The 125000-nt window shown below is 41.4% G+C and overlaps 4 protein-coding genes across 7 annotated transcripts in view; 2 read left to right on the forward strand and 2 right to left on the reverse strand.

Moving 5' to 3' along the window:
• Nucleotides 1–11608, forward strand: part of LOC133369325 (cytochrome b5) — a 25512-nt gene extending 13904 nt beyond the window's left edge. Inside the window, exons 2-5 of the mRNA XM_061594525.1 lie at nucleotides 1687–1815; nucleotides 4731–4760; nucleotides 8542–8576; nucleotides 9961–11608. Coding sequence (XP_061450509.1) covers nucleotides 1687–1815; nucleotides 4731–4760; nucleotides 8542–8576; nucleotides 9961–10039 — 273 coding nt within the window. The 3' untranslated portion in view covers nucleotides 10040–11608. The remainder of the gene's footprint in view (nucleotides 1–1686; nucleotides 1816–4730; nucleotides 4761–8541; nucleotides 8577–9960) is intronic.
• Nucleotides 11609–48070: 36462 nt separating this feature from the next.
• On the reverse strand, nucleotides 48071–48649 carry LOC133377272 (transmembrane protein 220-like). Its single transcript, XM_061610995.1, has one exon. It carries the CDS (start codon nucleotides 48494–48496, stop codon nucleotides 48071–48073), a length of 426 nt encoding a protein of 141 aa, XP_061466979.1. The 5' UTR covers nucleotides 48497–48649.
• A 2510-nt stretch (nucleotides 48650–51159) lies between these two features.
• On the reverse strand, nucleotides 51160–66156 carry TIMM21 (translocase of inner mitochondrial membrane 21). Its single transcript, XM_061594591.1, has 6 exons — nucleotides 65542–66156; nucleotides 59999–60061; nucleotides 59807–59904; nucleotides 58436–58509; nucleotides 55301–55406; nucleotides 51160–55218 (listed from the first exon to the last, which is right to left on the reverse strand). The coding sequence occupies exons 1-6, from the start codon at nucleotides 65840–65842 to the stop codon at nucleotides 55126–55128; spliced, it is 735 nt and encodes a 244-aa protein (XP_061450575.1). The 5' UTR covers nucleotides 65843–66156; the 3' UTR covers nucleotides 51160–55125.
• A 1120-nt stretch (nucleotides 66157–67276) lies between these two features.
• On the forward strand, nucleotides 67277–101502 carry FBXO15 (F-box protein 15). 4 transcript variants are annotated; one of them, XM_061594550.1, is made up of 10 exons: nucleotides 74952–75431; nucleotides 80755–80865; nucleotides 84321–84425; nucleotides 85752–85994; nucleotides 86382–86591; nucleotides 87488–87617; nucleotides 89389–89468; nucleotides 90255–90400; nucleotides 92353–92477; nucleotides 101060–101502. In XM_061594550.1, the coding sequence occupies exons 1-10, from the start codon at nucleotides 75271–75273 to the stop codon at nucleotides 101327–101329; spliced, it is 1581 nt and encodes a 526-aa protein (XP_061450534.1). In that variant the 5' UTR covers nucleotides 74952–75270; the 3' UTR covers nucleotides 101330–101502. The 4 variants fall into 4 exon arrangements, with proteins under 4 accessions (XP_061450562.1, XP_061450534.1, XP_061450543.1 ...); XM_061594569.1 differs by lacking the exon at nucleotides 74952–75431 and adding an exon at nucleotides 75531–75719; XM_061594578.1 differs by lacking the exons at nucleotides 74952–75431; nucleotides 80755–80865 and adding an exon at nucleotides 67277–67912.
• Nucleotides 101503–125000: the final 23498 nt, after the last annotated feature.

The following is a 125000-nucleotide window of genomic DNA, read 5'->3' on the forward strand; positions in this document are numbered from 1 at the left end:
CAATAATTGCTAGGTATTTTAATATTAAGACATTTAAAATAACACAATCCAATAAAACCATAACATAACAAAATAGAACAGCACTGCAGTTTATAGCAGTCCACTTTACAGTCCTTTAAATTATGGAAAAGCAGTGGTAAATAAGCGTTTAATGCCTACTTAAAGACCTGGAGGTTGATATGGATGAAAGAGATACTTCAAGTAAGCTGGCGTTTCAAATGAAACACAGCTGCATGGGGGATGAGGTTGGGGCAGAAGCTGCAGGCCAGATGGTAGCATGCTACATCTCCTGTGAACTTGATCAGAAGCTGCTGCCAACACTGCCATTGTAGAACACATTTGTGTAAACCAGCCCTCCCCAATATTAATTTTATAAAGGACAGTGCAAAACTGAATGAATGAACTTTTGTGCTTTGACCATAGACGCAAAATGGTATTTTCCTCTGTGTGTAAGATCTACTAAGCTGGTGGTAGTTGCTGGGTGAAATAATGTTTGTTGGTATCTTTTTTTTCTTCAGAGATGGGCAAGTAAAAGTCTATGCTTCTTGGTTAGATTAGCCATACATACTCATAATTTGAACACTAAACTCGTTGTAGACCTTGGATAGTTGGAGGACCTAAAATAGAAGTGCAAGATCACCCACATGGGTGCTCTTGATAATAGACTAGATGGGCTCTCCTGTATCCTAGTGCTATTATGTTTGGTTAGTTCTCTGGGTCTAGTAGAAATCCCACAATAATAAATACAACACATGACTCATGCCATTTAAGATGCTTGTGTATTATTTGACATCACCTCACACATTGCTTTCCAGTGAAATCCATTCATATGTTTGTTTGCAAGTCTTCAAATGGTGAAGAAGAATGTGTGAAGTAGCCCAAAGACTATTCCAGTGGTAGGTGGAATAAGTTCCCTCTGAGTTTTGAATCAAATTTTATCCAACTGCATGTCACTATATACAAGCTCAACCTTTTCCCAAAACTATGCACATCTGCTGCATATTTATACTAGAATTTAGAGTAATCCACTGAAAGTAATTGGTGACAAGTATGGCTTAGAAGTGTTACTTTATGCAGCTCAATATAACACTTTATGGATTAAATGGATGCTTGAATGTACATGAAGTACATGAATGCTTATGCCATAATTTGTTTTTAAGGTGCCACAAGATTTTTTGTTCATGCAGCCTCCCACAATTCCAATTGCAAAATCAACAACTTCAAGATGTAATGATGGCTACTAGAGCATATGGCTTTTAGAAACCATTTTTAAAGTTCATGGAGAATAGGTGTGTTTTGGGGGCCTTGTGTGCTCGGAGACTGCATACCTGACTAAATACTAGAAAAGAGCTGGTGGTGGGTACTTCTATCATGATTGCTTATGTGCTTCCTAGGGGCATATGGGTAACTGCTTCTGGAGATTTTTCATCTGATCCAGCAAGGCAGTAGTTATGATATTAAATTACTGTACTACAAGAGATTATCAAAGGACTCCAGCAGAGATGCTTTGGTAAAATGAGATTTTACTTTCAGATGGTGTGTCAAAGGTACTCCCAAGATACCAATGAGAAATTGTACACAAAACTAAATGGCAAGGGAGACCTGTTGCAATTTGCTGTGACTCTAAAATAGTCTGTTGTATTAAAAGCTGCAGATGAGAATTATTCATATTTTGTTCTCTTACAGCATCCAGGTGGTGAAGAAGTTCTAAGGGAACAAGCAGGAGGAGATGCTACAGAAAATTTTGAAGATGTTGGCCATTCCACAGATGCCAGATCATTGTCGGATACGTTTATTATAGGAGAACTTCATCCAGTGAGTACACTGTCCCTGTATAGAACTACTGTCTCTGTTACTTATACATGTTTGCATAGTTTTTATACCTTAATAAACCCATCCAGATTGGATGCTGCAATACAGGGTTCTGCATCAAGTTGTAACTCTGTAAACTTGGATGAAAAACTTCTTCTTTTGTACAGAAAAGAAACAGGTTATCAATACCTCTTCCTATCAGTTAATCAATGTGTTTCAGTGTACAGTTCTTCTCTGCAAGATTAGGCTAAATTCTCAGCTTTTTAAAAACTAGTTTTGTTTCCATTTTCAGGATTGCTTAGAAAACTGAGAAACAAATAACAAACAAAAAGATTAAAACAAAGCAATAAGTGGGCCCAATGCTAACAGAGTTTTAAAACCAAGGTTGTGCTCTAGAAGAAACTGAACTGCACACACATTTGCTTCACTCCAAGGCATTTGTGTTCAGGTCAGCAAGGGTATTCATTTCAGCAACGTTTAATGTTATGTCTGGATCAATGACTCTAGCATGAGATTCCACAAATGCAGTTGCCAGAGATTGCCATGAGAGATGTCTTGGACGCCGTTCATTAAATCCCAGCACAAATGGAAACCATCTTTAGCTCCCTGAATTTTCTTCTCATCAGAGAACATGTGTGTGCGCACATGCGTGCATGCATGCACTAAGGTTCTCTCTCTTCTTGCTGGTTCTCTCTTTCTTTTTGCAATAGAGAAACTCTACCAAGTCCTTTGGCATATACAGAGAACCCAGGGAATGAGTGGGATCATTTACACATTTTGTGCAGAGCATAGATAATGTTGCTAAGCTATCTGTCTGTATTCCTACACACCTCACTTGTATCATATTACAGGTGCTACTTAATACTTGTTCTGCACTTGTAAGAAATTGTTCTTTTAGTATGGCAGCACCTACTTTTTGCAACTCCCTGCCTATTGACAACAGGAAGGTGTCTTTGCTATATTCCTTTTGGTGCCTGTTTAAAACTTTTCTGTTTAGGCAAGCCTTTTCAGACACACAGATGTCATTCTGTTTTAATATTTTTAGTTAGTAGCTGTTTTAATTGTTTAAATAAGTTTTTAGTAACTTGTTTGTAACTGTTTTATTGATAATTTAAATGTTTTTTGTAAATTCTTTAGAGGTCTTTCCTTTCAAGTGGTATATAAATTGTGTTAAATAAAATATTTAGTAGCTTAACTCAAAACCTTTTATTGTGGGAAAGCAGCATTTAAGTAAAATATGTAAAGTCTTTTTTCCCTCTGCAAGACCTTGATTTCTTCACACATCTGCCAGGTGAATAAATGGGGTGGGGATCAGAGTGAACTGTTGGGTGCTGTGTGGATTTCTTTGTTTGATGTACACCTGAGAGATGCACGTAATATCAATGTAATATCAAAGTCATGTAATATCAAAGAGGCAGATCTCTGCTCTTCCCCGAGTTCTCTGGAATACAGGGTTGAAAGTAGAGGATGAGCAATCAACTTTCAATTTGTGCTGGGCTTTGTGGGCATTTGGAAGCAGTAAGACTCTTGTCTTTGGTGACAATCTGCATCACATGTGCAATCATGTTAGGGTTCTGCAGTGCACTATATCAGGTGCTCCAAAATACTGCTGCTAGGTTATTGATGGCGACCCATCATATAAAGTGTATTTTGTTAGTACTTAAAAGAGCTGACCTAGTCGTAGGTCTGTTTTCTGACTGTGATTCAAGGTGCTTTAAGTTTAAAGAACCACATTGCTTAAGCCCGGCTACACTTAACATGTATTATATCTTGTCTTCACCCTAATTCTGCTTTATCATCAACGCAATGGAAAATAACTTTGCTGTGTTTAGTAAGTACAGAGGAAACTGGGAACTGAAAGCTTTCATATGTGATGGGTGCAGTGGTGCAGTGCAATCTCATGTTGTAAAAAAAAGCAAAAACAGCAGTATGATGTGTTGATATTGCTGTCTTAATGCTTGCATCCAGGAATATGTCATTATGAATTCAGCACTTTATGAGGTTGCCAGACTAAAATGTAATCTAATATACTTGATATTTCTGGAAGTGGTACATGAAGAAATTTGCCTTAATCTAACATGATAAACTCTTCTAATGGGTGATCAAAATATAGACTCTGCATTCTATGTAAACTGGCACTCTGTGATTGTTTATCATATTTCTGCTAAAACACAATCTTGGTATGTGCTTAATCCTTGTCTGGTACTTAGCTAATTGTTGTGTTCTGGGCAAGAATTACATCATGACTTTGTAACTGCTTCTCAATTCCATTACCAAAGTCCATTTTATGCCTTCCAAAAGAGCCAAACTGTTCCTCCTGTTTCATAATGTCCCTATATCTGAAAGCTTTGCATATACAAAGACAGCAGAAAACTGAACATTGCATCAAAATGTTGCTGCAAGATTTATTTTTGACTTTGTTTCCTTTACCTTTTAAAAAACGTGCTATTATGCCACTTACTATTAACTATTCTGTTTTTATAAAAACGTCTCTTTTGCTGGAGAACTTGAAGTACTATGTCTTCTCTGATTGTTCATATGTTAACAGGAGGTGCTTAATCAAGGTAATGTTAATGTGTATGATTTTTAATTGTATTTTAATTGCTTATTTTATTGCTTTTATTGTATTACAATTTGCATTTCATAGTTTTAATATTGTAATACAATAAAATACAGTATAAGAAATAAAAGAAGCAATAAAACACAACAAAAAAATCTTTATGGCTATTTAATGTGGACATGCTGTGGACCACCTAAATGAAGCTCAATGGACTACTGGGGGTCCAGGAACCACCGTTTAGGTACCCCTGCAATTACCAATCTGGTGATGTTGGTTGTATTAGTTTTAGTTGTCTAATTAAGTCTTGGTATTTTGGGGCATTCTACATAGTGTTAATTATCATTGTTTTGTTTTGCAGGATGATTGGGAAAAAGTTCAGAAACCAATGGTAAGCATGTCACTTCAAAACCATTCTGTCATATTAATCTGTGGGAACAGTGGCCTGTGTTACATGCAGGAGACTTTGAACTAATGTTAAACATCTGTTCTTGCTTTCTGTATCAGAATTTGTTTGTGCGGTTGCTTGGGAACAACAGCAAGAGAGTGCTATTGCTCTTGTGTCCTGCTTGTAGACTTCCCATAGGCATCTAGTGAGCCACTGTGGGAAACATGATGCTGGACTACATTGACCTTTGATCTGATCCAGCATGGGTGATCTTGCGTTACGAGGAACAATTCTGCAATATCCCAAACATCCTAGGTAGCCTAGAACCTCCTAAGTTGATGTTATTCAGGTATTACTACAGTTCTGATCCATTATAAGGATTCCAGTCTCTTTTCAGTAAATGACAAGTCTGTGGTTCTGATCTGTATCTCACTCTCTAATAGGAGACGTATGCAAATGTCAGCTACTTCTGGATAAACAACAAGACTTGGTTAATATATTGACACTGGGGAACCATTACAAATTTAGCAAACAGATAGACTCTCCAGGAGCATTAGGCTTCATTGGCCCTCTTGGAAATTGTTTTGGAAAGGCAAAAGAGGTAGCATTGGAACCAAAGAATTGGGAGTGAAAGGAAAATAGCTGCTAGCGCTGTTTGCAAATACTTGTGAAAGACTTCACGTGGTTCTGTGCTGGGAAGGTTCTGCAGCAGTTATCATGCTTCTGATTGTACAAAAGGTTATGTAAATTTTTGCATAAGTGGAAGAGCATCCAATTTCACTCTTTGCAAGTATTGCTCTAACAGTCCTTCCATGAACAGAAGGCACCTTCTGCATGCAGAAAGGCACATCTGGATCCATCTCATAGTACTGAAAAAGTATTGTACAACAGTTCAAGGCAAGAACTTTTACTTGAAAACATGTTCTGATAAGAGAATTATGTCAAATTTAGAACAGTCTTGTAATACTTGTTATGTGCCTTCAAGTCGATTATGACTTATGGCGACCCTATGAATCAGCGACCTCCAATGGCATCTGTCGTGAACCACCCTGTTCAGATCTTGTATGTTCAGGTCCGTGGCTTCTTTTAGGGAATCAATCCATTTCTTGTTTGGCCTTCCTCTTTTTCTACTCCCTTCTGTTTTTCCCAGCATTATTGTCTTTTCTAGTGAATCATGTCTTCTCATGATGTGTCCAAAGTATGATAACCTCAGTTTCATCATTTTAGCTTCTAGTGATAGTTCTGGTTTAATTTGTTCTAACACCCAATGATTTGTCTTTTTTGCAGTCCATGGTGTCCGCAAAGCTGTCCTCCACCACATTTCAAATGAGTCTATTTTTCTTTTATCCACTTTTTTTCACTGTCCAACTTTCACATCCATGGATAGAGATCGGGAATACCATGATCTGAATGATCCTGACTTTAGCGTTCAGTGATGCATCTTTGCATTTGAGGACCTTTTCTAGTTCTCTCATAGCTGCCCTCCCCAGTCCTAGCCTCCTAATTTCTTGACTTGTCTCCATTTTGGTTAATGACTGTGCCAAGGTATTGATAATCCTTGACAAGTTCAATGTCCTCATTGTCACCTTTAAAGTGACATAAATCTTCTGTTGTCATTACTTTAGTCCCCTTGACATTCAGCTGTAGTCCTGCTTTTGTGCTTTCCTCTTGAACTTTCATCAGCATTCGTTTCAAATCATTACTGGTTTCTGCTAGTAGTATGGTATCGTCTGCATATCTTAAATTATTGATATTTCTTAAAGAAAGTTCCTTTTTACCCAGTTGGACTATTAGTCCATCTAGCCCAATATCTACTCTGAGTGGCAACAGATCTTCATAGGAAGCTGCTTTTTCAGACTGGGATCATTCCTAGCCCTACCTGAAGATGCCAGGGATTGAACCAGGGACCTTCTGCTTGTGAAATGGATGTTTTTTATTTATTTAATTTATTTAAAATATTTCTATCCCGCCCTTCTACCCTACAATTGGGCACTCAGGGCGGCTACAATAAAAATGAATACATACATAGTAAAATGCACAATAAAAACACAAAATATTACAGTAGATTAAAATGCATAAAATACTATTAAAATACATAAAATGCATTATGCACATACATACATACGTTCTCCCACTGAGCTATGGCCCTTGCTCACAAAGTCTCGGGCCGAGGTAATACTGCCAGTTCTTTAACTGGAGATGCCAGGGGTTAGAGCTGGAATGCATGCTTTGCACGCAAAAGCTATGGTGAAGAGAAAATGAGCAATGCCAGGCAGGATAGCATCAGTGCAGAGGTTTGCCCCAAACAGACTAGTGCATGTGCGATGTATTTTAAGGGCCACTTCATTAAAGGCCTCTTGTTAATACTAAGACAGTACTTCTGTTCGTCACTGAAAATCTGCATGGGTCCAGTGGCAAAGTCTGTGTGTGCTGGCTCTACCACTTTTTTTTTTAAACTGGGGAGGGATTATTACAGGAGAGCACTGTTTTCTCCTCTGAAGGTACAGCCACTTACGTTTGAAGTGCACAACTTTATTTCCAGCTGTTGTATTTTAGATGTTGATTTTCTTGCTTAGCAACTAAGGTGAGAGCTTGTTCTCCATTATTATTATTATTATTATTATTATTATTATTATTAGATTTATATCCCGCCCTTCCTCCCAGCAGGAGCCCAGGGTGGCAAACAAAAGCACTAAAAACATTAAAACATCATAAAAACAAACTTTAAAACACGGTGAAACAAAACATCTTCAAAACGTTACTTTAAAAAGCTATCAAAACATCTTTTAAGATTAAAAACATTTTAAGAAAGAAAGTTTAAGAACATATTAAACAGTAATTCCAACACAGATGCAGACTGGGATAGGTCTCAACTTAAAAGGCTTGTTGAAAGAGGAAAGTCTTCAATAGGTGCTGAAAAAATAACAGAGATTGTGCCTGTCTAATATTTAATCAACATAGACCTGAGAATTGGGTCCCTATTTAGAGTCTGTTTTATCATGGAAAACGTTTCCTGTATTAATATTTTAATTTTTGATGTCGTGTATTTTATGCTGGTCTTTGACCGTAATAAATCAATCTATCTATCTAAGGGGAGGGAATTCCACAGGGTAGGTGCCGCCACACTAAAGGTCTGTTTCCTATGTTGTGCAGAACAGACCTCCTGATAAGATGGTATCTGCAGGAGGCCCTCACCTGCAGAGTGCAGTGATCTACTGGGTATATAAGGGATAAGATTGTCTTTCAGGTATCCTGGTCCCAAGCTGTATAGGGCTTTGTACACCAAAACTAGAACCTTTAACTTGGCCCAGTAGCAAATGAAAGTGCTTTGTTTATTTCTTTTGAAAAAATGATAAAATGCTTAATATTTTAAAAACAAAATGACATACAAAAGAGGCTGCCTTTTAAGGTAACAATGAACACATTTGATATAGTTAATAATTTATGGATCTAGGGCATATTTTCAGCTTGCCCATGAGAGTGGTTGATGCTCAGTCCTTGGCAGCATCTTCTCCCTCTACCTGCACATTTTGCTAATAAGGTAATGATAAATAAGGGTAAAAAGTCATTGCCAAAATTCATTGAATGCAAAGTAAACCACTGTAGCAGCAAATGAGCACAGACAATTAATGATACACTAAAATAGATGAGAAGTTTAGAGATGAAAGGATCTATGGTCAGAGGTAATCTGAGGAAACAGATGAAAACACTGTGTTTGCTAGTTTTGCGGCAAGAAGGATGGGCGATACCACTTAAAAGTCTAATGTACTGCTTTGTTTTTCAGGAATCTTACATCACTACTATTGAATCTAATTCAAGGTATTGTATGCCCTTCATCTAACAAGTCAATACTGTTTATCTAAAAATGATGTTCAGATAGGGTGGTATCCAGTGACGTCTACTGCTTGTGCAGCAGAAACCCCTTGTGCAATAGGACTTCTCATTTCTCTTCTCTCCTCCACTCCTGGTTTCTCTTCTCCCCTTCAGCGCCCCATGTACCCCCCAAATCTGCTTTGGGGTTGTCACCCAGAACAGATTGGGGAGAGAGGGAAGAGTGAGGAAGGAGAGGCCCTGTTGTACTTGCTCGCGCTATGTTGGCTTTCACCTATAGTCATTACTGAATAATTCTGTTCTATTTTCCCACATGAAATCTGATGAAGCTCTAATGGAAATAGGGTCATAGTTGAAGTCTAGTGGTCACATGTGTATAATTGTTGGTTAGCAATGTTAGGCTGCTTTGTATCTCTTGAAAGAGCATTCTAACTTGATATTAAGAAAAGTGCTTTGGTTATGGTGTGCAAGCAATCTAGTAGCCCTAGAATATGACATATCAACCTCATTAAGTTCAGGGTGGATCTGGCCCACATTTACTTGTTTATATGAAAATGTATATCCTGCCCTTCTAGTGCCCAGGCATCACTCATTATCTTGTACCCACTGTCTATAGCATCTTCAAATAAGTGACGTTATCCTCCTCATACTCATAGAAACTTTCCAGTCCTTTTGTTTTGGGAATCTTAGGTTGCATTCTGTGGAGGTGCTGTATATTCAAAAAAAGTTCCCATTATCTGGGCCTTTTCACCGTTATTTCAGGAGTAGTTTAACAGTACAAATAACAGATGGGTGGAAAAAAATTACTTGAGTATTTTACTCATTCAGTTGACCTTGTTAAAAAAATTATTTTGGCCTCAGTCTTGTGTCCTAGTGAAGTTCTCCATCGAGCTATATCTAATAATATTTTTTGCTTTCATTTCCCCCACTGAGGTAGTTCAATAAAACATTCGTTTGTCCAAGTAAGAAAAGCAGGTTGAGCACAGATGTGCCTTTTCTTGGGTCAGGGATGGGGAACCTGTAGCTCAACATCATCTGCAGGCCACAACTCCGTTCATCCCTGACCATTTGGCCATTCTGGCTGAAGCTGATGGGAATTGGGAATCTAGCAACAACAGAAGGGCCACAGATTCTCCATCTCTATCTTAGTTCATGCATAACTAAATCTTCATTATTTATCAGCAACCATACAGAAAATTGGTATAAACATATAGTCTATTGTGTTTTACTTCAAAGTATGGCTGCGCGTCAGTTTATGATTTGCTGTTCCAGAAACACCTAGGATGAAGGCTTGGAAATTTTCCATTTTCTAAAGTCCACCATTTAGAAGCTAGTGGATATTTGTATGAACATAACTTTCTGTTTCTTCTAGTTCGTGGACCAACTGGGTGATTCCAGCTATAGCAGCAATTATTGTGGCCCTTATGTACCGTTTCTACATGACTGAGTAAAACGCCATAGTGAGAAGCCATACTGGAACAAAACTGTTTTGGGAAAGAGATCCAAAAATGCATCCTAACCTTCTTCACATCAAGACAGTATCTAAAAACAACTTTAAAATTCCTCTTTTCTCCAGAAAGCCAAACAAGCTTACTTCAGCAGTGCTCTTTTTAACTTTGATGTATTATTTTTAACCTTTTATGCAACTGTTTTTAAGTGCTAAAAGTATAGGGCATGTCTCTTTTATATCTTAATGTTGTTCATCAGTTAATTATGTAATATCATGATATTCTTAAGAATAAGAACACTGACACTTGCCTGGGTTTTTTTAAATGAATTCTTTGGATTTCTCTTGCAAAAACAATTAACAGGAGGTTGTGTCTATGCAAATTCCTTCCATCTTTGCCTTCATTTAGAATTTTCTAATGCAATAGTTCCCCCTTTCCATCTATTCCATAGATGTAATTTGTATCTTTTCTCTCCTTTTATAAAACATAAGCGTTCAGTAGGGGAATAAGACTTCAGGTATATGAGGAGCTTTCCAATTAATATATTTCTGTGGATCCAAATGCTCCTCTAGGCAACATTGCCAATTTCAACCCTCCAGTTAGCAGGCCTTCAAACTTGACTCAAAGGTTTAAGGGAACAATTCACACCAGTTATCTCTCTCTCCCCCCCCCCCCATCCACATGAAAATGTCAGTGGGATTTTTGGATCAAAGCCACTGACCTCTGATGACTTAGTAATAAATATATTGGGTTGTATCCAGTGCTGCTCTTCTGCTAGCACAGTAGTTCTCCTTGCTCAGCAGAACTTTCCCCACTTCTCCTTTCCTTTGCATCCCCTCAAAATCTGCTCCAGAGGGTTGGAAGGCCCTCCGGAACTTATTTTAAGGGAGTGTGGGGAGGGAAGAGGAAGGGGGAAGTCCCATTTTGTGAGTAGAACTCCACATGCAGCGTTGTATACTACCCATTGCCAGGCCTTACTGAAATTTTGTTATGTCTTTCCAGTGTGAGAGAGAAAAATCATGTGTCTGATTTCTACTAACTCTGTACATTTCATATTTCTAAATGAAACAGCGGGGTTATTTTATTGGAATCCATGTACTTGTGCAACTCTTAATTACCTTTAATTAACCAAATAATTAACCTTAAGTATTTCTCAGATTCCTGTGAGATTTACCTCTCTTGAGGAATATAAGTAAAAACAAGTATGTGAACTTCCCGTCCCTGTTTGACGAAATAAGGGAATGAAACACAAGAAAATCAGTACTTAGCATCATGCACCCATTTTGTCTGTCTGATCTGTGTCTATGATGTCACTTGCTAATAACACTTGTGTTAGTCACATGGAAGATACTCTGGAATAAACTCAAATGTTTACTGTATTTTTGTTGTCCCTTATGACCAAGTTGTGAAATCCATCCAGCATCAAGCTCAGGTGCCGGTAATGCATATGTGTTTTTGAAATTGGGTGTGGGAGAAAATGCCTGGTTTAAAAACCACTTTAGAAGATTGCAAACCTAAATGTGAAAGAACTTGTAAATTCCGCATGTGGTTGTAATAAAACATCTAAATGAAGGTGGATGGCCTGAAGGTCATTTTTGTGACGCTTATGCCACAGCAGGACCAAAATTGGCAGCTCTTGGGATGCTTTTGAAATCTCATAAAGTAAGTCCTTGTTTTGATTGATACTGTATATATTACTTTTAAGATATTGAAATTCCGACCACTCCTGAAAAAGCCCATCCTGGACCCATTGGTTTGTGACAACTATTGACCAGTTGCAAATAACACCTTTTTAGGGAACATGATTGGAATGGTTGTGACGCAGCAATTGCAGGTAATCTTGAATGAAACAGATTATCTTGACCCATCCCAGTCTGGGTTCAGGCCTGGTTATGGGACTGAATCGGCCTTGGTCGCCCTGATGGATGACCTTTATTGGGAGAAGGACAGGGTGAGTGCGACCCTGTTGTTCTTACTTGATCTCTCAGCCGCTTTTGATACCATTGACCCTGGTATCCTTCTGGGCTGACTTGGTGAGATGGGTATCGGAGGCACTGTTTTACAATGGTTCTGATCCTATCTCCAAGGTCATTCTCAGATAATAGCATTGGGTGACTGTCTTTTGGCCCCCTGGCAGTTGTGCTGTGGGATGCCGCAGGGTACCATCTTGTTCCCCATGCTGTTTAACACCTACATGAAGCCCTTGGGAGCAGTCATCAGGAGATTTGGGGCGAGGTGTCAGCAGTATGCTGACGATATTCAGCTCTATTCCTCTGTAACATCTGAATCGGGAGAGGCCGTTCAAGCCCTTGACCACTGCCTGGACTCAGTGGTGGGCTGGATGAGGGCCAATAAACTGAGTCTGAATCCTAGCAAGATGGAGATGCTGTGGGTTGGTGGTTCCTGAGTTCGGATAATTGGTCAGTTGCCTGCTTTGGATGGGGTCGTACTCCCTCTGAAAGAGCAGGCTCATAGTCTGGGGGTGCTCCTGAATCCATCTTTGTTGCTAGAGGCCCAGGTGACCTCAGTGGCTAGGAGTGCCTTTTACCAGCTTTGGCTGGTAAGACAGCTGTGGCTGTTTCTGGACCGGGATAGCCTGACCACTGTTGTCCACGCACTGGTAACCTCCAGTCTAGATTACTGTAATGCACTATATGTGGGGCTGCCCTTGAGGTTGGTCCAGAAGTTGCAACTGGTGCAAAATGCGGTGGTGAGACTGCTCACAGGGGCAGGGTATTGCCAATGTCACCCCGCTGCTGAAAGAATTACACTGGTTGCCCATTTGCTACCGGGCCAAGTTCAAGGTTCTAGTTTTGGTGTATAAAGTCCTATACAGCTTGGGACCGGGATACCTGAAAGACCGTCTTATCCCTTATGTACCCAGTCGATCACTGTGCTCTGCAGGTGAGGACTTCCTGCAGATACCATCTTAACAGGAGGTCCATTCTGCACAACATAGGAACAGACCTTTAGTGTGGCAGCACCTACCCGATGGAATTCCCTCCCCTGAACTATTAGACAGGCACCATCTCTGTTATCTTTTTGGTGCCTATTGAAGACTTTCCTCTTTCAACAAGTCTTTTAAGTTGAGACCTATCCCAGTCTGCATCTGTGTTGGAATTACTGTTTAATATGTTCTTAAACTTTCCTTTTTAAAATGTTTTTAATCTTAGATGTTTTCATAGCTTTTTTAAAGTAACGTTTTTGAAGATGTTTTATTTTACTGTGTTTTAAAGTTTGTTTTTATGATGTTTTAATGTTTTTAGTGCTTTGTTTGCCACCCTGGGCTCCTGCTGGGAGGAAGGGTGGGATAATAATAATAATAAAAATAATAATAATAAAAAGAAGAAATTGCTGGGGGAAATGTTTAAACATACATTGTGCCAAGTTTGTCACCACTTTGGGGCAAGGTAATGTACTAGGTTGTACCTTTGGTTGCTGTGTCACAATGAGGTTGTTTCACATACCTCTAGTTAGGTCTTGCTACCTCAGCCTTTCCCAACTAGTGGGCCACCAGATGTTGTCGGACCACAACTCCCATCAGCCTCAGCCAGCATTGCCAGTGGTCAGGAAAGATGGGAATTGTGGTCCAACAACATCTGGTGGCCCACTAGTTGGGAAAGGCTGTGCTACCTGATGATAAAAGTTTATACACTTGACGAAAGGTGCTATAGAAAAGATGCTCCCAAAGAAGGATCGTTCCAAAACTTGTGCCCAAAATAAATCTGTCTCCAAGTACCAGCAGTTTTTTTTTGGTTGGTTCTTTTTTTCCCCTGTCAGCAAAGCAAGCCATGCCCTGAAGCTCTTAGAGTACTAAAATAGCTACAGAAGCTGAAAGTCAGTAATGCCGTGATTTTTTAAATACACAACAAATCACCCCATACTCTGCAAAGCCAGTGGATAGTGATGCCCTTTAGCTTCACCAAAAGTAGATGAAATAGTAAGAGCGTTTATTGATCAATCGGCCAGTTCTTATGTGGGTTTGTACCTCTGTGGTCACCTATATTTCCAAGCCATTACTGAGCTTTGGTTAGAACACATGCTCCCCCACCTTCCATTATTTATCACACGTTTTACTTGCACACAAATTTCAATTATCCAAGTGCAGCTCTTTATGAGGCTAACAGGGAGGTGTTGGTAGGCTTGATAGAACCCCATGGTTTGCAGAAGTACAAAAAAGGTTGCAAGGGAGGGGAGAACCTGTTCCTCCTTCCAGTAACCCAATGAGCACAGAGCATATTGGGTGGCCATTGAATGTTCACTGATATTGGGAGGAAAGGAAAATTAGCGGAGGGAATGAAATTGCTTTTCCTGGAAGATAGAAGCCAGACAGCCTCTCGCTCTGCAACTTCTTGTTTCTGGTTCTGCTTATACTTTGCTAAGACTTCCTCCTTACCTTTTATTAGGATGCATTTTTCTCTATTGCAGTTTCTCACTTATCTTTCAGTTCAATTCTATTCTACAACTTTCCTCAATTTTCAAAGAGACACATAAACAAGTTCTAGTAGATCAAGAAATATGTGATAATTGTAGGATTGTATGCATGTTACACATGTGTACAGTGAATATGCAGGGTGGAGAAGCAGCACCATGCCCAGTGGCCCCTCCCCTGCCACTTACAAGAGTTTGGCATAATTTGTAAAAGCCTATTAGTGGGGGGGAAAGGCTGTATGTTTAGCCAGGCTCTGACTTTTACTATAGCCCATGCACATTCTCTTAATTAGAAGGTGCAATCAAGGCATCATGATTTTGGCTGATGTGTTAACCCTTACTGGACCCTTCAATCATGGTTCAATTTGCTCAGCAACCAAGTGAAACGGGGTAAAGCTGACCAATGAAAAACTGCAGACACAGAGTTGTAACTGAAATAAATTCATTGGTTTATTGAAATACAAAGTTTAATGGTATTACAAGGTGGTATTACAATGACCTGACAAATAGAGTTACCAGATCTCCGTTTTTCAGCCTGAAACTTCAGTTTTGGGGGGCCCCTCCAGCTCTCTGGGTGACTCACCTTAATCTCTGGACTTTCAGCTTTCATTTTAAAAAAAGTTTCTAGGTGGTCTGGTTCCAGAGATATACACCAAAATGTCAGCCGCCCCCAACTTCTTAGTTGCTCTAAGTTTTGCTCCAATCCTTGCCCTTTCAGGGTTTTAGCCAATAAGAAATCAGGGTTGTGATTGACAAGGAATTATAAAGCCAAAAATGTAGAGTTAAATTGAATTGTCTGCCTTCAAGTCGATTCTGACTTATGACGACCCTATGAACAGCGTTCAGAGGGGGTTTACCATTGCCTCCCTCTGAGGCTGAGAGGCAGTGACTGGCCCGAGGCTCAAACGTACTTTTTCCTGCTTTTCTGAACATCTCACAGATTGAATAAGTAAGCTTTCAGTCTTGGTTTAAATTTTGAAGACGGCAGTGTTTTGCAAACTTCCCAAATTGAAGCTTTAATCCTCTTTCCTCATCTCCCAGGCATTTTAACAGCACTAGAATAACATGTGTTTTTAACTTGCTTACCTGTTTTTATAGGTTTTAATGGTTTCATTTGTATACTTGTTCTTAATGTTTTTAATTGTTGTAAACCGCCCAGAGAACTTCGGCTATGGGGCGGTATATAAATGCAGTCATCATCATCATTTAGTACTTGATTTTCCAGAGTAAACCCCATTGAATTCAATAGGACTTCCTTTTGAGTAGGCATGGTTAGGATTGTGCTGTAAATTGATGGGACTTTTGAGTGAACATAGGAAAGAATTGTGTTTGTTGTATATTTTATTTTTATTTATTTATTTATTTATTTGTATACTGCCCTAGCCGAAGCTCTCTGGGCGGTTTACAGTAACTAAAAACATTAAAAACAAATATACAAATTTAAAACACATCTTTTAAAAACAATTTAAAACAATTTCCTCCTCCAATCCTATTTTTAAAGCAATTAGGCAGGACTTACTTAGGTATCACTGTTTTTATTATGTAGGAAACTAATACTGATTTTATTTTTTTTAATGTTCTGTAATGATCAACTGGTTTTGACAATAAACTATTATATGGGGTGTATGTATTTTTACATCTCCAGCGTATGTGTATGTATGGGAATCTTTCCAACCCTGTGAGGTAGGATTGCAGTCTGGAAACCAAGGCAGCTCACAATAAGAAATAAATCCCTGTAACATCCCATAAAAACAAGTATAAACAGTTGCAAAACTGCTTAAAGTGGCATGATTCTGAATTTTGGGTTGCGAGAATGAAGTCACTTTTCACTTGAGGTTGCAGTTCTGTCCCTGTTTGAGTAAGCCCCACTGAATACACTGGGACTTGCTTCTGAATAAATAAACATAGGATTGCACTATAAATATCTTTACATATATTTGATAGTCATGCTTATACAAATATTTCTTTATCATATTTTTGATTTTTGGTTAGGAATCCTGACTGGTTGTGAGATGCCTTGTTTTCTGCCTTACTCATAGGAATCTTGTTGTGGTTGGTATGGTATTGCATTTAAGAAATCACCACTGTCTTTTGTTCTTTTTCTGTTTGCATTTTATTTGCCTTTATCCTCACTCCCTTTCATCCATAGAAGCAACAACAGTGGTTCCATGCGCTCTGCTCAACCTTCTTAAACCCACTGATGATGCACCTTGTTGTTTGTTTCTTATCCAATAGTGGTAAAAGAGAATTCACATACTGGGCAGCGTGGCTGCAATTGTTGTTCCTAAGCTGCTGCCTATGAAGGTAGACCAAATCATGTGCGCTTTCTCTCTCTCAATTATACTCACTGGAATTGGGTTGGCTGATAAAGTGAGTTTATAGCAGCCAACAGAGGAGACGGAAAAGGGTAGAGAATCGTCTTACTCATTACTCAGACCTCTTTCTGAAGTGAAGGGTCAAATATGTAAAGAAATTTGGATGTTAAAAGGTAGAGATAGGGCATTCCAGGCAGGGGGTTGCCAACCCTGCTTGGATATGGATATCTTTGCAGAGGATTCCTAGTCAAGCTTTACCAACAACACAATCCAAACCATATCTACTGAGAAGTCCTATTGAGTTCTATGGGGCTTAGTTCCTTACTGAGTGTGTTTAGAATTGCAGCCTTCAGGGGCATCCATCTTTACTCCTGAGTGCTCCCATCTAACATCTCCACAACACTAGGTTCCTTTCTTCTTACAATGGCCTTCTGGTGACTGGCCTGGCCTGAGGGCACTTGAACCCTTTTTGCCAGAAGCTAATTGGCTAGATTAAATGTTCCCTACCCAGGCTCCATTTTTTGGCTAAGATTTCTATCTTAATTTCCAATTAGATAAACGTTTTTGTATGAATTGTATGCGCCAAGCAACTCTGGTTGATGCTTAATGTATCATGCTTAATGACATCACTTGGACCCGCCCAATGATCTCACTTGAACCCACCCTGTGACATCACTTGGGCCCGCCCTCAAAATCTCAGGGTTCAAGATGCTTCTGACCTGGCAGCCCTACTGATAAATCAAAGAAAGATAATATTTAAAACTGTAGCAAGTTAAACTAACTTGAAAAGTAACTTAAAGCTATGTGATACACATATTTGCATAAGCTGATTAATGATGAAATGAACTAACAAAAAATACAAATATGAACTAGTAGCATTGACAAGATGATTAAAGATAGCATTGACAAAGCCAACATTATATTTACATTCCTCCTATCTTCCTCTAGTCCATCTAGTTTTATATTTGTTCTAAATTTCTTAGCATATTATACAGCCACGAGAGTGGTTATACAGCCACAAGAGTGGCTGTATACTATAGCCAGCGTGGGTTTTTCACATTCCGCAATGTTAAATTGAAAATACCCCCCATGCCATTCTGATGCTTCCCATAAGCTCATTTCAAAACAAAACCTTACAAAATTTATAGTTCTGAACTCAGAAACGCTTGCTTAACAACCCTCTCAATTTTCATGGCGATACACAAAACAATCAGAGAGAATAGAGAGTTCAAAGTCTAAAAAGAGAGAAAAAAAACCCAGAGTCCTTTTGGACTTTTTTCTCTGAAAGTTCTCATAATTTGTTGAAATTCATTAAAAATCAGCCATGTTCACAGAGTACTTGTAATCCCAATACTGACCTTGCCCCATACTCTGACCTACATCTTCTGCAGTTTAAAAGTTAAAAAAAAGCCTGACTGATGCAAACACCATTACCACATGTTACCAAATTCTTCCAAGCTACACAGGAAGTGGATTGGACTATGAAAAACCAACCCAAATTGTGTTTGCATTTTGACCAGTTTGTAGGGCAGTACAATATCTCAGAGATGAGGTCAGGTCTCCTGCTCCCCTGGTGCATTCACTATAGCTGCCCAATTTCCCTGCTTTTTAAAGTTTGATAGAAATAGCTGTGGGCTATAGGTGTGTTTTTAAACCGCAAGGTTTTTTGCCTATTAGTGAATTAGTTTAAGCCATAGTTACAATCCAAGGAGAATGAGTAGGCCTGAAGCCTGGGCAGAGCATGTGAAGCAGAGCAGAAAGCAGCAAGAATCAGAAAGAGTAATCTAAACAACCTCACCCCTAAGAAGAACTAACCTAAAAACTGGAGAACTCCTTTTATGTTGATCAGCAGCTAGACCAGGGCTTAATACATTTTGCTTTAATGTCAGTGATTACGTGGGTGGAAGATCGATAATACATAGACTACAAAATGCCGTAATCTGGGAGAAGGAAGAAGAGAGTAACTGGCATCCCTGCTCAGTGATTTTCCAGGCAGGCCATTTTGATCCATTGCAGCACTGGCTTGCAAAAATATTTTAGGCTTCCACTTTTCTTTTGTCTTCCCACAGATGTTTACTATAATCCTAATCAGAATGCCTGGGATTGTGGGTGCTTTCACACTGCACTTTATTCCGTTATTCTGAAGATTTATTTCCTATTAATTTGCGCATAAAATTTGAACTTTCACACGACATAACGGGTACCTCCAGAATTCTGGTGGAATGTAGTGGAAGTTTAGCGCTAAATTCTGCAATAAATGATACCTCAAAAATTCCGATAGCAAGGCCGGGGACATGGAAGATCGCGGGAGTTTTGCGCTAGCTGCTGCTGCTCACGTGACAGCCATCCCAGCATGCAGTGCATTCCCGCCCTCCCAGCATGGAGTGCGTTCCCGCCCTTACCAACGGCCCTCGTCGTGCTTTCCAGCTGATCCCAGCTGCTCGTGAGAGAGGAGCCTGTGCTGCAGAGCCTCTGCTGCTGCGCTGCTGTGCCTGTCAGCTGATCAAGTTCGTGATCGCACCTCTTTCACACACCCCCACGCACTGAAAGAACAGGCCTCAAACCAGCTCATCTGGTGTCACGTGAGGCCGTGTGAGGGGGGGAGGAACTGTGCTCTGTGTGAATGACTGTTGCGCAAAATGCCGGTATAACAGGTACTGCAGTGTGAAAGGGATTTTTTAAATATGGAACGAAGCGCTACCTTTTTAATCCGGAAAACTAGCGCTATTAGCCCCATGTGTGAAAGCACCCTCACTTTCTTCTTGCTGGCAGCAGTGCCAACACATTCAGAGGCACAGGCAGCTTTCACTAGCACCATGAAATGACACTGACATGTCATCCATTATGCTTCATCATGGCTGCTGTACTCTGTGCATTTACTATATTTACTATAACTGCCATGTGCAGGCCTAGAAGGACCCAGATTAACACATTTTATGTGTGTATTATTTTTAAATTGTATTTATTTAAAAGCATTTCTAAATTGCTTAATGTTTTAAAAATTTTAAACAGTGCACAAAAATAACAACATGGTATTATAAAAATAGTAAACAGTATTATAAAAACGAATTCAGAAACAGCAGGGTCCATTCTTACGGTTCAAGGAAAACCTGGGCAAAATATGTTTTCATAGATATATGTACTATTTGTGTGTGTGTGTGTAGAATCTCACAAGTTTCAAAATGCTTGTAGGTGATAAAGAGGGCCAAAGGTGCAAGCAGCAGGGAACAATAAGAGTCCTGCTGGAGCAGCCCAAGTTCTAGTCCAGCTTCCTATTCTCACAGTATTATTATTATTATTTGATTTATATCCCACCCTTCCTCCCAGCAGGAGCCCAGGGTGGCAAACAAAAGCACTGAAAACATTAAAACGTCATAAAAACAACCTTTAAAATACATTAAAACAAACCATCTTCAAAAACATTACTTAAAAAAAACGCTGTCAAAACATCTAACAGTAGCCAACCAGATAACTATGGGAAGCCCACAAACAAGACCTAAGTATAACAGCGCACTGCCCATTTGTGATTGCTCACAAATGGTATTAAGAGGCATACTACCTCAAATCTTGCTCCATCCTCTTTTAACTGTGCTCAGACAGTGGGTTATATCCAGTGCTGTATGAGTGAACTTCTGCTTGCACAATGTGACTTTCCCTTCCTTTCCTTCCCATGTACCCCCCAAATCTCTTCCATAGTGTTCCCCCAAACCCTCTGGAGCAGATTTTGTGGGGTGTGCAGGGGGAGTAGTAGGTGAAGTCCCATTGCATGAGAAGAAGCCTGTTCTGCCTGTGCAACAGCAGCTTTGGATACCATCCCATATGTTTATAGTCCTTCATATTAACAATTTGTAATTTTTCAAGACTAGAATTGCTTATAATGTTGGGGTAAATAGCCCTGTGTCTGAGAACACTTTAAAAATAATGCTTTGAGAATTATGGACAAATATAGTTCCCAGCTATTGTAAATGGCATGCTCTTGTTTCTCATCTTCCCTTGTGTAATAATATCTTTTCAATTACTGAATGACCTTTTATTGTACTTGATGTACACCCAAAGCATTTGCATTCATGAGAAGTATTTCCACCCACTTCTTACTGGAAAACTTTAGTGTTGGATTTTGCCTTTAAACATGATCACCAGTCAAACCTGTTTTCAGTCTCCCAAACTCAACTTTATGGCATTTTCCCCTCACACTGAATTATTTCCTACAGCTGAGAGTAGAAAAGATTTTTTTGGGGGGGAGCAGCTTTTGCTAAAGTGGTATACTTCACTGCATTTGCACTGACACCAAGACAAACACGATATTGTTTGGGCAGAGTATTTCTGGGAACATGAAAGAGCTAAAAAGTATCCCTTGACTACAATCTAAATAAGTATTTTATTATTTAAACACATTTATATACCACGTAATAGTCTTTAAATCTAGGAAGCGTCCAACAGAAACATCATAAACAATACAATACCATTAACACAAAAACATACACCATGAAACCAGAAAAAGTATAAAAGCATATAAAAACAGGAGTTCAGAACATCTGATCTATGGGTCAGGGAAAGCCTGGACAAAATTATATGTCTCTACAAGATGTCTGAAGCAACTGAAGATTGCTGCTTCACATATGGCAGAGGGAAGGGCATTCCATAGTACAGGAGCAGATATCAGTCCAGTTCTTTGATCCAGTAGTTGATTTATTAATTTTAAGGTATGCTTATGCCACACTTCCAGAATACCTTACAACAGAGCAATAAAAGCATGATAAAATGATAAATAATAAATAGCTATACAATCCTAGATCTTGGCAAAATTTCAAGAGAGGTAATTGTGATCTCTCCTAAGAATTAACCTTTCATGCACATAAATTTCCTCAGTCACGGTATGTAAAGGTGATAACAGTTTATACTGGATATAAAAATATGTCAAACTATGTTAATGTTCTATCCTCTTTTCAAGTCTGATGCATCTTTAGAACAGTCTGGGCAGAACAGAGCTGGTTCTGAGAAAGTATTAAAATTAGTATTGAGAAAAATGGAAGAATGTAGTTCTGACAACAAAGAATAATCTTTCTTGTATATTCCAATCCTTGAATTATATTTTGTGCCCAGATTGTAAACACTCCACATATGTGAATCCATGAGAAGCATCTTTCACATGAAATATTTGGAGATACTTTGATTCAAGGAAACATATATGTTTGAATTTTTCTACTAGTACTTGTGATTGCAGTTGTGAACTATATGCTTGAAAGCAGAATTGCATGATCAGAAGAAGAAATTTGCATTGATTAGATGCAAACCATAGATTGTATTTCTTCCACAGAATCGCACAAGTATTTTGTCCATTGTAGTTGAACATTCTTTGAGTGGTATCTAATGGTGACTATCGGCTGACAGAAGGGAATCCATTACAACAATATAGGGTGATATCCAATGTGAGTCATACTTGGAGACTCATTGCAATCAATTGACTTAAACCCAACAATTTTAATAAGACTACTCCCATTAGTTGGTCCACCCATAACCCACAAAACTGTAACAATAAAAAAACAAAATTCAAAGAGAAGCAATAACATTTTATATAACACAGGAGTTTAATTAATGTGAGTTTCTCCTTCTGTGATGCTGATTTATTTTACTCCGGATTGGTGTCTTATGCTGCTGCTATAATTGTATTTCATCCCATCCTCCCTGGAAATTTCTGTGAAGGGTGGGTAATCAATATTTATAATAAATAACCAATAAACATACAAAGTAGCCAGTTCAAAAAAATAACTTTTCCAAGCTCTTAATTTAATAAATAAACAAGTTGGTCAGCTTTTCATGTTCACTGGAAATGCTTAGGCCTGATTGGGCTGTTATGAAAGCTTTCCCCCACTCTTAAGGGTTTTTCTTCTGCTGATACCTTCATCAGTTCTCATGTCTGGGACTTGGGGAGATGGCCTGTTCTGGATGGGATTGCACTCCCTTGGAATGAGCAGGTCCACAGCTTGGGGGTACTGTTGGATCCCACATTGTTGCTGGAGGCTCAGGTGGCGTTGATGGCTAAGAGTGCCTTTTCCTACCTATGGCTGATTTGCCAGATACAGCCCTTTTTGGACAGAAATGTACTCTTATGTTCTGGTAACTTCCAGATTGGATTATTGTAATGTGGGGCTGCCCCTGAAGATGACTTGGAAACCCTGTTTTAAAACAGATGCATTGGGCCCAATTCAAGGTGCTCATCATGTTAGTGTTTAAAGCCCTAAATGCCTTAGGCCCCAAATATCTGAAAGACCACCTCCTTTGCTACAGACCCTCTTGGGTGTTAAGATCAGCAGAAGGGGCCCTCTTGTTTGTTCCATCAACCTCAGAGGTTGGGGATGGTGGTGGCCCAGGAGAGGGCGTTCTCTGTGGCAGCCCTTAAGTTGTGGAACTCCCTCCCCACAGAGGTACATCTGGCAAGTTCACTGTACTATTTTGGGGCGAATGCTGAAGACTTACTTCTTTACCCTAACCTTTGACACCTGAGATGTATATTATTAGGGCCCAACCTATTTTTGTGAGGTTGTGATTTTAAGTTGTTTTTAATTATTTTTTTAAAAAACTGTTGAAACCAGCCTATGGACCTCTGGGTGAAGGCTGGGTAATAAACTAAACCATTATTATATAAAAATCATCAATCATCATCATCATCACCATCATCTTGTGTATGGATGGTGTCCTTTTGGCTACATAGGGGTCAGCATCAGAAACTTGAGAGTGCTCTTAGTGTATATGATGTGAAATGTAATTATATGACAAACTGATCACTCATCCCCCCCTTAAGAATTTTTCTGTCCTACTAGTGGCTAAAAACTTGAGACTTTATTGGGCCTTCTCTGCTGTATGATTCTCATGCAATCAGAGATGGTGTTGTCTCTGAATTATAGGTCCCTCCAGTGTCTCCATTGTAAGTGGGCAAATTTGTCCATTACCGCCTATTGCCCTTGAGCAGAGAGTGGATAATTTTGTGTTAGGGTAGATCATAATTCATAACATAATACTAATTCATAGGCTGTTGTGATTTATGAACCACTATCACATCTTATTGCACTAGCTGCACATCAGGAACACAATGGAGTGGAGGGTTTTATTTACAGCAAAATTCGAAATCCCAATTGTAAAAAATATAATCAAGATTAAATAGCATCAAAACAATATACATTAAAGAGTATTTGTTATAGTTATTTTATTTTTCAAAATGGCTGTACAAATGTTTTTAAGAAACAAGTGAATCCCCTTTATTTGTTTAAGCATAGGCCTTTTGCCATATTTACTTAGTGCAAAGACCCCAGTATTGCTCAGTTTTCAAATTCATTGACTTGGCCAGAGATACAGATGTCCTTTTTAAATGCTACGCCTGTGCCCAACCTTTCTCTAAAATAGTTGTGTATAGACAATGAGCAGATCTGGTGACGCCTTCCCTTCATAGGCGTAGAGTCTAAGGGATGGGAGAATCACCCTAGCCAAGGATAGCTTGCAAGGATAAAAACTTCTTCAGCAATTGTTGCCCCCAAATAATAAAGATAATGGACTTGTTCAATGGTCTTGTAACCATTTATGGTAAATGGGTCAATACCCCCCTCAACAGTTTTGGTTGTTTGCTGTGTCTAATATATTTACCTAGCATTTCTAACAGCTGTCTCAATCCTATCTCCCCCAAGGACAGCAGCACCATATAATTAGCATAGCATAGTAAGTTTTCTGTAGAGGACACAATTGACACAGAAAAAAATATATTATTATGCAATTCTGAGACAAAACCATTAAGATATAAATTAGATTTTTTAAAAAAGAAGCAAAAAGACACCCTTGCTTCACCCCTCTTGTGATAGGAATTATCCTAGAAAAGCCCTATAGCAGTGATATTATTAATATGATAGCAGACATTATATGAACCCAATTTCTTTAGGGGTTTTTTTGAGGAATAAAACAAACCATCCTCTCCTGCTTAGAAAATAACAACCAAAAACATATTAACACAGCCAGATTTTCCCTTTGTTGTAATTAGAGCTCTGATATTAACATAACAATGAGTGCCCTCTCCTGACTAAATATTTAACTGAGGTTTATAAATGACTGTTACATACTCTGCATTTTGGAAGCGTAAGACTTGTATCGAAGATGGCAACAGGGTTTTGTGAAGTGAGGAAAGCCTATGAAATAGTGGAGAACACACACTTTTTGTAAATCAGAGTTTATCACATTTTATTTCACAGTAACAGCAAAATATGGGAAAGTACTACAGATCAGCTCTCTTTGCATGTTTTGAGAGTGTATGGTTTGCTTCAATTCCAAAAAAACTCAGAGCAGTCCATTTTTCCTCTCCATTCTTTGCACTCATGCAACTCAGAGCATAATGATCTTAAAAATGAACCCTGTTAAATGTTCATTGATTAAAATGAAAGTGTCCCCATACCGTTCAATTTTGATGGTTCAGCTGTGAAACTGCAAAATTCTCCATTAAAAGAAAAATTTCTCTATCTTTGGAACTACAAACCAGTTTAGTTCCAAAGTAGTATTCCTGATTATGTTTATGGAGAAATAGAAAATGAAAAGAAAAATAAATCCACTAAATGGGAACCAAAGCTTTGTGTTGGTTGACAAAGAAGTTGTGATTACACAACAGTCCTCATATCCTGGGGTCTCAGGCACAGAAGGATAACATCAGTGCTTGGATGAGATCCCCTTTTAAAACCTGAAGTTCTGGAAACAGTATAGATAAATTACTGTAAACTAGGGGCAGCCAATTTCTGTGTTCTCAGGGACTTACTAATGACTGGAGGCTACAATCAGTGAAAGATGGCTGGCTCAGTTCACTGGTCCCACACAAGGCGAGTCTGGCTTTGTCCTAATCTCCCTTCTTGATACTCTTGAAATTAATTCATTTGACTGATCTTGACCTGCCGCAGTGGCGTCACTAGGGTTGGTGTCACCTGGTGCGGTAACTCATGGTGTCACCCCCATGGACCTCCTCCCGTATCAGACCATACAGAATCCTTAGTAATGTTTTTTGTACTAATGTTACTCGTAAATCGTAATTCCCATATATCACTGGATGTAATGGCAATAGTAGTGACATAAACAACTAGCAAAATTAAAATTACACCTTTAAATTACAATATCATATGCACAGCTCAAATTCTTGCTCTTATTACTAATGGGAGTTAATTATCTTGCATATGCCCATAGTAATAATAATAATTTTTATTTATGGTCATAGACCCAACCTAGTACAATACATTTTCCATATTTGCAGTGTATAATACAGGAAAATTTGGAGTAATAAAATTAAAAGATTAAAATATTACATTGGATTTAAAAGAAAGAAAATTACATTTTTGGTCGAATAAGCTAAAACAGCTAGACTCCCGAGCGTTGTAATTGGGCCGTATAAACAAATTTAGCCACATTCAGTGTAATTTGTTTGTTCTGTCCGGATAATAGATAACGTAACCTATTCTCGGGTGACATTTTTGATGTATTCTCTATAATTCTTGACAGAAATTCGGCACATATAGAATCATATAGAGAACAGTCAAACGCTACATGATAAAGTGTTTCAATTTTTCCAGACTTACAAGGACATAATCATTTTTCAATTGGTATTCCTTGATATCTCCCAAGGAGAAGGGATGAGTGAAGAACATTGAATCTGGCTTTTGTAAAAGCCAGACGTAGTTTTGGAAGTGTGAGAAAATCTAGGTATAAGGCGTAGTGAAGAGGGATTGGATTTAATTGAAAGTATAGTGGCGAACAGATTTTGGTGGCCATAGAGATGTCATTCTGAAAATCGATATCTTTGAGGTGAGTACGGATTAGTAGCTTGGCCGTGGTAAACGGCTGAGTAGAAAGATATGCCATAGATAGCCCTATTGAAGAGAGTTTGCACCCAAAGTTTTTATTCCAGCTTGACACATATGAGTCCCTCCAAATTTGTTTTAAAAGGCCCGGGGGCTGTTCATATGATATTTTAGTCCAGAAATTTGAGGCTATCAACCAGGCCTGAGAATTTGTGGAGGAAATGCCAGCCTCCAATCTGAGTGCTGCCGCCGGAGCGCACCTTGGCACACCCAGCAGGCGTCGTAGAAAAGTTGTAAGTATTGCTTCAATCGAAGAGCTAAAAGCATGAATCCATATTGGCACGCCAAATAGTAGCTGGGGGATAATTTTAAGTTTGAAGATCTTAATGGCTGCTGGTACATATTTTCCCCCTTTATGGTAAAAGAAACGAAAAAATTTATTGATTGCGATTCGTGCTTTAGCTATCATGGCTTTTATATGTGGGGCCCAGCTTAGTGACGAATGAAAAATTATGCCTAGGTACTTATATTGAGAGACTAAAGCTATCTTTTGGGCATTTATTGTCCAAGTACCAGTAATTCTCCGTGTTGAGAATACTAGTATCTTAGTTTTGGAATAATTGATTGATAGATAATTTTGGGTGCAATAGGCCATAAAGGTTCGAATTAAGCGTTTGAGTCCAACCTTGGAAAGAGGGAGAAGAACAGCATCATCGGCATATAGGAGAAGAGGACAGGCTTGTTCTCCAATTTTTGGGGGGTGATAATCCTTAGTTAGGCATGTTGGGTTTAGGTCATTTAGATAAAGCGTAAACAACAGGGGAGCTAAAACGCACCCCTGTCTTACTCCTTTGGCAATGGGGATCGAATTGGTTAGACTGCCCTCAGAACCACAGCGGACCTGCATTGAGTTCTGACAATGTAGATTATAAATTAGAAGAAGTAAACGTTTATCAATTTGATATTTTTCGAGCTTTCTCCAGAGGTGTTCTCTTGAAATGGAATCAAATGCAGCCCTTAGACCCACAAATGCCGCATAAAGTCCATTTCCCCTACATTTCGTGTATTTTTTTCCACAAGAAAGCTTAGCAACAAGCTGTGGTCCAGAACAGAACGACCTTCTCTAAACCCAGCCTGTTCATCACCAAGTATATTCTTTTCTTCCATCCAATTATACAATTTTGATTTTAGGAAACCTGAATAAAGTTTTCCAATTACAGAAAGTAAACTGATTGGACGACCAATCCTGGTTGGCACCTGGTTGGCCACTGTGAGAACAGGATGCTGGACTAGATGGGCCACTGGCCTGATCCAGCAGGCTCTTCTTATGTTCTTATGTTCTTAATTGGATTCTTATGTTCTTAATTGGATGGGTCCTCTCTGTCACCTTTTTTGTGAATTGGTATCACAATTGCTTTTTGCCAAGCATCGGGAATATGGCCTGTGTTATTAATTTTTGTGAAAATATTCGCTAGCAGCGGAGCCCACCAGTCCGGGAAATTTTTCAGGAGCTCGGGAGGAATATTATCCGGGCCGGGGGCTTTGTTAGGTTTTAAAGATGCTATGAGTTCTATTATTTCCCCCTGAGTAACTGGGGCCCATTGGGGAAGAACAGAAAAATCAGGAAGTGAATTTGGATTGTAATAGTTAGGATGATCATTTGAGTAAAGTTCCAGAAAGAACTGTTCCCATCTTTGATGCGAAATAATGCATGGATTATGAACTGACGATCTCAACGACTTAGAGATAATTTGCCAGAATTATTTTGGATTTTTTAGCCTGGCCGCTGCTATAAGAGATTTCCAGTCCTCCTGGATAGCTAATCTCTTCTTATTAACCAGAGCCATCTTATATTTGTTTTTTATAACATAGTATTCTGCTGGTGGAGATTTGAGGTTACTATGCCGATATTGTCGGTAGACTTTCCGTAGTTGACCTCTCAGTTCAAAGCACTCATTATCGAACCATTTTGGCTTTGTTCTTGGGTTTGATTTAGGTTTTGTCTTAGTAGTTTTGGGCAATAAAATAGAATTCATGTGTAGTATGAGCCTCTCATATACATTAAACAATATAGATAAATTCCCTTCTTTCATAATCTGTTCGCGGATATTACAAGCCCAGTGGGTATTTAAAAAATTTCCCATCTTTGTATTTAGTAATGTGGTCCAAATTGATCTTTTATGGATTAGGTAGGAAGAATTTAAAATTGGATTGTATTCAGTTTTTAGTCTGGAATTCTCTAAGGAATGCCATATGTAAATAAGGGGTAAGTGGTCACTATTATGCTTATTTCCCACTTTAAACATGGTAGTTGATTTTAGTAATTGATTCGATATAATCACATAATCGATTATGCTGCATCCACATTTTGAAATGTAAGTGAATTCCCCGCTGCCATCAATGTAAGTGAGGCCATTTAATATCTGAAGGTCATGGTTAGCTACAAACCGCGTTAAGCATATTCCCCCATAGTTTATTTTTGGGTCTTTGGAAATCCTATCAAGAGAAGCAGCGTAGTGTTCTGTGTCTTCTCCGCGCCATAGGTTTAAAGTAAGGAGGGATACGTTGTTTGGCCCAGATCTTGCGTTGAAGTCTCCCACTAAAATTAATTTGGCGTTCGGATATTTGCATTCTAACTCTGTTAGATAATGTTCGATGTCCTTCCAGATCAAATCTGTTTGATTCCTTTGGTTTAACGGTGGAATATAAAAGTTTATAATCAGTATGGACTCTGTTTGAGTTGTCAAAAGAACTGTCATGGCAATATTCCCCTTAGATTGTATCTGGGTATGTTTTGCCGTCAGTGCGGTAGAGACGAACATGGTCAATCCACCTTTCGCTCTGCCCATCTTGCTGTCAGAGGTCGTAGCCAGGAGGCAATAGGAAGAATATCCATTCAGAAAGGGCGTGCTATTTGATCAAGTCTCCTGTAATGCAATTATATCATAGTTGGTGATGTAGGTCAGCAGATCCAGATCGTTTGTCTTTGTCTTCCAACCCGAGATGTTCCAAGATAGTAATGAGATTGTCTCTTTCTCTGAAAAAGAAGCATTATTATGCAGGTAGAATTGAGTTGGAACTTCATCAGGTTGGGAAGCCTGTCTGCTTGCGGGCTGAGAATATCAATGTGACTCGTCAACTAATCTTGCGTTGTACAATAGAGAATTGAAACTATTATCGTTTTGAAGTACATCTTGGCAAGATGGGGAGCCTAGTTCTACTGGATATAAGAATTTGGCATTTTTCCAGTCGTCTCCTACCTTAAGTGACCTGTAGCCGGTATTAGATTTGCTATTTTTGTTTGAATCTTTGGAGGGTGATGATATCCCGAAGGCAGGAAGAACTCTTTGTTGGTTTTCCTCATGGTCAAATGACTTAAGGTGTTGTATCAGTTTGTATAGTTTATTAATGAGAACTAACCGCTCTTGGTCGGGAAGTTGAGAATATAACTTAGCTAATTCGATCTCCTCTGGCTCCAATTCTTTTATATATCGCATCAGCTGATTTATCTCCTCTAGATAGTCCAGATCGTGCGATGCCTCTTCCGAAACTGTTTGTGTGGAATCGAAACATAGCCTCTCCTCTGGGTTTGCCATTTTATCGCGATTAACAGGCGTATTAAAAGTCATCAGCGGTTCAGATGGTGCCATGTTGATAAAATATCTGTTGATCTTAATGCCTTTTTTGTTCAGCAAAGCATCTCTGGCGCGGAAGACTTGGTTAGCTATAAGTTGGGAGTGGAAAGTCGCAACCAATCTCCATTCATATGGGTTTGCAGAGATGTTTACCAATGATTTGATGTAATTTATACGTGGCCCTGTATGAAGCATTTTTCCCAAGCACTTATCCAGAAAAAAGAAATTCGGGTAGTTGAGGCTGTTTCCTTGTGTTATCTTGTCATAGGATAGCACCAACTTGTTGGGTTGTAATGCTAGATTCCAAAGGAGGGAAGATGTTTTAAAACTATCATAGGTGTTGTCTAAACTGGAAAGAGCGCTAGATGTTCTCAGAGGGACATCTTCTACCTCCAAGTTAGCAGAAAGATCAGTATCTGTTAAAATAATCTCTTTATCAGTCATTTGTTTGTTTTCCTTTGTCGTATATTTAACCAAATTTACAGGGCGATCAGATTTGTTACTATCTGATTTTGATTGAGAATCCATAAGTTTGAATAGCGGTTTAAAGTTAAATTTCTTAGATTTACTGTCTTTGGAATTTTTATGATTTATTGATCTTTTTGTTTTCTTATTCTTCTTGTTGGGTAATTGATTTTTTTTTTCTTGAGTCTTTTCCTTCTTGCCAGTATCGCTGGATGCTTTGTTATCGTGGTGTCCTGGTATTGAATCCTTGCCAAGCTTATATTCGCCCCAGTTATTACCTATTTTAGGAGCTATTTCTTGAACCAAAAAGGTAAGTAGATTGTTAGTTTCTAACATAAAGTTTTTGAGTAGTTGTAGTTCATGAAGTAGTGGTTTCTGCCATTCCTGATAAGCATCTTCCAAGGTGGAATTTATCACCTCAGCCTTTGAGTGGGAAAAGGCTGTACTTTGCTCAGTATACGATTGATAGGAATCGAAGGTTAATATTTCTGAGGGCGGTCCCTCATAGAGCGAATTTAAAGAGGCATTAAAGCCAGCGTCTTTCAGTTCTTCGGCAAGGCTTTTAGCTGCTTGGTTCGTCTTTATGTTATTAGCGAAGTCACGATGGTCCAGTGACCATTCATGGATTGGCTTCGGCACTGAAGGGGTAGTTTGCTTCAGTTGGAATTTGGGAGGCAACTTTGTTGCAACAGGGAAGAAGCTTGTAATCTTGGATTGACAGCTGGAAGTTAATTAATTTCTTGATGCTATTTCTAATTCCTGTTGTTCACTAGCCATATAAGCCATTTGTGTGGAATATACAGTTCTGCTCCCTTTCGTGTTAGAGCTAGTCAGGAGTTAGTTTCGTAATAAGATTCTTTTTTTTTCCCTTTGTTTTTTTTCCCCTTTATTGTATTATTTTGGTCACCCTGCAACTTGGCTCTTCGCAGGAGTCCGAAAGCTATTTGAGTTGAGTAGTTTTTGTTTGTTATTTTAGAAGGGAGATAAAACAGTCCATGAGATTTATGACGCAGCTTCTTGAAAGCGTTCACAGGGCTCCGTCGGCTTGAGCTTGGTTTCGGTTTTGAGAGAGAGATATCTCAATACTCTCTGTCTCAGCTTTAGCCTGTTAGCAGGTCAGTGCAGAAGTTTCCTTCTGTTTTAAGATTTTGAGGTTTTTGAAGTTGTTAATCAGCTCTAGGGAGTTATAATATCGCAAGAGAAAAAAGCATGTCTTACCGGACAGAACTGGAACCGGAACTGGAACCCCCTGTCAGCAAGAGTAGACAACGCTGGCCTGGGTGGCCCATGTAAGACGGCTACCCAGTGGAGGCTGCCTCATTAGGGAGAACGGGGTTCTGTCCCACCAACCTCAGTCTGCTCTCATCCAGCCCCCACCTGCCTCCCTCCTTACTTACAACCAGTCCTGTGGGTGTCACTGCTGCTCTTGCTTGCATATGCCCATAGTAAATTTTCAGATACTTTCAGACCCTCAGCAATTTTCAAGTGGTCTATGTAGAAGAAAGGTTTGGGAACCCCTGGAATAAGACACCTGCTTATGTCCCTATGCTGCTCTCTCCCCTCATTTAGGTGCCTGGGATGCATGCGTGTGGACACACCTCCTTACAATTATGGAAAGTGATTCTTAATAAGTCTCCAGACACAAAGTTACATAGGTATTTATCAGTTGTTTAGTAGAAAATTCAGAGCTGCAGGGTCCCTTCATGATAGTTACAGCCACGTACACCCTTTTTTGCTCCTGGATTACGAATGAGATCTTTGTTAATGCATTCTCTTACAACAACAAACATCTCTAGGAGCCAATCAGCATGAAAGTGGACAGCGTTAGCAACTGAGAAGAGTCTTCTCAGTGGTTGACTCACCTCCTTTCACTCTGATTGGCTCCAATCTGCAGAAAAGGCAAGGAAGCATATTAGAAGACTCTTCTCAGTGACTAACACACTCCCTTTTCATGCTGACTGTAGGATGCTTGGAGACATAGGGACTCTGCTCCCAAAAAAGCAGAGGGACTAAGATCCCCTGGGCAACTACCCTCCTGGTGCTTATGGACATGACCGTAATATATTTTGTGACATGCAAGTTCAATATTTTATTTATTAAGTGTGTTTAGGATTACACTGATGGCATTCCCAAATATGTACTTTCACACAGACTTTGGTTTTCCATAACACAATGTTTGTCCAAGCCTCCACACTTGGGGGGGCACTACTTGCACACCCCTTCCATAAGCACATCAGAGTTGGATACACACCTGAACCAAGACCCAGACAAAAGGGCACTCAAAACAAAAAGGTCATTACAGTGGCTGAGTAGATCTTGTACAGTGGTTATACTGACTGGGCAGCCACTGTCCTTCACATTTTACAAAATACTTTTTCCTATACAAAGATTAAATTTCTGTGTATGAAAAAGTAATATATGAAGTGGTCTCAATAGTGAGAAAAGTAAACAAGTGAATGGTGATCTAAATGTTTTTCATTCTCACGTTATGAAGCTAGCTGCCAGATGATGTATCACCTTCCCTACGCATGCAGCGTAGACCGAAAAAACAGCACCCAAGCCACCATTCAATACGTACACGTGTTCTTTCCAACATGAATCTACAGGTCTCAAAAAGTAATGTGTGACAAAGTCCTCAAACACCTTATAACATGCCTCAAACATGGTCTCTTGTTCTTCCAGCATGCCTTCACACCATCACTTTGCCAAAATATAAGGATAGGTAAATTGCTTTTATGGAGATTCACAATTATGATTTCCTATTTATTTAATCTAAAAATATTTAAAATACATAAAAACAGCCAGGGGAAGATATTGGAGAAATATAAAATAAATACAAATAAAAAGGGCGGGGGGAAGTGAAGAGACCTTAAATGTGCTACTCACCATCTCTCAGCCTATCCTCCCCTCAGGATGAAAACAACGGAGAACCATGACCACCCCCAGGAAGAAGGGCACACTTAAAATGTAGAGGAAAAAATCATCTACAACCATAGTGTGAAATCAAATACTTATTGAGACACAGTATGAAGAAATATTTCTATAAACATGACTATCAAATATGTTTATGAATTACACAATCTTTAAATATATTTATAGTGCAATCCAATGTTTGTTTACTCAGAAGCAAGTCCCAATGTATTCAATGGGGCTTACTCAAACTGGGAAGTGTGCAGAGAGCTACAGCCTCAAGTGATAAGGAACTTGTTCTTTCAACTTGTTCTTTTAAGTTGAGACCTTATCCAAGTCTGAGTCTGTGTTGGAATTGCTTTTTAATATGTTTTTAAGCCTTTTCTTATTTTTTTTAAAAAAATTTTTTTAAAGCTTTTAAAAATTATTTTCAAAGATGTTTTAATATATTTTAAAGTCTGTTTTTATGATGTTTTAAAGTGCTTTTAGTGCTTTTGTTTGCCGCCCTGGGCTCCTACTGGGAGGAAGGGTGGGATATAAATCAAATAATAAATAAATAAACTTCATTCACCCAACCCAAAATTCAGAATCATGCCTCTTTAGGCTGTTTTCCAACTGTTTATTCTTGCTTTATGGTTATTGGATTTTAAATGGCTTTATTTCTTGTTATGAGCTGCCTTGGTTTCCAACCCTACCTCACAGGGTTGTTGGAAAGACTACACACACACACTGCAGATGTATAAATACATACAGCTTGAGGACGTTGACAAGGTGCTTGGACTGGTGCGTGCAACCACCTCTGTACTGGATCCTTGCCCCTCTTGGCTAGTGAAAGCTGGCAGGGATGGAACAGCCGGCTGGGCCAGGGAAGTGATAAATGCCTCCTTGAGAGACGGAGTGGTCCCTAGTTGCTTAAAAGAGGCAGTAGTGAGACCACTCCTGAAGAAACCTTCCCTGGACCCAGATAATTTGAACAACTATAGACCGGTAGCGAATGTTCCATTCCTGGGCAAGGTCTTAGAACGGGTGGTTGCCAGCCAGCTCCAGGTGCTCTTGGATGACACTGATTATCTAGATCCATTTCAATCCGGTTTTAGGCCCGGTTTTGGCACTGAAACAGCCTTGGTCTCCCTGTATGATGACCTATGTCGGGAGAGGGACAGAAGGAGTGTTACTCTGTTGATTCTCCTTGATCTCTCAGCTGCTTTTGATACCATCGACCATGGTATCCTTCTGGAGAGGCTCACAGAGTTGGGAGTTGGAGGTACTGCTTGGCAGTGGCTCCGCTCCTACTTGGTGGATCGTCTCCAGAGGGTAGGGCTTGGGGAGCATGCATCGATACCTTGGACTCTCCATTGTGGAGTCCCGCAGGGATTGGTCTTGTCCCCTATGCTTTTTAACATCTACATGAAGCCGCTGGGTGCGGTCATCAGGAGTTTTGGAGTGCGTTGTCACCAGTATGCTGATGACACGCAACTCTGTTTCTCCTTTTCATCTTCTTCAGGTGAGGCTGTTGATGTGCTGAACCGCTGCCTGGCCGCAATAATGGACTGGATGAGAGCTAATAAACTGAGGCTCAATCCTGACAAGACCGAGACACTGTTGGTGAGTGCCTTCTCTGACCAGATGGTGGATGTTCAACCTGTTCTAGATGGGGTTACACTCCCCCTGAAGGAACAGGTTCATAGCTTGGGGGTTCTTTTCGATCCATTCCTGTCTCTCGAGGCACAGGTGGCCTCGGTGGCATGGAATGCGTTCTACCACTTTCGGTTGGTAGCCCTGTCCCTATCTGGAAAGCGACGACCTCGCCTCAGTTGTGCACACTCTGGTAACCTCTAGACTGGATTACTGCAATGCGCTCTACGTGGGGCTGCCTTTGAAGACAGTCCGGAAACTTCAGTTAGTGCAAAACACTGCAGCCAGACTGCTGACGAAGACCAGGCGGTCCGCGCATATTACACCTGTTCTGGCGCGTTTGCACTGGCTGCCTATTTGTTTCCGGGCTAGACTCAAAGTGCTAGTTTTGACTTATAAAGCCTTACACGGTGCGGGACCACAGTACCTGGCGGAACGCCTCTCCCAATACGAACCTACCTGCTCACTACGTTCAACATCTAAGGCCCTCCTCTGAGTTCCGAATCACAGAGAGGCTCAGAGGGTCGTAACAAGATCTAGGGCCTTTTCAGTGGCTGCCCCCGAATTATGGAACAGTCTCCCCGATGAGGTCCGCCTGGCGCCTACACTTCTATCTTTTCGGTGCCAGGTGAAAACCTTTTTATTCTCCCAGGCATTTTAATCTACCTTTTAAGCTTTTAATGTATATGAGGTTATTTATTGTTTATATTTATGTTCTATTCTTGTGATGTTATTGTATTTTATCCTATGCTGTACACCGCCCTGAGAGCCTTCGGGGTGTGGGTGGTATATAAATTGAACAAAATAAATAAATAATAAATAGTTTATTGTCAAACCAGTTGGTCATTGCAGAAAAATCAGTATTAGTTTTTAAAAAAACAGTATTAATTTCCTACAGAATAAAAACTGTAATACCTAAGTAAGCCCTGCCTACTTGCTTTAAAATAGGACTGGAGGGGGGGGCAGAAAGAGAACACAAACACAATTCTTTTTTACATTCACTCCAAAGTCCCATTGATTTTCAGCACATTCATAACCATGTCTACTCAAAAGTAAATCCTATTGAATTCAATGGGATTTACTCTGGACATATGGGATTAGCAATGCTTTTACCCCCACAAAAGCAAGTATTGGGAAGGTTTTGAAAACACTGCCTAGGATCTGACTCCTACACACAAGAGGGGAAAAAACTGAAATGTATATACTTACCCAATTTATGAGATTTTCAGATAAATGGGGGGGGAACCACCATTTTCTGGCCTTGCAATGAGGTTTACTAGACACTGCCACAGGTCAACCAAACACTTCACTGATTGGCTGCAATCCTGAACGGGCGGGGTTAAAGCTACGAAGTGCTATACAGTAGTTTAAAAAAAGATTTAACGGGGGCGGCTGACGTTTTTATGTATATCTGGAGAACCGGACCACCTAGAAACTTAGTTTTTTTTTAAATTAAAGCTGAGAATCACCCCCCTCTGATGGTGTCACCTGGTGTGGTCCGCACCCCCTGCACCCCCCTAGTGATGCCACTGGGGCAAGGCTGACGTTTTTATGTATATCTCGAGAACCGGACCACCTAGAAACTTTTTTTTTAAAATTAAAGCTGTCACCCCCTCTGATGGTGTCACCTGGTGCGGTCCGCACCCCCCCCGCACCCCCCTAGTGATGCCACTGACCTGCCGCCTTCCCTAAAAGGACTTGCATCATCATCATCATATGCTGTTTCCTACTATGGTTTGTCTTATTTTATACCTCCCAGCATTATGTTTTATATTTGTGGTCAGCTGACTGTAAATAAAGATTGATTGATTGATTGATTGATTGATTACTATGGTTTGTCAAAAACTTTTTCTGCATGCACTTGACTTCTGTGGGTGTGATATAGGCGGCTTCATTGCCTGTACATTGATCTGTAATCAAACATTCTCTCATCTTTTCTGGCCTGAATGCAGGAATAGAGCTTGCTCATGTGTGCTGTGGTTCTATAATAAATAATAAAGCTGGCCAACACCTAGCAATAAGGATGAAGCCTTGATAGTACAAATTCACTGATCAGGAGGACTGAGGAACAAAGGTACTTCCTTGAAACAGCAGATTAGCAGTGATCTTTTACCCTTCTGCCACACCCATGAGTGAGCAAAACAACAGCATCTGTATGAAATACTCATTGAGATGCCTTGCTTTTTATCCTTACAGTTGAAACAGTAAGCAGTAGCATATGTTTGAGTTTTGGCAGGGTTACTGGGGGTCAGATAAACTTGCTTTGGGTTCAGATACATATCTGGCCTGAGAGCCCTAAGTTGTCCATCTCTGTTCTAGATGGATACTTCTGATATTTTATATGTCTTGTTATAATTGTATGGATACCCCAACCTCAATGGATTGTATATACAATTAAACTGTCTCTTAAGGTTAGAAAATTATTACACATGACCAAAAATCTTATGTTACTTTATTCTAGAATGTTGTTTTTAATCAGCAGGAAAAAAAGCAAGTGATAGCCTCATAGGCCAAACGGGGAGGCCATAAAGGCCTAATTAGACCCACAGTTTGGAGGCTCCCCATCATTCCTTTAGCTGGATCAACTATTATGTGGATGGCAGAGTATGCAATCTGCTGAGTTTCACAGACCTCTTCATGAGGCACTAGGCTTGCAATCAACATCTCCCCCCCCATTTTTTTTGTTATGTAAGCATTTGTATGATCATATGCTGTGTTGGAATTGCTACACAAAAAGAATGAAGGGCTAAAATAGTTTTTCATTTCTAACAGTTAGCCCTCATTAAATGTTAATTAAAATACAGAATGTTTACTTTTTTTTAATTAATTTTTATTCAAATTTTAAAAAACAAAAAAACAACACAAAACAAAAACAATTATACAAAAAAAATAAAATGTTGACTTCCGATTTGTCGCAGATCAACCATAGGTCTACAATATATAACAATCCTATCTCTAAAATTATATTACAAAATCACTTTCCTCCAGTAGTTATCTTAATTAATCATCAAATCTCATAAACATTACTTTATTCTTTCCACAAAAAGTCCAAAAGAGATTTCAATTCCTTGAGAGATATATCTTTCAATTTTTCTCCAAATAAACATGTCGCTTAATCCATCTTGATTCAAATCTATTAGGTCCAGTAATTTCAATAGCCATTCCTCCATTATCTATATTAATTCCATCTTCCATCTTCAATAATCCTGTTAAATCCAGTAATTTCAGTAGCCATTCTTCCATTATCAGTATCCCATAATAATCTTGTTGTCATAGCCATAATCCAAATAAACATATCGATTAATCCATCTCGTCGAATCTATTAGGTCCAATAATTTCCATAACCATTCTTTCATTATCAATATTAATTCCATCTTCCATCTTCAATAGTCCTGTTAAATCCAGTGGTTTCAGTATCCACTTATCCATTATCAGTATCTCATGATGATCTTGCTGTCATAGCCATAGTCATATAACAAGAGTCTGATGGGAATTTCCCCCTTCACAAATATGTCCTTGCCATCAATTCTAAATATGTTGCTGAAATATTGTTGTAAAGTCACTTCTCTGCTCTTCTTTTTTACAAAATGCACTGGCTCATCTCTTAAGAGTTTTTCCATTGTCACATATTTGTAATTAATTCCATAGATTTTTTCTATGTCAAGCTCCATCACATCATTCCAGTCAAGAAAATTATCCAAGACGTTGATAACTTTATCACTAATATCTTCATTAGTTTCTTCAGAGACAACGTTGAATTCCAAACAGTAAACTTTATTTCTAACATCTGTAAACTCCAGATCTTTTTCCAGTTCCTCATTTGTTCCAGCCTCCATGGCTTGTATCTTCCCTTTAATTTTTCTTTTCTCATCTTTAATCCCATCAAAATCCTCTTTCACAGAATCCCCTATTTTTTTAAACTCCTGCATCATTTTGCTAAGTTCAATTTTCATCTCCTGTCTGCCCTGTCTCAGGGTTTGTTTCATTATCTCAATCTCACTCATTATTTTCTGAAACATAATTTCTTCCATGGTCTCAATCACTTTCCTGGTTGTCATTCTTAAAACCACAAAAACAAAAAATTATTTCAGCCACAATTGGTTAATGTTTCAGGCTTGCAGACATCAATACAGCCTGTCTTATCTCTTATATATTCAGGAAAACAAAACAAGTTTAGTTCCCAGCTTCGAGCAGTTAGTGGCGTCGTGAGTAAGCAGATTCGTCAAAATGAAATAGACCAAAAAAAAAAAAAAATAGTTCCAGACATGATACTCCAAAGTTCATAAATCAAATTTGTTTATTTTTTTCCCCTCCTCGAAATAAAAATCCCTCTTCCGTTAATATCTTTAGAATGCACTTCCAGGCCCGCTTTTTGCAATAAAAACAAAGATAAGCTTTTTTCGATTTCTTTCCTCCTTAGTTTCGTGAGTGAAAGAGAAATTTTTTAACTCACCCAGTTCCTTATAGCTGATTCATTGACAAATCTCTTTTTGGTGCAACAATTTAAACCAAGTAAAAAAAAATGGAAAGAAGGATGCTTGCCTGTTAGTTTGTTTTTCTTTGAAGAAAAGATAAACGTGTCGCTTAATCAGCAAGAGCTTTGATGGAAGTCCGTCCGGCATTCGCTGGCTGAACTTTCTCTCATAAATTAATGAAAGCCAGTCCTCTCAACAAAAACAGGCTTTGTGGTTAATCTCACGTTTCTCCCTGACCAGGAGAAAATCTTAACCAGTCCAAAAACAAAAAACATTCTGACTGATTAAAGCTGAAAAAACTTCATCTAAGACAAGAGCTTGTCTCAGAGGCAGCACAGGCGAATCACCCTTCCCGGAAGTCCAAAATACAGAATGTTTACAACATATACACTCAATAAAGATAAAAGTGCTCAGGTTCCTTGCAAAATTTTAATCTGAAAATAATGACAATTATTTGAATGCCTCTTTCTGTCATTAAATATTTAATCTACTTTCTTGTTTAAATGTCAACTGCAATTAAAATTACACCTGACTTTTAAGTGAACCCATACGGATGGCATCTTCCTTCTTAACAACTAGAATTAGTCTAGCCTGCAAATCTAGAACCAAAGGGGTAGATCACTTGCTCAAAGGCCTAGATCCACCTCTGCTCCATCAGAAATTCACATCTCAGAGAAAAGAGGCAATGTTCTCTGTAGGAGGGTGTGTGTAAAATGCATGCATTCATTCATGGGTGATCACTCATGGCAAGTAAGATTGTCTTCCAGGGTAAGAACTTTAACAGTGGGTCCGTAAGTGACCGTGGAAGACAATTCTGGATCCACACAGCCTCCCACAGTGAGGGCATAGGTTTCCAGATGGAAGATGGTCACGATGAGGATTTGCTTGATGTGCCTTCCGCTTGGCTCATTTGTCCCTTTCGCCCTGTGCTCGTGCCTCTTCAGAGTCCATAGCACCTTTGATAAGGTCCATAGCACCTTTGACGCTCATGGGCCAAGGCTTCCCAGTTCTCAATGCTCATGTTACATTTTTTTAGATTAGCTTTGAGAACATCTTTAAACCTCTTTTGCTGTCCACCGATGTTCCATTTTCCATCCTTAAGTTGGGAGTAAAGTAGCTGCTTTGGAAGATGGTGATTAGGCATTCGAACAACATGGCCGGTCCAGCGAAGTTGATGTTGGAGGATCATTGTTTCAACACTGGTGGTCTTTGCTTCTTCCAATACACTAACATTAATCTGCCTATCTTCCCAAGTAATTTGCAGAATTTTCCAGAGGCAGCGTTGGTGGAATCTTTCAAGAAGTTGGGAGTGGTGTTTATAGATAGTCCATGTTTCACAGGCGTTCAGTAAGATCGGTAGTACAATGGCTTTGTAAATAAGACGGCTTTGTAAAATCAGACGGGCTTTTAACTAATATTGTCTTGTTAACTTTTACTGATTTAATCTATTTTTAATTGTTTTAAACTGTATATTGCTTGTTTTTAATTGATTATGGTTTTTATTTGTAAGCCGCCCTGAGTTCCTTGGAAATAGGGCGGGGTATAAATATTTTAAATAAAATAAATAAATAAATAAATAAATAAATAAGCATTTTGGTCTCCCTGCGAATATCCCGATCCTCAAACACTCTACACTTCATTCGGGAGAATGCGGCACTCGCAGAGCTCAGACGATGCAGACGATGCACGCACACACATGTATTTACTTATCATACTTATATCCCACTTTATAATCCTGAGCAGCTCTCAAAGTGGCTAACTAAACAGTATTACAATAAAAATGGTATGTTGTTATGGTGACAAGATGGCATTTCCTGCCCTCAACCTTCATCTTATTCTGAGGCAAAGGATGGAGGTTAAGCAGCTGAATCTCATTTACAATCAAGATTTATACGACCTGGAGAGAAACCAGAGTATCTCATAGATGGTGGTGGTGGTGATGTGTGTGTACGCACAGAGGGTTGTATCCAAGAGTGTCACTCAGCTGATAGTAAGACTTCCATCAGTGAAACAAGGTGTTTCCCATCTCCTGTTGCCCTTCCCCATCTCCCATCCACCCTTAATCTGTTTTGGAGGGCCGAACCTCCAAAATATACATATAAACAATCCATTGAATCCTGCCTCTGAAACAGTCATTTCAAAAGGGGTTTGTGAAATATACTAGTGGGACTTGCAACAAACTGTTGCAGAGTGGAGTGTTCCTGCTCAGGGTTCCAGAAAGGAAGCCATGCACTCTTTCCCAATATTCCATATCTTTCAGTTTTTCTCCCCCACCCAATGGCCGGTCAGAATTTCATGGCCATTGAGCACCCTCAGTCATCATTAGGCTGTCGTGGGTTTTCCCCCTCCCTTAATTTTTTTTATGTACTTATGCAAACTGTGGGGTTCTGTTAATACCTTTCTTTCTGCACACATGGTGCCATTTAGGCTATGTAAGGATTCACATGCAGAGCATGAGTTCTCTAGCCTGGGCACATTGCTCAGTGGTAGAGCAGGATGTCCCAGGTTCAATCCCTGGCATCTGCACACAGGACTGGGAAAAACTCTGGTCTGAAACCCTGGAGAGCTGCTTGTGGTCAGTGTTGACAATACTGAGTTAGATGGATTAATGGTCTGGTTGGTATTAGATAGCATCAGGATAGGGGAGCCGGAAAAAAGAAGAGGAAACGGCCCAGCAATTTGCACGTATGTTCATGCATCCGAAGGAGCCTATTAGACGGTAGCAATTCCATCTGACTTGCTTTGTGGAATACACCAATGTTTTCCCAGCTTTACCCTACAATGCTACGATGTCACGAGCCTAGCAGAGCGGTCCTGGAGTGATGAAGAAGAAGAGGATGAAGGTACAGAATGGGACCTGGGGGAGGGTCCTAGCAACTTGCAACCAGGAAGTGCTGAGGCAGTAGGTTTCAGTAGTTTTGACAGGGACAGCTCGTTCCCTTTAGCTCCAGTTACAACAGAAGGAATGCCGGCTGATCAGGAGCCCATCCCTTCTCCTCTCCCCCACCCTCCTTCTCCTCCCAAGGTGCTGCCACTGAACACATCTCCTCTAGAGGAGGATCTCGATGAAGTGCCACCCCCCATCACCCCAAACACACAGACAACTGAAATGGCAAGCTCAGCTGACTCCCACTTTCCCACCTAGAAGGAGTACTCACGTGCGTGTGCAGTCCCTTTCTGCGACATCTTCTTCAAGCAAGTAGAAAGAGCCCAAACCTAAAGGGTTGTAAGGGTGTGTGTGTCTGATTGCTGCAACGTCTTAGCTTTGCGTAGTCATGCCTAGTTGCGCTGTGTAGAGATGCAGAATCTTGTGTGACCTATAAACTACACCAGGGAGAAAGATACACCAGCGAGTCTAACGGGTTAGGCCAGGACACGAAACACACGTGTGGCCGTTAAGTTCCATTAAAGACAGCTGGACTTGCTCCATTTAATGTGTTTAATATGAAGATGTATCTGCAAATCTTTTTTAAAAAATGCAATAGTTATAGCCTTGTGTCAGTGGAATTAATATTTGAACCTTTAAAAGAAGATTAGATAAATTCATGGAGGACAGGGCTATCAATGGCTACTAGCCGTGATGGCTGTGCTCTGCCACCCTAGTCAGAGGCAGCATGCTTCTGAAAACCAGTTGCCGGAAGCCTCAGGAGGGGAGAGTGTTCTTGCACTCAGGTCCTGCTTGCGGGCTTCCCCCAGGCACCTGGTTGGCCACTGTGAGAACAGGATGCTGGACTAGATGGGCCACTGGCCTGATCCAGCAGGCTCTTCTTATGTTCTTATGTTCTTTAACCTAAATGATTACCTGTCCAGCAGCCTTAGCAAAAGGGCCCTCTTACGGGGAATGACATCATGATAGGATTAAGGGATCAGATATTGATTCTAGCAAAAAGCCTGCAAATGGCAGCCCTCATACTCTAGTCTAAAGATATGTATAGGTGTCCCAGCTATCCTCACCATTTCTCCACCGTGTTCACAGCTATACACAACTTTTATAGAGATGGAGGATATTCCTAGCAGAGTCATTGCAGCTCACACTGCTGCAACTGAAGAAGTGTTATGGCTGGACTCACAGTACCAGTACAATGCAAAAAATCCCAGCATTGTGCTAGCATGGTGGTCAATGCAAGTAGGTAGAAAAATATTCTTGAGAGTAATGAAATTTAGCTATTAAGCTCTGAAATGATGTGCATTTGTCATGAAAACCTTGTCACAGTCTAGCAGGTATTCCATAGGTTTACATACAGCTTACCGTGCCCATTATGTAGAAATAAAGAACTGTGATCTATGTTGCATATTAGTCATTGTTCCATGTTAAGTCAGAGGAAGGGCTGTATGTCCCAGGTAGAGCATCTGCTTTGCATGCAGAAGGCCTGAGGTTCAATCCCTGGCATCTCCAGGTAGGGCTGGGAAAGATTCCCTAGCTGAAACCCTGGGGAGCTGCTGCCAGTCAGTGTAGACAATACTGAGCTAGATGGACCAAGGGTCTGATTCAGTAGAAGGCAGCTTCCTATTGTGTACATCCCACCTCCCCATTTTTCCCCAGACCCATTTATCTCTTGGAAATGATTCAAAGCATTCTGCCTGGTTTGGCCCAAAGTTCTGAAATGTCTTTTCCTGGCCAATGTTTTTCAATTACAGGATCTTAAAAAATAAACTTACATCATATCACTGTCTTCTTCCCTCTATTACTTTTAGTTTGGCACATTGCATTAAACAATGGGAAGAATATGGATGTTCCTGGATCTTGCAATTGCTCAAATTAAACATATAATATATATTGATCATGCAGTTCAAGGAGGAAGTGTGCATGTATGGAGAACACACACCAATCTGATAAAAAGGAAATGTGACAAGAATGGTAGAGTCACAGTTGCAGTTTAAGCCAATAAAAAGGAAGGGCACAATACAGCTGAATTTAGGCATTTCTAATTCCCATTGATATACATAGGAAATATTTAAATTCAATGCTCCAAAGAAGATAGCCCTTTTCTTAAGCAGATTTTTGGATTTACATACGTCTATAAATGGTATGGTGAAGTGCTGATCAATGACACCAAGCGTTCACAACAACAGTTTAATGAAATTGCTTACAAAATAGAACTGAGGCCAGAGTACTTTGTATAATCAACTTTGTTTTATGCTTGGAGCAAAAATCTCACCTTGTGTAGTACTAGAGAGGTCACTGGAACCCAACTGTTCTAGACCAATAAAGATGAAGAGCTTGAAGAATCATCTGAAGGGCAGTTGGCTGAGAACACAGAACCACAGCACATGACGTCTAAACTAAACCACTTCAGAGATTAATGATCCTATAAACAGGTCTCCACACAATATGTTGGTCTGAATGGAAAATAAAATTAACCAAGGCATGCAATGTCCTGAAAGGATTTGTTATGATTAATCCTGTTGTGGAAGAGACTCCAGAAAGAAGTTTTGAAATTCACCTTAGATGAGACATCTGAGATATATGATGGACTTTCCTGAGCTGGAGATCTGACAGTCCATCAGCATTTCCCTTCTGGTAAAAGAAAGATGCTATAAACTCTGGGGTAGAAACAGTGAAACATATTTCCGAGCCTAAATGACGCCTATCAATCAAATAGAGAAAAAAGGTGGCTAGCACATTGCTTTTTGTTCCCGCTTAAGATGTATTTTCTCCCCCCACCCTCTCCAGCTTGCTGACAGCCATCCTGAATCTTGATAGAGGTTGAGAGGATTGGTTCAAGATGACAAGGAGAATAAAAATGAAAGGATCTTGAGGGTGAGGATATTGGAAGGGGGAATTCTACCATTTGGATGCAGTTCAAGTGCAGAAGTAATCCACATTTTCAACGCAGGACCCATGAAAGCACACAGAAACCAAATGTTGCTCTTTCTTTTTCCAGATTGTTTAACCACCTTGCACTTCTATAGGCAGGCTATAAATTCTAAAATAACATAAGATTTGGTATGAGAGTTAGTGGACATTCAGCCAAGTCTAAATAATACATTATAGGACTGACTCTATGTACTCAGTCATATGCTCGAGTGCTATAGCAGCCTGCTTACTTACTGTAGCTGAATGATTTGGCTTGGCTGCACATCATGCACCCAGAAAGGATTTTAAGTGGAAAAAAGAGACTTGTGCAAAGCTTTCTGTGCTCTTGCCTGAGCAGCTATTGTCACATTGGTGGAAAGGATGGCACAAGCATAGTAGAAAACATGGGTACAGGATATGTGACTGGTTGTACCTTTTCCTAGATTAGAGGGTAACCAAAACTAGATATGCACACTGTGGCCCTATTCAGACATTCAGAATCTTGGTTAAACAAACGTGTGGGGGAGAGCGTGCATATTTCATTCCCATCCCTGTTGTCTTCTGGGAGTTTCAGGTCAACTGTTGGTAGCGGGAAAGACTCCTGTTTCTGTGGAGGCTTCCATGTGATGTAGGACTCTGGAAAATCAGAGTTCTACAACACACATGAAGCCTCCACATGTATTTATTCCTCTGAGAGATCCTGCATCTGATAAAATGATGCCTGCTTTTCAGGTTACGACTGAGTTTCAGGGTGTGGAGACAGGCGAGTAGGTGGTATTATGCGAAGGGAAAGTGTGCAGGCGGAGCACAATCTCTTACCTTTACCCTCGAAAAACATGGAAGAGGAATAAAAGCAAGAACAAAATGGGAGATGTCTCCCTCCCAAATAAAGGGTTACTTTAGAAGTTGCCTAGATATAAGAGCAGGCTTTTGATCATTTTATGGATAAATGGCACAGAGATGGATGATACAGGTTTCCATTCTCGTTCCATAAGATACAATTAGTGTGCTATAACTACATTCTAATGATCAGTCCTGGTTTCTAGCATTCTCATTGTCAGGGAATAATATTTAAGTGAAAGAGAAGGTGGTTTGAGAGCACAAATACATTGGCTTGGATCTTACGTTTTTGATCGTGAACGGAAGAATTTTGTTCACATAAGGATCCCCTTCTATGCATGGAACTATCATTCCTGTTAATTCAGTTCTCTTATCAGAAACAACTTCTATTCACAGACTAAAAGTTTAGGATCCAAGTCATTATCTGCAGTGTGAGTTTATTAACAGTTCTAGAGCAGTTACATATTATCTGCTGCATGTTATTCACTGGACTGGCCAATGCAATTTGTAGCACAATGTTATAGGATACCAGCCATTCTCAGATGACCTCACTGGCATAAGGGAATTGGAGAACCCCCACATCCGCATGTGCCCAGGATAGGTAAATTATATTATTGTTGTCATAATCCGAGCCTTTAAAAACTGTTGCTCAATGGATACAAATGCAGCGGTCTTCCTAAATTGAGGGTCTGAACTGGTGCCATCTGTTACCAACCCAACCACAATTTTTGCAGACTACATCTATTCTATTGTTACAGCAAAATGCTGCTGTTCTTTTTTATTTTAATCAGGTTTATAGAGAGCAGATGCTGACAAAATGAAATTAGTTAACTCTTATACTAGAAGGGCATACTGTGAAGGGTTTGCTGGAAGCTGGTCTGGCAATTATATTGTATAGTATAATTATATCCTATCATATATTACTAGAGTTAGTAATACATGCTGGGATTGACAAGATGGCAGCCTTTCTCAGTTTATGAATGGATACAACCACATTGGATCCAGCCCCCTGGAACTGAGTTCAGTTGTCACAGCGTGGTATTACAGCACAACTTCTGTTCAAAATGGCATCCATCTGGCTCCACAGTTGAACATGAGAAAGGAGGATGATTTGCATCCTTTAAAACAATCTCAGAAACATTGCTTGACTGCCAATTTTATATAGTCTAGTGTGGAACAAAATTAAGCTTTAGAATGAATGTCTATTTGAAATGAAGAGCGGATTTCAAACAATCCAACCATATCAGCTCAAAGACCCAATCCATGTTGCTGCTTTAGCCTCTATGTTATCCCATACAGTGTGAATGGTGCAAGCATATGGATGGGACCAATTGTGTGAATCTTGGTTGGTGGGAATGACTTACCTGATCAACTTTGGTCATGGAGCTATGTCATTCATGTGCAGCTTGTGATTGTGTGGGATTCCAATATGGGAAGTGGCTACTACACCATGGTGGCTATGTGAGAAGGGGGGCAGAGTATGTTATGTTTTATTTCTAGGCTGCCTTTTGGCCAAAAAGGCCCCCAAAGCGGCTTACACACAAATAAAAAACACAAATACAAAATACAAATAAAAATACAATTTACAAAAAATCAAACTAACAAAATTATAGCATTTCTAAAAAGCATCAACAGCTATTCAAAACCATTCATTTTCCTGGTAAAGGGCAGTCCCCAGAAAAATGTCACTGAGAGCAGGGGTGAGGGGGCAAATCAGGTGGAAAAGCGTGCCCCTTGATGGTCCCAGCACAGTCTCACCCCAGCAGCAGTACCTCTCAGTCTGTAGCTCCTCCTGATATGGTCCAGGCAGAGGGGTGGGGCAAGGCAGGTAGAAAAACTTGCCCCTTGATGGTCCAGCACAGTCTCACCCTTGGCTAAGCTGTGACAAAGGCTCACCCAGACTGTAACAACCACCAGACCAAATAACTCCCTGCCTTCTTCCTCATGCAAGATGTTGTTTTGAGCATTAGCAAACAAAGAATACCCCAAGATGGCAGAACCCACAACACAAGCAGCTGAATGTAGATATGATAGACTCCGCCACACATTGTTATCTGCAATTGGTGGATTAAGGCTGACAACAAGTGACAGAGCTGCAGGTACAGAGTAGGCAACTATCCAGTCCTGGATCTGGGTCATTGAGCCTACGCCCAGCACAGTGTGACCCCCCAACCTGCATGGCCCCAGCTAGCCCAAAGAAGACAGCCACGACCAAGTTCAAATGTGGCAAATCTAGCAGACGCTGCAGCTGATGATATGGCTAGTTATCTGACTGCTCTCCATTTCATGGTCAATTCAAGTTCTTATTTATTAAATTTATATCCTGCCCTTCCTCCTAGTAGGAGCCCAGGGCAGCAATTGTATCGCACAATGATTATAACCCCCTTTCATCACTTTATCACACACTGAAACTGATCTGTCTGCATCATAGAGCATTTCACCAACTGCAATAGTCAAATCTGTCATGTGTCCAGCACAATGGGGTTTGTTTTCTTCAATTTAGTCACCTTTCATTCCATAAAATATATCAGATGGCCAACCGCATTCTGTTATTCAGACACTGGTCCAGGGGTTGAAGTGATGTACTGTTGCCCTATCAAATTAGTTTGACCTTTCCTGCCTTGGCCATTTTATGTGCTTGATTTCCATGGAGTGCCTTCAGGGAGCCGCATCTAGCATGTGCTGTTTGCTGCTGGCAAGCAGTGGCATCCATTGTTCCCTGCAAGCCTTTCCTGCTTCAGAACAGGATAGGCTAATAATAGGGCGGAGGGTTGCTAGCTTAGCCCTAATTTGGCTAAGGCTCTTGAAGCAGCTTCAACACACAGATGATGTACTATGTGCAGCTCTCCTCCCAACTTTGGAGCTGGAGAGTAACTTTGTGCAGTTACTTGGACAATCCGACACACCTTTGCAGTTTGAAAGTTGGTTCCCCATCACAATCACTAGAGGGCAGTGCCACACTCGTCATAGCAAATGCATTTGTTGAAGCATGGCTATTTAGCACACTGAAGGTTTCAGGAAGGTGGGAAAGGAAACAAGGCAGTCTTGTTTGAGAGAGACACTGCAACATTTTGTTCTTGTGTTTGTGCTGCATTATCTACATGCAGATTGGTGAGCTAATAGCCCACCATTAGGCACTTTACAACTTACTAGAGCAGCCTTCACCAACCTGGTGCAGTCGCACTGTTTCGGACTACAACTACAGGCTAGGGCTGAAGGAAGTTGTAGTCCAGAACAGCTAGTAGAGGGTACCTGGTTGGTAATGGCTGGACTAGAGCATCTTAGCCCATCATTTTGGACTCGCTAGTTGAAGCAGCAGGTCCTTGGGCTTACTGAGAAAAATTGACAGGAAACAAAACTTAGATTCTGTACTGGGCCTGGTGTTTTACGTTTAGCAAACCAATTTCTTTTTAATGTGCCCTTCCATTTATACTGCCATAGATTGTCTGCAAATTAGCAAGCCACTATGTGTCCTGATCCCACATGCTTGGAAACTCCCATATAATTTATTGCTGGACATCAAGTCAATAGGCAATGAAGGGAAAAGCTTAATCCAGCCTAAAAATCAATTGCTTAGCCCTCTGCTGAAGCCAGCTTGCCTGTGCTTTAATTTGATAAATTGACTCTGCAGCTAGCAACCTGCCCTGTTAGAGAAAAAAAGCACAAGTTTCCAAATGTGCTAGGCAGGCATATTGCAGAAAGAAAGAACATAGAACAGAAAAGAACCACAGTGGCTGTGATTTGTAACTTACTTTCTCACTCAAAGGGATAAGGCAGTTATCAGGCTGAATAAATAAATAATATACATTATCTATTGAGAAACCTTTTCTAGGTAGTATATAATCATACTTAATTTAAATCAGGCTCTCAGCAAGTTTTAAACAGCTAATTGATGCCAGCTGCAGAATTGGCCATTAATCATTACAATGAAAGTAGATTAGAGCCTCAGCACAGTGTTCGTCCCTATGGAACGAATGATACAGAACAAGGAAAGACCAGATCATGCCTTTTATTGGACTAACTAGATTTTTTAAAAATGTACTTATTCAGTGTAAGATTTTAAATTAACTCCACCACCATCACAAACCTCAACAACATATGCATGCTTTCCCAGTGTTTATTCAATGTGTTCATGCTTTAAGAGAACCCATATAGACTGTTGGTCTTAACAGAAAAAGGGACAGGTGAAAGAGTTGGATTCGGATCTGCCCTTCTGTTCATGGAAGGGACCCAGATCTGCTGAAAGAAGGAGAAAGATTTTGTTTGCCAGTTTCCCTGCCCTGCCCTGCAGCCTCCAGCACCACCTTATATGTTGTTCCAGAGGATCCTTTGACTCTCTTTACAGCAGCTTTGGGGGGGGGCACGGGGGAAATCAGCAAAAATCACCTCCCTTGTCGTAATGCAGAGCATCCCATGTGCAGAGGTCCACCCACTAGTAGTCTGGATCCAACCCAGTACTGGTCCTGCACTAAATACTGCAATCCTAAGCATGTTTACATTGAAGTAAGTCCCACTTGTGTTCATTGCAGCCTTCTTCTAGGTAAGTGTGCACTGAGCTGCAGCCTTAGAATCCACAATATTTTGATTGTCTCTGTGGGCCACACACTTGCAAGCACTCCATGAGCCTGACATGTTGCACAAGGTTTTATAGTACAAGCCCATTTTATTTTCCAATAGGAACTGGACCATCTGTGTGAATACTGAACACACTTGTCATATTGTAAAAGCTAAGTGGGTCCGACACTGGGTAATGTCTAAATAGGAGACTGCTCTGCAAGACCACGTCAACTGATCAGTGAAACTATTATATATTAAGATTTATTGACCACCCTTCACCCAAAGGTCCCAGTGCAGGTCACAATAGTTTTAAAATGCATCATTACAAACAGCTAAAAACAACCTAGAATCACATCATAAAATTTAGGGTGGGTCCTAAAAATATACATGTCAAGTGTCAAATGCCAGAGTAAGAAGGTGAGTCTTCAGCATTTGCCAAAAACTGTACAGTGAAGTGCCAGATGCACCTCTGTGGGGAGGAAGTTCCATAACTTAGGGGCTGCCACAAAGAATGCTTTCTCCCAGGCCACCCCTGAGCTTCTGAGGGTGGAGGAACTACCAAAAGGACCCCCTCTGCTGATCTCAACACATGAGAGGCAGTTTTTCAGATATTTGGGGCGTATGTTGTTTAGGGCTTTAAACACTAATGTGAGTACCTTCCGTGCAATGGGCCTGGAAATGAACTGGCAACCAATGCAGCTGTTTTAAAATGGGTTGTATGAGATCTAAAGGGAACCTCTGCCACTAATCTGGCTGCTGCATTTTGAACCAGTTGAAGTTTCCGAGTCATCTTCAGGGGCAGCCTATTTGGAGCACTGCAATAATCCAGTCTGGAAGTTAGCAGAACATGGAGTACTGTGGCAAAGCCATCTCTGTCCAGAAGAGGCTGATGCTGGCAAATCAGCCAGAGCTGGAGATAGTCCTAGCCACTGAGGCCATCTGAGCCTCCAGTGACAATGTTGAATCCAAGAGTATCCCCATGCTGCAGACCTACTCCTTCCAGGTGCAAACCTATCCAGAACAGGCCGCCTCCTCACCTCCCAAACACGTAACATTTGTCTTTTCACGATCCAGCCCATCATCACCTCCAAGCACTAGTTCAGGACCTCAACTGCCATTCTTGATTCAGATGGAACAGAGAGGTAGAACTGGGTGTCATCTGCATATTGATGGCACCAAGTCTCTCGCTGACAGCTCCCAATGGCTTCATATAGATTCTAAATAGCATGGAGACGACAAGATGGAACCTTGCAGAACACCACAGGATTGTTCCCAAGGTGCTGAGCAATATCCTCTCATAATTACTTGTTGGAAGCAGCCCTGGAGGTATGAGTGGAACCAATGAAGCACATTCCCCCCAACCCCCACCTCCCTGAGACAAAAAGGATACCATGGTCAACATTATCAAAAGCCCCTGAGAGACCAAGGAGAATGAGCAGTGTCGCATTCCCCCTTTCTCTCTCCTGACCAATGACATCAACCAGGGTGACCAAGGCAGTTTCACTGCTATGGCCAGGCCTGAAACCAAACTGGAATGGATCCAAGTAATTAGTTTCCTCTAAGCATGCTTGAAGTTGGGACCACCACCACCTTCTCGAGCATCTTGCCCAAAAATGGGATATTTGCCACTGGGTGATAGTTATTTAACATTTTTTGACTCAGGGAGATCCTCTTACGGAGATGCACCACTGCCTTCTTCAGGCAGATGGTACCTCCCCATCCTCCAGTGAAGCCTTAATCACTCCCTGGACCCATCCAGTCAATTCCTCACGACTAGATCTAAGAAGCCAAGATGGGCAAGGGGCAGGTGGTCGGCTGTACTTCTTCAAGCAGCTTGTTCATATCCTTAGGCTGTAATAATCAAAACTGATCCAGTACAGATGGGACAGCACTCTGGATAACTCTACTGGATTGGCTCTAACTGTGGTATCCAACTCTGTCCAAATCTAAGAGATTTTATCCCTAAAGTGCTTTGCAAAGTTGTAGCAGGCCTCCGAGGGTGTCACAGCAACTCTCTCTTGGCCAGATAACAAAAGCCCATTCATCACTTGGAAAAGCTCTGCTGGGCAGCTACTTGCAGACACAATGGTGGCAGAGAACGCTTTCTTCACTGCCACATGGTAGGCACGCTGACACAGCCATACCTGTGTTTGGTCAGGTTTGGACTGAGGTTTTATACCACCTGTGCTCCAGCCACTGACTCTTGTGTTTCATCGCACACAGATCAGTGGCATACCATGGTGACCTACGTGTTCCACAACGATGGTGGGGGCACTCAGGAACAATCGTATCAATGGCTCTACTCATCTCACCATTCCACAGTGCAACAAGAGTGTCAACAAGAGCACTAGCCATGTTAATCCCCCAGAGCATTCAGGAATCCATCAGATTCCGTTAAGTCTCCAAGGGTGGGCCATCTCAATGGGTCCCCCACGCTTATAGAGTGGAGTAGTTACATGACAGTTTACAAAGTAATCCTGGGCAGTCTCCCACCCAACACTGACATCCATTTCTAGCATTGCTAGAGTCTCGCAGCCCTTGTGAATTAGACATCAGGCAAGGTAAGGCAAAACAAATAGCAATTATATTCGTTAAAGCGGAAATTAATTTGGAAAGCACAGTAAGCAGAGAATCTGTGTAGGCAAAGTTCAGTGATGTTTCTAGTGTCATAAAGAGACTCCAGTATTCTAAAGTTTTGATATTTTATACCATGGGTCTGGAGGATACCTGCAATATTATCCTTCTGAGCATGGTCAATAGGCATAAGCCACACCTACTGACTTTGGAAACCATTCCGTGCAATTAACAAAACAAAATACACAGACTCTTAAGGGATTATACACTATTGCATATTCTTAAACTTAAACCTAAAAAAGAATGTAATTTGAATGCAATTCTGAAAATTGAAGGGCAATATCCAAGGACTTAGTTTGTCAGTAACTCATATAATTTTTGATAAGTTAAATGAATGTATCAAGATTCAACAAATATTGCAATACCATATAGTGGTTTTATGTTAAATACAGTAATGGATAAGGATGAGCAAGAAAGGGATTAAGTGACGCAATTTGTCGTAAAGTCCACTAGATGGCAACATTCTTTACCTTTAGTCAAACTATACCAAGTATTTACTGGATATTGCAAAGTATTCCCCAACTTTCAGATGAACTGAGAATAGAATAGACCCTGCTAGGGCTGAGCTTAAGGGTGGAACAGGTTTTGTTAACATGTTCAGCTAACATTTCCAGCATTTGGGGATTCTCTGGTGACGGCATCAAGAGGTGAAAATGATTTGCCTATTCAGAGCGAGTGGAATACTTCCTAAATGGGCTTAGCATGTAGCCAAGTCAAACTGGCTGCACAGGGTTGTGATGGCATCCGGTTCACTATGTGTTCTCTGACTGACTGGGATCACCAACATGACTGATCCAAGAGGCATTTGCTCTCGCTCATATTTGCCTTCGGTGATGTCACATGATCAAATCTAGTTAGCTAGGAAGTGTTCCAATATCGACTTGTCCACTAAATGATACCTAATTGCATGGAACTGCGCATGTGATTAACTGAAGAAGATAACACAGTAATGAAGAGGGTAAAAAATGACACCAGTGCCACAGCAGAGAAAGCAAACAGTGTTGGTGACTGAGAAAAGGCAAACATTTTCACAATGGAGGAGCAAAAAATAAAAGCAGAACACTCAGTGGAGCCCTAGATCCTACTAAACAATTTATCATCTGTGAGATTCTGCCTTATATTCAGAAAAAAAATACAGAAACAGCAACCATGCATCCTAATACGAACTCTGAGCATGAAAGGACAATAATATTCTATTCATTTTTAATGTTCATTTAATGTGGCACTAGTATGAAATCCAAATTCAAACAAGGGAAATTCATCCTGAGAAGGCTATGTGTACGTGTATATAAAACTGTGATTCACAGCGAAAATCTTTGGTGAATAATGTTTGCAGTCACAGCTGGCTTCCAATTTATATTAACTGCATCAACCTTGTTTGCATTTTCTATTAAAAGCTATGATTCCCTACTTTCAGTATTATCTCAGCAGAATTATTCGTAAGGCCATCGGTTCCACTGACATTACATGGGTATTTTGCAAGGATGACCCTTCAGTCAATTTTTTGCTTCATTTCTCCCATTTTTTGTAAACTACAGTACCATGAACTGCAATGAAAGGTCCTTTCCGTTGTTTCACTATCTATTGTCTTCAATTATTATGGTTCTTCTAGGGTAGACATCAATATCCACAAATATATAACGATATTCGTATTTTCCACTTTCTGGATTCTGTAAGGGGGGGAATAATGTAAGTATTAAATAATGTAAACATTAAAATTATGGTTGACATAGTTCATAGAGGCTGTCATACCTCTTTCACCTCCAGATGAACTGTCCCCTGTTTTCCTTTTTCTGAGCCTTCAATATAGAACTTTAGGCGCATGTATTTCAGTCCATCTTTTACATATTCAATGTGGCTAAGAAAAAAAGTTTGGAAGCTCTGAATGTTATAGTCAGAAAAAATAATTATATAATTTTTGGACACAAACTTTACATGCACAAACTCTAGTGAACCAAATACCACTTCGGAGACTAATTTATCAGTGGTGTAAAAGTCACTACCTAATAGCTGACTATGAACGCAGAGGACCATGATGTAACAATCAGAGCCTTTCAGAGTCAAGGACTGTGCAAAAGAATGACATGAAGTATGAATGAGTTCTGGGGTTTTGAAAGGGTAGAACACGAGTACTGGAAATAATCACCAGAACTATGAGCACTATGGTTTGGTGAATAATGTCCATCTCCTAGGTTCTACTATGTGTAGATCCCAGTTTTCATAAGAATTTTGAAAATCCTTGCCAAAAATTAATATTTGCAACAGGGAATCTTGTCTTACTTCCAGAGCTCAGTTGAACATATCTGGTTATGGGTACACCTGGCCTATCCAGTCTGAAGGCTTTGGCTGCCCAATTCACAAAAAAGTGAGTTGGGTCTAAAACTCAATTTACATCTGATCCTGAGTACATTTACTCAGATGAGAATCTGACTGAGTTTTCAGTGGAAGCTACACCTAAAGTATGCATAGAGTGTTGCCATAAATATGGAACTAAACATACTTACATTTAAATACCCCACCATTAACTCAGAAGTTCTCAGAGCCTTAACCCCCCCCCCCCAAAAAAAAACTTGGTGCCCCATCTAAGCATACTTTACCTTCGGAGCCACCAGCCAACTGGTAGTTATCACTCAGGACGGCAAGATCACAGTATCTTTTTACATAGCTGCATGTACCGATGCTGTGCATGGAAGGCTCTGTGGGTTGGAGTTCTAATTCAACATTGACTTTAGAAGAGAACTAAAACAGTGTTCTCAGGCTCACACTTATAAAATCAGCTGGTCTGAGAAAGAGCTGCTGTGGTCTCATACGTTCTCATTCTCTGCAGCTTACCATAGTTAGCATAGCACAGCTGTTCCCAAACTTTTTCCCCCACAGAAAATTGCTGAGGGTCTTCTTGGCAGACCACATAATGATTTTTCTGCTTGTTGTAGCAATTGTAATGTGCTGTGCCTAGATGCTGTATGATTTTTAATGGAATCAAGGTAAAACCCTTAATTCTAGTCTCCTATCGGCTTCACTGCTAATCCTTTCCACTGCCTTCAAGTGCCTCTTCCTTCCACCATTTCTGGTCCATCCTGCTCACCTTCTGGGCAGACCACTGGGTTTGAAGAAGAATGGAGCAGCCACTGCATCTGCATTTTTCACAGGCATGCCAAAGACCACCTGCATGAAATTCATGGCCCACAGACTACACTTTGGGAACCTCTGGCATAGCACATTGGCTGGTGGCAGTGCTGAACCTCATCTACTGAGAAGAAAGCACATGTGGTTCTGCATGCTGCCATCTCTTCTCTCCCCCTGAAATGTCATACTTTCCAGGTGTTTTATGGGACACAAAGGGGGCCCCATTCACCATATTAGAAACACCACTTGTACACCTTAATATAATGTTGGTGTGTATTTCTAAAACTTGTGAGGGCTGCTTCATACATTATTCTTCTAACAAAGGGTGATATCCAATATTAGTAATCCTCAAAGAAGACACACTGAAATCCACACTGGATATCACCCATGTAAATATTAACTTCTGTATTGCAAAAAGTGCGTATTTTCTGTGTTTGAATGGCAGCAACTTTTTGACATTAATATAAGGAGAAGAAAACCGACAAAATATAGCCTGAACAGAGCAGTGTTCCGAGGATTCACTTTGAAAGTGACCCTCACGCTGCCCTTAAATCTTAACAGAGTATATGTTCCCTAAGTTAGTCATGTCCATTAATTTCAGTGGTTCTCCTTTGAGCATGACTAATGTTGGATGCAACTCAAGGAGATTCATCTCAACTGTGAAACAACTTTCAGAAAAAAGATATTTAGAAAACATCCTGGACACTCCTTGTTGTTATAAACCATATGAAGACACTCGTTTCATATCTGAATGATTTCCTCAAGGTAAAAAAAAGACACCCTTGAGGGGACAAAAAGTTTAAAAATAAGATAAAAAGATTTCTATACTGGGAATAAGGAAACAATTTTGACTATTTTCCGAGTTCTCAAACAGCTACATGTAAGAGTCTAATAATGGTTTAGCATGATGTGACAGTAATGAGCTGCAGTGCACCTTGGCTTGCATGTTACTCCCTCTTCTTTCCACACAGTAAAGACAGGAAGTTAGGAAGTATCTGTTTTTGCTTTTGGCTAACCCTGGTTTGTCATGCCACCTGGAGTGACAAATTATGATTAACACTAACTCTCATTAAATTTCAAACAAGTCATAGGTTATGAAGCTGGGGTGTAGAAACTAACCATAGTTAGCATTAGCCATAATTCCAAAAGTTCCAAATTCCCCTCTTAGCTGTGTAGGAGGAGGACAGGGTGAGGAGCCTGAAACTCACACCAGCCCATGCACATTGTGTTAAACCTTGGTTAACTGTGACACGAGAATGGGGCCACTGTGTTGAATGAACACTGTCTTCTCATCTGTTCCTATGAGCAGCCACACTTTGGCAGGATGCAGCGTAAAGGTCTTAGTATCTTCATGAGACATGAACTTGTGAAGAAGTCAAGCCCCACCTCCAGTGCAATAACTGCTGCTAGTGTTCTCAGTGTTGCTGTATGACATATTCATGTACAAGAGGTACATGAAGTTCTATCCAGCAGTAAGATGGACCAGAGACTCTTCAGCATCTTGGTATCCAGCATAAATGCAATAAATCAATATTACTAAGGAAGATTTTTGGCATTCAGGTCAATTTGCAACAGTTATTATTGGTCTTAAATCCAGTCTGCTAGCCTAGGCCCCTAGGTATTCTCTCTTTTACTTTCTCCTACTTTAGGACAGGTGAATATGACAAAGGTCAAGTGACATGAACAAAGCAAGTAACAAGTTCATAGAGAATGTTAGCAGAAGAGGACTGGTGCTTCTGTAAGAGATGCATTAATGAGTACCTGACTAGTTGCCTTCGCCCACGACGTGTAGCTTCACCATAACCTTTTATGGGTTCACCAAAAACACCTATTACCTAATCAGTAAGGACATGATAGGATGCTTAGTGATTCATCTTCTATCAAGCACTAGATGAGTAGTTTCCTCAACCCAATCAGCAATTCTATGCAAGCTTCCTCAATGAATTACCTCAAGAGGTGGCGAGCTCTCTTTCCCAAGGTCTAAAAACAGAACCTGGGAAGCCATCTGTTGGAGATGCTCCAGCTTTGGACTTCCTGCATTGAGCAGAGAGTTGGACTAGATGGCCTACCAACCCCCCTCCAACTCTCATGATTCACTGAAAGCTTGCTCAACATTACTGATCTTCCTCTGAAGATCAGTAGCAGCAGAGAATGCGGGAGAGGTTCCAGGATACACTCTCAGTTAATGCAGGGCAACAGTGTATGGGGTAGCCAGTGCCCCTAGAAGATGCCTCAGAATCCTCTGCAATGAGCAGGGGGTCTGTGGCAGATAGGCAGGGCATTCCTTGGCAGGCTAGTTGATGTGGGGAAGGTTTTCCCTAAATATAGAAAGTTTAGTACAGTTATTTTCAGATTTGTGTAATGCAATCTTCCCTACACAGTCTTTCAGGCTGTCTCTTTTTCATTGCTGTCTGGTCAAGAGTTATGCAGGAATTTACCAAGGATATTGCAAGGATATCTCTATACAGTTACCCATGAAAACAGAAGACTTTCTTGGATCTATTTATTATCTATTAATGGCTACTAACTATGATGGTTATGTTCTACCTCCACTGGGGAAGCAGTATGCTTCTGAATACCAGTTGCTGGGTTTCCTAAGTGGGGAGAGTGTTGTTGCACTCAGATCCTGATTGTGGGCATCCTACAGGCATCTGGTTGGCCACTGTGAGAATAGGATGCAGATGAGAACAGACGGGCCTGTGGCCTGCTCCAGCAGGCTCTTCTTATGTTCTTATCTAGACTGGGCATTCAGTTACCCTCTCACCTCTTTGTGGCAGATAAGTGAGGAATATTCCAAGACAGATGATGTTTAAGTGATTTACCAGAAAAAAAATCATTCAGACTACTCAAACTGCATTCACAATTAAGAGTTTGAGAAGCAGAGCTTCTGGTATCCCTGATTTGGCACCATGCAATGCACAATAAGAACACAAGCCAATCCCAGATTTAAACCCACTTCCAAATGTTGTCAATCAGTCTTCAGTATATATATAAACCCTATCTTTTGGATTGGAATAAGCAAATGAAAAGTGGCAGTTGTTAAGAGGAGCTATAGAAGGCAAGGTTCCCTTCGAGATGAAAGAAAGGGCACTTCTTAAGGACTGCCTCTTTCACTCAAACATGAAAACAAACCTCAGGGTGAACTCTGCATTTTTCCAAGGCATCGCCATAGATTTTGCTGGGGCTGGAGGGAGAGAACAGCTCCTTAAAAATCACATAGAATAAACCACCTAAAATGGAGGGAAATCAAACATAAGTGAACTAAGTATGTGTCTACTGAAGTTGTCAATAGTAAAACGGTGAGGATTTTCCCGTTTCAACAACCTGTAATGCCGATCCCGACCACCACCACAATTAAGTAGGTGAAATCTCGCCCAGCTTCTTTCACTGAAACAGAAAACAAGACCAAAATAAAAACAATGAAATAGTAGTTATACAATATCAGCTTAAGGCAAGCCATAGTTGTCGTCTCATGCCTAAATATCCAATAGCTTCTAATGGCTTCCTCTAAAATTAAGATAAAAGACTGAGATCCATTCTAGCAAATGTACTTACCCCTAGAGCTACGTCACTCTCCATTCTTGCTTTTTCCAAAGGAAATTTGGTGCAGGTTTACTCGGTGGAGGCTGGTTCATTAGGGTGAGTGGGGCAGTGCCCCACCAGCCTCAGTCTGCCCTCAGCCAGCCCTCACCTGCCTGCTTTCTTACCAACTTGCATCCAATCCAGTGGGTGGCACTGCCTGTCAGCTTTCTCCCGCTTAGTCTGTGTTGTCCTTGCACAACTCAGCAGGGAGGAGGATGGAGACAAAACTAGAATTAGTTAGATCCACCTGTCATTGGCTCTGGCTACATTTACTGCTGGTCTTCCTGCTTTGGCCCCACCAGTCATGATGGGCACTGGCTGCCACTGGGTTTACCATCAAGGTAGCTAACCAGTAGTTCTCCAGAAGGTGTTGGACTCCAGCTCCAGCCAGCATGGCCAACGATCAGAGATGATGGTAACTGTAGCCCAACAACATATTGGAGGGTTTTAGGTTCACCACCCGAGGTAGAGGTTAGGAGGGCAGCTATCCCGTTGCTTTCCTTTCACAAGGGCGCAAGAGCTGTTTAGCCAAGGTCTTACAAGTCTTTTGTGGCATTTTTGTCTTGATTGCTAGACATTACTGATGCCATATCATCATCATCATCATCATATAAATAGCTTTTAACAGTGGCAAGTGGTGTACACATATTTTAATAAAATAAATAAATTATTTCATTACTCTTTCTTGAGACACATAAGCAGTTCTCTCACACTGCATTAGAATGCCCTAGTGCAGAACCTGAGAATTATTACAGTGCATACTGTGACCATGGCAGTTATTTTTGATTCAGTCTTCATCCTCACAGCCACTGGGTCAACATATCCTCTCTCTACTGATTTTTTGCTGGTTTCAAACCTCTCTGGTCCTCCCTGTTTTTAAGAGAGCTGACTGAAGATGACATAACATTATCCAAAGTGTGCACACTTCCTCCCCTCCCGCTGTTTGAACAGGTTTGTCCCATGCAAAACAAAAGGTTTTTGACCAGAGACATTTGTGGGATGAATGTGTTAATACAATGCAAAAATCGATCTATTACACCACCTTCAATTATTTGAAACAGTATTGTCTGTTGTCTGATTTAGGCTTCATACACTGTTCAACTGATCAATTGATTGGTCAAATGGCTGCCTATTATTTTACTGTAACCAAATATTCCAAGAATGCCACTGTATACCTTATGGCACTTTACCTTATGTATTTCATTATGGTGTCATTTGCTAGGAAGGACAAATGAGAACGCAGTGGGCCTGCTAAACCTAAAGTGTCACGGGTGAATCTGGCAGCATAGCAAAGCCTCTTGCACCGCCATGCTTAATTTTGGGCACTTCCAAACAGAAACAAAAGCAGTCATTAGATGTAGTCATAACTGGCAAAGGCCACTGGGTTAGTGAGTAGAGTGTCAGACTAAAAACAAGGAGTCCCAGATTAAAATCCTCAGTCAATCATGGTGCTCATTAGGCAAGGTTAGGCCAGTCACAAACCTCTGATCTATCTCACAGGAGTTGTGAGAATAAAATAGGGAGTAGCTACATATACTGCCTTGAGCAGTTTGGGAAAAGAGCAGAAGAAAAATGCACTAAAACAAATAAAAATTCTTTAAAAGTTTCCTGTTTCATAGTAACAGGGGTCTAACTAATAGCAAAAAAGTTAAATCAAACCTGTTTATGATTGGTGTTCTCATAACATAAATTCATTAAAAATACTTGGGCCATTCTTTAATAACAGTGGACCAAATCTTTCTGGACTAGTCAAATGCCCTCTTCCTCCAGCTCCAAATGTCGCTGCCACTTAAGAAGCATGAAACATGCTAAGTTAAACTTTCTTGCTTTATTGTTATTGTTTTTAGCCAATGGCCATTACAATCTAAGCTAAACTTGAATAAAGATAGCGAAGACGTTTTCTGAAATAGTTATTTTTTAAAGTTGCAGTGTAAGAGCCAGTTTTATGCCTCCGTACATTAAATCCAGCCAGGCTTTTAATTTTTATGAAATCCCTTCCAAAATATATCATTGTTCTTATGGATGAATAAGAAACCAATAAAAATGTAAAACAGGTCATGGAAGTGCTATATACACACTATTAAAAACTCCAAAGATATAAATAATGCAATGAACACAATCTATTTACATGATATAACAAGCACACCGGTACTTAGGTATGTTTACAGAAAATTCCTGTAAAGAGTTAGACATGAAAACCCCTTTGAAATCAAGGGAATAGCACACCCAACTCTGCATAGGATTGCTGCCTTAGGAACTCATGCTGCACAAATGATAGGCCTAGTCAGGTGTTCTTATTAGGCGCTAAGTTAACATGTGAGGGTATGTTTTGTGTGGATGAGTGTGCTAGCTCCATTCCAGTTGCCCACCATGAGTGAAAATCTGAACTGGGGAGCTTCTTGGACTCATGGATGCAGTGACATCACAAGACTATGCAAACATGTAATCCTGCTTTTCCTTATGTTTATTTGCTAACACATGTCTGTATTTGGTAAGTAGGAGGGATAAAAGGGAATGTTAAGGAGGGAGTGTTTGGCATGAATGTCTCTGACTGGGTATTGGATTCTCTGGTTGTGAGGAGGGAATGAGTGAGGGATTGTATTATACAGCCACAAAAGTGGCTGTATACTATAGCCTGCGTGGATTTTTCACATTCCGCAATGTTAAATTGAAAATACCCCCATGCCATTCTGATGCTTCCCATAAGCTCATTTCAAAACAAAACCTTACAAAATAGTCCTGAACTCAGAAACGCTTGCTTAACAACACTCTCAATTTTCATGGCGATACACAAAACAGTCAGAGAGAATCGAGAGTTCAAAGTCTAAAAAGAGAGAAAAAAAACCCAGAGCCCTTTTGGACTTTTTTCTCCCAGAGTTCTGTTGAAATTCATTACAAATCAGCCATGTTCACAGAGTACCTGTAATCCTAATACTGACCTTGCCCCATACTCTGACCTTAATCTTCTGCAGTTTAAACATTTAAAAATGCCTGGCTGATTTTTAATTAATTTAAGAAATTTTGGCTGGCACCCTATTGGACTGTGAAAGACCAACCCAAATTGTGTTTGCATTTTGACAAATTTGTAGGGCAGTCCAATATCTTAGAGAGGAGGTCAGGTCTCCTGCTCCCTGGTGCATTCACTATAGCTGCCCAATTTCCCTGCTGTTTAAAGTTTGATAGGAATATCTGTTGGCTATAGGTACGTTCTTAAACCACAAGGTTTTTTTGCCTATTAGTGAATTTAATATATACTGGAGGTTTTGTCAGTCAGGGAGTCAGTTGGTTTTATTTTAGGGCTTGGATAGATAGATTAGGAATAGGGATAGAGGGTGGTGGCTGGCCTGGGTAGGATTAGATAGTGTAGTGATATATTGTGTCAGAGCTTATTTCTATCTGTAAGGGTTAAAATTATAATATGTAAATAATAAAGTATCATTTTGTTTTTTTTATTGTTCGATACTTGTGCCTATTGCTTGGTTACTCCATACCATAAGTAAATATCAGTCAGGGAGACTGTGAATAAAGAAACGGTACTGAAATTAAAACTCTTAATTTACCGTGTCTCTTGGCAAATACTATAAAGGTGTTTCATACTGAAACTGGTGGCAGCATGATACCATAAGGGTAACCCTTGAAGGAAAGGATTGCCTTACAAACAACCTAGCAAAAACTATATCCACAGTGGGTTTGGGTATTCAGGATCACCCAGAGATTAGGGTAGGATACTGTGGAGTGCCCAGGCTCTGAGTGAAAATACTGCACACAGAGGTTGGGAAGTGCTGAACAGCTTCTGTACATGTGTAATGGATAGACAATACATTGTATAGAGACTGACATCCCCCTCATCTGCTGTAGGAAAGCAGGCATAGAATGGTGGGGATGTCACAGAGGCTCTCCACACATTTTAGAACCCCCTTCACATATTAACATCTATCAGAATGGCCGAAGAGGGCATATATACTCCCTTTGTTTGTGTGAATCCTACTGATTACATTCAAGCCACGTCAACTTACAACTGTCTGAAAGTCCAGGAGTTCTCACACAAGCACTTGTTTTGCAGAGATGCTGAGAAATGTCTGCAAGAGCACTAAACCCAGCATGCAATCACTCACTCATCGGTTTGCCAGTGGCTAATAAGAATCAACTCCAGTCAAACAAGTCAGGAAGCTTTTGTAAACTGGAAGAGAATAGATTCTTTTTCTGGCCACCAAACACAGCATGAGTAACAGACATAAGATATGTTATAGCGAGTTCTAGGTTCTGGTGGATCCCAAAATGCTGGAGTTCTTGCAAAAAACTCTGGATGAGATGGATCTTGTTCTGATCCAGCAAAGTCCTTCTTATGTTGTTAAGCAAGCCAAAAGCAGATACTCAGGATCGCTTGATTAGTTATGTGTTAATTGTTACGAGATCCTGGGAATGCACTCTTGCTTTGTAAATTTAGAAACAAATTGATGGATTGCAGAGATTCTAGGAAAAATATGTAGACTACATAATATTGCAATCAACCCACCACTGTCTTAGATAATGTGTAGACATCCCTCTCGCCTCCAAGCAACCACAAACAGCTTGGTGAAAGGACTCCTGGGGTAGAAAATGGCATTTCCATGCAAATCTGCTCTGGGCAACTTTTATTATAAACCAGTCATGGCTTATGACAGTGTACCATAAAGAGGGCTGGTCCAAGATACTTTGCTACCTGAAGCAGAACAGCAAAGCCAAGGTGCAAAGGCTGGTCAAGTTAGTTTAGCATACAAGACCAACAACTCACATGTACCGCTTCCTTGAGAGTAAAAATATATTAATAATATAACAATTTAACAGTTTGCTGTCCTTTCATGACATCCAAAATCAGCTGCCCGAGGCAGCCACCTCACTCTGCCTAATGACAGACACACTTTTCATCATTTGCTGCTGTGCTCAGTGACCCAACTCATTCATTAATGGGTCTCCAACCAAAGAACTGCATCACTTTCTCAAAAACAAATTACCAAATAGTCTCACTGAGATCCCAATTAGCACCACCATTTTAGCCATGTCGACTCAGAAATAAGTCCTATTAGGTTCAATGGGACTTACTCCCAGGTAAGTGGGGGTAGGATTACAGCCTAAGTCTTGCAGGATATTTCAGGCTATAGAGTGAAAAAGCAGTGGTTAGGCACAACAGAAATATGTCTATGTTACATAGATATACCTGGAAAGATGGAGGGCTACAAGAGATTAGGAAATGAGTTTTACATTCCAAGTAATCTTTGCAGTTGTTGGAGCCTCTCATCCCTTACCTTTCTGAGCAGCTGATAGGGGTGCTTCTTCTTTTTTGCTTTTTTGCACAGACACCTGCCTGCTGCTGTTTTCAGGTTTCCCAGCTTTCAGGGCCCCTTCCGGAGTCCAGATGTTTCGCTTCACGCTCGCAAAGGCTATAGCAGGGCGTAAGACATATTCGTCTGTGCTCAACCCTTGTCCGAGTCTGAAACACGCCCAAGTCCTTAGAAGCGCCTTCCTATGATGTACAAGCGACCACTTCACTGAGGATCCCAGTAGCTTGTCGCTACAGCGGATTCCTCGCATTAAAAAAGAAAGCATAGTGAGGCGAATCAGTATCTCAATGTATTACTCCAAATGCAACGTCTAGTAATTATACTAAATCTTTTCCCGTCCCGTGCAAAGAATCGAATTCATCATTCCGTAGCTTACTCTCAGTGCAAAATAGCCATACTTCAGAAAGATAAATCTTAACTAAATCTTTTCGTTTAGTTTTCACCTGTTAATACACTTTTAACGAATCACCGGAGATACGACCCCTTCACTCACTGTTGTTTGCTATTTGACCCGCCATTACGTTTGCAAACCTCTCTGGGCACTGTAGTTTGCAGGAAACCAGATCTGCTCACGACTACTCCGGAAAAGTACTACAACTACCACAATGCAAAGCGTCATGCCTTGCCTTGGAGCTCAAGCTACATTGTAGGAATCTCTTCCTCTCTCTTCAAGTCTGTTCAGTCCTTCCTGAAAGCTGACTTAAAGAATAGCACTCATTATTCTGCATAAAAGAATGTTAGGTTCGTGCCGCGTGCGTTGTTTAGGAATAATTATTCGCATTTCAAGTAGGTTTTGTAAAACTGAGAGAAATATCTTAAAATTGGCAGAAGCCCGTCACCAGCCGTAGGTGGGGGCTGTCATAACTAAATGCTTCTCGGTAGAAAGAAATAATACCTCCACAAAGAAAGCTAGATGTCACATAACAGCAGGATTCTAGCCTAGCCTCTTCACTGGAATACTAACTTTCTGGCCACATTCACACCATACATTTAAAGTACTATTGTGCCACTTTAAATAGTCATGGATTCCCCCAAAGAATATTGAGGATTGCAGTTGGCTAAAGGTGTGAGAGCTTTTTTAGGACACCCCTGTTAAGCTCACAGAGCTACCATTTTCAGATTCTCTTAGAAGGCTTGATTGTTAACCCACTCTGATAGCTGTAGGAAGGGCAGACTGAAGATTGGTGGGGCAGTGCCCCATTTGCCCCAATGGAGCATTCTCTATTGCTAGCAGGAGCTCCTCAGGAAACTGGCAGATATCCTTCTGGGTATCTTTTATTCAAGGGAAATAATGTAGCATAAAACTGACATCAAGACAGGTAGCAAATGGGAAAATGTAGCTTTTGAATGAAGCATTAAAGAGAGTAAATTGAAATATTTTTGGCATGGATGATTTAATCAGATCAAATGTTTTATGACAGAAAATTGTATTCTGCATAGAACTCACAGATTTTTACTTGTATTCAGTGCAGGCTATGTACTAATATTTACTGATATTATATTAATATATTAATATGACAATTAAAATGTTTAAATATATAATGTTGACAGCAATACAACAAACACATACAAACTGATTCTAGCTGAGTCAGGCATGCGTAACCCATTGTCATCAGTGATTTTTGAATTCTGCATAGTATTGCAACCTTACTTAGAAGTAAGCTGTACTGAATTCAAGGAAGGTTGAATTTCAGTATGTATACAGTACTCAAGATGATGATGATGCCAAAATGCTAATTTAAGCCTGCAAAAATATAGTCTTGTAGAATCTTAAAAGTTTCACAGATTTAATGTGGCACACACAAAACTAAATATTAGTCTTAAGGTGGAGCTACAAGATCTCTGCGTGACTGTGGTGACAGTGCAATTCTAATAATAAAGATATACACTCAAAGTCATTTCTAGGTAACTGGAAATAGGCTGCAGTAACTGGATATACCTTCTCTAGGATGCACACCTTAACATGGTGAGGTGGTTTGAGAGTGTCGAAGAAGCTGAGAGCAATGCTGTCAGGAGTCTAGATGAAGAGGCTAGACTTCTTACAGGGTCACCTAAGGCGGAATGGTCAAAGCTGAGACACCAGACTAACATGCATCCAAACTCAGAGGAAGACAATGGTAAACCACCTCTGAATACCTCTTACCACGAAACCCTATGAACAGAGTATTCAAAATGTAACATGAGATAGTGCTGGAAGATGAGACCCCAGGTCAGATGGCACTCAGCGAGCTACTGGGGAAGAACAACGGACAAGCATGAGTAGCGCTGTGACTAATGACACAGCTGGGTCAAAGCCAAAAGGAAGGCCGGAGGCTGATGCACACAAATGTGAAAGGTGAGTCTGGAGTTGTATGATGTACACAAAAGGAACATGGAATGTGGGAAGCATGAACCAGGGAAAGATAGAAATTGTCAAGCAAGAAATGGAACACATCTATATTACAATAATTGGTGTGAGTAAATTAAAATGGACGGGAATGGGACATTTTCAGTCAGGCAACTACAAAATATTTTATGCAGGATATGAAAAATTATGAAGAAATGGGGTTGCTTTAATAGTGAGAAGTGATGTAGCAAAAGCAATCAGGAGCTAGAATGCAAAGTCTGAGCTATATCAATGAGATTAAATGGGAAACGTATTAACATAACCATCATCCAAGTCTACACTCCAACAGCAAATGCAGAAAAAGAGGAATTGGATTTTACGCAGAAGTACAGGAAGAAATTGATCACACATTGAAACAAGATGTTCTGATAATCCTGGGGGACTGGAATGCAAAAGTAGGGAACAGGGAAGAACTAGAAATTGTGGGGAAATGGGGCTGAGGAGATAGAAGTGAAGCAGGAGAAAGACTTATTGAATTCTGTGAAGACAATAATTTGTTACTTGCAAACATTTTTTTGAGCAACTGGAAAGATGACTGTACATGTGGACACCACCAAATGGTCAATATAAGCATCAAATTGATTATATAATTGGAAACAGAAGATGGAGAAGTTCCATACTTTCTGCGAAAACAAGACCAGGAGTAGACTGTGGTACAGATCATGAACTGGTCATATCAAAAATCAGAGTAAAGCTAAAAAAGAACAACAAAGCAATCATAATACCAAAATACAATTTAAATAACATTGCAGAAAAATATAAAGATCAAATAAGGAACAGATTTGAGGCTTTAAACTTAGTTGATAGAGAACCAGAAGAACTATGGAGTGAAGTCAGAGACATTGCCAGGAAAGAATGCAAAAAGACAATATCTCTACTTAAAAAGAATTACCTCAGTGGATGACTGAAGAAACTCTTAAAATGGTTAAAGAAAGAAGGAAAGCAAAAGGAGATAGAAACACGGTTAGAACCCTAAGTGCAACAATACAGTGACTAGTACTTAGGGCAAAAAGAACTATTACAATAGTTATTTAATAGAAATAAAGAGGACAACAAAAAGGATAGAACGCAGTTTGGGTGTGCTTCTGGACTCAGCCTGGGCTCAGGTGGCCAGGAGTGCTTTTGCCCAGTTAAGGCTAGTACGTCAACTGCGCCCGTTCCTTGAGACGCCTGATCTGGCTATGGTGATACATGCCTTAGTTACATCCCGTTTAGATTACTGTAACGCGCTCTACATGGGGCTGCCTTTGAAGACTGTGCGGAAACTTCAACTGGTACAGCGAGCTGCAGCCAGAGTGCTAACGGGGGCTGGCTACAGGAACCATACATCTCCCATTACAACAGCTCCACTGGTTGCCAGTTTGTTTCCGGGCACAATTCAAAGTGCTGGTTTTGACCTACAAAGCCCTATACAGCCTAGGTTCAGGCTATCTGTCAGACCGTATCTTCCGATATGAACCTGCCCAGGCCTTGAGATCGTCAGCAGAAGCCCTCCTCACAGTCCCAACACCCTCACAAGCACGACAGGTGGGGACGCGAGATAAGGCTTTTTTGGTGGCCACCCCTAGGCTTTGGAACTCCCTTTCTAGGGAGGTAAGAATGGCTCCCTCCTTGCTGGCTTTTTGTCGGCAGGTGAAGACTTTTTTATTCCAATGGGCTTTTGGAACAGAAGGTGCTTAGGACAGGGCCTTTAAAGGTATGCTGTATTGTTCACGGTTTTAATTGCACTATTTTAAATTGTTTTTAAGTATTTTGAGTGTATGTTAATGTTTTAATGTTGCAAATAGTTTAAGTTTAGTTTAATGCAGATTTTTGTATGTTTTTATTATATGTATCCACTTTTATCTGTAAGCCGCCCTGAGTTCCAATTTTGGAAGAAGGGCGGGGTAAAAATAAAGATAATAATAATAATAATAATAGAACGAGAGCCCTATTCCAAAGGATGAGAGAAATTAAAGGGAAATTTAAACCAAGAGTAGGGATGTTGAATAATCAACAGGAGAACACACTGACTGACCGAGATGAAATAAAAGGAAGATGGAAGCAATAAACTGAATATAACTCAATAAAAGAGATGCAAGGATGACAGATTCATTCACGGAGGAACCGTATGATGAAGAACCAGAAATTTTAGAATGTGAGATGAAATCTATTCTTAAAATACTTAGAAGAAACAAATCACCAGGAACAGATGGCATACCAATAGAGTTGCTACAAGTTACTGAGACTGAATCTGTCCAAATTTTAACAAAAATTTGTCAGCAAATATGGAAAACTAAACAATGGTCCACAGACTGGAAGCATTCAATATACATTACAATTCCAAAGAAAGGGGATCCCAGGGAATGCAGTAATTATCGAACTATTGCCTTAATATCCCATGCAAGTAAAGTAATGCTCAAGATTCTACAACAAAGGCTCTTACCATATATGGACTGGAAATGCCAGATGTCCAAGATGGGTTTAGAAAGGGAAGAGGCATCAGAGATCATATCGCAAGCATACATTGGATAATGGAACGGACAAAGGAATTTCAGAAGAAAATCACCTTGTGCTTTATAGATTACAGCAAAGCCGTTGACTATGTAGATCGTGAAAAACGATAGAATGCTTTAAAAGAAATGGGGGTGCCACAACATCTGATTGTCTTGATGTGCAACCTGTACTCTGCACAAGAGGCTACTGCAAGGACAGAATATGGAAAAACCGATTGGTTCCGGAAAGGGTGTGTGCAGTGGCGTCACTAGGGTTGGTGTCACCCGGTGCGGTAACTCATGGTGTCACCCCATGGACCTCCTCCCGTACCAGACCATACAGAATCCTTAGTAATGTTTTTTGTACTAATGTTACTCATAAATTGTAATTCCCGTATATCACTGAATGTAACAGCACACACACACAGAGCCAGCTGTGGGATCATCACACAAACAACCTAGAACATTTTTTCCCTTTCACAAGGACATGCAAAAGATTGAACCCAGGACCTTCTGCATGCAAAGCACATGCTCAGCCTACCACTGAGATATAGGGTAGAAAAGCACTCACTGTTCTGCTGGCCTGGGGATAATTCTGGGGGCCAGTGGGAACCACAGATGTGATGGGAAGCAGGGAGAAGTCAGTGGGCAAAGAGTGCAGGTACAATGCCGAGGTGCCGTCTCAGCAAAACTGACGCCAGTCCTAGTGGGTAAGCCCCATTCAACAGGGTGGGATTTACTTCTGAGTAAACATGCACAGGATTGCAAGGTGGGGGGAGCAGCAAATCCCCCCTCCCTCAACCCCAGCTTAGCCCTTCCCTACTTTAAAGTTGACAATGAGGACACTGAACTTGTCAAGGATTATCAATACCTTGGCACAGTCATTAACCAAAACCAGAGCTTGGAAGATTACTTTTAAAAAGTAATAAATTACAGTTACAGTTACATGACCCAAAAAAGTAGTAATTACCGTATCAATTACAATTGCTCTGAAAGTAACTGATTACTTTACTTTTCCTCCAAAGTAATCACTACAATTACATTTCAGTTACTTTAAAAAAATGCCTACAAGGCGCTGGCCTTGGCTGCTGCACATCTAAGTAGCCTAAAACAACATTAAAAATAAACAAACACATACAGAGGTAGTAGAATAATTATTTTTATTCATAAGATAGCAATGGTGGTCTCACCGCTGGTAAGGGTGGTGGGGGAGGGAGGCTGAGGCCACTACTCAGATCTTTGCACATCAAACCAAGTGCAACACCCCCCCACTCAGCCAGCCAGCATAATCTCTCTCTCTTAACCACCTCCCAGACCCTGCCCTGCCACCAACTAAGGGACACTCACTCAAGCAAACATTTTCCCCTGAGATGCAAAACAGTTAAAATACTGCAAATGCAGCACAGTAGCCAGAGAGGGTGGTGGAGGCAACTTTGTGTGCCAAGTACAAACACAGTATTCTCTCTCTCTCTCTCTCTCTCTCTCTCTCTCTCTCTCTCTCTCTCTCTCTCTCTCTCTCACACACACACACACACACACACACACACACACACACACACACACACACACACACACACACAGTCATCTTTCACCTCCACAGTTCTTTATCTTCACTCTGCTGCTGCCTCCTTCTCCTCCTTTATCCATGTTCTTGACCTCCGGATCCTTTTTCCCTCCGCTCCATTCTTCACCACCACTATCTGTTTTTTTTAAAATTATTATTTTCTCCACTCCACCCCGTCTCACTCTCTGCCTCCTCCCTCGTCGCCTCCTACCCATCCACAGAGCATGAGGAATGAGCAACACTGCACAGAAGCCCAGTTTGAGGCACATGATTTTCACCCACAAATCAGAGGAGCAGAAAACTTCCCCCCCAAAGTAATGCCCAAAAATAATTCTGGAAACGTTACAATTACTCCACAAAAGTAGTAAAATTACTCCTAGTTCTATTACAATCAAAATGTAAAGGAATTACCCACTCGTTACTCAAAAAAGTAATGAATTACAAGTAATTCGTTGCTCGTAACTAGTTACTTCCAAGCTCTGACCAAAATGGAGACAATAGTCAAGAAATTAGGCTAGGACTGGGGAGGGCAGCTACTGGAGAACTCACATGCAAATATATATCACTTAACACTAAAGTCAGGATCATTCAGACCATGGTATTCCCGATCTCTATGTATGGATGTGAAAGTTGAACAGTGAAAAAAGCGGGTAGGAGAAAAATGAACTCATTTGAAATGTGGTGTTGGAGGAGAGCTTTGTGCATACCATGGACTGCGAAAAAGACAAATAATTGGGTGGTAGAACAAATTAAACCAGAACAATCACTAGAAGCTAAAATGATGAAACTGAGCTTATCATACTTTGGACACATCATGAGAAGACATGATTCATTAGAAAAGATAATAATGCTTGGAAAAACAGAAGGAAGTAGAAAAAGAGGAATGCCAAACCAGAGATGGATTGACTCCATAAAGGAAGCCACAGACCTGAACTTACAAGATCTGAACAGGGTGGTTCATGACAGATGCTGTTGGAGGTCACTGATTCATAGGGTCGCCATAAGTCATAGTCGACTTGCAGGCACGTAACAACAGCAAAATACTGTGAAATACAATCAAATGAGAGCAGAAGAGTCCCCAGCCCCTTCAAAGGGGGGAAAATGCCATTCTAAATTCCCAAGAGCAACATGTGGCACCCAGGCAGCAAGATACACTGCCCCTGCCGTGGGAAGCTCTCCTAGGCCATGATGAACCTCGACACCCTTCCTGGGCCTGCCGTGGAGAAGGTTAAGGAAGGGGAGGCAGCATCCCTCTTTCTTGTCTTCCCCCAGGCAGGCAGGCAGGCCTCGGATGCCCTCCATGCTACACCAGCTCTGCCGCCCAGAGCCCTGCGTTCCCACTCCTCCTCACCCGTCTCTCCCTTGGCTCAGCAGCGGCGGTGGTGGCGGCCCTACCTGGGGGACCCTGTTGCGGCCGCTCCCGGCCAGCAGTGCCCACAGCATGAGGGGTGAAGTGGGGCGTCCTTTCCGGAGCAGGGGAACTGGCTCCGGGGCTAAGGAGGAGCGGGCCCGGCCTGGCCTGGCCCGGCCTCCACCGCTACCACCTCTTCGTGGCTCCTGCTGAGGCTGCCAGGCCATTTGGGCGCCGTCTCCTAGCAACCACGCCTGGCCCCGCCCACTCCCAAGACGGCACCCAACCGGCCTGGCAGCCTCAGCAGGAGCCGCGAAGAGGCGGTGGTGGTGGAGGCCAGGCCAGGCCAGGCTGGGTGGGCTCCTCCTTAGCCCCAGACTGCCCCTGGGCTCCCGGAGCTGGAACGCCGACAAGTTAAGCGGCTTGGGTTGGGGAGGAATCGGCCGCTCGGCTGACCCGCTTCCCGGTGCCTAGGGGCGGGGCGGCTCTGGGTGTCACCCCTCTCTTGGTGTCACCCGGGTGCGGGCCGCACCGCCCGCACCCCTATAGTGACGCCCCTGGGTGTGAGACAGGGGTGTATTTTATCACCCTATTTAATCTATATGCAGAACATATCATACAGAAAGCGGGATTGGACCAAGATGAAGGAGGTGTGAAAATTGGAGGGAGAAATATTAATAATTTAAGATATGCAGACAATACCATACTACCAGCAGAAACCAGTAATGATTTGAAATGAATGCTGATGAAAGTTAACGAGGAAAGCACAAAAGCAGGACTACATCTGAATGTCAAGAAGACTAGACAACAGAAGATTTATGTAACTGGGGAGGACAGCTATGAGAGAACTAGAAAAGGTCCTCAAATGCAAAGATGTACCGCAGACCTAAAGTCAGAATCATTCAGACCATGGTATTCCCAATCTCGATGTATGGATGTGAAAGTTGGACAGTGAAAAAAGTGGATAAGAGACAAATACTCATTTGAAATGTCCTGGAGGAGAGCTTTGCAGATACCATGGAGCACGAAAAAGACAAATAATTGGGTGTTAGAACAAATCAAACCAGAACTATCACTAGAAGCTAAAATGATGAAACTGAGGTTATACTTTGGATACATAATGAGAAGACATGATTCACTAGAAAAGGCAATAATGCTGGGAAAAACAGTAGAAAAAGAGGAAGGCCAAACAAGAGATAGATTGATTCCAAAGGAAGCCACGGACATGAACTTACAAGATCGGAACAGGGTGGTTTATAAGAGATGCTATTGGAGGTCGCTGATTCATAGGGATGGCGTAAGCCGAAATCGACTTGAACGCACATAAAAACAACTGGAAATAGCCTGCAGTCAGTGGGTCTTACTCTTGAGTGTATAGAATTGTACTGTAAGGATGTAATCTTATGCAAGTTTACTCAGAAGTAACTACACGCTTTTCTGGAAGTAAGCCCCATTTGAACACAATGAAACTTACTTCCCGACGTTCAGTTTGTTGTTCATGCACAGGGCTGCAGCTTCCGTGCGTGTACCTGGGTGTAAGTTCCATTAAAGTAGAACTTACTTCTGAGAAAACATGCACAGGGGATTGAGTTATAACAGCATTACTCTTGCGGAGAACTCTTTCTGCGTCTTGTTACAAGGATAAAACGTAAAACAAAGCGACAAGCCCCTTGGCTTTCCAAGTCCCCGCCCTTCTTTATTTTTACAAGAGATGACCCATCTCTACGCGCGTCCGTTTCCTCACAACCCGCCCCTCAGCAACAGTTCAGGAACGAAGAGCGGGAAGAAAAATGCCTCTAGACCAAGAGCGCCGGTGGAAGAGTTAATCTTCGGACTACTTTTTTCATTTTATTTTACGTCGCCTTTTTCCCCAGCGTTGTGTGGCCGGTCGCGAAGTAAACTCGGATGAGTAATCACTATGGCGACAGGACGCGGTTGGATTCTGAAACAGCACAGCTTAGGGATTTTCCGCCCGTTAGCGACTGCTGGTTCCTCCAGCGCCAAGTCGCTGCCAGCATTCCTAGTTATTCCTCCCGTCGAAGAGAATTTGACCGTGGCTGGCTGTTCCATTCGGGACAGGTAACAAAACGCTCGCTGCGGCTGCTGCGGGGGGATCAGCGTGCATCGCGGTCGGTCCGTTCTTCTCTATCTCTCCGCCCTATTATAGCGAGAGCGGTTCTGGCCTAAGCTGCTGGTAGTACCCCGTACTCTTCGAGTATCCTCGTTTGCTTTTTTGTCTGCCAGCTCTTTCTCTATCAGTGATCTTGTGCTTTCAGTAGAAATTGAGAAACTACCCCCCTTTGCGCAGTCGTGTGTATGATTACTCAGAAGTTAAGTTCCACTCTGTTCAATGAGACTTACTCCCAGGTAATGTGTATAGGACTGCACCTTCAATCGTAATGTCACCAGAAAGGGCTATGTGTATTTCACTTACTTAGTTTATACTTGATATGCACCCCTTTATGTGTTGTATTTTAGCTGGTTAGTGCTGCTGTTGTATTATTATTAAATATGGTTCCATTTTTGGTTTAATATTAGCATAAAACAGCCCAAATTCAAGCCACAGTGAAAGAAATGGTTGAATAGAAAAATGTATTCACTTGGCACTGAAAAAACCCCATAGGTTTTCTATTGGTATTTAATATTTGTATCTTGACCTTATTCTACCTTGAACTTAAAATTTGAATGAAAAGGCATGGTAATAATATTTTAAATTAATAAAAATAAATTAAGAACAGAGTAGTATTACCAGGGAAAAAAAATAAAGTGTTAACGCCCTTAACTGCCCATGGGGCTGTTCCTTGGCTCAGACTTCATTCTAAGACACCATCTTGTTATTCTAGTGATATTTGCCAATATTCTGGAACCACATAGTAAGTAGCTCAGGACAGTTGTAAGTCAACTCTTTCCCCCCATCTCTTTCTTTAAGCCTTAACAGCCAATGGGTGTTTCCCAGTTTTCAGTCAAGTGAATTGAGATTTCCGAATGAATGCATATTATGAAACTTAAATGTTGCATAGATTGTGGACAAATACCTGTAGCCCAGGTTGGGCACTTGTTTTATAAATTTCTTATTAGTACTGTTTTATTCTGTGTTAGATAATCTGTTGACATTATTTATTTCCAGAACAATAACAAATGAAAATGAATGTATGTAAATAGGAGCAAGGTTTCTTCCCTTCCCAGGCAACCTTAGCCAGATAACTGTTTTTAACTGCAAGAAGCACATAATCATTTGTGTGTTTTTGTGGGGTATGGCTGTGGTATTGTTGAAAAATCAACAACATTATATAACTTGTCTGTCTCTGGTATTAACAATTTAATCCACAGCATGTATAAACTGAAGTAAATCCCGTTGAGTTCAATACGACTAACTCCCTAATATGTATATGTAGGATTAAAAGCTAACAGTATAATCCTATGTGTATTCATTCAGAAGCAAGGTGGCTCAATCCTTTGAAAGCATCACAAACCTTGGGCTGTAATCCTATGCACACTTGCTTGGGAGTAAGTCCCATTTAACTCGGTGGAATTGAGCTCGAAACTGCTTACACCAGAGCAAGAATATGAAAAACTAACAGTAGAACAAACTTTAAGTTGACTGTAAACAGGCAGAAAGTATAATTAACCAGTAGGATTTAATTCCTAGTTAATATACGTAGGTGTGCAATCTTGTGAACAATTGGACTTATTCTGTATGGGTTATATTCAATACTCTTGAGTAGACTCATTGAAACTAATTGTTGTTATGTGCCTCCAAGTCAACTACGACTTACGGCGACCCTATGAATCAGTGACCTCCAAGAGCATCTGTCATGAACCACCCTGTTCAGATCTTGTAAGTTCAGGTCTGTGGCTTCCTTTATGGAAGCAATCCATCTCTTGTTTGGCCTTCCTCTTTCTACTCCCTTCTGTTTTTCCAAGCATTATTATCTTTTCTAATGAATCATGTCTTCTCATGATGTGTCCAAAGTATGATAAGCTCAGTTTCATCATTTTAGCTTCTAGTGATAGTTCTGGTTTGATTTGTTCTAACACCCAGTTATTTGTCTTTTTTTGCAGTCCATGGTATCCGCAAAGCTCTTTTCCAACACCACATTTCAAATGCATTGATTTTTCTCTTATCCACTTTTTTCACTGTCCAACTTTCACATCCATACATAGAGATCGGAAATACCATGGTCTGAATGATCCTGACTTTAGTGTTCAGTGATACATCTTTACATTTGAGAACTTTTTCTAGTTCTCACAGCTGCCCTCCCCAGTCCTAGCCTTCTTCTGATTTCTTGACTATTGTCTCCATTTTGTGCCAAGATATTTATAATCCTTGACAAGTTCAATGTCCTCATTGTCAGCTGTAAAGTTACATAAATCTTCTGTTGTCATTACTTTAGTCTTTTTGACGTTCAGCTGTAGTCCTGTTTTTGTGCTTTCCTCTTTAACTTTCATCAGCATTCGTTTCAAATCATGACTGGTTTCTGCTAGTAGTATGGTATCGTCTGCATATCTTAAATTATTGATATTTCTCCCTCCAATTTTCACACCTCATTCTTCTTGGTCCAATCCTGCTTTCCGTATGATATGTTCTGCGTATAGATTAAATAAATAGGGTGATAAAATACACCCCTGTCTCACACCCTTTTCGATGGGGAACCAATCGGTTTCTCCATATTCTGTCCTTACAGTAGCCTCTTGTGCAGAGTATAGGTTGTGCATCAGGACAATCAGATGCTGTGGCACCCCCTTTTCTTTTAAAGCAATCCATAGTTTTTCGTGATCTACACAGTCAAAGGCTTTGCTGTCATCTATAAAGCACAGGGTGATTTTCTTCTGAAATTCCTTGGTCCATTCCATTATCCAACGTATGTTTGCGATATGATCTCTGGTACCTCTTCCCTTTCTAAATCATAAGAACGTAAGAAGAGCCTGCTGGATCAGGCCAGTGGCCCATCTAGTCCAGCATCCTGTTCTCACAGTGGCCAACCAGGTGCCTGGGGGAAGCCCGCAAGCAGGACCCGAGTGCAAGAACACTCTCCCCTCCTGAGGCTTCCAGCAACTGGTTTTCAAATCCAGCTTGGCATGACTAATTTAGGCCCATTAATTTATATATCATGCAGTTTTGAAAGGTTCAGCCTGCCATCTTGATTCAAAATGGTGTCCAATTGTATCCAAATGTGGGGTCATCTAGACCATACCAAAAATCCATGCTTTCCTGATTGGAATTGTCCACTGGTAGTCTAAACATGTTTGCTTTGCATTTTCTTCGTACTCAACTCAAACCTTTTCCTCGTAGACTTGCCCTTTTTTGTTTACAAACTTCTCCTCCCTCCTTCTCATCTTGTTGTGTTGCTGATTGGGTCAGATCAGACGGGAGAGGTGAGGGAGCCAATGGGAAACTAACAGAAGCAGTAGATGTGGAAGGAGGTTAAACTGAGTCAAAGCAACTGGCATCTCTCCTCAGCAACTGTTTGTAATTGCTGTTTCTCTCCTTTTCAGTTTATAGATAGTATTGGAAACTCTGAATTAAGGAAGGGAAAGTGCGGGAAGACAGTGATTGGAGGAGAACATAAATGGAGGCACAAGGGGCTTACATTACAGATTATATGAATGTATGGATGTGCCCATAGACGAAACCTATTCCTTGATCTAGGGAACCATCATGCAAAATTTGGTTAGGATGTCTTAAGACAGGCGTTGCCAATCTTTTGGAACAGAAGGCACATTTCAAATTTTGAGAAACACCAGTCAGAAAATGACTGCCATAGGGGTGTGGCATAACAGAAAATTAGAGTAGTCATGGTGAAGCTTTTCCTACAATTGTATTTCGATACTAGAAAAGGCTTGACCTATTGAATTTCTGCCTTCTACACAGCTGTTAAAGGCACAAGAACCCTGGTTTTCCCCAATGCCAACCCTAAAGCAAAGCCTAGACTGTCATCCTGTACCCACTTACCTAGGAGTAAGTCTCATTAAACACAAAGTGATTTACTTCTCAGTAGACATGTATACGATCATACTGTTATTTAAGTATACTGTGAGCCTTAATGAATGCCTGGACATTAAATCCTGCAAAACAGAAGACTTGCCTAAGCCTCTTTGCAAAGTTTTCACATTTTTCTTTTGTGGGGAGAGGGATTTTTTTAACTTCCACCCATGTTTATTGTGTACTAGTGTTTGCAGAAAATAAGTTCTAGGCATTACCTGATCTCGGGCAAACCCCCAGCACAGGAAAGATGCATCCGGGTTGCTAGGAAGGGCAAACTGGAGATTCCAAGGACTAGAAAAAAGACAGAAGCAAGAAAAGTGCACTAAAAGGGAAGGCAAAACAGCAGCTCTTTAGGACTCCAGGGATTTCTATTGCCTGGTGTCCCAAGAACAGACTTATTAATTACAGTTCTAACTTCACTCATTAGCTAATAACACTTACAGGCAGGAACAGCCAGTAAATTGCTCATTTCATGTACAGTAGGGCCCTGCTCATATGGCAGGTTCCGTTCTGGACTGCTGCCACAAAGTGAAATCCGCCGTAAAGCGGAACGCATTGATCAGCATTGTCTAAAATGGCACCTGATGCCCGAAAAATGCCATAAAAGTGGAACAAGCGCCATAGGAGTGGGGCCTTTCTGCAATTGGCAACCGCTGTATTGGTGGAATGCCGCAAAGCGCGACCCTACTGTAAATTGTTTAGAAGGGTACCTACACGTTTTGCTTCATTACTTTCTTTCTTGGAGGGCTAAAAACGTACTTTTTTCAAAATGAAAGTTCAGGTTCTGGGCTACCTGCTGGAGGCAGTCATGGGTGACAGGTTGGCAATCCCCATCTCGAGATGTCCACGTGCATAGGGAATAGACAAACTTTCCAGAATATATAGTAGAGTGGGATGGCTGCTGTAGATGGCCTAAAACGTTTGGACAAACTATAGTAATGCACTCTTGTAGTTTGTGTCATCTCTGCTTTATAGATTTCTTGAGTTGATGATATATTGCAGGGATGGGGAACCTTTTCCAGCCTGAGGCATCTATCTCCTTGTGGACAGGGTTCTGAGGACTGCATGCCGGTGATGAGGGTGGTCAGAAGTAAAAGTGGGTGGAGCAACTGATGTGATTCTTACCTTTGTATAGTATGCTATGTTCTAGCTATGCAAAAGTCAGAGTGCTCTCTCTCTCTCTCTGTCTCTCTCATGTGTATATATACACACACACACACATATCTTGCCATTGAGGCAGGCAAGAGGCGTCATCACAGTTCAAGGATGCATTCCTGCCTGGCCAGATTACTCAAGGAGGGCGTGAAGTAGGGCTGGTGAGAAATGTGGTCTGGGGCCAGACAGAGAGGTCTGGAGGGTCATATTTGGTACCCAGGCCTGAAGTTCCCCACTCCTGATGTATTTTTTCCCCCCTAGTGTTATGTCAGAACACTCAGCTGTTGCAGCTATGCAACTCAAAAAGATTGACACTCGCAGGCAATGTAGGAAATCTACCATCAAATCAAATTCTACAGTCAATTTTGACAGGTAACATATTTTGATGCTTTACAGTAAAATCTGACTCCATGCTTACTGCATATGTAAGTCCCAATGAGTTCTGTGTTGCTTATTCTCTACCTGCTATTCTCTATCTATAGAGTCCAGCAAATATGTTTAGAATTGTGGCTTTATGTTACTGTTCTTTAAAAAGAGCATTTATCTTTTAAATATTTGCTGGACATTATGATTTCAAGAACTTGTTTAACTGAAAACATTATTTGCTGTCTTTGTGTGTTTCTATAGATTCATTCATATGACTGAAGGTCAAGCTGAATTCTTTGGGTGATTGTACATTAAAAATGCTAAATTAATCTGAACAGCTCATGTGTAATATAGTTTCTAAAAATAAATTGCACACTTTCAGATCATCCAGGAGTGTAGTACCACTTCAAATGTGATTGCAGAAATGTGGAGGCTGCTGAGAAACCTATATGTATGGCAGAGGCTCTATGTAGTAGTCGTATTATATGTAGGTGGCAATGCAGATTTGCCATCCTGTGTACAGTAGGGCCAGCATTTCATGATGCTGGCAACTGAGCCCTATTTAGGTAGTCTAATCAGTCACATTATGAGGGAGAATGGAGATGAGCATTCCTGTCGTCCTCCATGAGTTGGAGGGATAACTTCTGAAGTGAGAAGCCTTTTCGACTTGCATAGGTTTTGTGTGCGATTTAGAACCCTGATCTTCTCAGATGGGGAGCCTACATTAATAGAGCGGGCTTCCGGCTGTGTACATTTGCCTACAACTTTAGGAGGCTGACAGGGATAGTGACCAGGGAGTCGGAACTAGTGTACTTGTCCCCATTCTTTCTCACATTATTGTAATTGCATGGAGGATTAGAATGCCTGAAAATGGTTCTTTCTTGCGCTGACACAGACGGTTCATGCAACAGGGCTTCCATGTGGTGAGCTGCCTATATACGATATAACAACTTGCTGGAACTCTGGCATACATCTTAGAGGAAGCAATAGTGATACTACATCTGTTTTATCAATAAAATAAATTATAATGCTTAAATAATTAACTGGAACCGTAGAGCAAAACATCCCAACTTCCTTTTTGTAGCTGATTATACCTAAAAGTTATATACAGTAGGGCCCCACTCATATGGTGGGTTACGTTCTGGACCCCTGCTGAAAAGCGAAAACCGCTGAAAAGTGGAACTCATTGAATAGAATGGTGTGTGATGCCTGAAAACCACCGTAAAAGCGGAACAAGCGCTGTATGAGTGGGGCTTTAGTCTAATTGCATCTAATTGAGACCCCCGCATTAGCGAAGCGCCGTAAAGTGGGGCCCTACTGTGTCAAGGTTTGATTAGTACCTGGCAAAGATGCATGTTGTGACTTGGTTTCATGCATAAATAAGAGAGAGACTATGCAAATTGTCAACTGTACAAATTATTAACCTTTTCTGAAGGAATGCATTTAACAGAACTGTGGAGTTTTAAAAAATAAATAGTTTATTGTAAAAATTTTCAAGTACGTGAAGTAAGGGGACATAATGTTCAACATTAAACAAGGCAATTTCAACACAATTAGAAAAGAAATAAGTATAATAACAATAATAAATGGAGGGGTGTGACGGTCTTCCCTGGCTCTCCCTGTCAGGTTCCTACCTGCTCGTGGTTACTGCCTGTCACTAGGCACCACCAGGGACTCCACCAGTCCGGACTGTCCTTTATATGGTTTCTCACTCCGCTCTAGCACAGATCTCAACAGATCCCCCTGCTAGGCAGCACCACCAGTCACGTCCTATAACCAGTATTCCCAGAGACTCTGCCTGAGTCTCTCTATCAGGTTACCTCTGTGACTGCGTGCTCAAGCTGTCCCAATCCCTTTGTATCAATGCTGATAATTCTGGTTTGCTCTGAATACTTGTGGTGTTAAATTTCCCTTCACCGCTGCCACCAATTGTTACAGTTCAGCCTTGGTATTTACCTTACCCTCCCTTCTGGTCTGTGAAACCCCAGCCAAGGATCAGGCCTTTGGTAAACCAAATATAGTATTTATTAAATAACAAAGATAACAAGATTACTTTAAAAGGCACTTAAGCATATGGTTACATCTATTCCTGAGGTACTGGTCTTAGTATTAATCCGAACTCCACCCTCTCCTCACATCCACCAACTCTCCACACAAACTCCTCTCAAAATCCACCAAAACAACCCACTAACATCCACCCAGATTTACCTGACATCCTTCCATTTATACTGTCAGCCATTTTAAACATTCAGCCAATCATCCAGCATTCTACTGCCCATTCACTCCACCTTCCTCTTTCATTCCACTTACCATGTATCTCCTATACAAACAGCACTTACCATATTTACACTAATACAGGATCATCACAAGGGGTAGGTGGGAAAGGGGAAAGGGAAGAAGGGAAAAGGGAGGGAGGATAGGAAGAAGGGAAAGAGAAAGGAGGGAAGGAAAAAAGAGAGGAAAGGGGGAAAGGTGAGAGCGCAGGACAGAAGAGAGATTAGAGAGTGAGGAGAGATCAGAATAAGGTGTTGCTAAGGAAGGGGAGGGATTTGTGAACAACATTCATATTTCAATATATCACTATTTGACATATATGCATAACATTTAAATGACAATAAGAAGAGGTAACAAAACTGTGGAGCTGAACTTTGAAAAAGACTGTAAGTAGGTGTTGCAGTATGGGGATATTACACCAGCATTATAATGTCTTTGTTAGTGGTTTGCCACAAGTAACTAAGCATGAAAACTCCTGAATAAAATTCTGGTGAGCTTGGCAGGATCTTCTGTGTGGGCAAATTTCCTTTTAAACACTTACTGAAACAATGTTGATGTTCAAGATTTACAGTTAACTATTTGTAGCTGATGTGCACATTGCCATGTTGGTTTGGATGAGGTTTAGAGCATAATCCACTAAGCCTTTCCACCCTTGAAATGAATGAGAGATGTATCCAGTACATTAGTGTATTTGTGCATTTCTACAGAACTTACATAGGAGAATTTGCCAGAGGATTGTGTCCTAAATTACATTCATCTTCTCCAAGTTATGGGTGGAATTCAACCAAAACGTTGTGCTAGTGCAAGGGCTAGCACAAGTGCAATGGGATTTCCCTCCATTTTCTCCCACCATGTCTTCCCTGCACTGTCCCCAAATCTGGAACGCCCAGAACAGATGTAGGGGGCACATGGGGGAGAGGAGACGGGGAGATTGTTCTGTTTAGTGCAGTGATCTGCTTAGTGCACTGTTGAATACAACCCTATGTTTTCATGTGAAGATGGGCTTCTGCAGGTAATTCCTGCTTTTGTTTCATTCACAAAGACAGATTTTTGCACTCCAGATTTATGAAGTTGTAATATACAACTTTAATTTTATCTATGGATGGAGTGGATTTTCTTCCCATACATACTGCTCTTTGTTTCTTCTGTTCAAATAAGCGCATCACCTTTTCATCTTCATCTTCCAGCCTGCCATCAGAGATACTACTGAAGATACTCTCCTATCTGGATGCCGAGTCCCTGCTGTGTACTGGCTGTGTGAATAAAAGTTTTTATCAGCTGTCCAATGACAAGTAAGTGATAGCAAGATGACAGTGTTTTTAATGTGAAAGTAGTCATTGTACTCTAATTTATATAAGCTTTTTATGTTTTATCATTTGGGGAAAAGCAAATAAACACCTTATTTATTTTTCTCAGTGTTAACGCAGTTTGAAAGAACTTAATTGGATAGTGTTGTTAACCTATATGGCACTTTAAATCAGTGCGAATGTGATCTGCCCCATTTTGAGGAACAAAGTGAGTGTTGCTATGCTTCACCTCTGCCTCATTTCTTGTTTTGAGAACTGTTATGGTAGAAATATGGAATAAATATTGTAACTAAACTATACATGTATATGCTTACAATGTTCTGTAGTTTATGCATATTCGGTACTCCCCTTTCCCATGGCAACTTAGACATTTTTACTGGCCTTGTGGACATGGTTTGAAAAAGGATTAAAAATAATAACCGAATAAAAGAATAACATTAAATAAGTACACAAGTGTATGCCAGTATAACCTTTGTTAGGTCTACAAATGTTTAGCTGCTTTTTCGGCACTAACTTCCCCCTCACTGCACCAGCAAAAATGCCTGGTTAATTCTTGGCTGTGGGTTATATAGGCAGGTGATATTTAATAGGGACGATGTATGTGCCATTTGTATCTCACTGGCTCCCAAGTAGTTCTGGGCACAATTCAGTATAAACCTCCCTATGCACTTGGGCCTTTTAACAGGCCCTGCTCTGAGGGCAGCATTCTTTGAAGTTAAGTTGGCTAGTGGAAGATATAGGCATTCTCTATGGTGTGACTTGTTTTGAAACTGCTTGGGGTTTTTAGTTCAGTTTTATGTTTTAGATGGTCACTTGAGACCTTAATCTAAGGAATCCTGAATAATCCATAAATAATTTGTAGTCATTTATGCTCTTCTAAAACTGATTGTATTTGTTAGTTTTTCTAATTGTAGACTGTCCTGAGACTTTTGAAGGATGGGGGGATAGAATTGAGTGATCAAATAAGTAATGTGGTATGTGTATCCTCCAATAGTCCGTTTCAGTGTATAAATAGTAATAGAGAATGACATAAAACTAAATAGTGAGTCCTAATTAACAGAACTTGTAGCAGTTTAGCTTCATTAAAGTCAGTCAAAGTGTTGCCATAGGCTTCATTAGAAGATGGATCCTACCCCCATTTTTAAATCAAAATTTAGGCATTCTGTTGAATGATGACTTAAACATTATCTCAGAATCACATGCTTTTTAATGCATTCAAGTACTAGGGAATGGTTTGCACTTACAGTTGTTACAGTTCTTTAAAGATCTCAACTATTGTTATGCTTTTTGTGTATATGTGTTTTCTTCTAGTACAATCTGGTTAAAAATATATTCCAAGTCTTTTCTCCCTAAAATAAAAAAATGGAGGGCTGAATCTGCCCAGGAATCGTCTGTTTCTCTGAATCTCCCAGAGCTGTTAGATAGGGAGTCGGGATATTGGAAGAAAGAGTACATCCTGAAAAAAATAGCAGTTGGTAAAGCTGATGTGATTCAGGTTCTGAAGCCAATAAATACCTGTACTGGCCTTCCACTAAAAACCAAAGAAGCTATCAAGTGAGCAATTCTATAAAATGTATCATGCATGGAAATGTTTACGTATTGTAATGATTGCATATTTTTTTATGAGTAAACTAGGACAACTTTTAGATAATTTGATAATTATATGCACGTTTACTAACTTCTGATTAATATTTAGTTATGGAGTTGGATTTAATAAAATTGAAAGAATGTGGACATTTTGTTAGCTTTAGATTTTGTTTGTAGAGAGCATTTTTTTGTGGAAAACAAAACTAATTTCTGTATTTTAGAAAAAAGAGAGGATATATGCCTTTCCAGGAAATTACAGACATTTTGATTATAGTTTAAAAAACTCATATGCCTTATCTGTACTCAAGTGAAAATCTGAAACCTTCCTCTTTGCTTCTTATTGCCCAATAACAGGATCTGTGGTTTAAGATGGATGATCATACTGAAGGACAGAAATGGAAAGGAACATGTACTGGATCAGAAAGACATCTCTTTTAATGAGACTTCTGTTACTGTATTTTGGTATGATTCAAAGTGGCCTTGTTTGGAAACGTTGTCAAGTTTGCAAGTATGTGGAGTAAAACCTGTACTTCTGGGTGAGAGTAAAGTTCATCCTAAGAATGGGTAAGTTAATTCTTCAATAGTGCAAACTCAACCATGTGTACTCAGAATTAAGTCCTATTGAATTCAAAGGATCTTTCTTCCTAATAAGTGGGGCTTAGAACTGCAGCCTAAGTTATGTTCTTGGTATCTTGAGTAGTGGTTGTTTGCTTAGGTCAATGATGTATTTTGATACAATTTTCTCAGAATTCTTGTTTTTCACTGCCTTTAGTAAAAGGACATTTGCCACAGCATTGTCCTTCGTGGTACTTCACCAGTGACAATAAATTGTGCTGTGGTGGCAGACAGTAATATAGGGTAGTGCCATCTTAGGGTTCATGTGCAGTGTGTTCTGTTTCTTTCCGTGTTACAGACTAATAAACCTTACAGAGAAGAAAAAGGGAGGTATGCATGCAGCTCCTTGTGGTTGCAGCGTGGTGATTGCTGTTACTGCTTGCTTTAGGCTTAGGAGATTTCTGGATCCATGGAATGGCATTAATGATTGATTACGCAATAAGAAAACAAGCACAGAGATTGATTTCCTGCTGCTGCTTTCCTTAGACCAGAGATGACCTGTGACCCTCCAGAGGTTGTTGGACTACATCTTACTTGACTGTTGGCCACGCTGCTGGGGCTAATGAATGCTGTAGTTCAACATCATCAGGAGGCCATTGGTTTAGTCATCCTTGCCTTAGCCCTTGGAGGTGAAGGGAATGGGAGTTGACATTCGTTAAAGACGAAGTTGATCATCCTTTCAGTAATAGTGAAGTATTATGCTTATAATATGATCTGAGAACAAGTAATACAGTATGCAGTTGTTTTTAGCTTGCTATGCCATTGTTTGTGAAGTTAAAAAGTCATTGAACTTCCATATTAACAATACCCATTATTTTCTTAACTAACTTGACATCTCTTGAAAGGCCTTGGCAACGATCCTTAATTTTTAAATATGAACTGGTTAACCTGACTGAAAATGCAAGGATGATTGGCTGTGATGCACTTGTTGAACTTTATTGTTTTGACCAAGGACTTTTGGTGGGACTTTGGAAGGTAAGATTGCTTTCCCTATAGGATGTTGTCTATGGTGATTTTTATTTTATATGTAAACTTATATATCACCTTGTCTTTTACAAGAAGAAGAAGAAATCTTGCACTTTATAACTCTTAACTAGTTTAAAGTTTCTTATTACATGAGCCAATTGATTAGCTGTTAATGTTATGTTTTTGTTGGACCTTGCTCTAACTTTTTCGTGTTCAGTTAAGGTTTATTTTCTGCCTCCTCTACAGGGTGGTGGTATATATATTCATAGTTAAGCAAGGAGGGGGGACTAATCTCTTTCCCAAAAGGAATCACAATTTGAATGGAAGACAGAGGGATATGTTGGGATTCCTAGCTGTTGACTGGTGAATTTACAAAAATGCTGGGAATTTACATGACAGAGTAGAGAATGTGCATAAGCTGTTATTAGTCTCAAGTTAGCTTCAGCTCTGGAGAGCATTATCTAATATTTCCATCTACGTTCACACCATTTGTTTTTCTCCTTAATAGTGAGAGGGATGAAATACTTCACAAAAAGAATGAATGCAAGGCAGATGCTCTCATCTGGAGGCACTATATCTGTACTTCTTTGCAGATTAGTTTTCTAGGTTGATATTTTCTGAGTTGGATTATAACCTTATTTATAAATAACTGGAATGATATATACAATTCTGTGGTCAGAACACTTTATTTCCAAGAATACAACACTACATTTAGGTTTAGTATAACATAAAGAAAGAAATGGTGATTTACAAATCAGAAAATGTGGAAGTTTTCTAGTGCAGTGTGCCAGATATATTATTATCATGATTTTTCCTTTCAGTTTATTGAACTGTTACCTGTTATCTGTAAATATCCTCTGTAAATATAGAATCTGTTCTTTGAAAGTATACAAATAACAATAAAAAGCAGGGAAAGCAAACGTTTGTGGAGAATGAATATTTGCTTTGCTCTTTGGTTAATAAATTGTATGGATATCCCAAAATACACTGATAAATTGTACTATCATGTGGGCATTGCTATAGGGTATGTGAAGATTTCTGTACAATAGCTAGGATTATGCCTAGAACCACTAGGAATTCAGGGGCAATCTGTTCCTTTATATTTGGGTTGAACAAAGCTGCTTACCCTTCCTGGTGTTGCTTTGCCGTTGTAGGTTAATGATGAATAGGTATATTTTAACTTGCCTAATCAGGTTTTTATATAGTTCAGTACCATTTTAAGACCATGAGTTTTAGATCAGATTGCCAATTTTATTTAGCACAAATAACTAGGGTTTTCCTAGTTTTAATTCTATTTTTTCTTTATGAGGACAAAATAGAGAACTGTTCTATCTCCTCGAATACCAGTTGCTGGGAATCACAAGTGAGGAGAGTGCTGTTTCACTGAAGTCTTGCTTGTGGATTTCCCACAGGCATCCAGTTGGCCACTGTGAGAACAGAACGCTGGATAAGATGGCACTTTTTGCTGAATCCATCCGGGCTCTCATGTTCTTAAGTTATTACACTAGTTAACTATATAACATTGTTGCTTTTCCTCCTTAATATGCTCCTTTTGTAGTTATGATTTTCTAGAGCTGTGCCAATACCAAAACTTCTTTAGACTATAGTAGTCATGACTTGTAGTCAGTTGCTTTTAAGTTATAAAAATAGTATATTAAAATGCTAGTGATACATTATTGTAATCTGGAGCAGAATGAGTCTTTCTTTGAGTTTAAGTAGATTTTGCTCTTCAGAAGACCTTTTGGAAAATTAAATATGTTCTCTATAATTGACGTCTTAGAAAAGTGAAATTGCTTTTGTTATGGCAAGTCTTCATTATCACCAGCTTGTTGAAAGAAGCACCCTTGGCTCTGCTACAATGTAAGTATTGGTTTTAGTTGTCTTATGGATGTTCAGTGTAGCTCTACTTAAGCTAGCTTAACATAGCTTCTCTTAATTGTGGTTCCTTCTCAACAAGAATGTGAATTATGTTGGGCAGTGTTCATAATAATTGGCTCACAAAGCACAGGAGTCTGTGGCTTTTATGGTATAATATGTTTGATTAAATGACTTAAATAATTGAAGTACTATTAAACATTTGTCTGATACGTTTAAATACAACTATATTATAAAGTTGAGTTTTTATACTTGGTTCTTCCATTTTCTAGAAGCAGTTCCCCTTTTTATTTATTTATTTTGATAGGGAATATGTTTTCTTTTCCTGCTACCTTACAATTTATGTGTCCTGGAGTGTGTACTGGGACTGAATACAAGAGTGGCCAAACAACTAACATGCATTCAAGTAAAACCAAGATGACAGCATGTAGGAAAAGACAGCGTTGCTTATGCCTGATACGTGTTGAGGCTGACTTTTCATGGGAAAATGTTTTGGAAATAAATCAATACAATTGGCATTTCAATATCTAATTCAAACATGAATGAAAACCGCCAGAGAAATTCACTTATAATCATGTTCAAACAAAGACTGTTGAAATGTGCTAATCTCTATAGGCCATTCAAATTACAATACAGTCTGAGTCGGAGGCTGAAAGTGCCTATGAAAATGGGCAGGGAGGGGGCATGCAGGAAATCTATAAGTACCATTTTATTTGACTATGTTTTAAGAATGGTTTTATGTACAATGCCTTTCTTTCCTATTTGTTTCAGGAGATATGCTGCAGCCCCAGATAAGGCTATCTTGGATGATATTGACCCGGAATATGGCATGCATGGCTATCAGCTGCACATTGACATACACAGCAGAGGAAACACTTACATGTGTAGCATATTTCGTAGTTTGTTTTGTAAAAAAGGTAATATTTGGATTGCATACTTACTTAAAATGGTTCTTCCATATCTAGTATTATTATTTCCTTTCCAGGTAATTAAACATAAATGGTAGTTAATACGAATCTTACTACTGTCTAAAAGTGTAGAAATATAATATGCTAGTTTCATGGGTAGATTGTGTGTTTCAGTATAGAGTCTCAGGTCCCATGAAGTTTGTAGGGGCACTTTGTGGGCAAGTGCTGTGTTCCTAAGCATAACAAGGATCTTTGTTATCCTTGTCTGTAATCCTTTTTCCTTATTGGTCTGAGTGGGGCAAGAATGCTGCTGTATGCCTGGGGAGGGCTAGCCTTTGTGGGGTAGAGAGGGGATCTCAACCTGAAGCAGAGGTGGTAGATTTATCAGGCTGTGTTCTAGGTGTAAACAGGAAGGGACTAGAGAGATTATGAAAACTGTGACTTTGGCCAGGTACTGCTGATTACAAAGCAACAGTGAACTATTTTTGTGTTGCATTATAGTGTCTTAGCTGACCACTGCCCTTTGGTTGATTTCATTGGGAGTTTTGATTGAAGGAGGCTTTCTTAACCACTGCAGATTAACAGTTTAAAATTCTTTAATTGTTTGCTGCATACGTCTTGTAGGTTGGAAGGGTAGGTCAAGTATTCTTCAGATAAAATATTTTCTAGAACTATGGATCTGTGCCTTCTTCTGTAGAGAGAAACTGAGGGGAGATCTATGAGATTGGTTCTAAACCCACGGCTAGACTGAAGGAAATGGAAGTAAGCAGGGGATATAGATAACTCGATTTATATTTTGGAAACTTATATAATCATATATACTATTCTTTAAATTGCAAATTCAGTTCTGTGACTGGATCCTTTATTTGGCCAAGATGGTGTGATCCATACACAAGAGGGAGGCATCAGTAGGCTTGGGAGAGTCTTGAGGTTTGCAGAAGCACAAAATAGAGGGTTTTTTTTGGGGGGGGGAATACACCTCAAACAAGCCAATGAAGGCTAAGCCTTATCAATGGCTATAGCATGTTGGCTGACTGTTGGTGGTGGAGTAGGTAATGGAAGACTGAGGAGGAGGGAAAATAAAAGAGTAACACATCCTGAAAAAAGGCATGGCAGGTTGGCTAGAAAACGGAACAAGGGCTCTCCACTGCAAAATTTCATTACAGGTCCTACTTGTTCACATAATGTTAAGGTTGATAACCTAAAAGTTAAGAGTACGTTTAAAAATATACCAACCCCCCTTGCCCAACTAAAAATACAGGTAAACCTGACACAGTGCTTAAGTATTGATACTGATAGTTATAAAAAAGAAATATTTTGGATAAGGATGAAACAGCTAATTATTATGCAGCTTGACCTCTGAAAGCTTTTGACATGGTCTCTTATCAAAGGCTGTTAATTTAAATAGATATAGCACAAAAAGGAATGTCTTTTGGGAACATCAGTTAATGAACCGATAAGGAAACTGAAGTGGACATAAACAGTAAGTTTTCATAGAGAAGAGGAGTGATTAGTGCAATTTTTTGTGGAACTTGCTGTATGAAATCATTACTATGATGTCCTGTGGCCATTAAAAAGATGAGTAGTGTAAAGATTATTGGGAAAGGGAGAGAAAATAATGTAGAAGATGGCATAATATTCTTTTGATAAAATAATCCCTAGGAATATTCTGGGCCTCAAGACATCATCTTGAATGTCTCTGAACTTTATAGTGCTAGCAGTTAGGGGATAAGTAGAACAGAATATGGTGTTAGTGTTGTCTTAAGTTATTTACGCTTAGCCTCTGTTTTCAGTCCATATCACATTCAGAAAACTGCCTGATGGGTCAGGCCAGCTGTGACTCAATATGGATCTTGTATTTATAGATGACATAAATCTTACTTAGAGAAGACAGAAGAGAATGTTCCAAGGACTCTTAATGTGATATGAAGTAACTTTTTATGTCTTGCTGATGATTACAGGTTACATTAGAAATGGATACCTGAGGTTTACAGTAATAAGTTATAAAAATACTGCCCAACATCTACCTCTTGTTGGAAATGTTGGATTCTCTTGGAGGACAGATGCACTTGAAGGCAACGTTCAGGTAAATTGCAATAATAATTTAGCTGTTGACAATAGTTGATGTTCCTTAGAAAAAGTATTTGAAATAGAAATTATGCTAACCACATAAAGGTACCATTCAGTGCATCAACAAAATTAAGAATAATAGCCATTAAATAAGTGTTCTTGCATTTTAAATGAGGATTTTAAATAGTCCTAATACTTACTATCATTGTGAATTTGTCATACAGATCACGAAAATTCCATAAGCCTTATAATTTAATGGGACTATCTGACAATAAAAGTGCTTGCAAATTAACTTGTATAGTGTTCTTGCTTCTCCATTTAGATTTTTATGTCATTTTCTGGAGGATGCATTTTCTCATGTAGGCCCTGATTCAGAGTTTCTGCACATGAAAATTTAATTTCTGTGCACATTGTTCCCCTACTCAACAGATTATTAGCTCTTTATGATGGCACTGAGAACTTCTCTTCAGAGGTAGAGTGATTTCTGGCTTTAGCACCCATAAAAGGTGATCAGTGATGTCAGAGGAACGCTGAGAAGTATGGCAGTAGAGCACAGTACACTAGAGCAGAATGGCGTGTGGAATTTGAAATTTTCCACTTATAAAAAAGAGGAATGTAAAATGTATGGTGGTAGTATAAAACTGTTTTGGCATGCTGAAGGATTTTGGAGAGGGACAATCAGTGCCATATGCGAGGTGGCAAGCTACATTGGGTGCTCATGCCTGATAGAGGAAAGCTGGTAAAGGAATTTTTGGGATCTAAGATTTTATTTATTAAATTTATATTCCACCCTTCTTCCCAGAAGGAGCCCAGGGCGGCAAACAAAAACACTAAAAGTGTCTTAAAAATCTTAAAAACAAAACACTTTAAAACATATTAAAACAAAGCATCTTAAGAGCATCTTAAAAAAACAACTTTAAAAGCATCTTAAAAAACAATTCCAGTACAGATGCAGACTGGGATAAGGTCTCTACTTAAAAGGCTTGTTGAAAGAGGAAGGTCTTCAATAGCCACTAAAAACATAACAGAGATGGCACCTGTCTAATATTTAAGGGGAGGGAATTTCAAAGTGTCGGGGTCACAACACTAAAGGTTCACTTCCTATGTTGTGCAGAATGGACCTCCTGATAAGATGGTATCTGCAGGAGGTGCTCACCTGCAGAGCGCAGTGATCGTCTGGGTATATAAGGTGTAAGACGATTTTTAAGTCCCAAGCTGCTTTGGGCTTTGTACACTAAAACTTGAACTTGGCCTGGTAGCTAATGGGCAGCCAGTTTCAGCAGTGGGGTGACATGTTACCGATACCCTGCCTCAGTGAGGAGTTGCTCCACTGCATTTTGCAACAACTGCAGCTTCTGGATCAACTTCAAGGGCAGCCCCACATAGCGCATTACAGTAATCCAGCCTGGAGGTTACCAGTGCATGGACAACAGTGGTCAGGCAAGGTATGGTAGATGAATAGCACGTTGGGGTTGAGGGATATTTTTATAAATTAGGCTGTAATCCCACACTTACCTGGGAGTAAGTCCCATTGAACCCAATAGAGCTTACTTCTGAGTAGACATGTATTGGATTTTCCATAGGAAGTGGGCCATCACTGTGGGGAAATAGTTCCACCTATCGTGCGAAGGCAAGAATGTTTTTGAAGTCAAGACTAGGGACGTCATGCCCCTCCCACTCTCCAGTTCATTCTTGCCTTCGTACGAACAAGATTGGAATTTCACGTAGCATTTAGCTAAGTCTCGTATTTGTTTCTCTTTTTCTCTTCAAAACCTTTTTGCTGTTTTTTGTGTCTAGCCTACTGAGGATCCCCTCAGAGACCGCGGCTGCGGCTCTCTTCCCCCTTTCCTCAGGGCTATTTAATTCCTTTTATTCCCTTGATTGGGGTGCTCTGAGACCGCGGCTGCGGCTCTCTTTATTTTTGCAGTTTCAAGCCCCCTCCCCCCCCGTAGCCAGGGGGCTCCCTCAGTGACCGCGGCTGCGGTTCTTCTTCTTCCTTTTTTTTTTTAGATCGCTTTTGATCGCTTGTGAGGGAAGGGGAATCCCTCTCCCTCCCCCCCTGATCGTTGCCGCGGCTGCGGCTGATCCGATCTCTGCGGGAGCTTGCAGCTGCGGCTCCCGCCATTACTACCTTACCGCAGATCGCCCTCGCTACGTGGCTTAAATCCCACTGCGAAGGGCTTTACAGTCCGCGACGGCGGCTCTCTCTGCGGCGGCTGCCGTGTGTTCCTCTACCTGCTCTTCCAGAGTTTCTTTTCCAACCGCTACTGCGGCTTTCGGCGAGTCCGTGCTGGCCAGCCCTTCCCCCAGTTCGCTTGCGACGGCCGCCATTGCTCCTTCTCCCTCAGCCCCGTTTTGATCGTTTTTTCCCGCCCGTTTTTTTTTCCGGGCGCCATTTTTTGAAATTCAAAATTCCCGCCTTTTTTTTTTGTTACCATCTATTTAGCTACCTATCTGTATGTTTGTGTGTATGTGCTGCTGACAAACTTACACAAGGCTGATTTACACACATTTTTACTGTGGCTGTAATCATAGTGGCTGAATTGTATTATTAAGGCTGGAGCTCCAATCTTAGTGGGCTGGATTGTATTATCAAGGCTGGAGCTTTAATCCTAGTGGCTGGATTACATTATCAAGGCTGGAGTTTTAATCCTAGTGGCTGGATTACATTATCAAGGCTGGAGTTTTAATCCTAGTGGCTGGATTACATTATCAAGGCTGGAGCTTTAATCCTAGTGGCTGGATTACATTATCAAGGCTGGAGCTTTAATATCAGTGGCTGACTTGTATTAAATCTGATTTACATTACATATCCTGCCCCCTATGGGGCCGTGAACAAGCCAAAAATCCAGCCCACAGCACTAATCTGAGTGTGCCAACTCTAAAACAGCCTATATTATATTAACGTGGATACCTCTGTGCATTCTGCCCCCTCTGTGGCAGTGCATTCGACATCTGCCAGTGTATCCTACCCCCTCCGTGGTAGTACGCTGTGCCAGTTCGGGTCTTTACATTCTGCCCCCTCCGTGGCAGTGTACTGCACCCAGGTTCATATAAGATGGCAGAACAGCCAGGCATGTCACCATCAACACACATGGTGCCAGATCAGCCAGACATGCCACAATCAGCCAAGCCACAACATACTAACACGTCTAAGACCAGACATGCCAAAGCACTGGCTAAGACAAAACATCTTTCCAGCCGTAGTAAACCAAAGCGTCCTCGTTATGTTTCTGTGCCAACAACCACCACAGCACAGACACACATAAGTGATATTTTCCATTCTCCTGCTACTGCCTCTGACGAGGAAGAGTTTGTTGGCTTTCCCCCTCACGGTTCGCCTAACGAACCTACCTCTGGCTTACCGCCTCAGACATCTGTTCCAACAGTCCACCAGGCACATACATCTCACACATCTGGTCTGCAGCTGTCTCCTGATTTCCTCTCCCAACTCCAAGCCATGCTGGCTTATTTCACACAAATGCAGTCACTACCACAGGTTCCTGCCATACCCCCACTCAACATGGACCAACGCGCGTTCCATGCTGCTCATCCTTCCTGCTCGCCAGATCCCTTCGATGTAGCCAGAGGCAGATGTACGGACGAAGCCTCGTATGCGGAGGAGTTAACTTTCACGGACCATGTTGAAGGAGACGACTGGAGCGACTATTCAGATCATGAGGAGGATACATCGTATCGCTTGTTCAATACCTCAGATTACCAACCGCTCGCCCGTAGGGTACTTCATACCCTTGGTCTCCAGACTGCGCCCTCAACTTCGTCCGCTCCAACTCTCAAAGGGGCCAAGGTCCTCAAATCCCCTGCACCTACTGAACACTACATCCCGGTGCCGGACCCAATTGCCAAATTAGCTTCCGATGAATGGGCCCACCCGCTCAAAGCTCGACGCTTCAAGAACATGGCTGACAGACTTTACGCCCTAGCCCCAGACTTCGCCACCAAGTTAGAGGTCCCTGGCATAGATGAACCGATCGCTCGCCTCGTTTCACGATCTATCTTGCCCAGGGAAGGGGAATCCCACCTAAAAGATACTACTGAACGTCGAATAGACTTCGCCCTCCGCAAGAACCACGAGGCCACTGCCCTAGCCATGCGTGCCTCCGCCTCAGCCTCCATCTTCTCCAGAGCATCTATGATGTGGCTGGATGACCTTCTAGAGGATGATAACCCTGATCCTGTCGCCTTCAAAAGAGCACTATTGAAATTATGTAAGACAGCAGCTTTTGTGGCCGATGCCACTTTGGATGCCACCCAATTAGGGGCACGAGCCATGACGACTCAAATAGTCGCTCGTCATACCCTCTGGCTTTGCCACTGGCAAGCTGATTCAGCGGCCAGATTGAACCTGTCCAAGGCCCCTTACTCTGGATCTCTACTCTTCGGCGAGGAAGCTCTAAAGGCAGTTCTGGTTGATCCAAAAGACGCCCATAAACCGGTTCTAGCCACAGTCAAGAACATCGACCACAGGCCCTTTAGGCGATTTCCCTCCTTTCGTTCTAACCAGCCTTTTCGAGGAACGCGGCCAGGAGGACGAGGCCGCGATTTCAGACCCTATGATTCCAATGCATTCAGGGGTTCCTGGAACCGACGCTTCCAGGGCAGAGGTCAGTACCAAGGGCGCAGGGGCAACTCATCGTCCTCATATAGGGGAGGTCCTCGCCTACACAAGTAGTATTAACGCCATCCCCATAGGTGGCAGATTACTTAATTTTGGAGATCGATGGCTGCGCCTCACTAAGGTCTCCTGGATCAGGGACCTCTTCACTTATGGCTATACCATAGAGTTCTGGGCAACCCCATCAGACAGATTCCACCCGTCTCCTTGCCCAAGGGCACCAGCCAGGCACAACATCATGCAGACAGCTATACATCACCTCTTGCACATAGCGGCAATAGAGCCAGTTCCCACAACTGAGAGATCGGAAGGGGTGTACTCCCTCCTATTTGCTGTGCCAAAACGAGATTTATCTTGGAGGGCGGTATTGGATCTCAAGTTTGTCAACCGTTTTGTAACATACCGCAAGTTTAAAATGGAATCTCTCCATTCCATTACCGAGAGTCTGCATGAAGGAGACTTCCTGGCTTCTATCGACCTTAAGGAAGCGTATCTCCATGTACCCATTTGCATAGCCCACAGAAAGTTTCTTCGGTTTGCTTTTGGCCACCAACATTTTCAATATAGAGCGATGCCTTTTGGCCTCTCCTCTGCTCCAAGAGTATTTTCCAAGGTGCTACTCATCCTAGTGGCTTACCTTCGGACCCAAGGGGTTCATATCTACCCATATTTGGATGATCTGCTCATACGGGCCAAATCTGAAGAGCTGGCTCATCATCATTTAATGATCACCCTCAATGTTTTGCAGACCTACGGCTGGCTTGTCAACTTCGACAAAAGCCATCTCCAACCAACCCAACGCCTACTACATCTTGGGGCAATGTTGGACACCCTGCAGGCAATGGTCTTCCTGGCTCCAGATCGCATCACTGCCATCACAAGCATCGCAAGGTCCCTGATGCAACAAACATCCGCAGACGTCGTGCTTCTCGCAGAGCGCTTGGGATGTTTATCTCCACAATCCACATTGTGCCCTGGGCTCGGGCTCACACTCGGCCCCTTCAGTGGACTCTGTTGCCTTTTCAAAAAGACATTGCCAGCTCCAACCATCGCAAAGTTCGTTTGAGCCCCGCTCTGTGCCTCTCCTTCCGCTGGTGGACCAAGGTTCAACACCTCTCCAAGGGCACGTCGTTCAGAGAACCCCGCAGAACCGTCGTGACCACAGACGCCAGCCTCATAGGTTGGGGAGCCCACTGCAACTCCCAGTACGTTCAAGGGGTTTGGCCCAACGCAGAGCAATCTCGAAGCATCAACTGGCTGGAACTAAAGGCTGTCCACTTGGCTCTATGTCATTTTCAATCTCTGTTCCCTTTGCAGCATGTGCTCATTCGAACAGACAACACGTGTGTAAAATCACATTTGAACAGACAGGGGGGCACCAGGTCTCGTCCTCTGCAGGACTTAGCCTCCCTCATCTTTGTCTGGGCAGAACAACATCTACAATCCCTGAAAGCAGAGCACCTCAGAGGGATTTGGAATGTGACAGCAGACTGGCTCAGCAGACAACAGGTCTTCCCAGGAGAATGGAAACTTCATCCAGCCATTTTCCATCGTCTCCAGTGTCGGTTCGGTGCCCTCTCAGTCGACCTGTTTGCTTCCAGTCACAATTGCCAGCTTCCAAGGTACTTTGCTCGATACCTGGACTCAACAGCAGAAGCAGTGGATGCTCTGACAACACCGTGGCCAGACGGTCTATTGTACGCCTTTCCTCCCATACCATTGTTAGCCAAAACCTTGAGGAAGGCGCGAACCGAAAGGGCACAGCTGGTTCTGATAGCACCATTTTGGCCACGCCGACCGTGGTTCTCAGATCTACTGGCAATGTCAATGATGGATCCTTGGACACTTCCAGTAACGCCAGACCTCCTATCCCAGGGCCCAGTACTGCACCAGGACCCTACTTGGCTCAATCTAACAGCGTGGCGTTTGAACGGAGACACTTGAGGTCAGCTGGACTGTCTGACGCTGTGATTGATATTATTTTGGCCTCGAGAAGACCATCTACCACTCGCATTTATCAACATACCTGGGTGGCTTTCTCCAAGTGGTGTCAGTCCCACCACCACGATCCATCCCAGGCCAATGTGCACCAGGTGCTCCAATTTCTCCATACTGGCTTTATGATGGGACTTCGACCCAACACTCTACGTCGACAGGCGTCTACTCTGTCATCCATTCTCTCAGTGTCCTCTCCTGGAGATCATATCTCCTCACATCCGTTCATCAAACGTTTTTTGAGGGGAGTCGCCCTACGCTCTCCGGCTGTTGTCCATCGGTTCCCCTCATGGAGTTTGCCGAAAGTTCTGCAGGCTTTGCAACGCCCTCCGTTTGAACCCATCAGGACTGTGCCCCTACGTATACTGTCCTTCAAGGTCCTGTTTCTGATCGCAATCACATCTGCCAGACGCGTTTCGGAGTTGGGCGCATTGTCTTCTGCTAGACACCTCTGCGTCTTCCATAAGGACTCTGTTGTGCTGAAGACTGACCCTTCCTTTCGTCCCAAGGTCGATTCAGTTTTTCATTGCAACCAGGACATTGTTTTGCCTTCCTTTTGCCCGAATCCTACCCATCCTCTCGAGAAGGCTTGGCATTCGTTGGATGTCCGGAGGGCTCTCAAGACCTACCTGTCTAGGACCCAAGAGATTCGATGAACGGAGTCTCTGTTTGTATCCTTTCATCCAGGGTCTATGGGGCATAAAGTATCCAATCCTACCTTATCCCGTTGGTTAAGGGCATGCATTACCTTAGCATATGAGTCCCTGAAGCTGCCAGTTCCTGCTAGTATAACAGCTCATTCTACTAGGTCAGCTGCCACTTCGGCTGCTTTTGCTACTAATGCTCCTGTTGCCGATATTTGTAGGGCCGCAGTCTGGTCTTCCCCACACTCGTTTATAAGACATTATAAAATTGATCGTTATGCCTCTGCTGATGCTTCTTTTGGCAGACGAGTGTTGCAACAGGTTTTTAATGAGGATTAACATGTGGGTGGTCCCTCCCTATATGGGTTGCTTTGGTACATCCCACAGTGATGGCCCACTTCCTATGGAAAATGTACCATTGGTCTCACCTGAAAGGTGATTTTCATAGGAAGGGGCCATCACGACCCTCCCAGTTGGAGGATGACTAGTGATTTTATCAATGGGTTACATGTTATTGTTTCCATATTATATTTAAATGTAAGAGTGAAGTCAAGACTTTTAGTTCTGTTATGTTATGAAGTTATGTTAGAGTCATGTTGTTATGCATGTGACTATTATGTTATTTTCCTGGCAGGCCTGTTGGCCTTGTTCTTGTATTTTTAGATATCTCTTTTAGACTCGCTACGAATGAACTGGAGAGTGGGAGGGGCATGACGTCCCTAGTCTTGACTTCAAAAACATTCTTGCCTTCGCACGATAGGTGGAACTATTTCCCCACAGTGATGGCCCCTTCCTATGAAAATCACCTTTCAGGTGAGACCAATGGTACATTTGCAGCCGTAATCATTGGTCCTCCCACTGCCTTTAACCTCACTGGCAGGGTTTTGCTTTTTGAAGGCAGTCCATTTCCATTTTTTGTAGACAAAAACAAGGGATAATGGCATCACTATAGTTACTTCTTAAAAATATCACTCTTTTTTTCCAGGAAGTTGTCTTTCTCTGTTGCTGTTTTTAAAAATACAAGACTTCAACACTTTGACCTTACTTGTCATGCAGTCAAGGGAGATAGGGAGGACTACCTTACACTTCCATTGATAAAATGTGAGAAATGTATATGTAGTGTTCCTTAGTGCTTTGTGTTAATAAAGCTTTCTTACAGCTAATTGTGTCTGTTATATTCTGAATAGCAACAAAAGCCAGCTAGAGCTCTATGGAATAAGGATTTGGTAGATGTACCTTAACATGATTAGTCATTGTGGTAATGAGATAGAGTAGGGGACTGATTTTTCTTTCTTCTTTTTTCCTTCTGTTTGTTTGCTCTAGAATTGTTTCATTATGGATGTGACTCTTCTGGATGATTCACAAAAACCATTTTGGTGTTTTAGTGCTCCAGTCAACATGGTACTGTCTCCCAAACCGTCTAGCCTCTATCAATATTTGGGACCCAGCTATTATTTGAATCACATAGATACAACAGGAAAAGTACACATGGAGCTGGTTTGGATGGAAGAAACAAATGAATACTGTATAGTCAACCTAGTCGTTTATTTGAGCACCCAAACAGTTAATAACTGGTTTGGTACACATTACTGAATTCAGTTACTTAAACAGCATTGCTTTTCATGAAGATGATTATTTTGAATCTTCACTTGTTACTAAAAACACGCCTCATAATTTACACTTAACAAAAATAATAATTGGTTGCCTATGCACTAAAAGGATCGTTTATTTACTGTAAAAATGTGAAATAAATTACTTTCCTCTTAGACTATGTGTGTTACTGCAGAAATTCAGTATTATGGTAAAACAGGAAAAGTATCCTGATAACAGGAGTGGGTAACCTGTGGCCCTCCAGATCTCGTTGGACTCCAACTCCTTGCCGCCCTGGGCTCCTGCTGGGAGGAAGGGCAGGATATAAATCAAATAATAAATAAACTCCTCAGCAGTGGTCCAAGATAATGGAAGCTGTAGCTCCAAAACATCTGGATGTCCATAGATCACCACTCCTGCATTAAACAGTATTCTACAATGTAATAAGACATTTGTATCTGTCTGATAAAGCTATTAGGTAAAGATGTTCCATGGATTCTTGTGGGGGCTTAATTATGTTAGTAAGGCAGGATGACTTCTGATATACTGTTCATGGATTTTTATCTTCATTTTCTTAGAATTCAGAGGAAGGCAATAGTAAAACACCTCTGAATATACCTTACCATGAAAACCCTATTCATAGGGTCGCCATAAGTCGGGATCGACTTGAAGGCAGTCCATTTCCATTTTTTCTTCGAATACAAATCCAGGCATGTTTCTAAGCCTTTTGTTTTTATATGCCTTCAAGTCGATTACGACTTACCGTGACCCTATGAATCAGTGACCTCCAATAGTATCTGTTATAAATCACCAGATCTTGTAAGTCAGGTCTGTGCCTTCCTTTATGGAATCAATCCATCTCTTGTTTGGTCTTCCTCTTTTTCTACTCCCTTCTGTTGCTCCCAGCATTATTGTCTTTTCTAGTGAATCATGTCTTTTCATTATGTGTCCAAAGTATTATAAACTCAGTTTCATCATTTTCGCTTCTAATGACAGTTCTGGTTTAATTTGTTCTAACACCCAATTATTTATCTTTTTCGCAGTCCATGGTATGCACAAAGCTCTCCTCCAACACCACATTTCAAATCAGTTGATTTTTCTCTTACCCGCTTTTTTCACTGTCCAACTTTCACATCCATACATAGAGATCGGGAATACCATGGTCTGAATGATCCTGATTTTAGTGTTCAGTGATATATCTTTGCATTTGAGGATCTTTTCTAGTTCTCTCATAGCTGTCCTCCCCAGTCCTAGCCTTCTTCTGATTTCTTGACTATTGTCTCCATTTTGGTTAATGTCTGTGCGAAGGTATTGATAACCTTGGCAAGTTCAATGTCCTTGTTGTCAAATTCAAAGTTACATACATGTTCTGTTGTCATTACTTTAGTCTTCTTGACGTTCAGCTGTAGTCCTGCTTTTGTGCTTTCCTCTTTAACTTTCATCAGCATTCGTTTCAAATCATTACTGGTTTCTGCTAGTAGTATGGTATCATCTGCATATCTTAAATTATTGATATTTCTCCCTACAGTTTTCACACCTCCTTCATCTTGGTCCAATCCCTCTTTCCATATGATACGTTCTACATATAGATTAAACAAATAAGGTGGTAAAATACACCCCTGTCTCACACCCTTTCCGATTGGGACCCAATCAGTTTCTCCATATTCTGTCCTTACAGTAGCCTCTTGTCCAGGTTGCGTACAGGTACAGGTACAGTACAGGTTGCGTATTAGGACAATCAGATGCTGTGGCACCCCCATTTCTTTTAAAGCATTCCATAGTTTTTCATGATCTATATCAGTCTTTCCCAACCTTTGAGTCCCCAGATGATGTTGAACAACAATTCCCATCATCCCTGACCATTGGCCAGGATGGCTGGGGCTGAGGGGAGTTGTAGTCCAACAACATCTGGGGACCCAAGGCTGGGAAAGGCTGATCTACATAGTCAAAGGCTTTGCTGTAATCTATAAAGCACAGGGTGTTTTCTTTCTGAAATTCCTTGGTCTGTTCCATTATCCAACGTATGTTTACAATATGATCTCTGGTATCTCTTCCTTTTCTAAATCTAGCTTGGACATCTGGCATTTCTCGCTGCTAAGAGCTGTTGGGTAAAACCAAAATTCTGAGCTGTCCCCTTTGTTGCAGAATCTTGAGCATTACTTTACTTGATATTAAGGCAATAGTTCAATATTACTGCATTCCGTGGGATCCCCTTTCTTTGGCATTGTGATGTATATTGAACGCTTCCAGTCTGTGGGCCATTGTTTTCTTTTCCACGTTTGTTGACACATTTTTCCAAGCATAGAGTCATTGTAAGTCCAGATAGATTGGATCAAGGGTCCATTTACTTTGGCATTGTGTTTCCAGCAGTGGCTCTCGGATGCTTCCAGGAGCCTACCAGCAGGACATGAAAGCCACTCTGCGACTGGATTTTTGCCTCTGAACATGCAGGTTTTCATTTAATTGTCATGGCTAATAGCCATTGATAAATCCATGGAGCATAAATCTAATCCCCACTTTAAGTCATATAAGCCAGACATGACCCATATGTATTCAGTAAAGTTTATACGTGCACATTCTAGCACATGACCTTGGACTTCCGGCAAGGCTCTTCTTCCGGTAAGAAGCTTATCTGTAAGCTCTTGCAGACAGTAGATTCTTATAACAAATACGTGTTTTAATCTTTTATGATTTGGAACTCTGACCTTAGCATATTCAAGCTGCTTTTGCTTAGCATCTGCTGGTATTAGAAAGACTACAGTAAAAAGCAATAAAACAGCGGCAGCAGGGTAAACAGAAACCCTACAGTTGGATTAATTGCCGCCATTAATCTGGGCGACCGCTACATTCCTTGCAACTCTGCAAGAGTAATTATCTGGAATCCTTTAAAACGTCTCTGATCTGCGGACAACTATATGCCAAAGCAGATAAGCACTGCAGCTATTACGAGAGCGGAAGGTGCTAGTGTTTCAATGTAACATACCAAGTAACGGCTACAATAAGGAGAGTTAACGCTTGGGAGAGGCAAAGAGCTTGCTATGGAGAATGGAAATGGATCAAACAAACGGCAGCCCAAGATAACTATTTCCCTCGAACGCAGGATGTATTGCATCCCCTGAATACACAGAACCCTCAGACTAAGGTCCCTTTACAAGCAGTGGCACATGAATGGTCACTAGAGAAATCTCTCCTCGTCAACAATCAAACAGAAAATATTGCCAAAGACACGGCTATAAGTCTAGCGGAGGAGCTGCGAGATGCGGGATTTAACTGCTATCTAAACTCTCTCAACTCATCGCATGACTCACCCCCCTCGGAGACCCTTACCATTGACTCATATTACGAACAACCCAGCGAAAACTCCCCTACCATAAAATCCTTTGGAGATTCTGGACCATGCTTCCCGGTAGCTGAGGCTAATGACGCTTTTAAAGGATTAGACTCTGATGGACAACTTATTATCTTAAAGGAACTGAGACTAATCAAATCTTTCATTAATGAAACAGCCTACTAACCACCTTGGTGAAGTCCTGGGGGTCACAGTTTGTATGTGGCCATCTGGAGCAGCCAGCTCCTGTGGTGGTGGGTCCTAGCGCGCCTGGCTCTGCTCAGCAGCTGGTGCCTGCAAAAGGAATGCTAATAATAAAAAAAGATAGAAGAAGAACAAACGGCAGCAGCCGAAGGTCGCTACCTGTGGGAGGGAAAAGGAAACGCAAACAAAGAATTGTAAGAAACCTAAGGGAATGGACTTTAAACCATTATTCAAATTACTCGAACCACAAAAGCCAACCTCCATTATGAGAGAGCATATTTTGTCATTATCTAAACCAAGCAACCTCCAGGAAGTATCCTCTTCACACCCTAGAGGGAGCTCTCTCAGCGAACCTATTCCTGACGAAGAGAGCTTTACTTCACTGTCTACAACAGAGCCAAAAGACATTTTATACTAAAATGCAGCCACATCCTTGGAATCTGCTTCTGCAGCCTGGGAAACTGGTACTATCATATAACTCTAGGATGACAAGGAGCTGGCCCTCTTTTCCAAATATAACCTATCTGGATAACTGTTTTGCCTAAATTTTACACCCTGGACAACCAACTAATTATATTAAATCCATGATTAATGTATCCACTAGACCTGGAACATGGCGCTTAATTGTGACATTACATTCCACGGCAATAACTAATCGGATATTTCGGAAAAGAGAAGAATTATATCGTAGAGGCTTTTTGATACAACGTTATTATACCAATTCTGCAGATCCAGAACCACTTTGGCCTCACCTTGGAAGCTCAATGAGTCCACAATATTCAGAGACAGAAACAGAGGCAACTCCTCCCCCTGTATATCCACAACATAAAGAATGAACTTCTAGAAAGTTCATTCCAAGGTGGCTTTCTCTGAAATGCTACCAGTTCCACGCGCAGGACTAGCCAGACAGGCCCAGCTTCGCAGTCTTAATGCGTGGATGAGACGATGGTGTCGGGTGGAAGGGTTCGGATTTGTTAGGCACTGGGGAACATTTTGGGACAAGCCGGGCCTGTACAAAAGGGACGGGCTCCACTTGAACCAGAATGGAACCAGACTGCTGGCACTTAAAATTAAAAAGGTAGCAGAGCAGCTTTTAAACTGACTGAGGGGGGAAACCCGACAGGAGCTGAGAAAGGTCCGGTTCGGAATAAACCTCCCCCCTGGGATAAAAACCAAAGAAATGATGAAATTTTAAAAGGGGTAGGCCTAGAAGTAGGCATTGTGAGAGCAGGGGCACAGGATATAAATTCAGAAGAGCAAAATTACCACAGGCCTAACCACAAGTGCCAAAGACACTTGAAGAGAGACACTGCTTACAAGTGCCTGTACGCTAATGCTAGGAGCCTCCGAACCAAGATGGGAGAACTGGAGCGCTTGGTCTTAGAGAAGAGCATTGATATAGTGAGCATAACCGAGACCTGGTGGAATGGAGAAAACCAGTGGGATACGGTTATCCCTGGATATAAACTATATCGGAAGGACAGGGAAGGACGTATTGGTGGCGGAGTCGCTCTATACGTGAAAGAAGGCATTGAATCCAGCAAGCTAGTAATGGGTGACTTCAACTACCCGGACATAGACTGGCTGCATATGTGTTCCAGTCATGACAAAGAAGCAAAGTTTCTAGATATTCTAAATGACTATTCCCTAGACCAGTTGGTCATGGAACCGACCAGAGGGATGGCAACCCTGGACTTAATCCTCAGTGGGGACCGGGACCTGGTGCGAGATGTAAGGACCTGGTGCGAGATGTTGAACCGATTGGGAACAGTGACCACAGTGCTATTAAATTAAACATACATGTAACTGGCCAATTGCCAAGAAAATCCAACACGGTCACATTTGACTTCAAAAGAGGAAACTTCACAAAAATGAGGGGATTGGTAAAAAGAAAGCTGAAAAACAAAGTCCAGAGGGTCACATCACTCGAAAATGCTTGGAAGTTGTTTAAAAACACTATATTAGAAGCTCAACTGGAGTGCATACCGCAGATCAGAAAAGGTACCGCCAGGGCCAAGAAGATGCCAGCATGGTTAACGAGCAAAGTCAAGGAAGCTCTTAGAGGCAAAAAGTCTTCCTTCAGAAAATGGAAGTCTTGTCCAAATGAAGAAAATAAAAAAGAACACAAACTCTGGCAAAAGAAATGCAAGAAGACAATAAGGGATGCTAAAAAAGAATTTGAGGAGCACATTGCTAAGAACATAAAAACCAACAACAAAAAATTCTATAAATACATTCAAAGCAGGAGACCATCTAGGGAGACAATTGGACCCTTGGATGATAAGGGAGTCAAAGGTGTACTAAAGAACGATAAGGAGATTGCAGAGAAGCTAAATGAATTCTTTGCATCTGTCTTCACAGTGGAAGATATAGGGCAGATCCCTGAACCTGAGCTAACATTTGCAGGAAGGGATTCTGAGGAACTAAGACAAATAGTGGTAACGAGAGAGGAAGTTGTAAGCTTAATGGACAATATAAAAACTGACAAATCACCGGGCCCGGATGGCATCCACCCGAGAGTTCTCAAAGAACTCAAAGGTGAAATTGCTGATCTGCTAACTAAAATATGTAACTTGTCCCTCGGGTCCTCCTCCGTGCCTGAGGACTGGAAAGTGGCAAATGTAACGCCAATCTTCAAAAAGGGATCCAGAGGGGATCCCGGAAATTACAGGCCAGTTAGCTTAACTTCTGTCCCTGGAAAACTGGTAGAAAGTATTATTAAAGCTAGATTAACTAAGCACATAGAAGACCAAGCCTTGCTGAAGCAGAGCCAGCATGGCTTCTGCAAGGGAAAGTCCTGTCTCAGTAACCTATTAGAATTCTTTGAGAGTGTCAACAAGCATATAGATAGAGGTGATCCAGTGGACATAGTGTACTTAGACTTTCAAAAAGCGTTTGACAAGGTACCTCACCAAAGGCTTCTGAGGAAGCTTAGCAGTCATGGAATAAGAGGAGAGGTCCTCTTGTGGATAAGAAATTGGTTAAGAAGCAGAAAGCAGAGAGTAGGAATAAACGGACAGTTCTCCCAATGGAGGGCTGTAGAAAGTGGAGTCCCTCAAGGATTGGTATTGGGACCTGTACTTTTCAACTTGTTCATTAATGACCTAGAATTAGGAGTGAGCAGTGAAGTGGCCAAGTTTGCTGACGACACTAAATTGTTCAGGGTTGTTAAAACAAAAAGGGATTGCGAAGAGCTCCAAACAGATCTCTCCAAACTGAGTGAAGGGGCGGAAAAATGGCAAATGCAATTCAATATAAACAAGTGTAAAATTATGCATATTGGAGCAAAAAATCTGAATTTCACATATACGCTCATGGGGTCTGAACTGGCAGTGACCGACCAGGAGAGAGACCTCGGGTTGTGGTGGACAGCACGATGAAAATGTCGACCCAGTGTGCGGCAGCTGTGAAAAAGGCAAATTCCATGCTAGCGATAATTAGGAAAGGTATTGAAAATAAAACAGCCGATATCATAATGCCGTTGTATAAATCTATGGTGCGGCCGCATTTGGAATACTGTGTACAGTTCTGGTCGCCTCATCTCATAAAGGATATTATAGAGTTGGAGAAGGTTCAGAAGAGGGCAACCAGAATGATCAAGGGGATGGAGCGACTCCCTTACGAGGAAAGGTTGCAGCATTTGGGGCTTTTTAGTTTAGAGAAAAGGCGGGTCAGAGGAGACATGATAGAAGTGTATAAAATTATGCATGGCATTGAGAAAGTGGATAGAGAAAAGTTCTTCTCTCTCTCTCATAATACTAGAACTCGTGGACATTCAAAGAAGCTGAATGTTGGAAGATTCAGGACAGACAAAAGGAAGTACTTCTTTACTCAGCGCATAGTTAAACTATGGAATTTGCTCCCACAAGATGCAGTAATGGCCACCAGCTTGGGTGGCTTTAAAAGAAGATTAGACAAATTCATGGAGGACAGGGCTATCAATGGCTACTAGCCATGATGGCTGTGCTCTGCCACCCTAGTCAGAGGCAGCATGCTTCTGAAAACCAGTTGCCGGAAGCCTCAGGAGGGGAGAGTGTTCTTGCACTCGGGTCCTGCTTGCGGGCTTCCCCCAGGCACCTGGTAGGCCACTGTGAGAACAGGATGCTGGACTAGATGGGCCACTGGCCTGATCCAGCAGGCTCTTCTTATGTTCTTATCTTTGCCGGACACACCACCTGTCCTGGCACTATCCCTCTCGACCTTACTGGGGGAGCTGGAACCAGAAGAGATTCAACTGACTGATCTATACCCTCGATTAACAGAACTGGAGAGAAGTATGGTTATTAATAAACTATACTGTCTAATACAACGCCTTTTAGATACGGAACAACTAAAGAGCTCCACTGAGGAAGTGCCTGCCTCCTCCACTCCGGATACGTCCTACTCTTCAACTGAACTACCCTTGTCCCAGCCCACAACCTCGAAATCGTGCCTACCCTCCGGGGCAGCACACAAGGGAGGAATGAACCTACCGAACCATACTGAAACGCTGCACTGACCCAGCATAACCTACCTACACTAGAGGCAACTTACCCTACATGTAAATCTAACACCTCACCGTTGACCGTTTGTATATTACGGATGCTGTCCTGGAACATAGCTGGCTGGCCTGCTAAACAAAATGTCCCAGACTTTATCAACTTCTTAAAACACCAGGATGTAATCTGCTTACAGGAGACTTGGCATACCAATGACCTAAATATTGATGGCTTTAACTCTATATCCTTACCTGCAGTCCCACAACCAATTCTATCTAAGGGACGCCCTAAAGGAGGGTTATCAATCCTGATCTCCACAGCATTAAATGCCCATTGTAACAGGATCCCATCTTGCCACAATTTGGCCATGGCTGTCCATTTGACCTTTGACACGCTATCTTTCTTACTAATTAATGTTTATATTCCCCCGGCCACCTCTAAGGCATCTACAGAGCAAATATGGGAGGACCTAGATCATTTCCTTACAGAGCTGGAGGCACTATTTCCCAAAGCCCCGGTAATTATCCTGGGGGATTTTAATGCTAGGATTGGCCAGAACAATGAGAGCCTCTTGGCTTCTAACCTATGGAGGGGTGAAGTTAACACACATCTAGTTCCTGAGCCAAAGAGAACCTCCAAAGACCACAGCATTAACTATCCGGTTATATGTCTGACTCACATTACCGGCAGTCATAATCTCACCATCCTTAATGGCCTAAGCCCCCTTGATGCCTGTGTGGAATATACATACATTTCAAATAGAGGAAGTAGTGTGATCGATTATGCGATCATTTCGCACCATCTTCTGAATTCGATAATGAACTTTTCAGTTGGCAGTAGACTAGACAGTGATCACCTTCCTCTATCTTTCTCATTGCGATTAAAGACAAATGGCCGGCTAGTGGCAAAATGTAATCAGGCTGTCAACCACTTGCTCCAATATAAATGCCCTATATGGACTCAGACAGTTGCCTCCAAAATAGCAGAATTTATAACATCTCCCCTGGCGAAGACCTTACAGGAGTCTCTTGAGAACTCCCCCAATCTTCCCCAAATACTAAATATATTCAATTCCTTGGTTGAGATATTTCAACCATTATTAGTACCTAATAACACTCCTAGACGAGTAAATGCCCACTCAGGCCCACACAGATGGTATGACCAAGAATGTTTAGACCTAAAGAGACAACTAAAAAAGATATATATTCGTTATCGCCACCAAAATGCCAAAGCCTTGCCTGAGGCTTATTACACGACCAAGCGGGACTATAAGGCTCTTATAGTTACTAAAAAATGGCTAGCGCTACACAAAGAGTGGGAATCACTGAGACAAGCAGCCCAAGATAAAAATCCCAAAAGATTTTGGTCATTAGTCAATGGCGCTATCAGACCCTTCAATTCAGCCCCTTGTAATATCCTCCCCAGTGTTTGGGAGCAACATTTTGCGGACTACCAAAAGGATCTGCAGCATCCCCTCCCAGTGCTCCCTCCAGCAGATAATTATGAACCTCTTTCTACATGGCCACTGGTCTCACAGACAAATAATTGACTTGATCAAAAATCTAAGACCGGCTAAAGCACTTGGTGGTGACAATCTTCCCCCAGAGATTTTAAAATCACATCCAGACTGGTGGGCACCCATTTTGGCCAACCTTTTCACCTTGATTAATAACAAAGGACACTTCCCACAGTCTTGGAAGGAAGCCATTGTTGTTCCTATCTATAAGAAAGGACCTAGGAATGAGCCCACCAGCTATAGACCTATTAGCCTACTTTCGGTGATTGGTAAGCTTTACACCACTTACCTTAAGAGGAAACTGTCCAACTGGATGGAGGAGGAAAACGTGATGGGATGGGAACAGACGGGCTTCAGGAGCGGCAGATCGGTAATGGACCACTGCCTTCTATTAAATCACCTAACCGAAAAATACAGAAACCAGGTAAGGAGTGGCCTATGTGTTGCCTTCATTGATTTGAAGTCGGCGTTCGATTCTATTCCGAGGGATATTCTGTGGGCCAAATTGGCTAAAACATCTATTGACAGGAGGCTGCTGTTTTTGATACGCAATTTGCATTTGAATACTTCCCTCCGGGTCCGCTGTGGCCCTAAGGGAGACCTCTCCAATTCAATTACTATGTCAAGAGGGGTCAGACAGGGATGTGTGCTGGCCCCTCTCCTCAATTTTTTTCTGAATGATTTGGCTCCCAAATGCCTCTCGCCGGACCTACACCCGCCCAAAATTGGAGGAAAGAGCTGTCCCATCCTGCTCTATGCGGATGATGCGGCTCTGCTGTCTTTTTCTAAAGTTGGCCTTAAACGCCTGATTAGGATTTTCATGACCTACTGCTCAGAGAATTCCCTCACAATTAATTTCTCCAAAACCAAAATCCTAGCATTTGCAAAATCCTCTTTAACCCCTGTATGGAAAATCAACGGACATATTATTGAGCAAGTTAGATCCTATAAATATCTAGGCATTGTATTTCATTCCTCCCTTTCCTGGGTGCCACACATACGTGCGTCAGTTGCGACGGCACGGACAGCGATGAAGAGTATTATACGCTACTTCTATAAAAACGGGGACAATACATACTGGCAGCCATCCAGGTGTTTAGCACAAGACCTTAATTTTAAGGACTTTTTCCCATTTCAAAGCTGGAGACAATACCTCGGGATTATATTTGAGAAGTGTAGATGTGGGAGGGCTCAACTGAGTTGCTTGTGGAGGACATGAACTGAGTGTTCAGAATGGGTACAACTTTCTGTGCACCAGGGAAATGTTTTTAATAGGTAAAAAAAATGGTTAAATGGCAAAGTTTTAGGAGTTTTAAATGATGCTTGTATAGAATGATTAGAGGCAAGAAATATGAAAAACCATTATTTTAAATGCCAAGCATTGATCCATACATATTCATCTCCAATATAGCTACCCTAAAGTTGAACAGGTGGAATAATTTTGTTGTCAGATCAGTGCAAGTCTGTCATTTTAAACCCAATACATCAGTACTTGTAATTTTGTTAAAGCTCAGGTAATAGGTCAGGAAGCGATTTCATTTAGTTGCATTGTGATGCGGAAAATTTAGCATCTTGTCCTTCACAAAGCCACTCTGGGAATTTTTCTGTTCTAGAAGGGGGATGGGAGTGGGGGGGAGTGTTCTTTCTTTAGACGGTGTGCCTGATCAACAGAGCTAGTTGCTCAATTTAGCCGTCATGCCAAACCCTGCTTAAGGAAGCTTAACTATAGATGAGGTGTGATGACTGAAGTGTCAAACTATGGATTGTGAGCAGCTTGCAATCCAGTACTGGCTCTATAAATCATGGTTTGTACTAACCATAGTTTCCTGTAATGTCTGAATAATTGTGCCATCTCTAGAGCCACTGTAAACCATAGTTTCCCTACATTTGGAAGCTCATACTATGGATTGCAACTTATGGTTAGTGCAAACCATGGTTTGATCATTACAGAAGTTTTTAGGTGGTTTACAAAGACTTGTAAACAAACAAAAATAGAATGGTGGGAGGTGAGCTGGTAGCTGAAAAGAACCACAGGTGTATTCTGAAACAAAAACAAATACATGGGAAAATATGTAGGGTTGCTGTACTTGGGATTAGTTTCAGTAGTGGATGAGTGCATTTGAATTCAAGAAGGCATTGAAATGAGGTATCAGCTGCTTTTTCATCCTCAAAATAAAGAGACAGACTAAAATCTTTGCCTGTGTCTTGGTGCATTTCCCCTCTTTTTCTCCTTTATTTAAGAGGAAGGTTCTTGCATCTATTAACCAATGACCTTACATTCCCTTAACATGAAGGAGCAGCTTCAAACCGCAGTTTTAAACTTTCCTCTTCCACGATTCTGATGAAAAAGCTTAATAGTAGCATGGGGTTAATAGTCATAGGAAAAGAGGTTTAGAATTTTCTTGTCCCTGAAATCCTCCTTGTGCTGCTCAGCTCACTGGGGAACAGCTGAGAGTGGTGAAAAGGGGGCTGTTTTGCAGAAAAAAGTTATTTTATCTAGAGCCTCTGCTCTTCCTTCTCCTTAGCTGATCAGTGGGAGAGCATGTTGTGGGCCATGGACAAACAGGCAATGCCAGAAGCAGCCTAAAGAAGAAAAGGCGTATCTTGGAGAGGATGTGTATTGGCCAGAGAATGTACAGAAGTCACTTGATATATGCACGTTTCCCAAGGGCTGTTGGAGATTATGTATACTGACCAGCAAACGTGCACAGTTCCCTCTTGATGGAAAGATTATGTGCACATTCTCCATGAGACCTGGTGAATGTGCAGAATGGCCAGTTGTGCAGATTAACTGCTCCATTTACATCCCTCTTTAACATACATTCTACTAAGAAAGCTGGTAAGAACTGGCATTTGAGCACCTATGATTGAACTCTTAGGCCTTTTTGTTTCTTTCAGTAACCCCATAATGTTCATTTTCTGTTTAGTTTCATCCTTAAAATCTTGTATCCAAAACCTCTGTTCAAAATAGAAATTAACCCTCATGCAAATAAAAGCATACATATGCCTTAATTTTATTTTACATACTGACCAAAGAGACTGAGAGAGAGAATTGAAAATAGAGATGAATGAAATAGTTTTTTAGATGCTCTCAGAAAAGGTTTTTTCCCTCACAAACCAAAGGAGCGTCTTGAGTTTTCTTTACCTTGGTATAATGCATGCACCTTGCATTAATTGTAATTGGTGCATATGCTGTTAATTTTGCAGATCTTCTACACAAAATGTATGGAGGCAATGCTACAGTAAGGCACGGTCTGCACTTCCATTTGGGTGAGAAATTTTAATCCCCTGGAAATAGATTAGCATGACCTACAGGACAATGTAGTTTTCCAGAAAACACATTAGTTTATGGAATTTGTTTCTCCAAAATGGAGTGATGAACAATAGCAAAAAGCCAAATAGCTGGGGTGAGGGGGCCTGAGCTAGATTAGGACTGTGGATTGGGGGTGGATTGGGGCTGGTGGTTAATCCTTTGCCTCATGATCCCAGTCAGAATCTCCTCCCCATGCCTGTTACAATGGGGGGAAAGATCACATTGGGACCAATGAAAGCTTTCTTCCCATTGTGATTAGCACATGCAGGATATGATTCCAATTCAGCATAGTGGGGGGGGGGCAAAGGGTTTATTCCACACACTTATCCTAATCCTGTTTAGGCTGCACCGTGCCAGGTATTTGTGTAAGAAAAAGCAACTTCATAGGATATGGTTTTAAAAGAGAATTAGAAAAAATAATTATCAATAGCTACAAGTAGTTACAATAGTTATATGAAATCTCTCGGGTACAGAGGCAGCCAGTTGATGGGGAGCAGCAGCAAAAGGACTGTTGCCTGCATGTCTTGCTTTTAGACTTCCCGGGAGCATCTGGTTGGCAGTTGTGGAAGACAATGCTGAAGCAGATGGACTTCAGGTCTGAATGCAACAGGGCCTTTCTTATTTTCTCACAGGCACGCTTCACAATGGCCATAAGGCATGCATGTTTTGTGAAAAGATGTTAGCATTAGAGTTCAAAAACTAAGCAATCTTCAGAATAGTACCAAAAATACTATTAGGTGTAAAAGATAAACTATGTAACAAAATATCCCCTCTGTGTGTGTGTGTGTGTGTGTGTGCGCGCGCGCACGTACATACGTGCGTGAGAGAGAGAGAGAGAGGACCCCTGCCGATTTATTGTGCTTTTAATGGTGTAAGGGTGGTCACATGAGCTTCTGCATTCCGGTTGATTTTGTTACGGAAATATGCAGAGATACTCAGCGTCTGAGCTGAGTGTGTGCCACTGTGTGTATTTACCTAAGCAGCAGGCTTTTATCCTGCATTTAGATCACTGAGACTTAAGAGTAAAATAAGAAAAGCTACTTTATTTATAGAAATACATAGTAGATGGGAAAGGCATACCTAGTTCTAAGTTGGAGGCACAATGCTCAGACTTGGATATTGTCCTCATAGCCCAGGAGAGAGAACAAAGACAAAGATGTCTCTTCTCTCCTTGGACAGTTGAAGAAGACAAAGGAAGGAGGGGCAGGTCAGGTTCCCTGAACATATCAGTTTACAACAGAAGGAAGTTAGGCAGAGAACAGCACAGGTAAAGATAGGCAAGCCTAGCCGCTGGAGAACCCTAACTCTATCTTCCTTCTGGAATACAAACAAAAGAACCCAAACAGGAGTTGCTCTTGCCCCACTTCCAACAGATTTGCACTCTCAAAATGTTTGGGACAGTCACAAGGCATAAATTGCAATTCACATGTGGTCTGTAGCTTCCAGAAAATATCCTAAAACTTTTTACAACAGGAATGTTTTATTTTTTACTGCTGTCTTTGGGCTCATCTACACAGTGGTTTACTCTGTGTTTGGTGCTACTTACATCTCCTTTAAATTTGCATGGTTCACATGACGTTACTGGCAAATAGAATCTATCACACAGTTTCTCCCCTATAAATCATACTAACCCAATCCACTGATAATATGGAAAGGGGAGAAAAAAAATCTCCAGCTTCTCTAGTGGTTGCTGATGCTTTGCTCCAATGCTTTTAGGTGGGTGTGTCAATCGTTCCCCTCTCCATGCCCGCCATCTTCTCCTTTCATTTTGTTTCCTGTGGGCTGACAGGCAACTTCCAGCTGCTCTCCATTCTGCTGGCTTTTTTTTATGTTGCTGCAATTGGTGCCTTTATTTTCTTTTCCCCCTAACTTGTGCGCAAAAGCTCAAACAAATATTTGTATTTCAGCTGTATACTACCAGCCACAGGCAGGGAAAACACAGTTATTCGTATTGAGGTTTTTTAAAGGAACCTACTGCAGCTGGTAGAACAGACCGAGCATGCTCGGTCACCTAGCAACCAGAGAGAGTGGAAATGTATAATTAGAGGGAAGGGCCACAAGGAAACAGCGAGACTAATTCTTCCAAGAGGAATGCCTACTTGTGTGAATGGGAAAAACTGATTGGCAACTACAATTGATGAGGAACTGCAGATGGTACAAATGAATAGCGAAGGTAAAAGCAGTGCTTTTGCTACGAAGAAATACTCCCATGTAGATGAGCCTTTGATGCACTGGCACTATGGGAATATTCTAAATTGAAACTGCTTCTTTGTGATATTAGTCACTCCCACATACTTCCTGTTGATGCCCTTTTTGTGGAACCAAACGAATCACAGCCTGAACCCTAATACTGTAGCAGTGACATGATGCCAGCATTGTACTTTCATAGTGCAAATATTTCATGTTTAAAAAGGGAGGAGAGATAAAATTGCAGTATGCCTGCTTGTTTTTGCTGCTTGGCACTGGCTGTGGCAGCTTCACTTGTATCAGGAGGTCTAGAGAAAGTTTGCCGGCTGGCTGAAACTGCTAGGGCTTTGCCAGACTATTCTTATCTCATTTTTTGATTGGGTAACCTCCCTGGTAGACTGTGGGAATGCTGTGGACATAATATATCTCTACTTCAGCAAAGCTTTTGACAAAGTGCCCCATGATATTCTGATTAGCAAGCTAGCTGGATATTCTGATTAGCAAGCTAGCTGGATGGAACAACTATCAGCTGGATCCACAGTTGGCTACAGAATTGTACTCAAAGAGTGCTTCTCAATGGTTCCTACTCAAACTAGGGGGAGGTAACAAGTGGGGTGCCACAGGGCTTGGTCCTAGGCCCAGGTTTCTTCAACATTTTTATTAATGACTTGGATGAGGTGCAGGAAATGCTTATTAAATTTGCAGATGATACAAAATTGGGAGGGATAATTAATACCTTGGAAGATAGAAGCAAATTCAAAGGGATCTTGATAGGCTGGAGCATTGGGCTGAAAACAACAGAATGAAATTTAATAGGGATAAGTGCAAAGTTCTGAACCTAGGAAAAAGAAACCACATGTACGGTTATAAGATGGGGGATACTTGGCTCAGCAATACTACATGCAAGAAGGATCTTAGGATTGTTGTTGATCTCAAGCTGAATATGAGCCAACAGCGTGATGTGGCTGCAAAAAAGGCAAATGCTATTTTATGCTGCATTAACAAATACAGTTTCTATAGTTCTATGCAACATTTACTACAGTTGCTCCTTAACAGTTATGGTAAGGCAGTTGGCAGTCAAATCCTATATTTGCCTTTAGCCAGAAAGATTTAATCTTTCTACATTTTGTTTTTTTGAAGTGAAACAATAAATGGAATGTTGAAAGTTACAGAAGGCTTCATATGGTCCTTGCCTAATTTGATTTTAATACGGACTGTGCACCAGGAGGGTTGAGTAAAAGCAAATCCATTTGTAAGTGAGAATGTCACTTTGAGCTAGTGTTTTGAGTAACATGAAAGATCATTTGAACTACAATTCCCAGAACACTCATGTAATTGATCCTGAATGTTCATCAAACAAACAGTGATCCATCTTTTGGAAGCCAGATTGATGGATTATAATTCCCTGAAGCTCAAAAGGATTGACTCTGACTCTGCAGAGTGCCTCATGGTTGTGTGTGATATTTCCCCCCTTAAAGCCATCACATATATTTCCACCTTGGAGGTCTGGTGACTGAATGAACTTCTTGGCCTTCCTTGATTTTTCTGCCTTCAGTGAAGCAGCCTTCAACGGGATTGTCAAAAATTCTGCTTCACTGTGAAGTCATGATTAAGCGGCTGCTGCTTCTTTTTAACCTGTATTGGCTGCAAGGGCTGGCTTTGAATTACATTCTAAAGTTCAACCAGCATCCTCCCCCCTTTACCTCCCTTTTTCCCCTTCAGAGAGACCATGTATCTTTAACAGCTTCATGGCAGACAGAATTTTCAAAAGTTGCATTTCTTCTCAGCATTGAGATGGAAAGCTTCACCTATTGACTTTCTCCTGTTCTTTAGAGACCAGTCTCCACAACAAACAAACCCATCTGCCCGCTGTGCTCTCATAGCTACTTTAACAACATGATTACAAGATCTAATAATGTCAGCCACAGTATCAAGGTGCATTGATCTGCTTATCTTCTAACATAATATGTACTATCATCTGCCAGCAATGCCTCCTGCTTTCAACACAGGACGAACACCTCAGTCTCTATGCAAAATTATAAATGGATATAAATCTGAAATCTGAAAAGACAATATTCAGAAAGCAGTGAGAGAATTTCAGCTTTCCAAGATGCTCTGCCACTGATCCTACAGTGGTAATTCCTGATCAAAGGAACTTCAAAGGAAACTCTAGCATGAAGCTGCTGACTTCAAACTGAAATTGGGAAGTGCTGTAGCTCAGTGTCAGAGCATCTGCCTTGCATGCAGAAGGCCCCAGGTTCAGTCCCTAGAATTTCCAGGTAGAGCTGGGGATGTCCCGTCTTAAATGCTGGAGAGCCTTTATTGGTCAGTGTAGACCAGGGGCTCTCAAACCTTATACTCCAAGGGCCCACAAAAATGAGTGAGGCCCACAAGTCACAAAATGGTGGTGGAGGGGCAGAGCCTGTCACCAAACAGTGGGACACAAATATAGAAAGCTGCTTTATCCTGAGCCAGACCATTGATCCATCTAACTCAGTACTGTCTACATTCTGTGGCAATGTCTCTCAAGGTTTTCTATTCAAAGTTTGTTTATTATTATTAAATGATAACAAAAATAAATACTAATCTTTTATCTCACTTTTAAAATCCCTTCCACCCCTCCTCTGACCATTTCCACTCAGAGGAGGGAGACCTTCCTTTTCCTCTTCCCTGAACTTCTCTATTCCCAGCCACTTTTACTTGGCATACAAAAGGCTTAAATTCTTTCAGCATCTTTTGGGGGCTATGATGGAGGAAAGAATTAGTCTCAGTAAATCATGGCTCTGAAGATGCTGATGCAGGCTTGGATTTATTGGTTTGGTTTCTGGGCCAAAGATGAAGGGAGGTGCTTGGGCTTCCTGAAGCAATGGTCTCCTGATAGTGTAAATGAGCAGGGCCCCCACGCTCCCCACCTACCTGTCTGCTCTTTTACCATTGCCCTTAACAAAGATGGTGGCTGCAGTTTCCCTAAGGGGATGACGCCTCCGCCGCCATCTTTGTTGATGGCACGCGTGCGTGCTACACGCGTGCATCTCTGCCATCAACTAAGATGGCGGCAGGGGCTTCAGTACCTTAGGGAAACCGCGGCCGCTGTCTTCGTTAAGGGCAATGGTAAAAGACAGCAGACAGGTAGGTGGGGGGGCATGGATCACAGAAGGGGAATGGAGGGGTGGCTGAGGGGCCCCTGTAGCTCCAGGGGCTGTCGGGCCAGTGCCCCACCTGGCCGCCCTTTAGAACTGGCTGTGTAAATAAGTAATGGGGAATCTTAGCAAGTGTAGTAACATACAATGGAGGCTGGTCTATTATGGCAAATGGGGCATTGCCCCACCAACCTCAGTCTGTCCTCCTGCCAGCCCGTTCCTGCCTGCTTTCTTACAACCAGCCCAGTGGGTGGCCTAGTCAGTCAGCTTCCTCCTTCTTAGTGTTGCCTTGGTAGAACTCAACAGGGAGGAAGATGGGGACAAAACTAGAATTAGTTGACTCTGCTGGTCATTGGCTCTGGCTCCACCTGTTGTTGGCCTCCCTGCCTTCTGCCCTACCAGTACCAATGGGCAGCAGCCACCATTGCTAACAGCAGCAAAAGTGGGTGAAGTAATAAATGTGAATTTTACCTCTGTACAGTAGGCTAGCTTCTGCACACACTCATACACCCCTTTACGCTCTCTAACTGGGCAAGCAAGAGGCATAATCGGAGTTCAAGGACACATTCTCGCCAGGCAAAAATATGGCGATGTGATGCCACATTTGGGCTCTGGGCCTGAAGTTCCCCACCCCTGGTTTAGATGCTGCAGGTCTAGGTCCTTTTCCTTTGGATATAATATCCTAATAAAACATGCCTTCCTTTAGCTACCCGTTTCCCTAGCCAGCCTTAGACACATGTAAAATGGACAGTACCATTTTCTGAAGCATTTGTGACAGCTAATTACTTTGTGTAATCTTTGTCTCGTGAACGTTTGTTTTTAAACTTTCCTTGCTTTGGTCATTCAACGGAGACAGGGAAAGAAAAAGCGCAAGACATTTCTGTCTTGTCTGAAGAAGAAAATGCATGTTGTCATAGTCCAACAGCATCTGTGTGTGAGTGGAGCAAACAGCTTAGAGTTCTGCTCACACAATGAAACTTCACCTTCTCTTCTCTCCTGCAAACCACCATTTACCCCTCCCCCATCTGTTTTGGAAGCATTCAAGTGGGGTCCAGGGGCGAGGGGGGCGGAAAGGAAGTCCCATTGCATGACTGGAAATCTACTTGTGCAATGTTGAACTCCACTCATAGACTTCTAGTGCAGCAACAGAGTTCCATTTCCCCTTTGGGACAAAATTCAGAAGCGAGGGAAGTGGAAACTTGTAAGCCAAACTATGCATTACTTGGGAGATTTGTGGGAGTTTGGGGGTTGTTATCAACTGGGAGCAGTGATGATGGTACAGGTACGGAGGGTTTAGTTTTTTCCTCTATGCTATACTCCTGATCAATTCCTGCCCCACATCCAAACTGTTGAAGGGGGAAAATGCACTGTCTTTTATACCCCTCTCTCTGGATGCTTGTAGACTGTTACTATTTTTGGATGGGATTCAATCACATAATTGCAAATTCAGGTTGTGCAATATAGTTGATTGGGAAGTCTTTGCAACAAATCTGCTTCTCCAAAAGATTGGACTTTTTGTGATAAGGAAAGTGATGGGAAAATGCACTGGAAAATGTGAGATAATACTTGTTTGGCACAACATAACCTAACCTCCCTGTGAACAAATCAGAATGAATACTCATTAAATAGTCAATTAATGCCGCTGCAAATAAATCAGGATGAATGCTCAACATACAGGTTGTTTGGAGGTGCCTTCTTTATCTCTGATTAAATTGCCTCTTCTACAGTAGGGCCCCGCTTTGCGGTGCTCTGCTTTGCAGCGTTCCACCGATACGGCAGTTGTCAATTGCAGAAAGGCCCCGCTCCTACGGCATTTGTTCCACTTTTACAGTGTTTTTCGGGCATCGGGCACCATTTTAGACATTGTTAGTTAATGTGTTCCACTTTATGGTGGATTTCGCTTTTCAGCGGCGGTCTGGAATAGAACCTGCCGTATAAGTGGGGCCCTGCTGTATTTAATTTAAAAGAAATTGCCTGAATTGCTTGAACTCCTCCTCTTGTGGCTTCTTTGAAACATCCCAGGTGACCTTTGGAATCTTAGCATCATAAACTTATTTTAAAATTTATGCTGTTGCTTGGACCCTGTTCCTGTTGCCTTCCACTCCATTTTTCGTTCTCCAAATCTTGTTAATAGTTGGTACAACTTCTTTTGTCTAGCTAGTGCAACAGATCTGCAGCTTCTTCTAAAGTGAGTGTGATAGTTCTCAAAGCTTAATGATCATGCAGGGTTTTAGCAGCCTGTGCTGAAACCAAGTTACTGCAGTGTCATGACAAAGTCACAGTTGGTTCAGATAATTGAATGCTGTCCAGTCACAGCTGGGATGTTCTAAATGTTACGATTGTTCCTGCAGGACTTCTCAGGAAAGGCTGACGAACAGGAAACACTGAAGCTTTTGCTTGCAGAGAAGAGGCAAGAGGGTTGAGGCAATCCGCGGAAGAAATATCACCTGTCTTGACCTTCTTTTTAGATTCTTGGCAGGCTGTCAATGAACATCCCAGCAGGAACTCACCATGCTTGTGATTATACACTCTGCACTTCCTGCCACCAATGGCAAACCTTGCTATTCAAATGATAACTTGCAGCTTGAAACATGTGAAGAATCACAAGGCTTTCACAGCTTCAACTGTGATGGTTCTTGAATCATGATGGTTCTTAGGTTTATGTTAGGAAAAGTACTCATTAGGCTCTCTTCTCTGTGGGTCAGTTCTGGTGGGCTTACACAGTGGCACTACTGAATGGCAGCAACAGCACTCTGATTAATCTGGGTGGCTGAGAGCCAATATTAAAATTCCCCACAATGCCTTTGAGTTACTGTTGCTATGGAGCATTGTGTGAAATTAAAATGGTGGCTTCCATACCAAGCCACCTATAGCTAATTGGAGCACTGGAGGAAAAGTTAAAGGGAGGCCCAGGGCAAGAGTTGGTGGTGGGCCTTTCCCAGGTGCCACCTGGTAGTTGTCCAAGTATACTGTGCTGATACGGAGCCTGCCCCCTGCTTGCAACTGTTTACTGAGTCCAAACAGGATGGCCCAGCTTATACACACATTATTTAGTGTATATAACATACATAAAATAAGCACCAATATAACACATTTTAAGTGTTCAAAGCACTTTGCATAATTATCTCAATAATCCTGTAACTGCTTTCTAAATATGTAAATTATATTATACTCATGTTGCAAAGGCAATAGGGTATCTAGTAAATTCTTGATGAGGCAGGACATTCCTGGTTCTTAACCACTGAATTACATCAGCTTTTCATAAGATGTCGTGCTAAAATAGGGTTGCCATATTGCCCGGTTAGCCGGGTTTTGCCCGGATTCTATACATGCCACCCAGCACCCGGCTAGCCCCTTAGGTGGCCCGGATTCTCAGCTTTAATTAAAAAAAAAATTAAGTTTCTAGGTGGTCTGGTTCTAGAGATATGCATAAAAACGTCAGCCACCCCCGACTGTTAAATTTTTCTTTAACAGTACTGTATGCACTTCCTAGCTTTAACCCCGCCCGTTCAGGATTGCAGCCAATCAGGGATTGTGTTTCAGTTTCATTGATCTGAGGCAGTGTCTAGAAAACAAAATGGTGGTTTCACCCCCTATTTATCTGAAAATCTCATAAATTGGGTAAGTATATACATTTCAGTTTTTTTTCCACTTCTGTGCAGGAGTCAGATCTTGGGCAGTGTTTTGAAAACCTTCCCAATGCTTGCTTTTTGTAAGAGCAATGCCGGTCAACTCCAGGTGCTCTTGGATGAAACCGATTATCTGGATCCGTTTCAATCCGGTTTTAGGCCTGGTTTTGGCACTGAAACAGCCTTGGTCGCCCTGTATGATGACCTTTGTCGGGAGAGGGACAGAGGGAGTGTGACTCTGTTGATTCTCCTTGATCTCTCAGCGACGTTTGATACCATCGACCATGGTATCCTTCTGGGGAGACTTGCGGAGTTGGGAGTTGGAGGCACTGCTTGGCAGTGGTTCCGCTCCTACTTGGCGGATCGTCGCCAGAAGGTAGTACTTGGGGAACATTGCTCGACACCTTGGAGTCTCCATTGTGGAGTCCCTCAGGGGTCGGTTTTGTCCCCCATGCTTTTTAACATCTACATGAAGCCTCTGGGTGCCGTCATCAGGAGTTTTGGAGTGCGTTGCCACCAGTACGCTGATGACACGCAGCTCTATGTCTCCTTTTCATCTTCTACAGGTGAGTCTGTGGATGTGCTGAATCACTGCCTGACCGCGATAATGGACTGGATGAGAGCTAATAAACTGAGACTCAATCCAGACAAGACTGAGACACTGTTGGTGAATGCCTTCCCTGCCCAGATGGTGGATGTTTACCCTGTTCTAGATGGGGTTACACTCCCCTTGAAGGAACAGGTTCGTAGTCTTGGGGTTCTTTTCGATCCTTCCTTGTCTCTTGAGGCGCAAGTGGCCACGGTGGCAAGGAATGCGTTCTACCACCTTCGGTTGGTAGCCCAGCTACGCCTCTATCTGGACAGGGATGACCTCGTCTCAGTTGTTCATGCTCTGGTAACTTCTAGGTTGGATTACTGTAATGCGCTCTACATAGGGCTGCCCTTGAAGACAGTTCGGAAGCTTCAGCTAGTGCAAAACGCAGCAGCCAGGCTGCTGACGAGGACCAGCCGGTCAGCGCATATAACACCTGTCCTGGCCCGTTTGCACTGGCTACCCATTTGCTTCCGAGCCAGATTCAAGGTGCTGGTTTTGACCTATAAAGCCTTACATGGCGTGGGACCACAGTATCTTGTGGAACGCCTCTCCCGCTATGAACTGACCCGGTCACTTCGCTCAGCATCTAAGGCCCTCCTCCGGGTACCAACCCATCAGGAAGCCCGGAGGACAGTTACTCGATCTAGGGCATTTTCTGTAGTGGCCCCCGAACTGTGGAACAGCCTCCCTGAAGAAGTACGCCTGGCGCCGACGCTTCTATCTTTTCGGCGCCAGGTTAAGACCTGGTTATGCTCCCAGGCATTTTAAGCGTTTAATGTTATAATTTTAATTTTTTTCGTTTGCTGTTTATTTATTGTGATATTCTGTATTTTAATCTTTTTGTACACCGCCCAGAGAGCTATTCGCTATGGGCGGTTTAAAAATGAAACAAACAAATAAATAAATAAATAAAATAATCCCATATGCCCAGAGCAAATCCCATTGAATTCAATAGGACTTACTTTTGAGTAGACATGGTTATGAATGTGCTCAAAATCAATGGGACTTTGGAGTGAATGTAAAAAAGAATTGTGTTTGTGTTCTAACTCTTTCTGCCCCCTTCTCCAGTCCTATTTTAAAGCAAGTAGGCAGGGCTTACTTAGGTATTACAGTTTTTATTCTGTAGGAAAGTAATACTGATTTTTTTAAAACTAATACTGATTTTTCTGCAATGACCAACTGGTTTGACAAACTATTATATGGGCTGTATGTATTTATACATCTGCAGTGTGTGCGTGTGTGTGTATGGAGTCTTTCCAACACCCCTGTGAGGTAGGGTTGGAA

This window comes from Rhineura floridana, chromosome 1 (genome assembly GCF_030035675.1).
Source record: "Rhineura floridana isolate rRhiFlo1 chromosome 1, rRhiFlo1.hap2, whole genome shotgun sequence".
In the NCBI taxonomy this organism is placed as follows: Eukaryota; Metazoa; Chordata; class Lepidosauria; order Squamata; family Rhineuridae; genus Rhineura; species Rhineura floridana.

Coding starts and splice junctions, on each gene's coding strand:
- LOC133377272 (XM_061610995.1), bottom strand. CDS start 48,496: ATGACCCAGATCCAGGACTGGATAGTTGCCTACTCTGTACCTGCAGCT.
- TIMM21 (XM_061594591.1), bottom strand. CDS start 65,842: ATGCTTTCTTTTTTAATGCGAGGAATCCGCTGTAGCGACAAGCTACTG. Junction 60,062..65,541: donor CCTATCAGCTGCTCAGAAAG/GTAAGGGATGAG, acceptor TTTCTGTTTCAG/TGAAAGAAGCTGGGCGAGAT. Junction 55,407..58,435: donor GGGCGAAGGCAACTAGTCAG/GTACTCATTAAT, acceptor TTTTTTTCTTAG/CCACATTGAATATGTAAAAG.
- FBXO15 (XM_061594550.1), top strand. CDS start 75,271: ATGGCGACAGGACGCGGTTGGATTCTGAAACAGCACAGCTTAGGGATT. Junction 89,469..90,254: donor ACCCTTGGCTCTGCTACAAT/GTAAGTATTGGT, acceptor TATTTGTTTCAG/GAGATATGCTGCAGCCCCAG. Junction 90,401..92,352: donor TAGTTTGTTTTGTAAAAAAG/GTAATATTTGGA, acceptor TGATGATTACAG/GTTACATTAGAAATGGATAC.